This window comes from Pteropus medius, unplaced genomic scaffold (genome assembly GCF_902729225.1).
Source record: "Pteropus medius unplaced genomic scaffold, Ma_sr-lr_union100, whole genome shotgun sequence".
In the NCBI taxonomy this organism is placed as follows: Eukaryota; Metazoa; Chordata; class Mammalia; order Chiroptera; family Pteropodidae; genus Pteropus; species Pteropus medius.
Window position 1 is genome coordinate 13,018,308 of NW_024345601.1, and position 144,179 is coordinate 13,162,486.

The following is a 144,179-nucleotide window of genomic DNA, read 5'->3' on the forward strand; positions in this document are numbered from 1 at the left end:
ATAAACTCTGCTGCAATTTGGGCAGCTTGCCAAGGCAGTTCTTTTCTAAGACATGACTTTTTTCTAAGACATGAACCTATGGACTTTTGCCTTTTCCATCTTGTGGCTTCATCATCTCATCATGTGCCTTTTAGAATCACTGTGATAGATAAAGAGAGCTGATAGATTGCCAAGGCTAGTCATGAGCCATGCTCAGAAATGCCATATGTAAATTCTGTTGTCTACTAGCCAGAACCAATAATGTGGTCTTGAGCAAGGGTATGGGAAATGTAGTTTCCTGTGTCCAAAAAGTAGAGAAGAATCAGATATGGATGGGTATCAGTAATCTTCACCAGTGAAGTGGTCCAAAACTCAGGCTTCTCGATGGCCTCTTTCTACTATTACGTGGTCTCCATGCACTATTTGTAATAGATCCTGGAAATTTCAGAACACTCTAATGTTATCTTAACCTTTGTATTTTTTTAAATTAATTTTAGAGAAAATAACTTGTTTGACTTGACCTCATTTCTTCCAAATATAATTGGCTACCTAGAAAAGAATTACAGTGTTTCTAGGGGGTGCCATCTTTATTTTCCCTTTTAACCTGTGCAATGAGCTATTGAAATTGGTACTATTAGTCTTAGTTTAAATAGGAGGCTTTGGTTGCAAATTATAGAAAATTAATAAATTACTTCAAGTTAAAAAAATTAAAAATGAGAAATTATGTTAAAGAAGCCCAGAAGCTCATAGAAACTCAAATAGGAAAAGTCGTCAGGAAACCAGACTACTGACTAACTGGAACTGGGCCTCATTTAGAATTTGCGGCTGCTCACTCATAGGCTGTCTTGTCTCCTGTGAGCAATTTTCAGTTTTTCTGAAGTAATCTGTTCTGTTCTTAACCTCTCTTTTCACATGCTTGTCCTCCATCCCCTGCCACTGCCTGATTTTCTCTGCTTTCGGTTTCTGAACACTTAATCATTTCTGCTTGTAAATAAATAGCTCAAAATCATTCACCAGTCCCTCTGTGTCTCAGCATCTCTCAGTTATGGCCATTCCGCTCACTACTAACTGGCCTTGTCTTTTAACATCCTAGTTGCAAATTTCAAAATACTGTATACCTGGCTCATTCTTGTGAACCAAGCCATGTAAATCCTAGGCCATTTGATCAGCTGTCCTTGGATTAGGCACTCCCTATTCATAGACGTATGTATTTGTGCGCTAGCTAAAGAAGGTAGAGAAGTTATGGACATGGATACTCTGACTTAGCAAGAGCAAGTGCAGGGTATCTTCCCATAGCAAGTGGGGTGGGAAGGCAGATAACAATAAATATGCCTAATCTTGTGCAAGGTCACTGCTGTGGTCTGAATATTTGTGCCTCCACCCCTCAATTTGTATGATGAAATCTTAACCCCCAAAAGTGATTGTATGAATAGTTAAGGCCTTTGGGAGGTGATTAGATCATGAGGAGGAGGCCTAATAAATCTAACTAGTGCTCTTATGAAAGAGACCCCACAGAGCTCTCTATCCCCATTGTAAAGAGACAACAAGTAGTTTGTGATCCATAATCAAGCTCTCATGCAACATACTGACACTCTGCTCTTGGACTTCCAGACTCCAGAACTGTAAACTATACATTTCTGTTGTTTATAGGCCATCCCTTTTATAGTATTTCATTATAGTAGCCTGAATGGACTGAGTCACAGTGCTGGTAAATGTCAGTGTGAGATTTAAGAGCAAAATTGCCTGATACTTCAATATCAAGTTGAATGAGGAAAAGTATAGGAGCAACACCTAGGCTAGAACTTAGTATCCTTCTCCCTCAATACTTTATGCTCTGTAGATCCTCAACCCTCAAGCAATCACAAGTCTAATTAAATGGACACCTCACAAAAGTAAACTACTTGGCTAAAGCTGAAGAAAGCATTTTATGGCACATTTAGAGGAGATTTCTGCTTGAATCAATCAAACACAGGAATAGTTAAAAAAAACTGAATGAAAATAATAAAACAACATCTCAGACTGAAACTTTGAATTTGTTTTCTTGAGGCACTTAGTGAGGTTGGATCTGTTCAAGTGGGAACTCTACCACCAGGTTTCAGTGCAAGAATTAATTTTATATCCTTATTTTAAGATTTATGACTGTGTGTCACTGCCAATACTGATGATTAAACTCTGTCACAAAGTCAAAACACTTAACCTCTTTGTACCTCAGTTTCCATAAAAGTAAAATAAGAGGAGTTATAGTAAATTACCTCCCAGGGTTCTTACAGCTACAAAATGCTACCACTAGCTCACCTTACAAATTTAACATGCAAATGCCTACATCTACTGATTACGACTCGAGGCGAGATCATTTTCTTCAATGCTCATTTTAAATAGCATCCAAGAATCCTTGCATAGATTATCTTTTGAACTAAACTGCAGTACTGTCTAGTAGTAACTTTTTGTAATGATGGAAACAATCTATATCTGTCTATTACAGCAGACTCTAGTCATATGTGACTATTACAGAATTAAAATGTGGATAGTGCAACAGAGGAACTAAATTTTTACTTTAATTTAAATGTAAATAGCTAGTTGTGGCTATTGGCTACCATATTAAAATGTGTAGGAACGGAGATGTATATAATATGGATGACGAAGGGGAAATCAAGAAGTAATAATACTAATTTAATGCATGAATTCAGAAAACCACCAGCTTTCATTTTCATGTGGAATTGTGGACTCTTCTTTTTAGATTTTAGGTAACAATCTATTTTGAGATGATGCAGGTCTTTTGACAAGCAGGAAAGGAGTGAAGATTTCTCAAGCTCTAGCTCTATGTCTCAGAATAGTAACTAAATCTGTTAAATAAATATCAAAACTTTCCTAAAAAAACAGCAATTGTCTCTCACAATATGTTTCATCAGAGATTTGAGATATTTACTTAAGGTTCTTTGCAAAGATAGCGGCAGTACAAATGAATAGCTTTAAGAGTCTTTAGTAGTTTACTGGATTTGAAATTTGGAGCTCTGAATTTTTAATTCTATCTTTGTCATAAATTACTATTTTCTTTAATTCTAGATCACTGTATAATGTAAAATTTACTATTATTCTATCAACAGTGTTGAGAGAGGAAAGATAGTATGGGAAGGAAGACACTTTTTTTTTTAGCTAAATGATTTTAGCATTCATTACATAGGCTACCGCTTTTTTCAGTAGCAACATTTAAGTTTCTAAAACTTCTCCACACGTGCAATCTAACAAGTATCATAGATAATTTTGTCATTCGTGGATCTAGTGAAACCATCGAGGTGAAAGGTACTTTTTAGTTCCCAAATTCAACATCTTAAATCTTTCAACCTCTTTAGAAGTCATGGTATAATTGAACAGGGCTTCATCTTTATTTATTTGCTTAAACTCATATTTTATTATTTATTTTTCTTTGATTGAATTATATAGTTCAGAAATAAGCTTACATAGCTTTTCTAGAATATCAGACAGATGCTTTTGACAAATGATGTTCTGTGACTAAGAGTTAGTCCTTTGATACATGGATTAATCACAAAATGATTTTTGAGAACTCTCACACTTACTCAGTAGGATCAAACATTTTCAATTGCTTTTTACTGCTTTGCCCAGCATGAGACATGTTGTCTACTTCATGTGCAGTGACTTTTCATTACAAAGTGATCTAATGAAAATTTAAAAAAAAATTTAATGCAAAGGTAAGAATATAAAAATAAGTTAAGATATAACTGTTTGATGGGCTACCAAGAAAAAATAATGCATCGATGCTTGAATGAGCCCCCCAAGCATGCAAATAGGCCAAGGCAACAATAACAGTCACAACTCTCATCTCTGTTTCCCAACTGACAGATGGTAGTTATATTTTTAAATGTGTGTATGTCTTATATTTGAATAAATATGGTAATTGTTATTTTAGCTAAGTCTCTTCAATATATTGGGTTATCTACTAAATAGAATTAATGATGCTAATTATCACACTTCCCTACAGAGTAGAAACTTATGCTTCTAAAATATAATGATTTTTAGAGAACTTATAAAATGTCCATTTTAGCTCATTGTTTTTGAAAAAGAAAGATAAACCAGCTTGAGACAAAATCAAGATTATTATTTTATTTTTGTACAGTAAAACATTGCTTAACCAGAATGCTCAAGAAAGGCAATTTCCAAGTCACTTGCAGTTACTATATAACAGAGGTGTGGTCCATATTCCTCCTTGTACTAGATTATGTATTTTACTAAGTCTGGTCAATTTCAGTCAATTACAATATTATATTAGTTTCAGATGTATAACCCAGTGATTAGACATTTATATAATTTAAAAAGTAATCACTCCAATATATCTAGGACACATCTGACACCATACATAATTATTACATTATTGCCTGTATTCCTTATGCTATATTTTATAAACCCATGACTATTTCGTAACTACCAATTTATCTTCCAAATCACTGATTTGATTTTGGGTTTCATCTAATCCACTGTTGTTTCCACCTAATGTAGTTGATTCCCTTTAATTTCCTTTAATGGTCATTTCAGTCAGGGAGTAAGTCCATGTGCAGGCCCTTTAAGAGGAGCATCCAGGACTTCAGCCGCCTTCCATCTTACTCAACTACAATCCCTGCTGATTTTCACAGTCAGAGTTACTGGAAATTTTCTTCCTGACACTATAACCCTGGGCTTTGGAATCTGGTTTGGATCCTGGGACCCATCACTCCTTAGGCAGATCTCCACAGCTGAGATGTCTCTCCCAGTTTTTAACTATCACACATAGTTTGGAGTCTGCCCATTTCGCATCTCCACCCTTTTTATCAGAGTCAAGTTAACCTCTTCTATTTATTTTTATTTATGGGACTTTTGTTCAGATAGAATTTGTGCATTTCTCAATGATGGTCATCGTAATGATGGTTGTTTAGTTGTAATTCTGATGTGGTTGTGAGATGAGGCAAGCACAGTGTTTACCTACTCTGCCATCTTGACTTGCACTCCTGTATTTTCTGTTTATATCAAAGACAACATACTTCTTTCACCAAGTAACACATGACTAAAACATTAGTTCTTATGTCAAACACACTTTGGTTTGTAATTCTAAGCAAGCCAGTTGTAACTCTAATTTCTTTTCTAAAATATTTTGAGGATCAACAGTGATAATAGTACAATTTTAATTAAAGGCTTGAGTGCTTTTAATTTTTTAAGACAATCATTTTCATTAAGAATTTTGCTACTATTAGTACTCTGTTTTTGATGTATAGCTAGTCCAGTATGAAAATCAGACATCTACACCACCTATTTGGTAATCCAGTAGCATTTTGAGTTATTTCTAATTTTACCAGTCAAATTTGTCATCTCCATGACCATACTATAAGATAAAGTATTCTCTTAAATTCATTGTGTGTATCAAGTACTTAGTTATATGTATGGATACTTAGTGATATATTAATAATTATCCATCAATTAATATATTAGCCTCATTTGTGTGTGTGTATCTCTGAGTGTTTGTGTGAGTGTGTGTTCTGCTTTTTTATACCAGGATAAAATAACTTACTAAATTAAATAAAAATTCTAATCAGTTGTATTCTAATTAATAATAATTAGGATAGCTTTGCTCTAATAATCAGCTTTTATCTTAATTTTTAACAATTTTTTTCATACTAGAAAGTTCAATATAAAGATAGTGACACCTAAGTTCTAACATTTTTCAGATTATTAACGGTTAAAGGTCTTAAAACATTTTTGCTGTAGAATAAAATATTTTTCTTTCATGAGACATTCAAAGTTATTTCAAAGAAATATAAAAAAATGTTTTAAACATATCAATATTGAATTTTTTTGCACTTTCAGCCAAGGAGAATGATTCTTTTTTATTTGACCTTTTTCAATGAATAAAGCATAAATTTTCCTCTCACCGACAACTTGGCCATTAAGAGATTATACATCATTCAAAAGGAAGTTGGGAAAGATTATTTATATCAATATGAATTGAATTAGTGAGAATTTTCCACTAGAGGACATTTTCTTCTCAATTGAAACTGTTATTTTGGTGCTTAATTATTGTCTTAATTTCAAGTGGGATCAGTGTCTCTTGCAATCCCTTTCACAAGCCCATTTCCTGCTCATTGATAACAGAAAGATGTATAGTTCTACATTTTTTTTTTTCTATCAAATATCTACATGGTTCTCAGGAGCTCAGATAGGTACAGGCTAGAGGACGTACTAAAATATTACTATGCTCATAATTTTTAAATTAAAAAGAACCCTTACGAATGATTTATCTTTCTAGGGAGACAGCTATCATTATTAAATCAGATAAACATTTTTCTGTTCTTTATTCTTAGTTACTGTGTTTTTCTTTGTTTAACAGAATATGTAAAAACATTAATAATGGATATTTCTCGTGGGTGGCATTATGGTTGATATATATCTTCTTCATAGTTTTCTAAACTTTTTAAAATTACTACAGTAAATAGGTAATGCTTTTATGACAGATGAGTGATAGGAAAAAATATGATTTAGCTTACTATCACACTGTTATTAAACAAAGATATGCTAAATGTTCTAGATGTTAACTTTCCAGTTCATGTGTCCTTGAGACCACACCACAGAGAGGAAAGACCATGAAGTTTGGAGTCAAATTTTCCTAGGAAGGAGCCCTCACTCTGTCTTGTGCCTCACATGTGACTTGGGGATATCACATTAGCTATCTGACCACCTGAGCTCTTTCATTGAAAAAATGGGGATACAAACATTAACTTTATGGAATTTCTATGAGCAATAAAGAGTTGAATACATTAGACCAACTTCTATGCCTGGTATATAGTAGCCATTCAGTAAATGTTAGATGACAATGATGATTATAATTTGGTTTTGCTATTTTTCATGCATATATGATGTGAATTACTCCAAATGAAGTAGAGAAAGCATAGCATGCTAATTAAATTACAGCTTCATGCTAGCTTGATTTTCTAAGCCTGAAGTACTTTAAAATATAAATAAAGGACAAAACGCTTCTCTCCCCTCATACTTATTCACTCATCCTATCGGAGCCAACTCAAAAGATTTCTTAAAAAAAAAGAAGAAAAATGTTGGCAATTTAAGAGTAAAATCAAAGGATCAGGTTGATTCTTATATTAATAAACATCACGTAGCACTTACTATGTGCCAGCACCCACTGTTCTAAGCAGTTTGCAAACATGCCGTTAGTTAATCATTACAACAATCTTACAATAGATTTTATTATCATCCTCACTTTAAAGATGAGGAAACTGAGACAGAGGTATTCAGTAATTTTCCAGAAGTCACACAGCTAATAAAGAGCAATCTAATGCAGTCCTAGGCAGGTTTGAATCCTGAACCAATGTTCTCCAACTTTCAGCTTTCCTGAATCATCAACACTATTATGCATTCTCCTTATGTCTTGATTGGAAGATCTCCCAGAAGTTTCTACTTAATTTGTATGGAAATCCTTGCCAGTTTGCTAAGGTGGTGTATATATAATACCTACCCACTAAAATATAAGCTCCTGAGGGAAGGAGGAGACTTTTCTGCCATGTATATTGTCTGTTTTTTGTTTTGTTTTGTTTTGTTTTGTTTTGTTTTGAATACAGTATCTGGAAGAGAGGACATTAAAATATTAATGAGTGAATGGATAAATAAATCAATGATAATGCAAATTATTTTTTCCTAATTTTAATTTTTCTTTCATTCAGCCTTCCTCAGAAGTATGTGAGGTTCAACAAGTTGAGCTTAAAGCACAAATAATTGTGCAGTCCTTTGTTTTCTCTATATGTCCAGGAGGCCCTATATCTTTCTGGTTTGAAAAGAAAGTCCTTTTCTTTGATGTTTGGCTTCCATCTTAATTGGAAGCAATTTCTTTCTCTCCTGGAACAGTCCTTGTCTACATTCCTGCTAGCAGTCATTTACTTCCTTGTCTTATCTATATGTGCAGGTGTCATCTTGCTCCTACTACCTGATGAATTCCTTAACTGTGCTTTTATTCTACATAGCATCTAGCACAGTACCTGACATATAGTAAGCATTCCAAAAATGTTTTTATGAAAAGAAAGAGGGCCAAATGACCTCCATAAAAACAAGCAACTTAATCTATAGCAGAGGTTGGCAAACTTTTTCATAAAGGGACAGATAGTAAGCATTTTGTCTTTGTAGGTCACACTGTCTCTTTTAACTACTTAACTCTGCCTTTGAAGCGTGGAAACAGCTATAGACAGAAAGCAAATGAGTGACAGTGGTTCTGTGCTAATAAAACTTTATTTACAAAAACAGGCCATGGGCTAGATTTGGCCCACAGGCCACAGTAGTTTCCCAACTTGTGTATTTACTACTTCCCACACTGTAGTGCTTGCTTTGCATTTTTACTAGAAACAAAAGAGTAGATTTGGTGGAGAGAGAGTATCAATTTATCAATAAAACCTTCTCATTACTGGAAAAGCTCAAGAGAATACAGCCTCCTGAAAATAGGTCAGTTACTTTGTTTGCATATGTAAAGACTGTACTGTGGTTTACTTTATATATTTCTTTCTTTGCATGAAATCCTTTTCTAATCTCATCTTCTTCTCAATTTCCCCTTAAAGCTCTTGTCCTTCCAAACCTCTAAAAGATAATAAATAAAAATTTCCTATTAAAGATAATGGGCTTTCAGGAATCTCTCTGCAAAGAAGAAATGAGGGGGAAAAATCTTATTAAGACCTATCTCCATCATATAGATTGATCTGCAATTCACTAATTATAAATGGATTTTGCTTTATCAATAAACTCTATTTATTTTCTTACAATACCCCTTTAGGATATCAAAATTGAAATTAGTTCTGGGAAATTCCTAAAGCAAAAGAGAAAAGTGTATAGAAAATATCTTGGCTGAGAAGAAAATCATAGATGCAAAACACTATACAACTAAGTGGTAAAGTATAATATTTCAATAAGGGTCACCTATTTACTTCTGATTTAAAGTGTGTTTTAGTGTCCTCTACCAGGGAAACAGAAACTACTATTTGTATTTAAATAGAGGAAATTCAAGACAGAACATTGTTTACACAGATAATTAAGAAGATAACAAACTAAAGAAGAAAGAGGCTGCTTTAAGCATACAGTGCTGAGCTGCCCCTAAGGCTTAAGAGAGGGATAAAGTGCCCTGGTTTCTCCCTTCCTTGGGCCTTCCAGCCTCCTGACTATGCCTACCTCTGGGTTGAACACAGTCATAAAACAGCTGACAAGGAAGTCTGGGAAACGGCCTGATGGGTCAGCTTCTTGTGATCAAGGGCACAGTAGAGAAAGAAGAAATGAATCTAAGGACAAACATGCATGGACCAGTACAAAGGTAAAAGGTGAGAGGATAAGAAATACATTGACATTGATGTGAACTCCATAAAACTTGGGAAACCACATGTGCTTTGTTTATATATGCATTCTCCCTGGACCTGCACAAAGGGATCATTGAATAAATATTTGCTGACTAAATTAGTTAAAGAAGAATGCTGCTAGGGATTCTCATATCACATAGCCTAAGCTTCAAATTCTCCCTTTTCCATTTTCTTGATTTTCCTTCCTTTCTCTCTCCTTTCAGTGCAACTATGTGCAGCTGAGTCATAATTGCAATCAAACTACGGACATTGGTGCTCTGGGGCACTTACTTCAATGAAGAGTAGGGTACTCAGTTTTCTGTCCCCAGTGTGTGTGTGTGTGTGTGTGTGTTTTAATAAATGTCTCTGTGGTAAGGATGGGAGAAGAAATTGGGAGGTAGGGATAGTTAATGGTCACAGGAGAAATCTGTGGGTCCACTGCTCTGGCCTTTGCTCTGCTTAATTGACATTCGACAACAGAATAGCACACCAAGCTAGACACTTAATTTCTGAATCCATCCTGGGCTGCTAACCTATGGTTCTGTTTTCAGCTACCCAATGGTCAGTCATGCTCTCATGTCTCATTTTTTTTTCCAGAGGAGTTCTCAAGCAGAGCTATTGAATCCCAAACAGTGCAGTTATTTCTATTAAACCAGTAGCCCCCAAACTTTATAAATCATTTTCTCTTAACAATACAACATATTTGAGCTCACATTTCTAAAGTATGTAAAATTTAAATAACTGTTGTCTCAAAACACATCATCGTCCTAAAATGAAGATCACAACTAACAACAGTGGATATAAATTCATGATACAAATAGTTCCTGTCTAATAATTTAGAGTTTTGTAGCTAATTGCTTTTCAGATTTGAATAAATTACCATGATTTTATCTTATCTTTGGACCGATAAGATCTCATGCTAAGAGCAGAAGTGCCAGCTTTTATTTATTTTATATCACTCATTATTAGTAATATCTTCAAATAGTAGCAGTATTTCAAAGCACTTGTTCTTTTGGTAAGGGTCATCTTAGTTACAAGTAGAAAATGTTTGTAACTCCTCTTTATAGGGCCCATATAAACAGCAATGAGTTTCGATAGAAGGAAAGCAAGTAGACTAATGAGGCATGACTATCTGCTTCATCAGTGTAGAACCCCTTCCACACTCAGGATGCCACTTGTACCATGACCTGTGCCTGCCTGTGTGACCAGCAGACCCAATGAGAGGCATGGTGTTAATTTATGTGCTCGGTATTAGAAAGCCTTTATTCCTCTCTTATTTCCTTAAATAAACAAAATTATAAATAGAAGTTACAAAATATTTTCACTTCTCCCCACTTGATAGACCACTGCTTTAAGCCACAATCCTCCCCTTGCCAGAATATCAGGCATGGACTTATCATGCATCCAAAAACTCTGTTGGTCCATTACCTAGGGTTTTACTCATAGTGATTTTCTCCAAGAAGTTTGCAATGGGTTGAAAAGTGGACTCAAAAAGAGACAACTAAGTCCTAACCCTCATTACATGTATAAATTTGACCTGATTGGGAACTAGGGTCTTTGCAGATATAATTTGATTACGGAACTCAAGATGATACCATTCCGGATTAAGAGTGGGTCCTAAATTCAATAATGCATGTCCTAATAAGAGACAGAAAAGGAGGCAACCCAAAGACCCAGAGGGGAAGGCCATGTGAAGATATGGAAGCAGAAAAAGGAGTAATGTATCTCCAAGCCAAGGAATGACAAGGGTTACCAATGGCTACTAGAGGTTGAAGAGAGGCATTTCCTCTTAGAATTTCCAGAAGGAAGCAATCCTGCCAACACCTTGATTTTGAAATTCTGGGCTTTGGAACTGTGAGAGAGTAAATTTCTGTCATGTTAAACCATGAAGTTTGTGGTAATTAGTTATCACAGCCTTAGGAACTAATACAAGGTCCTATTGCCTCTCTTCACAATTTAGCCCCTTCAAGAACACCCTCTGATACACACACTCCAGCAACACGAGCTGGCATATATCTAAGCCAAATTGTGAACTGTATCCAGACTTTTTGTCACATAACTCTAAGATCAAAGGATATGGCCAGCCATCTCTTTCAGTGACCTAGAAGTTTCACTGATAGTAAAGATGTTAGTATCTTGAGGAGGCTAGTCTGCACAAAGTTTAAAATATGACCTGTGGGGTCAGTGTGGACAGCTCACATTTCTAAAATATGTAAAATTTAAATAACTATTGTCTTAAGACACATCATAGATAGTCCTAAGGTGAGGATCACGACTAACAACAATGGACTCTCCTTCCTCTCTGCATGCAGTACTCATGTGAAGACTTCAAATTGATATCGACATTTTTCTATCATGAGAGAAGCCAGCTTAAGGGTGATGCTGACACATGGGACTAAGAAAATAACATAGAAATAGAGTTGGTGCCTTGAGCAAATCACACCTGAATCATGCATACCCTCAATCTTCTCAGTAACTAGAACATATGAACCTTTATCATTTAAATTTGCTTTAGTGAATATTTTATCATTTGCCACTGAAAATATCCTAGCTGGTATTCTCTCTTATCTTGTCCTCTCTGTTTCTTTTTCTTTTTAATTTATAAATTCAACAGTTATTAAGTTATTGTTGAATTGTAGGTCTTTATACTCTCTGCTGTTTTTTCCAAGTGTTTTATTTCTAACAAGTTTGCCAGAATGTTTTTAGTATAAACATAAGATATATTGGTATTTTCTATTTCCTTTTGCCAAATGATAGACTATGATGATCAAAGAAAGTAAAATGAGAAGACAGATATGAGTTATAAATTGTTTATAGAAAAATTAAGACAGAACAAAGTTCTTACATATATATTCTATTTTTCCTCAAAAAGTTATGAAAAAATGGGATTTAGAATAACCACTCACTAAAACAATGAATTTAGCATATATGTATAGTGCACCCAATATAGCAAGGCGATTAAAAGTTACTGGGAAAAAAAGATTATGTCAAGTCAGGATTAAAATTTTTTCATTCTGCTGACAAAGTTATAATTCTCCATCTGGGTCCATGAAGGAATCTTGCTCAACTTGCCTTTTGATTTTCTGTCATTGTGTAATTTCTGTTTGACCATGGCCCCTTGTATTTATATGTTCTGGCTGCCATAACAAAACACCACAAACTGGGTGGCTTAAATGGCAGTAATTAATTTTCTCACACTTCTGGAGAATGGAAGTCCAAGACCAAGGTGCTAACAGGGCTGATTTCTGGTGAAACCTTTTTTCCTTGGCTTGTAGATGACTTCCTTTCTGTCTTCACATGGCCTTTTCTCTTAGTGTATATATTCCAGGCATCACTTCTTCTTATAAGGACATCAGTCCTATTGGATTAGATCTCTATCCTTGTGACTCGATCCAACCTTAATTATCTCCTTAAAGGCCCCATCTCCAAATATAGTCACATTGGGGGTTAGGGCTTCACTGGGAGGTGGGGGGTATAATTCAATATGTAACACCCCTCTTCTTTTTTGTCAACTCCATCTCTGCATTTTGCAGGCATATTATATGCTTGAAACTCATCATACGTACCCACACACACTTCCCAAGAAGGGAAAAGAGAGATTTTAAAACCAATTTACAAAAGAATATTACTCCTTACTGAGGGACACCAATGGTATTTTCCCAAGGTTTAGTTGTAATGACCCTGCAAATAGTTGAAATTAGTCAACATTTTATTTTGAGATAGCTATTATTTCTTTGGGTTATATATTCAGGTTTAACTTGCCTTAGTCAATCAAACTTTCCAGCATATACATACACGCTGGTCATAGCAGATTAAACTAGTATCTGCAGTTATATCACACGGCATCCTTATCCCTGTCTCTCTACTTAAGACCTTGTTTCCCAAGGCCTGAATGATCATTTCAACTCTATCAGCCTGTTCAAATCCTCCCCTTATACTACAGTTCAGGCTAAGACCTACGCCCCCCCTTAATCCTTCTTATAATATTCCAGGCCACACCCTCATCCTTTTCATCTTTAACCCTCTATCATCAGCAGTACTTCTATCATCAGCACATCTATCTCTAGCATTTTTACAGCTCTAGTGCTTAATCTCATGTTTATCTGTTTTGTATTTATGGACATGAATTACTTTCTCAAATACATTATTCTGAGTATTACCCTATTCCTAATCCTCATCATATTATAAAAAGACTAAGCCTTGACCTAGTGCCCTCATGGTCCCCAGCACTATGGTGGGGATCTAACTAAAATCTTGGAAAAGTTTGTGGGGTAGCCCCATTCTGAGACAGCAGCAGAGAAAAGGCCAAATCTCTTTTTTCTTTCTGGTCTCTCACTGCCAGGTTCTTCCTCGCTATGTCTCTTGCCCAGACATTATGTAACTACTCTGATTTACAGCACAGACAGCATGTTTAAGTCAATTTTCCCTTTTGGCATTATAAATAATGAAGACTACAAATTGAAATGCTCTTATTAACCTATCATCTGAGCAAGCAGCTCTTCTAATTTAAACATTTCTATTTTATGGAACCAGACAAATATGCTTTATTAAAAAATATTGTCTAGAGAACTTTAGATTTAGGTATATTTATTATACCTATAAAACCAGCCATCATTTCCATTTCCCATGGACATCACGCTAAAATTTGTGTGAAATTTAACAATGAATGAAAATTGATTAAAATCACACATGCCGAATTATGTTTTTCCCAAGGATAGTTAACAATTTTCTGAATAAACTTGACCTTTTCACTTGCTTTAATTTTAATGTCAAGGCAAATGGAAATCATATTCAAATAAGCATACCAGTCTATTTGGGCAAGCCTAGAAACAAACTTCTGTCTGTGAAAATGAAAAGTAATTTACTCTTTTTTTATTAAGATGTTGGGAGAAGTAAATATCCCCTATGATTCTCTCCTGACACCATAAAGTATCTCACATCATTTCACTCTCCTGGAACACCTTTCCACATCATCTTAACCTACAAAAACCTTTCCTTACTTCAAAATGTGCATTTTCTGTCATGGTTTTCCTGACCATGCTCCCATAGTTGGAGTGATGGTGGACTCGTGCCATAAATTTTCACTGAATACCTACTGAGTACCATATCACAAATAGAGTCAAGTTCTGGGAACAAAAATACAATAATATATGGTTCGTACCTTCCCTCAAGTAACTTATAGTCTAGTAGGACTGATCCCCCAAAACAGTGACAATCACATTACATCACAGTAAGGTCACTTACAGAATTTCAGAGGAGTAGATTTCACAAAGAAAGTTTTCAATATTTATAATTATTGATCCAATAAAAAATTAAATACCTCTATCCAGAGATATCTTTCTAGACTTGTACTGAATTGCTATTTAAATTTTTCATTGGTATTTAACTTTTAACATTATTTTCTTAGATGACCTCAAATAGCCATTCTAACTCTGACATTTTATAATACTATATTTTATTATCTCAGCAGTGCTATAGATTCCTACAAAGCAGAAACTTTTCATAATAGCTTGGCTTTTCAGACATACACACAAAATAATTCCTTAAATGTAACCTGCACTCTGTTTTCCTGGGTTTTGATTGAAAAATGACTGCATATACTCAGAAGTAGAGTGTATTACTATCCAAGTGTGGCTCTAACAAATGCAGGTTATGCTCTTTTGGAAAATTTAGTTATCTTTTTAAAATATGAATTTCCTCACATTTAAAATTCATTTAATGGTTTCTGCATTGCAGGATTGTTATAAGTTAAACAATATTTTATGATAAAATATCTAACACACAGAGTACCTTAATGCATGATCTTTAATTGATCTTCAAATACTTAATTGTAGAGAGAGAAACTTGAATTCAAATCCCATCTCTTCTACTTACAGATAGTGACAGTAGGCAAATTATATAGTTTCTATAAACCTAAACATTCTCATTAATAAAGTTAGAATTATAATAATAACAAAACTTACTTCCTGAGATTTTAGTAAAGATCAAATAAAATAATATTTGTAGAGAACTTAGTACAGTGCCTGGCATATAGAAAGGATTCAATAAATGTCAACTTTTAAGATTTATATTTGTTATCTAGATTTAAAGGAATAATGTGTGACTTCCCAAGAACTTAAATGGAATCATATAATTTATCCAAAGATCTATCTTTACCAAACTGTCCTAAGTACGTAGGACTTAATCAATAGTGAGGAAAGACTCTCTAAAGTTAACACAATAATAATAATAGCGCACTATGACAAAGCTTCTACAATTGTCTATTGCCACTTTGCTAAAACTAAGTCTACCAATGGTTGTATGTTTACTGAAAAAAGGGTTTAACAAGCCAGAACAGCTAATCTAAAGATAAATAGTAAAGACACATCCTGTGTTTAAGTTGCTCATGGTCTCATAAAGGAGTGGGACATACAAACAAAGAGTACCAATGCGATGGGGTATGCATTTATTGTTATCATAGGCTTAGGGTACAAAAGAGGTGGATCAACTCTGTTCTTAAACAGTGCAATAAAGAAAAGCTTCACTGGAGAGGTTGCAATTGAAGTCAGTCTTGAAGAGAGAGTTAGGGTTTACCAGGAAGAAGAAATAGAAGAGGAAATGACAGAGTGTGTAATGCCTGCGATGACAAAAGGGAAAGGTCAGAGTGATTTTTGTGTCAATGATGTGAATTTAAGTTGGGGAAACAATAGAACTGAAGCAAGAACCAGCTTATCTAGGAATTTTACCTAAATTTCAATGATTCTTAACATTTTAGGATCATAGTTTCTTTCCATTTCAAGTGAATGTTATGTAATCTTTCTTCAGGAAAAGATACATATATGCATATTAAAAATACATGTCTATATAGTCTCAATCCTGGAAAGATGAGAAGTAAAGTCTATAGCCAGAAAATAAATTATTCTTGCTCCATCAGACAAGCACATGAAGTCTACAGGATGAAATAGTAATGGATGCGGTGACTGGTTCAGCAGTATCAACAGCTTTTGTTTTTTGTTTTCTATTTTCATGGAGACTTGCCCAATTTTCATTTGAACAGCTACTCCTCCTCTAGATAACATAAAATGCTTTGAGAGAAACTGACTCAATCTACGGGTAAGACATGTGGTTCCAGTTTAAGATAATGACCAAAATCCCACCCTTTGGTCACAGTTATTGATTCAGGGTAGAGCATGAGAAACTTATTTGACCAAGTAATTTACTAAAAAGGTTTGCTAAATGCTTCTGGGAAATGAGCATCTTTGCTTTTCTGGGAGGGCTTCAAGAAGCAAATAGCACAATTTCTTTTTTTATCTATATGATTAAAAGCATAGCAGACCCAGAGGTTACTGCCAGTCATATTCTGTGACCATGATAGGGAGACAGGTTTTATAATTAAGCTGGTACCACGAGAGGCAGAATGAAAATGATGAGAAGAAATTTAGCACTTACTTATACTTTAGAGTCACAGAATCAATAAGCCTTGATGCCCACCTACCACTGGGCCTTCTTTATGGCAGCCACTAAATCCCTTATGTAGTGAACAAATCTGAATTAGATTTCAATTGATTTTATCCAACAATATCTTGAAAAATACATTGCAGAAGATAGATATGTACTCTTCTCTTTGTTTATACAGAGTCCAGGACAGTGCTTCCTATGCACTCTCTCCTTTATCCCTCTTTCTCGGTCCCTCTTCTCTTCCCACACTGCATGGCCTCAGCTCTGAGTTACTTAATTACATTCACCTTGATAGAATTGGGAGAGTATTAGGAGGCCTTCAGATCCTGCATTTACTCAGTTGTTTCATTCATTTGCCTTAATAAACAAATCTTCCTCTTGCTAATACTTTCTCTTAAAACACTATTCTAAGGTTTATAATGGTAACAGCCTCTGCCTAACAAAGACTGCTAAGGTTTCCTTCATCATACTTACATATGAGCCAAGAGCTTGAAAGAAAGGTGACAATTTCCTAATGAGAATATGGAGATGAGGAGGAAAAATTTTCATTTTGTCATAATAGTGTTTGCAGTGTGATCAGAGATTCCCCAAAAGGCCTTTGAACTTGCAATGCTTCATAAGTACAGGCTAAGGATACTTACTTTATGTGTTGGGGAGCTACTGAAGAATTTTAAGTAGAGATATAATATGGTCATATTTGTGTTCTTCAAAGATCAATTTGGAGCAACGTTGTTAATATAAGGCAAGTGAAAGTTTCTTATATCTGCATTTTACTTTTATGCTAGGGAGTTATCATAACTTATCCTCTCTCTCCCTGTCTTTCTCTCTCTGTACATATTTAATATAATATATACGTATATGTATACACATATACACATATTATACACACATATGCATATATTATATTACATACACACATATGTATATATATATATATTATATTATATTATTCTTATATGATGTTTTAGATTTATCACACTTTAATGATTTGTAGTTTTATATCTTCCTACTTAAAGCAGCCTATATACCCAAAAAATCAGATAACTGTAGGTTTAAAGTAAATGATAAGGTGTAACTTATCCATTTATTTTAAAATAAAAACTATTTGTCTACAAAAAACATAACGTCTGGAATATAATACCTAAGATTATTGAATGTATCATGAGAGCATTTAAAGATGGGAATTGACTATTCCTTCCCAATGGAACTTATATTTTAGGGTAGTATGACATTTATTTCATAAACATGATAAGATAGTAATCAAGAAATTTAGCATAAGAGGGACAATTATATTGGAAGCCATTCCTGACTTACTTATGTAAACATCATTCAGAACATAATATGGCTCTCTTACCTTCATTCATTTGAATACACCAAACTCATAATTCCAAACACATGCTGAGAACATGAAAAGAGCTAAATAGGCAGTTACACTTGGTCTCTGGAATTCATTCAGACCACAGGTCACTTTTAATGTCTATGTCCTCAACTCTCTAAACTTTCACTCCCTTTCCTAGGTCTCTTGACTGATTGAGTCTTGTTCTTTTGACTTTGATCTAATTAATTCTTCTTCTAGAGGAGTTGCTATTTATTTTCTGATTTTATGTGTTGTGAGTATAGCAAAAAGTACCTGATCCCTTGGTCTTCCTATATTTATCTTTATTGGTACATAATAAACTACTCTGAAAGTTAGCATCTGAAAATAATAAAAAATTATCTCACACAGTTTCTGAGGTTAAGAAACCAGCACAGTCTTAGCTGGGTGTTTATGTCTCAAGGTCTTTCATGAGGCTGCAGCCAAGATGTTGGATGGGGCTACAGTCATAAGAAGGCTTGACTGGGACGGGAGGATCCACTTCCAAGATGGGGTCACTCACATAGCTCTTGACACAAAGCCTCAGTTTTTTTTTCCATATGGGCTTCCTTTTTTTTATGATATGGTAGTCAGCTTCCCTCAGAGAGAGTGATGGGAGGGAGAGAGAGAGAAAGAAGAAAGCTGAATTCTCTCTTAAACCTAATTTTAGAAGTAATACACCATCAGTCTTACCATATTCTTTTGGCCCCACGGACTAAGTTCAATACAATGTGGAAGGGGAATATATGGAGATGTGATCACTGGAAGATGGATATCATTAAGGGCCTCCTGGGAGTTTGGCCACCACACACTCTTGATGTGTTCAGACTTCTACCACACAGGTCCACTGTCTCTTACTTAACTCCCATTACCTTTTGATGAGAGGGGAAATGAGTATCTTTGAAAAATGGTTTTTCTGAAATAATTTCAAAATATACATAAAGAATATTGTTTATGTTTTATAAACGCCATAGTGGAATTGGGTAAAAAATTGCAATCTTCATAAGAGGCAAAATATTGAACGTTTAATTGTGCTATAGCAATGGATTAAAACAGACATTATGAAGGTATCTAAATTATAGTATAAATAATACATCTAAAATGTTTTCAAAAATGTAAGATGATCTGTTCCTAAATTCTGGAATAACGACTAATTTTCTTCTGTAGTTTGGTATTTTCCAACGTTACTACATTTTTTGGTAGTAAAATTAAATAAATATAAATAATAAATAAATAAATAAATAAATAAATAAATAAATAAATAAATAAATAAAAGAATAAGTGATTAAGAGGCTTTGTTTGACTTATAAATATACTATCATAGTGCTATCTTATGAGAAAAGCTGTTGTAGTAGTATCCAGAATTCTTAACTATAAAATACATGAGAAAGGAAAGGAAGAATAAGTTATAATATCTTTAAAAATAACAAAGGCTTAATGCTAAAAGATAAAAACTGATATTTTTTTAAAAAATCAGCTTTCTGGAAGAGGAAAAGTATATGTTAGAACCCCAAAAGTGCACTAATAGGGAGGTAGCAGTTTGACATTTTCTAAGCTAGATACTCAAGAAGACTAAGGCTTTGTGAAACCATTAATGAAGTCTTGATATGATACCTAAGATCACCATGTTATATCAAACCCAAAAGCAATAATGATACAATCTTCAAAGAAAAGAAAGAAAGCTTAAGTGTAGACTGAGGACTCATATTCAAGTGACGATGAGAGGCTTGACTGAGTTTAGAACTTTAAATATTCAGAACTTCTGCACAGAGTAAAGTCTACCTTTGATAAAGGCCTACCATTGTCCATTTGTTTATTTTCATTTCTCAAAAAAAAAAAAAAAAATCCAGCCTTGCTAGAGAAAGGTTTGATGGCTTCCTGGGCACCATCATGACTGGTAAAGTTTAATGATAACTATGAGTGTTTTATATCTGATCATTAGGCTTATGGTGATTAAGTTAATGATGCTTTAAGAGCAGGATCACAAGGCTTGACTCATTCTGCAGAACAATAACTGGATATTAGAAGTGTATTACACCTATCTTCATGTTAAAAAAATGCCCCTCTTTTTAATTCCAATTTGAAACCCAGATATCTCCACATAGGATATGACTCTCTGTAAGAGGACATTTATTTTATAAACATTTGAAATATAAAAGATTATAAAATATACAATACATGAAATCAACTATATAAATAGTAAAACAAGTCACAGTGAAATTATAAATATTTATATAATGTTGATAATATATAAACCAAACCTAAAACTATAAGAAGTATATTTTGAAGAGTCCTCAACTGCCTTTTCTGTAAGGGCTGGAATGTGACTTCCAGTTAATAGGAAGCAAAGAAGTACGTTTAGGTTGAAGTTACTGCAGTGAAGATCCACTTCTGCTAGTCTCTTTGTAATCTCCTCCTTGTCTAGTTAAAGATTTGCAATTTGATCTCTTCTACCTATATGTTACCATAAACTTACTTAGCTTTATTTCTACTAACTGACCTTGGTATTTTCCTTTTCTAATGCATTAGATTCTCTTTCTGATCAATGTCTGCAACTCAATACCACTCAGTTCAGTAGTTACTGATGTTAACCTACCAGGACTGAATATTGTAGGCTTACTAAGGTGATTTTTGAAAGACTCTCTGGCGGCTTTTCTACACATCAATTATAATCCTGAGGTTCTCTCCACCCTAAGGCAGCTTGAACATACTTACCTGAAAGAGACATCAACAAAAAGCCTGATCCATTATCTCAAAAGGTTGGGAGGATGGGCAAGCTATCTTTACTGTGCTCTACTCGGTACTCTTTGCTTTGTCAATAGCTTCCATTATTAAAAGAGAGAGTGAATGCAGTTTTCTGAGTGCCAATAGTATAGCTTATACCTTGATCTCTGCTTAACTTTCATAGACTCACTTGATTCTTAAAACTCTACAGCTACTATGGAAAACAGTATGAAGTTTCCTCAAAAAACTAAGAATTGATTTGCCATATGATCCAGCAATATCTCTACTGGGTATTTACCCTATAAACTTGAAAACCTATATCCAAAAAGATACTGGTCTGCACACCAATGTCCATAGCATGTCATGGTGGCCAGGACATGGAAGCAACCGAAGTGTCCCATAACAGACAGTTGGATAAAGAAGCTGCAGTACATATAATGGAATATTATTCCATTGGAAGAGATAAAATACTGCCATTGGAAGAGATAAAATACTGCCATTTGTGACAACATGGATGGACCTCGACATAATCGTGCTAAGCGAAATAAGCCAGACAGAAAAAGTTGAAAATCACATGATATCACTATATGTGTGATATAAACCTAAAAGCAACAAACAAGACAAACAAACAGAGATTCATGGACATGGACAATAGACTAGTTGTAAGGGGAAAGGGGGGAGGAAGGAGGTAGATTGGGTTAAAGGAGTCAAATATGTGGTGACAGAAAGAAATCTAACCATGGTCAGTGAACACAAAATGCAATATATATATGCCTTACTGTTGAATTGTACACCTGAAACTTACTGGATTTTGTTAACCAATGTCACCATAATAAAAATTAATTAAAAAAAAAAAACTCTGTAAGCTATTAGTATGATCATGTATTTTTTAATTGAAAAAATTAATGCTCATAAGTTAATAATAAACTAAAAATGCCATAATCCAAACCCAGGCTTGCCAGCCTCCAAAGCCCATTCTTACTCCATAATGCCATGCAGCTTTTTCAAGCCAAATGGCTTTTGCCTTTCCCCTGATGACTTTTTTTTTATTTGCCTCTCTAACTTGCCTTATCGTGCATGCCCACACATGTACACGCACTACTTAAGTTAACTATTATTTTTTTCAGTACCTGTTATTTGGTTCTTTGCCAACTAGCCAGAAACAAACTTTGAATTTTTCATATTGCATCTAGTTTGCTAAATGATAAGAGACATTTAGTAATAAAATAATGCCCCAAAGGACATTTTCACATTTATTTGCTGTTTCTCTTTTAAAATTTCCATCCTTAAAAGCACCAAACAACCATAGGCTCTGGATATAATAGCTTCGGTTGCAAATAAAGAACCGTCTTTATGGTTAGAAGGTTGAAAAAGGACTATTACATCAGTCTCTTAGCTACTTTCCTACAGAACATTGTAGTACGTTCAAACAAATGAAGGTAGCAGTTGATAAACCAGTCTTTTAACCTTATGTAAGATTTTCCATACCTGGAATTCAGATCACTTGGGAGGCAAGTATTAACTTACTTTTTATTTTTTCCTAATTTTTCTTATGGACAAATTTAGACACAGAGGAGATAATGAACTTGGCAGAGGGTCAGGAGCAAGACATTGATGGAAAATGAGCACGTATTGTAGGATGCTGAATTCAGTGCTTCTAGCTTGCATTTCTCATAATGGAAGCACAGCCAACCAGTTACACTTATATTTTATGGTTCACTGAACACTCACAATAACAAATTTTAAATACTCATCAAATGTCATAAAATGTCATTTAATATTGTTCTTGGTCTGTAAAGAGAAAATGAAAACTGATAAAGTTCATGTATATTTTGTGCTGGTTCAATACCCTAAATAACATACTATAAGTCTTTCAACAAATATACAGTTGATTGTAGTAATATGATAATATTAAATGAGAGCATGCTACATTTTTTAAGACAAAGCAGTCATACTAAAGAGCTTCTTTTAATGATGCTTTAAACAATGTCTTTGACTGCATTACAGCATAAGTTCGGTTGGTAATAAAAAGTGCCTTTAAAAGGAGTACTCTACGTTTTTATAGGACTCCAATTCTTCTGTACAATTATGGAATTTGAAATATAATTCTCCCCAGGACCATAAAGGATTTAGAACAGAGAAATGTTGTTAAGAATAAGGTAAGATTAAAAAGAATTGCTTCAAAGATCCTTTTTATTTTGCTATTTTTTGGTGTCATGTTATATTCCAAGTCATCACTTTGTTATGGGAAAAATAAAAATAAAAATCTACTCTAGACAATTAAGTATTTCTAAAATGTTAATTCAGCAATATTTTTTTCTCTTAATAATCACATATGAATTTACTATGGTTATTTGTCTATGAACTATACACAGAATTTTCAGAGGAATGGATGATCAGCCAACATACAACTATTTAGGTACCTTGAGTCATGTAAATAATGTACAAACTCATCCAAAGAACTGAGATGTGTTAATTCAATCTTGACTTCTATCTCTATTTCATATCTAATTAATCACAAAGTCTCATAGGTTTTACCTCCTATTAATAATCTCTCAAATCTTCCCATTCTACTACATCACAGAACCATTATTAAGAATTATTAAAGTTTCTAACAAGTTTGTCCACTTTAATGTATACTGAACAGTATTTTGGAAATAAAATTGTGATTATTTCACTCTTCTACTTTAATTTACTTCAGAATATTTATATTTAACTCATGATAAAGTCCAAGTCTATAAGAATAGATTATGCAGTGTACTCCATGAGCTGATTCTTCCTACCTTTCTTTTATTCCCTCCTTCCCCAAATATTTCATCCAAATTAAACATCATGTAGTTTCTCGAGCCAGAAAGACCATTCTAATTCCCTCTCCCCAAGTCTTTTTTATATGTTTCCTCTTCCTAGAACACATTTTCTCTCACCTTTTGTCTACCTACTCCACTAGTCTTTTGAGAATTAGTCCAGTAATCATATCCTCCATTATGCCTTTCTTATCCTCTCCTCTCTTATGGATTAGATCCCTCTTCTATGTAAACTCTTAGCTTAGGTACCTATGTCTGTTACTGTATTTATATAGTTCTGCTATCTTCCATGAGTCATCTGTTAGATCTTTGAAGACAAGGATCATGTTCTACTTATCTTTTAGATCTTTGACCTACACAGAACTTGTCACATGGTTTTTGATTCAACAAAATTTTGTAGGATAAACTCAAAATGGAGAAAGCATATATTAATTCCATCCTAATTTACAAATTTGTCATGTGTTTATCCTTCACTGCAAACTATACCCAATGGGATAGTTGGTATCTGATTTCATAGTGCTGACTTCTAACATTTTTAAACTGAATGTTATGTTTTAATTATTAATTATATGTTTATATAATAATACTATGATTCATCAACTGTAAAATTAACTATAAGACAGCATAAATGGTAAGGTATATCTCCTCTACAGATATATTAAAATGTGTGTGTGTGTGTATGAGGGAATCGATGTCTTATAATAAATGAAATAAAATCCATTGAGGTTTTTTTGTGCTTGACTATGGGCTATGTTTTATATTAATAATTCTCTTAATCCTCATAATGGTCCTTTGAGAAAGGTATTTTTATTATTCTCATTTTAAAAATTAATAAACTGAGTTCAAAGAAAGTTAGGTAATTTTCCCAAGGTTACTTAGATTGTTAAGTGGCAATGCTGAGATTTCAGTCTTTATCTTACTCCAAAGTTCATGTTCTACTGTCTGAAATGTTTCTGATATTCCTTTATTTGGGCTAAGCTCTGAAAGAAAAAACAAAGAAAGTAATATTATTCACCTTTATTTTAGAATACACTTTCCTTGGCTTCATCTTACACAAGTACATACACAGAGAAACACAAACACACTCAAAATTTCTAAATTATGTAGTAGATATATTTTTAAAAATGTTATCCATTAAGCATTAAAATCATTTCTGCATGCAGATTATAAAATGCATCTTGAATAAAATGGAGACACCTAAGGAACTGAAAAAACAAGGCTGAGTTGAGGAATGAGTATTACTCTGGAATGTTAATGACATTTTAGGAAGAGGCATGGAAGGGAAGGCAGATGCCTCCCACCTAAATGTCATCCAATCTCAGATATGTTCTATAAATATTTTACATTTTAAGATGTTAATGGAAAGTAAGCCTATCCAAATACTGAAGTATAAATAATGCAAATAATTTCTAAATTTTAACATGCTGCAAGACAATTGAACCAATAAAATACTGAAATCAACACCATGGATTTTGAAACTAATTTAACACTTTCTGCTTGTTACAAAAAGATTCCAATATGATCCATAACCTCCAACAGTAGAAAAGACCATATTTAGATAAATTTTGTTTTTTTAATGGCTCACTATTTTCCACTCCTCTATAAACTCATATATACATGCATGTACATATACATACACACATTTTCCAATTCAATTATTGTAATGTCTTAGTATCAGTGTGTAGAAAACTAAAGTAAATTTTGCCTAATTTGCTTCTCTTTCATCATTTCCCAGATGCTCAATGTCACTATGCTATACCTGGTCCACCAGGACTTCTGTCTTTTCATCACCACCACACAACTGATTCATCAGAGTCCAGTCTCTCACAGTACTGTTAGAGATAATTAGATCATATAAATCAAATATAAGATGATAATATTTTAATGAAATATTCCTTTTAGTTACTGGGTTGGTTTTTTTTGGTTTTTGTTTTGTTTTGTTTTGTTTTGTTTTGTTTTTTTACCAAGGGTAAAGCTGGCCACAGTCAAAATAATAAAAAAATAAAACAAACTTCATCTTAGAAACTTCTGAAGTCCTAGACATGACATTTTATTCCTTATCAATGAAACTTCCTTTTCCTTCCCATTGGACACCTAGTAGCTTCCTTAATCTCCTTAGAACTTTTTGGAAATTGTATTTCATATACATACATATTTTAGCAAACCAACCAAGATAAGACAGCAGTTGGGTTTATCTCTTCAGGTCTTTCAGCAAAGATACTCTGAGTTTAATTTACCAGAATATTTTCTTGATAACCCAGCACCACCACCCAGGTTTTTGAGGTGACTAAGAATACATAAGAATATATGTCCTGCTATAATTCTATTTCTTTACATTTATTGAAAATAGGGACTATTAATACAGAGTTCTTTATTAAATTCAACCTCCTCCAGAAAGACTTACCTAGTTCTTCTTCTCTGACCCATTGAATATGGTGCCCATTTCTGTCAGGGGTCTTTTCTTCCTATTTGCACTTGTCAGTTCACCTGGCCTATGAAATGCTCTCATGAAAAGACTAGAGTTTGTTTACTTCTGTATGCTCAGAACACAAAAGCAACTCATCATAGTTCTAACTTTTACTCCCAGTTTCCATACTTACCTAGTCTTTTAGCCTAGTGATTCTTAAGTAGAAGGGAAAGCACTGTTTCCTAGGACCAAGCATCAAAAACCTCTGGGAGGTTTTCTCAACAAAGTACAGGCTTGCTGTTTTTGTTATGTTTTCTGCAAGAGAGTAAGGCCTTCTTCACCTCTTTTGGGTGAATCATTGCTGCACAGGGCAGCAAAACTAAATATGTTCTAATCTTCGAGTGTATCTAGGTAGGAAAAAATAAAAGATAATCATTGCTCTGACTCTGCAAAATTCCATATAGGTCTTTAAATGCATGTGCCTCTGTGACTTTCCACAAGCTGGACCCCACCGTTTTCTCCATTCAACTATTTCCTGTTAGCTTTCACATCCTAGATCAAAAATCATGACTTCTATGAATACTTCTAACATCTTCTTTTGCTTATTTACATAGACTTGTTAGGATTCTTCTAGTAGTCCATGTGTACAGCCAACACAGCCAAATGTTATCTATGTTTGCTATATTTGTCCAGTCAATTCTTTGTTCTACCCACTAACTTGTAAGTTTCTTGAGTTCAAAAATAGTCTGTTTATTATTTCTATTACAAAGCCCTATGATAGCAACAAGAATATAATGTATATATAATAAATGATTCTTGATTGATGAATAACAAAGTTAGTGAATTAATATTCAGTCTTGAACTGAGTGCTATAGAAATAAAATAAAATTGCATATGTTTCTCCCTTTGAATTTCTTTAAGGTGATATGACTCATAGGTACAGAGAACAGCACAAGATAGTGTATGATAAAATGTAAATTTATAGTTTTTGGATTTTCAAGTGGAGAAAACATCTATTTGGGGCAGAATTGGAAGAAAATTTTTATTATAGAAAACTTGTTTCAACTGAACTTTGAAGTTGTGACAGATTGGAATAAATAGACGAGAAGAAAGGACATACTATAAAGATGGGAGACTGCATGTTCCTAAGTTGTATAAATGGCTAAGTATGTGTGCTACAGAGGCTATGAAAAGGAAATGGCAGAAATTTGGCACAGGGAGGCAGCTAGAGAAATGGGGAGGCTTGACCTCTCATTATCACTTCCGGCATATGCCTTATCTAAAATGCCCAGTTCTCAGGGATTCCTGATTGACCCAAGGAAGTTGTTATTTCAGTATTAACTTAAGATTCTCAGCAGGGGCTAGGTTGAATTTTTTAAGATAAATCTTAGAGAAATGGGCAAAACATGCAGACTATTATCAAAGATAGAATTTGTAAAGTTGAGGTTTATATTTAAAGATTAAAACTGATTAAGAATTCTGTCTTTGTTTATAAAACAAAAACAAAAACAAGAGAGATATATCCAAATGAAACACCCAAATCAAGTGGCCAATTTTATTTTATTTTATTTTATTTCATTTATTATTATTATTATTTATTTATTTATTTTTTAGGCGAAGCAACCCTTGGTTGACCTCACAGATTGCAAGGACCTTGTCAGTTTATGATCCCTTATTTTTTTATTTTTTATGCCTACAGCACCTGATCTTCCTAGGTAGTCTCTCATTCAAGTACTAACCAGGACCAACCCTCTTAGCTTCTGAGATCAGATGAGATCGGGCTTGTTCAGGGTAGCGTGGCCATAGACCAATTTTATTTTTAAGTAATTGAATTGCCATATAAATTCAACATACTTCAAAGCTATAACTGTTGATATTTAACTTCTAAGACAATTTCTAGTCCCTCTGACCATACCAGAAAAGGGCCACTAAAGGAGTATGGTTCAGTGGTAATCCTTCCTAAACTTTTCCTCAAGTATAGCCAAAAATAATAATGTTCAGGAGGAGAACTATAAAGGGTATGTGGGGAAGCCAGAAAGAATGACCGAGAATACATGCAGTGGAAGCACTCGAGCCAACCAATTACTACTTCTTACTGTTCCTGTCCACTAGTATACAATATTTTCTTTAATCAGGGACAGATGTGTGGAGATTCATTCCTCTGTCCCCTTTTCTGTATGGAAATTTCAATTGATATTTTCCTATTTCTTCACCATCGTTGTGTAGTAGGTGTCTGAAGACTGGTTAAATATATAGATTTTACTCATACATTGCAATATAATGATTGTCAAATCCATATATTACTAAAATAATGCACATCATAGAGAGAGACTTTAAACTTAGGAATGGTTGCAGTAGTTGAACATGATTTTGAACTGTCTACTACTCGAAAGAGATTGCATATGTGATACTTGAATTATATTAGATAGAAACTCTTAGAATTGTTTTTGAGGGGGCATTTGTACATTAGTCAGGCAAGTACTTGACTGTAGTAGATACATTTTTTTTCTCCTGCTTGGGCCATCTATCACGCATGTGAGTCAAGATGAGCTATTTAAAGCCCTCATAATATCAACAATAAGAATGAGTCTAATGTTAGGCACATGACCCAAGGTGAGCCAATCAGAGAGATTACCCTAGTTTTTCTGATGGAGTTAACAGGGCAAATGCTATAGCTTGGAGTCATGGAAACTAGTAATCGAAAACAATTTAGAAAGAAACAGAGATAAGAAATAAAGAGAGAGGAATGGTATGTCCTAGCATTATGATATCTTGATTTTAATTTCATTGTATCTATGGATCTATTCTTATTTTTGCATTCTTTAATTTGTTGGGTACCATAGATTTTATTAACAAATTACTATTTCTTATTTTGATTGGTTGGTGTTTAGCTGTTACTACTTAAAGTCCAAGCAATAGAGAATTTTGCATATGCGTCTTAATTCTCACAATTTGTCAAATTAGCTATTACTATTTTTATCTGTAAAACAGTTAAGGAAATTAATACTCAGCAAATTTAGGTAATTTTCCAAAGTCACTTGGCTCAGAAGTTTTAGAATTGAAATGAGAAGTGGGGTCTGAGACTGGGCTCAGGGTGCATGTCTTTTTTCCTGCACTTTATTGTCTTCCGAAGATGACTAGGAGTTGATGAGGTAGAGAAGGAGGGAAGGATGAATGTATTCTAGGTGGGTAGAGACATATGTTCATGTTTTATTCTAGGAATTGTAAATACCACTCAAGTAAGAAGATAGAATGCTCTGGTAGGGGTGGCTGCGAAAGTCAATGATGGGGACAATATTAAAGAACACAGCAAGGGAGAAATAAGCTACATTTATTCTATAGAAAAATAAATAAGTTTGGCAGCACTGAGGATAATGCATTGGAAGAAAGCAGCGGTATAAGCAAAAAGACCAGATAGGAGATTTCTATGGTCATGTGGACAAAGGATGATGGAGTCTAAACTAAGGTGAAGATTGATGACAAGGACAGAGCCATAGTCTGTAAACTATTCAGTCAGAATCACTGGGTATAAGAAGTATAAGAAGAAGGAACACATCAGAAAATAATTCTTTATATCTCTTTGATCAAGTATGTAGATAAATGATAACATTCACTGAACATGGGAATATAGATATAATGGCTAGAGTTGTGTGAAGAAAGGACAGTTTAAATTTGTATATTTGATTATAGGCTATCAAATGGGAAATCCTAGACAGCAGATAGCTAATCTGGAGTTTAAGAGAATTGTTTCACCGTCCTGACAGAAAACTAGGAGCCATTAGTTATAGCCTGGAAAGAAAAGTTCCTTTTGGGTTGAAAGTGGGCCTTAGGTCTACGCTGCCCTATAGCTAAAAATTTTTTAATTATTGGCAAAAAAGGACAGTAGAAGTCTAGGGTAGCAGAGACCAGGTGTTGATTCTTGAGTCAGCAGCCAAATAAGTAAAGCAGTCCCAGCCCAGGGAATGGCTTAACATCCAAGTTTTGCTTTTATCTTATGAATTATGGGAGTAGGGAAATGAACAGAGAAGTAGGCAGAGTGAGGAGGTAGAAGGGTGAAGTGCAGAAGGAACCTGGTAAATAATGTATTTTAGAACTAAATAAAGGATGAGGGATCCAATAAAAAGTTTGAGAAAGGGTAACCAGAGATTTAGAAGAAGGCAAACTAGGGATATGAAAAGAGGAAATAATTATTTGTGTCAGAACTGCAGAGGATTCACATAAGAACAAAAATAAAATATGTCCTTTTGATTCAGTCAGTGGGAAATTCTTGTTGATCTTGGTAGAAACATGTTTAGTGAGGAGATATTCACTAGTTAAGAATTCAATCACAATCAGCCACAGAAAATCCATGTGTTTCTGTGGGCTTCTTTAGGTAGAATTTGTTAACTTTTATAAACACAATGTTAAGAATGCTGAAAACATAACAGAAATTAGAAAAATTATACCTATGCACATGAATCAAATATGCCAACACAGGTATCTTATAACAGAAGAGAGTGTAGGTTTTTTTGCATTTACTTCGTAAAAATGATTATTGTTTCCATCCGCCAACCTTTTGCCTTTGAAGAATAGGTAAACGAGTATCGGAAGCAAACCAGACTTCTCTGGCAAAATGTGGTGAATGAGAGAGCAGAAGCACAGGGCCAGCTGTTGGCATCTGAGCAAGACCAAAGCCTTGCTGGATGTTTGATATCCCCTAATACAGTCAAGTTTCTTACCCAATTGAAAACTTTTAACAAAGTACTAAAGAAGACAGGCACCCTGATGTTTCAGTATTGTGAAATCAGCCCTGAGGGAAAGAAAGAAGATACTTTCATGTGCTAACCTCATCTTGTTTTCTCCTTTTGTCTTGCCTTTGCCTCTGCCTGTTTTATTTCTCTCTGTACTACAGGATCCACTTCTTTCTAACCTTTGAACACCATATGAACATGTCACATTGAGAGCTACAGTGAACTGGAGGTAGAGTGAAATCAACTCCTTTAACTTCCATTTCTCATAAAGTGGTCAGAAGGGGAAAAAGAAGTTCCTCAGAGCTATCTCTCTATGTAACTGTCAGGAAGGCTCACTTGGTTTCCAGCTCTCACAGGGCCTCACTCTGGGTTACCTGAAAAATAAAACCCATTAAAACCAACCTAAGCTGAAAATAGCCTAGCAAAAATCTTCCTTACCTGGAATGCTATAAATGGCTTACACAGTATGGAGACAAGAATAAGAATTCTTCCTGCTCAGGGTAGCCAGAAGTCATCTAGGGTAACTGGAACCCTTAGGCCTATTATCACAGGCTACGAGTAGTTTTGGCCCTTTACTCCATGGTACTATACAAATATGAGCCTTTGTATTTGTGTAATGTTGTAGAAAGAGTAGTGCTAATCACCTCTCATTTAGGCAGTGAGTTTGAACATATTATGAGGAGACTTTGGAAAGTAATATTGTCTGTGAGATCCAGGAGAGTAAATGTTGAAAGATGGGATGTCACTACTAGAATGGGCCCATGTTCTGGGCTTTCTGCAGGTCAGGGTAGCAGGCTCAGGGAATCTAAGACAGAAGAGCTGCATTGCTATCAAGGAGCAGAAGCCAGTTAGTTAACCAGAACTTAAGCCAGCGCTTCTCTCCTGCTCACTGGACCCATTACATCCTTAATTGTAATGCAAGAAAAACAAAAACAATTTTTAAAAGGGACACATCTAGGTAGTGAAGAGTTCATCTCTGGAACATGGTGGACCTGGATGAGGATTCTAATTCCATCACTTACTTGTTTGATAACTCCATAAACACAGGGATCACTTCTGTTTTTGCCCACCCTTATGTTCCCCATGTTTAGCACAATACCTGGCACATAAGAGGAAAAAATCAACTTGTTGAATAAACAAAACAAAAGAAATATGAAGTAAATAAGATAGGAAAAATTATTTTACATTGAGTCAGTTGCTTAACATCTCATCATCTCATTTTTTTCATCTAAAAATTGGGAAAAAATATTGTACATCAGCAAAGAGTGTCTGAGTGGATTCAAGGTGAAAGGATATCTATAATTATGCTTTTCAGCATGTTTAGTCCATAAGACACACTCAATAAATGTTAGCCGTTTCAGTGATTAACAAACCTTTATAAGTACAGGATCCTTTAGCTTAAAATGGAAAAAAAAATCATTAAAGGGCTAGGATATTAGTCATACATAATCTAGAGAGTGAAGATGATCTCACTACAAGGTTGAACACAGGTAAGACATAGTATCTGCATGCCCTTTGCACTTTATGAAGATATATATACATCTCCATCCCCTAAGAAGATGGTATCATAAGGAAGGCTAAAATGACCCAACTCAAACATCTACATAGGCTTTTTACTTTAAAAAGTTGGGGAGGAGGTAAAGATACCTAGTTTTAAAGAACTATTTGAAAGCCTAATAATCATCATCCTGATAATAATAACCTGATAATTGCAATTTAGAATTGGGCTTGTATAAAGTACAAAAACATAATATTTTATGATTAAATCATTGATAGTGACTATTGCACATAGGAAGTATTTAATAGAAACAATGGAAAGATCAAAGTGAACTAGAAAATTATGAAACTGCACAATATCAGGGTTGACTGAGTCTCTAAAATCATGTTTCTAAACTTTAGCTGGCACCTGAATCCTGGGAAGATATATGCCAGTCTGAAGTCTTGAAGAATAACCTGGATTTGGGTTGATGGAATAAAAGTTCTGAAGGGGTCTTACTCTTCAGAGATAGAGACAGAAGGATAGAGAGATGGAGAGAGACAGAGAGGCAGAGAGAACCAATCAAAGAGTTTTGTTGACTGTTCTAAGAAATATCAATTATATTATCCTGGAAAAGAGTACAGTAGGGCCTAATTACGTGAACCTTAGTTTTCAGCATTTCCACTGAAGAAATGGGACGGTACAGTTGATAATGCTCTAAGTCATCTCTTCTAAGTTTTGCCATTATCCAAAAACCAGCTCAGGCATTAAATTTCCCAGGCTATCCATAGTTAGAAATAATGTAATCTTCCCTAAGCACTGTAGTGCTATTTATCTCTTATCATTACAACAAAATGCCACAGCTCTGTCTCACAACATAGATTATAACAGGAACATAAAATACAGCAAATTAATTGTTTCTCATGATAACAATGTTAGATGACAAAGAAATAAAAACAGGCTGTCCTCTTCCCAAAGCAATTTTAAACTCTAACACTGAGTCATGCTCAGACTACTCTGATCACTATAGGCTTCATAAAATGTATTATTTCAAAGTAATTTTTTGTTAATGTACAGATATTCCCTCCTGTTGCATAACAGAGTCAGCTCACACAGAGCCTCAACTTATCACTGGAGGCAATTCTTGTAAACGGCCTTTCAGAAATCCGGAATACAGTTATAGCAATAAGCATCTCTGAACTAGATCTTACTGGTGGATCTAATGAAAAGTTTTGTTCCTCATATAAACTTATGATTCTATCTAATCCCCATGAAATAGATGATAAATGTTTATTTTAAGAGTAGGAAGTATCAAGAGGAGAAGAAGACTTTACCACATCCATAAGAAAAAGCAAATGGAATACGAAAATGATTATAGTATATCAGAGTTCCTATGACACCCAAGACTCTTGGTGTGGAAGAATCAAAATGAATCAGGAGAACTTTTAGTCATGCAGGACTTACTTATACTTTAGACTATAATGGACTTTGCACTACCAGGTAGTCTGATGACGTTTCTTAAAATATGGCATTGGAACAATTCAAAGAAAGCAGCATGTTTGATTGATATAATTAAACATTAGGAAAAGACTTCTGACAAAAAGTAGAATTTAAACTGGGACTTAAAAAATGGGTAGGAATGGAATAATTTGTGCATGATTAGGATGGGAATTTTGGGGAAAAATGGCTTAATTACAACTAATTATTATGATCTAAGTATAGAATACTGAATATATAATATGGACAATATAAAAAGAGATTGAGTCCTAGAATCAGAAAACATGGAATGATTTCTCCATATTAGAAGACACTTCTATATAGTAGTCAAAATTTATCTCCTCTCTAAGTTCCAAGAAGTAATTTATGACGCATTTTCTAAATTCTTCCTGTTGTCTTAATTGTCATTGGAAGTAGGACTGACAGTTTACTCTGCTTCACTCCCACACACTCAGAAATAATACACACACACACACACACACACACACACACACACACACACATCAATGCAGTAATACTTTCTTTACTGCAATACTACCTAATAATCTATAATCAGTAGTTATACTACCTCTGATATTTTACAGGAGTCTTGTGCCAAATGTGACCAATCACCTGTTTTTAAATAAAATTTTATTGGAGTAAGACTATGCTAATTTTTTTTTCATATTGTCTGTGGAGGCTTTCATGCTATATAATGGCAGAATTGAGCAGTAGTTGTGGTCAAGACCATGTGACTCACAAAATCTAAAATATTTATTATCTGGTTCTTTACAGATAAAGTTTACTGATTCCTGACCTATAGTATAAGTGTTATAATGCATCGGGAATTTCTGGTCACTTATAGCTGTCAAAATTGAGTGTTTCTTAATCAAAATGATGCAAACATATTTCTGTAAATAACTTAGAGTTAATTATAATCTAATTTTGGCAATAAGTTGCAGTAAATATCTTTTAATACCCAATGGTGTACAATGTTTGGCCATAGAAATGTCTATCATATTTATTAATATTTCAGTGTGCCAGGTATAAGTAAGCTCTTTGGGGTATATACACATATTTTTTTAAATCTTCATACCACTTAGTAAACTGTCATCTACAATTTACTGATAAGTAAACAGAGGCCCAAAATGTTTATAAAAATTGCCTAGCAACACACATCTAGTATATGGGACAGCTATGATTTGATTTCGGATTTTTTTCTTTCAAAATCCAGGATCTTTCTAGTACAGAATAAAAACTTTTCTAAAATTATAACTTTTTAGCTCTCTGGGAAGCTAACTAGATAAAACATGCAGGCACCTCACATTCTGGATTGGCTTTATAGCCCAAGAGTCCTCTAACATTTAGTTCTAAATAAATACTATCATATAAACAAGAGAGGCCTAAAGAATACCAGTTAGTGCCATTACAATAACAGCAGGGCCTCTTAGAAAACAATTATTTTACTATCATACTAGGTGGAAAAGGAATAATTCCACAGACCATTTATATTTCTCCTTGGAAGTACTCTCTGCATTAGAAGCCAAGATACAATTGCACATTACAACAAAAGATCTCATCTCCGCCTCCCTGCATTTCAATCCCTGCTCCAAGCAAATAAAATTTAGAAATCTCATTTGAGGTGTTCACAAATAAAATGCTTGAAACAACTGCCCTGCATTAGAGTTTCACGAACCACTGGGGTGTAATCAGATCTTATTTGAAAACCACATTCAAGCTCTGTGTACAATATCACTGTGACCACTACTCCTCAGAAAACCTGTACTCTAAAGCAAAATGAAGTTCTCAAATTGTTTGAGAACACAAATGGATTCCTAAAAAATAAATAAATAAATAAATAAATTTAAAAAAAGACCCGCTAAGAATAGACTTCTTTTAAAGAGGTATATCCATGTGCCTGATCCAAATAAAAATATAAGGAATTGCCCTTAAAATGACTACTTTTATTCTGTAGTTAATTTCCCTAGAAATTATATCATGATAAATTTGAGAGCAAGAGTAGAGAAGAAAAGAGAATTACCATTTTACTACTGTGTAGCCCAAATTAGAAAAAAGTTTGTTAATAATATTCAATCATATTTTTTTCTTGGGCACTTAATAGTTATTAATTCCACCAATATTTACTGAGCTTATTGTGTGCTTATCATTCATTGAGTTATACTTGGAGTTTCAAATATTAAGAAGAAAAATATGCTGCCCTCAAGGGCTTATATATAGTAAAGATTTTATAATAATAATTACAATGTAGTAGCAGAAATGAAATAAAGGTAAGAAGAAGAAAAAAGACAGAAGGGAAGGAAAGGGAAAGGAAGGGAAGGGAAGGAAAGGGAAGGGAAAAGGACCATTTACCAGCACACATGCTGGAGGGGAGACTTTGGTAACCTAACTCATTTTAGTTGGTGAAGTAAGGGAAGCCAAGATTAGTAAAGTTGCAAATTATTCCATAGTTGGAATGTGTACCTGCTATGGGACTATAGGGTTAGAGTGAAAGCAATTTTCAGAGGGAAAACAAAACAAAACAACAATAACGACTGAAAAGAAACAACCACTCACATGGAAAACTGACCTAATCCAAAAGTAGCAAGACACAGGCTTAAGATATATTTATAGTTTTATCATAACTAAAACTTAGTTATCAATGAAATATGTCTATATTTTTAATCTCATGGCTACTAGTTGGAATTGAAAGATATTTCCTAACACATAATTAAACCATTTGTTTATTTCCCACTCTCAAGCATAAGTATTTAGAAAGTAAAATGATGACTGTAGCAAAAACCTAATCAGTATAACCTGATTCATTTATCACGCTATGGTTTATTAGAAATGTTAAAATACGAGATATAAAATACTCCATATCTTTCATTTTAGGAGCTTTCACTTTATAAATCACGTAAAAATATTGGTGGTTGGGTGTGCCTTTTGCAAAATGTTACTTTGTCTTCCTCACATAAATAATCACTTTCATGAATCTCAATCAGGTTAGAGTAATTGTGGTGATCATCAGATTAAACATGCTTTCCTTTGTTCTAAAATAAAAACAGATCTATTTTAGCACAATATATTACAAATTCATCTAATGCATTCCAAATTGTTATCTGCAGTTGATAGAGAAAGGGACACTATATTCCTTTAACTATATTGATTCACTAAGAAGACAAACATTGCTGCCAGTGTTTAGCAGTTGTTAACTGCAGGAAAACTTTTAACCCTTGATTTTCAATTTCTTCATCTGTAAATATAGAAGATAATAATTTAGTGGTATGTGAGGACTGAGTAAAATAATCTATGCATGATGTAACTAGCACAACACCCAGCACAAATAGGAAATCAGTAACTGATATTTTTCTATTAGAAAGGATGCTATAAAATCTATTTCATCCCTCAAATAACTGATCATCTGTTTTCTTTATTTTTTTTTATTAAACAATAAAGATGGGGTATAATGTCATTTTTCTATAAGAAATCCTAATCCAATAAATATGAAAGGACTTGAGTACAGAAGGAAGTACTACCCAAATGGTGCAATAACAATTATATATTTTGCTTTTTTATTCCACAATGATGTTAGTAATTAGCAATCTTGAATAGACAGCCATCTTCAATGTGCAAGATGTGGCCTGCAATGAATTTCAAACATTCATCTTTGATCATTACTATAAAAAAAAAGTTAAAAGGTCAAGCTGAAGAAGGTGGTAGAGAACAGATGAGCTGGAGCAAGATAACATTGTTTATTGTTCAGTAGCTAAGATTATAGACTCTGATCTGAACACAAACTCTGGTCTGCCAATTCAAACTGTGTGACCTCGGGCAAAGTACTTTTTCTCTCTGAGCCTCAGTTAAGTGGATACAATAAACAAGGTCATGTGTTTGATATTTGATATTCAGTGCTCTGTCCATGAAAGGTCCTTAATAAATAGTAGTTAAATATATTTTTCAAATGTATTTAATTATGGGGTGATTATAAAGGGTTAATTTCAAGCAAATGATCCATTCTATGAGAAATACACACACACACACACACACACACACACACACACACTAGCCTGGACCCTTCTTACTCAAATTTTGGTCCCAAGTTTAGCAGCATTAGAAAACCTGGAAGCTTGCTGAGAATGCTGAATCTTAGTCCCCATTCCAGTCATATGAATCAGAATCTTAACAGAAATTTTAGTAAGATCTTCAGATAATTTGAATGCACAACCAAGTTGTAGAAGCACTGATGTAGAGATTCACTTAATTGTAATTGTTCCATGCATTATGGCTACAACAGTATGTGTAAATATACATACATATACATATACATATACGTACACATACACATATACATATATATACACATATACATATATGTACACACACACATGAATAAAACACAGTATGCCAATGCACCGATATTTGATTAGTTGAACCGAAATCCTTTATAACCAACAATGATTACTATAAAACTGGTAAAGTTGGTACATTAAGTAGTTTTAGTTGTTATCTATAGAAGTAACCACTCATTGTCTTGTGGCGATCTGAAAATAAGTGTTTGATGATATTAATTGGAAAATGAAAAGTAAAAATTGAAATGAAATACTTTAGTATTGCCATTCCACAGGGTAAGATTAGTCTGTCTCTTTATATACTACTTATCTGAGCAGATCAACATTGTCTAAAAATATTTTCCAAGACAACTTATATTACAATCATATAGGGACTAATTGTAAGTGCAATTTCTCAGGCATCAAATTCCCAAATGTAGTTAATCAGAATTTTTAGGAATTGGGGGTACAAAAGATGGGAAATACATACTCACATTTGTTTTTATTTTAAAAGGACACTTAGAAAAATACTGATGACGGGGTCCCACTCTCAGAAATTCTAATTTAATTCATCTGAGTGTTTCTTAGGCATTGGCATTTTTAAAAAGTTCTTCAGGCAATTCTTATGTAAAGTCAAAGCTGAGAACTGTTGTTTCCAATAGAGCTAAGATTCATGATTAGTATTAAAAATATCTTCATCAAGTCGTTTACTTCTGATCTTTGAAATATAAACTTTGACACTAGGTTGGGAAAACAGATCAAGCATAATGACCAGAACACACGTGAGGCCCTTTATATCCACACATTCATTAGCCACAATCCTAAAGTTATGATAGCGGTTAGGGCTCAAAATACAAAAATATTCACTAATTAACTGATGATTTGTCAAATCAATTCTCATTCAAACATTCGCCCTCCTTACTACTGACATCTCTCCCTATTTTGACATTAAAAAATATTTATCAGATGTTTAAAATAGAAGTGAAAGGGATAGAATGATGGAGCTTTACATTTCTGCAAGTGATCCAGGATTTCATAAAAGTGATGTTGAAGAATCACATGCAAAGCCATTGACAAATGACTTTCTGACAGAGGTATACCAGTTAGCAAGAAGAGAATTTCAGGAAATTGATGTAGGGTATCAAAAGAAGAGAGTTCAAAGGAGAATAGCTTGTATATCAAAAGAAATAAGAGGCTCTTGAGAAAACTGCTGATGTACTGAAAGATCCTATTAAAAGGATGCTTTTATGAAAAAGATGCAAAAGTCATTCTTAGAGCGAGGGGTTATGTTAATTTTGAACTTAGAAAAATACACTGAAAAAATGGAATTTATTTTTGCCAGTTTCTAATACTGATACATAGTTGCAACTATAACCTAAGGTTTATAGAATATAAGGTTAAGTAAATTATTTTCATAATTTTTAGTTCCATCTTTTCTAAGAGGATGTAATGCTGCATTTTACTAGAACAACTATCCTCCAACAAGAGAAATATTTCTATATATTTTCCTCTCTTCCATAGTACCTATAACAACAAGAGATTTCAAAAGTGCATCTAGTTCAGAATCATGGCCAGTACAAAGCTACTTAAAAATGTATTATGTGCCAGAATAGGACCTTCCTTAATTACCACCACCCTGCAGTACTCATTTATTTAGGAAAATAACAAAGTTGGAAAGCTACACAGCACAGATGTATTTTGTAACATTAATTTTTTTAAAAAAGAGGTTTTTTTGGTAATAATCTTAAATATTTTTTTAACTTTGTCTCCAAAATTTAACTTCTGGTAAAATAAAATAATCTAAAATATGTTGCTTCATTCATTGAAGCATTGCTAATTCTGGTAAAAATAAGACATCAACGAAAATGCACAATATTCCAAATGTTTAAGTGAGTAAAGTAAACACATTCGGTTAATGGAATATTATGAATCTGTAAAAAATAATGTTATGATGAGTTTTCAAACATAAAAATATGCTTATGTTTTAATGATAGGTGAAATAAAGAGTATATATTATTTATTCAGTATATAAGTTTAATTACATTGTAAAAACATATATGTAACAAAAACTGCAACAATGTGACCAAAACATTAATGTAGGATAGGATTATAAAAGGTATTTTTCCTCCATTTAAATTTTTCTTCTTTACTTTTCAAATTTTTGAGTATATTACATGAAAAGCTTCAATTATTAGAAAAATAAAATAAAAGGCTTTCAAATTTAAGTTCATACTAAAGTCAAGACACCTTCTGTTCTCAATCTTGCAAGTCAAACTGATTCAAGATCCCTTGTTTCTTGATATGTCACAGTAGAAAATGATTGCAATTCAAGAAATTCAGGTTCAAGAAATCATACGTTCTAGTATTGATATGCAATAAATTCATTATTGAACTTGCTTTTAATGAGGATTTTAGCTTATTATAACTAAATGAGTGTATTTTCACAGAATGAAGCAACTTTATATTTATGAAAATCAATGTTTTTAGTATGACGCTAGAAAAGATAACAAAAAGAGAAATCAAATCACCAGTCACCAAATCTTCCCTGTTAGATAAGTGCTGAGTAGCAAATGCATGGCCTCAGGTTTTTCCTAGCAAAGTCAGTTACCATTACTTTTCAGTCCGAATCAACAATATGAATTAGAAACTATTTGCCCATCCTAGACACTCTATGAATCTATGGAAGGGGCATATATTTAAAATAACAATATATTGTGCAAGTTAGCATGGGAGTAGAGAGGATGTGTTGACAGACACAAGAATTTACAAAGTGTAATATGTCAAGCAAATTAAGTGGCACAATGAGAAAAAGGAGATTTAACATCTATCTTCTTACCCTTTGTAACTACCTGATACAATACTTAAATCACAGTACTAAGCCAGTAGCAGATGGCTAATAATTCACTGTATAACAGCAGATAATACAATGGAAAGATGTCTTTGGAGGTTGGAGGACCCTGGAATACAGGAAAGGGCTGACACCATTCTCCTTGACATCTCTGTTAGAAATAGCCCAGTACTGGGATTAAATGTAATCAAAACAGAATCTGCATGTGGAAGGAAGTTCTCAATATTTTTGTTAGAGTTTGAACTGGTAGATATTTCACAGGGCATTTAACAAGAAGCACTAATAAATTATTGGTTGAAAGCTACTATAAATTTCACAAAGTAACATATGCAGTTCCAAGAATCAACCAATCTCCCATGAATCCCCATGATAATTTTTGTGTTAGAAGAAAGAGTACAGAAAGTGTAACAAAAAAAGGTCAATTGGGAAAAATATGGGTTCCCACTAGTTTACAAATTAAGTCTTCCAGAAAGCAATCAGCATGACATCCTCCTCATTTCCTTGCCTCGTATTTCATCTGTTATCTCCTGGAGCTGGGACTGAGCTTGTGATTTTAAATTTTACAAATGGAACATAATTGTAAAGCATTGACATAAATATATAATTACTGAGTATCAATGCAAACAATTCACTCATGCAAAGAACAGTTACCTAATTTATCTATCAGATTTTTTTTTTTTTTTTGTAGAGAGAGTGAGAGGGAGTGGGAGAGAGGAAGTAGGAGAAAGAGACAGAAAATTTGTTTTGCAGAAAGAAAATATAATTATATCATTTCTATAAATCATGTTTTTCTTCCAAGTTCTTTTCTCATCTGTTTTTTTATTTTATTTTTTGACTATTACCCACAATCCCAATAAGTATAAGAAAGCATAAGGGATATAATTTCTATAAATGATATTAAAACAATAAAGTATCTATTTGGAAAATAAAAATAAGCTTGAATGTTTTTAACTTACTACACACAAAAAATACATAAAAATAGAGTGACATTTGCAAGGTCAAATAAGATGTCCTCCTCCTCTTGTATCCTCTAAGAGCAACAATAATTTGGCATCCATCCACAGACAAAAGTGCTTTCATGGAAGGTTTTGTATCCAGCTAAGAGAATAGGAAACACCAGTGTAGTCCAAGATCAAAAAGAGCAATATTGAGAAGGCAGACTTGCACCCAGTTGGCTTAGTTGCTGATTATGGTCCCAGCTATATACCTAGAAACAACTCTGTACCCCTGAGGACTCAGCTACAGCACTGTTTGGTTTGGTTCTTTTACAAGCACCATAAACCAAGAAACTGGGAAAAGTCTTACCTACCCATGTACATACTGAGTAATAGGCATTCAAAACTTAATCCCAGCTATAGGATTTAGTGGCCTATGAACCAGTGTCAGCTCCTATTGACCAAATTCCAGTCAAATTATAGATTCTGAAAGAATCTTTTAGCCTGTCCCATCTGTAGTCTGTGAATAGCCATTTGGCACAAGGACCTGGCAGGAGACACTCCTGGCTGCAACCCTGGAGATCTTGAAAAGCCCCTGTATTCAGCTCTAGTTCTCTGACAGCCAAATTCTGCCAACCCATGGACCCAGCAGGAGACAATCCCTTCTGCAACCCCAAAGATCTTGAAGTGCCTTATGGTCAGTTCAAGCCCTTCCCAGCCACGGTTTGTGAGCAGTCCTGCTGTCACAGGCGCCCTAGGGAGAACACTCATGTCTGCAGTTCAAAAGATCCAGAAAGGGCTCTATACTCAGCTACAGCCCCTCCAGCCATAATCAGGGAGCAGTCCAGCTTACCCAGAAACCTGGTGGGTGACACACTCATCTTTGCCTCCATAGTCAGGTCTAGAGACCTAAATCTTAACTGTGGAAACTGAAATATCTCTGGGTCTCTGTTCCAGTCTCTCTTATACATGCCCCAGGGCCACTACTGCCTACCCAGGGACTCATCCAGTGACTAGGCAGGAACCCTCCCAGGGATCTACCAGAAGCCGCATCCCTCCACATACCTAGTAATAGGCGCACTGATTGAGTACCCAATGGTGGACTCTGAAATGGACCCTCGTCCTAGTGCCGCCCCATTGAACAAGCTACTGGAGGCAGTTCCAATGATCCAGGTACCAGATGGAATCCACACCTGCCTAAGCCCCAGTAGCAAGCACATCAACTGTGGACCCCACTGCAGATCCAGCAACAGCCTCGAATCTGGCTCCAACCTAGCATGACTGAAAATTTTGGGATAATTCCATCAGCCCCGGGAAACAAGAGGAGATGATCTTTACCTGCTAACACCAGTCTATAAAGACCGGAAAAGGTGTTTGCTCATTTAAATGCATATGCACTTATGCAAGTCTACATGGATCACAAAGAAATAGGCAGGAAACTAACAAAGCTCCAGTAACTGATCCCAAGTAAGTGGATCTATAACTCATGTGGCAAAGAATGCAAAATAAGCATCTTATAGAAACTAAATAAAATGCAAGAGAACACAGACAACAAAACCAGAAAAACAAAGCATGAACAAAATAAGTTTAAATAAATAGAAACCACGAAAAAGAACCAAACAGGAATCCTGGAGCTGAAGAATAAGAGAATTGAAAAATTCAATAGAGAGCTTCAACAACGGCTTTGATTATTTCATATTAGCCAGTTAGGGGGGGAAAAAAAAGAAGAGAGAGAGAAGGAAGGAAGGAAGGAAGGAAGGAAGGAAGGAAGGAAGAAAGAAAAAGAAAAAAAAGAAATTCTACATGAATTATGGGACACCATCAAACAAATGAATTTTTGTATCATGGGAGTCCCAGTAGGAGACTAGAGAAGGAAAGAAAATAAGAACTGAAAACTTCTCAACTCATGAAAGAGGGATGTACATCCAGGTACAGGAAATTCAAAGAACCCAAATAAGATAAATTGAAATAAGATTACTTCAAGACACATTATAATTAAAATGTTAAAAGGCAAACAGAAAGAAAGCATTTTTAAAGCAGCAAGAGAAAAATGACTCATCATATACAAGGGAACCCCCATAAGGCTATAAGCAGATGTCTCTGCTGAAAGCATGTAGGCCAGGTGGGAATGAAATGATATAATTCAAAGGGCTAAAAGAAAATACTGCCAACTAATAATATTATACCTGGTAAACTTTCCTTCAGAAATGAAGGAGAGATGAAGACCTTCCAAGACAAACAAGAATTAAGAGAACTCATTATCACTAGACCTGCTTAACAAGAAATAATAAAGAAGAGTTTTTCTAGTTGAAATAAAAGGACGCTAAGTAACATGAAAAGATAAGAATATAAAACTCAACAGTGAAAGTAAATATACAGTCAATTTCAGAATACACTAATATTGTAATAGTGGTAGATAAATCACTTTTATCTCTAGCATGAATGTTAAAAAATATTAATGCTTAAAATAACTATAGCTATAATAATTTTCTCATGAATGCACAATATACAAAGATGTAAAGTATGAAATCAATAGTGAAAATTGTGGGAGAATAAATAAGTGCAGAGTTTTTTAATGTGATCGAAGGTAACTTCTTATCAGCTTAAAATAGACTTATAAGATGTTTTATGTAAGCCTCATGATGACCCAAAAGAGAAAAACCTATGGTAGATTAAATTTTCATAGGATTAAAACTATGTAAGAAAGTTTTAATACTTTAATTTTAGGGGAAGAAAGTGGTTGGTTAATATTTTAACAGGACCCTCTGAGAAGAAGGCATTTGAGCTAAAATCTAAATAATGCAAAAGAGGCAGTCAGGCAAAGGTCTGAGAGAAGTGTTTTAGGCAGGAGGAAAACAAACACAAAAGCTTAAGGTTGAACTAAGCTTAACATCTTAAAAGAAAGAAGATAAGAAGGTCCATCTAACTGGACTGTATAGGATCTAAGTGGTGGTCAAGGAAAAGATTATAAAGCACTTTGAAGAGTTCAAATATTATTCTATTTCAATAGGAAGCCAAAGCAGGGTTACAAGAAGGTTGTAAAATAATCTGATTTAGTCTTGAAGAAAAGCAGAGGAGAAAATATAGGATAATAGAAGACTATTTCAGAAGTCTCGGTAAGATATGATGGTAGTCAGAATGACTATGGTAGTGGTAAAGTTGTGAGAATCAGTTGGATGCAGGGTAAGTTTTGGAAACAGAACCAATAGGACTTGCTTCTGCATCTGATGTGAAAAGCAAAACAAAATAATTGAGAAAAAAATGTAATTAAGTAGAGTAGTGGAAGGGTAGAAAGATAAGTAGAATGTCTAAATGTGGAATTTTAGAATTATATATCTGTTGTATGAGACTAAAAGTTGATGAGGGTGATTGGTCTTCATGAAAATAAAGGTCATTGAAGTTTAAGAAGTCACATTGGTAGTTTCTGCGAAGAAGTATGTTGACCCTGAGAAAGAAGGAGAGCTCGGAATGGCTAACTGGGCTCAACTTAAAAAGAAAAGAAAAGAAAACAGCCTAGTAGCCATTTCTACACATGGACTTCTCACACAAACTCTACTTCAAGGAGAACCCTGCACTGAACTGCTGCCTCCGAGACTTTCTTCATCCAATCGGAACTATGCAGCTATTTCCCCATCAGCATCTTCACTGACCAATCAGAGTGACTTCATTCTGACCAATCAGAACAGTGCTTTTTGGATCAATCAAACTGCACGGACTTGGAGTCCTCATGTGCATGAGGACAGACCAATTAAGGACCAGGAGCGGGAACTTCTATCTATATAAGTCAGCACCCCTCTGGCTAGAGAGTACACTTTCCATTTTCCCTTAAGACTAAAGCTTGCATTTCTTCAGCTGAAGCTGAAACACTGAAAATGAAACACCAAAGATGTCTGGCAGGAACAGAGCAGAACAGACCAGGGCAGGGCAGAGTGGACCGTACTATAGCAGAATGGAGCAGAGCTGTCTAGCCAGAAAGGGACCTCATCCTAAGGCTGCCTCACTGCCTTACAGCTTCATAATTGAGCTGTAAGACTATTAAGTGTTCCACAGCCAAGCTGTTTTCACAGCCATGCTGTATCACAATCAAGCTCTTTGCACTCAATAGTTTCCTTCTTCACCACACCCCTAGCTGGAGATTTCTGTTGGCATTGAATTAGTGCCAATGACCATTGGTTGACAGGTATCACACAGAATAATAGTTAGGTTTGGCATGAATAAGACGACATAATCTAAGAGCTAATATATTTAGTGAATTGAGAGGTGCCTGGGAGCTTGATAGATAACAGTGAAGAGAAGAGCATTAAGGAAGGTTAATAGGTGATAACAGCATCAGATGAGCAAAACTTTTTAGATAAAGTTGGAAATTTAATGAATTATGTATAGAAATGGGAGAAGTGTTTTATTTGAATTCTCACACAGAGATATAAAGGGTTGGGAAACGAGAAATCTTATTGCGAGAAAGCACCCAGAAAGTAAATCAAGCCAGAGGGATAATCACATTGTCAGGTTGAGAATATAATGACATTTGTTTACATTGAATCCATTTGTGTACGTTTTTGCCACAACACATAGTGCCAAGCAGTAACAAAATTTAGAGTGAAAACAACAGGATGTGAGTTTGGTGGGGAACTTTGGAGCAAGTGAGAATGTGAACACACAAACGGAAGGTTGACTCTAGAGATTTATATTCTTGCAAAGTGGCTGATGGTAACAGGGATGTTAGAATAGTAAGTTTATTTGACTATGCTTTTTCCCAGAAAATTTAAATTCAGTTCTTAATGAGATAATAGTGTTTGTGCAAGAATGACAGAGGTTGTGAAAGTTCTCGAGAGTTTGGTTTCACTGCAACTATCCAAAAAACAGAAGCATACATAGAGAAAATGAAACTTAACTTGGGAGTGAAGAGCAGTGATTGGATGGGAAGGTTGTCCTTGAGAGATGAATTCTGAGACACAATGGATAGTATGGGGCAGCCACAGCCAGTAGAGGAGGGTTGTTTGGAGTATGAATAAGGAAATAGAATATAAAGACAGTGAGAAAGAGACTATTGAAGGGTAGCAAATTTGTTATTGTAGAGGGAAAAATCTAAGGAGGGAATGAAAGATCAAATTCACTCTAAAAAAGAGAGGATTTGGCAAGGCAATTCAGAAAATAAAAATGAGATATATAGACAAAGAAATGACTGGGAAAACAAAGGGTTCCAAATCACATTCAAATAGCAGAACATGCTATCTCATCAAGATTCTAATAGTTTAGTGTCATTAACTATTCCATTTACAGGAGGGTCATAAATGCCTTATAAAAGTTCCAAAGGGCCAATACCTGGAATAACCTCTCCTAGCTCTGTTCCAGAGAAAGATGGAAGGTGCTTGGTTTGGCTGTTGATCCATGCTGCATCCCTTACTCTTACTCTGTCATAAAGAATGAGTCGAGTGGCATTCATGGTCAACATAAGACAAAAAGAGAAGAAATCTCAGGCTACATTATACAGAAATAAATGAGACCCCCATCATGTAAATGATCTGGGGTGAGATGCAGGCCTTAGTAATTTTCAAGTGTTCATGGTTTTTAAAATTCTAATATACAGTCAGAGTTAAGAATCACTGATATAAATTAAGAGAGAAATATTTCCAATACTTCCTTACAGTACCAAGAGAGAAATATTTCCAATACTTCCATAACAGTACCATCATGGAAACTTAGAAGCTATGACTGAAGGAGAAAATTACAAATATTTCCCACTTATAAATATCTATGCAAAAATTCCAAGCAAAATATTAACAAACCAATTTTAGTAGCATATTAAAAGAACAGTAGAATGTAACCAATAGGGATACATCCTAAATTTTATTAGAAATGTGATTATTACTCCTTAAAAAGAATAGATGAAAAGTGTATGGAAAGTTGTAATATTATTTATTTTTTTTTTTTTTAAATATAAAAAACTGATTGATTCTGCACTTTGAGAAAACACATCACATCTCCTTGGTCTACACATATCCTGCTTACTGGTAAAATCCTAAAAGCCTTGCAATCAGTCAACTTTAAAATACAGATATATGCTTTTTCTGATATTATTCTGAAATTGCTTGCCAGTGCCAATTAGACTAGAGAAAGATAGAAGGTATTTAATGTGTAATACATGGAAAACAATAGCAAAAATGGAAAACGCAGGAGAGACTAGTAAAAAAAGTATCGGAACTATTAAAGAATTTTAAAATAGTGACAAAGTTAAAAACAAATATACAAAATACCTTACCTGTATACTACACAACTAATAACAGTTTAGAAAATGCACTTTAAATATATCTCATTCATAATAGTAAAAGTGAAAAAAAATCTTAAAAATAACTTTACTAAAAATATGTAAGACTCATATGAATAAAGTTACAAAACTGCCAAAGCAAGAATAAAGTTGAAATACATGAAGAAAGCTATTGTTCTTGAACACAAAGATTCAATTTTGTATGACAGTTATCCCTAAACCAATCAATAAATTTAGTGTATACTCAATGAAAATTTTAACGTGTGTGTATGTATATGGGTCTGCCTCTCTCTTTATCTCTGAGTTTAAGTTTGAAATGTGTCAATATTTTAAAATTTATCTAACAAAGAAAAATTTAAAAAGAACCAGCCAGGTAAATTTCATACACACACACACATACACAAACAAATGATGAAAGAGGATCGGTACTAAATAACATTAAAACATATAATAAAACAACCAAAATTACAACAGGATGATGTAGGTGCAGGACTAGAATAAATCACTGAAAAATAATTTTTAAAAATCTAAATATATCCAGGAAACTTTGACAATTAGAGTATGAGAAAGCAGTATTTCAAACAGACAAGAGAAAGATGGATTATTCATTAAATGTCACTGGGATAACTTCCAGTCATTAGGTAATAAACAAGCCAGTGCTCACTCATTTCTCCGAAATAATTTCTAGACAGATCAAAGATTTAAACATAAATATATAAATTATATATGTATATAAATATAAATATATATAAATTATATGTAAGTAATTGGAAAATTAGGTATACATATATAATTGGAAAAGTGGTTTCTTTTGCTGTGCAGAGCTTTTTAATTTGACATAGTCCCATTCATTTGTTTTTGCTTTTACTTCCCTTGTCTTTGAGGTCAAATTTATGAAATCCTCTAAATCCAAGATCCATGAATTTAGTACCTATGTTTTTGTCTGTAAAATTTATTGTTTAAGGTCATATATTTAAGTCTGATTCATTCTGAGTTAATTTTGGTGTATGATTACAGATAGCAGTCTAGTTTTATTCTTTTGCATGTGGCTTTCCAATTTCCCAGCACTATTTATTGAAGAGGCTCTCCTATCTCTATTGTATGTTTTTGGCTCATTTGTCAAAAATTATCTGTCCATATATACAGGGACATTGCTGCATTGTTTATGAAAGCCAAAAGTGAGAGATTTTGAGTACTTTGACTCATTCATACAATGAAACATTACATTTTAAAAAAAATAAAATAAACCTCTATGAATTCAATGGAAAAATATCAAAGGCATGTCTGTTAGCTTGAAATGCATTCTGCAGAACAGGACCCACAGTGTGATCTGATTTATGTTCTAAGTAATATTTACATGTGTTCTCCTTGATATATAGCCACTTTAAACTTCAGCATGGTTAACATCTTTTTTTTTTCTATAAAAGGCATGTATTGCTTTTTTTAAAATTAGCTAGCTATATAAAGAGGTAAAAATGTGTTTCTTAACATGGTCCCCATGTTAAGAAATGAACTACCATTGTCAAAGTATTATATATACTAATACACATTATCCATTTAAATTGTAATAAAGCAGTTCGGAAGGCATCTCTAGGGACTCCAATGCCTTATGTCAAATTGTGAGAACATTAATTTTTGTTTTGTAAGTCACTGACTATGGTGATAAACTGGAAGACTGGGCAGGATGTAAATGGACATGTTGAAAAAGTTTTATTGAATGAAATTCTGATATCTTCTCTACTCTATCTTAACCTCTTTTATTTTTGTTTCCTTCTTTATCCTTTCAAATATTTACTGAATGCTTACATAAAGGTGGAGCCATATGAAAGAACTGAAACCTATTTTTGATCTGTAAAACTATCAATTTCCTCTAATTTGATCTCATACATTTTAGGCAATCATGATATTTAATCTGCGCTATATTTTTATGTGGTGAATGTCATTAACATCAATTTTTACACACACACACACACACACACACACACACACATCATGGAGCAAGTTATTTAAATTTCAAAGTATTATTTATTGACTTTATTAAAATACAGAATTTATTTCACATCTATATTTTTGGATCCCCACAATTTCCATTTGTCTGACTGCCACTACTACTATGATCGATCATTACATTTCACACATACTTAAAACCAAGCAAAGGGTGGAGTTCCATCTTTAAAAACTAAACAGACCTTTCAGACAACACATTTTGGCAATGGAAACTGGACAACATTTATCACACACAGTAGGAAAGTTCTCATTCTGTATTTTATAAAGAATAGCCATATACCAACTGTTACAGAATGAAATAAGACAAAACATCTTAACAAACTATTTAAAACATTTTCTTTAAAAGACTTCCTCCATTGCCAGAGAGCTTGAATAGCATCCTGGTCAGTCATCCAGAGTAATTCTTCACAAAATTGATGAACTTGGCTTCCACTTTAGAAAGAGAGCTATCTTTTTTTATATATTTGCTTGGATTTTTGCTTTAATGTCTTCTACAGAACTGGATTCCTGCAGTGTCTTAGGGGTTTTTTCCATTTTTTGTTTGTTTTTTGTGTTGTTGTTTGTTTGTTTTTAAGGATTCTTGATCTTTCGATCTTTGTATTAATAATTTGTGTTCTGGTTTGATTTTTGTACATTTTGGCTGGAGTATTGATATAGATTTCTTTACTGTAGCTTTTTCTTCAGCTTCCTCATCATCAAAATCATCATCATCTTCATGATCATGATCTTTATCAGCAGCAAGTTTTACTTTTTTCTGTGGAATGTTTCTACCACTTCCAGGAGCAGATCACTTTCCAGATATATTTAGGAGTTTCATTTCCCCCTCTGTCTTCATCTTCTGACTCTGCCTCTTCCTCCACAGCTACAAAGTGTTGTTAACTAATATGCAGAAGCCCTGAAACACACTTAACTCTAAGACCACAGGTGGTATTATTATTTCAAAGCCCCCAAGGGGAACCACTGGCTGTAGAGATATTTTTAAAGTTGCCAGTGTTACCTTAACTAGACTACCTTCATAATTCATTGTCTCTGCTTCAACTATGCACAATTCATCCTTTGCGTTAGCTCATAAAAGGCTGTTCTTAAAGATAATTGAGGCTCATTTTCAACATTATCTACTTTAAAGTGATAATTTTTGTTAACCTTTAGTTCATAATAATTCTGGAGGCTGGAAGTCCATGATCAAGGTGCCAGTATGCTCAGGCGAGAGCTCCCTTCCAGGTTGCAGACTTCTTGTTGTATCTTCATATGGTGGAAGGGGTTTAAACCTCAAAGAATGTAAATAGCTTTCAAAAGAGTACACAACTAGATAGTGCTGGAGTCCAAACTAGAACTGGAAGCCTGTTTGACACTAAATTACAAATATTTTATCTTCTTTCATGCTGGGTATTTATTTCATAAGAGGGTTGCATTTCTTTTTATTATCGCAGAATATCACGTCACATTTTTACCATCCACTCATTCTTTGTTCATTCACCATTTATCAAATGTTTTCTGGTGGTACACTAGTAAATGTTTAATAACCTATTCTCTGAGGGAAAAGCCCTTTCCAATTCCTAATTTTATGGCATAAATACTCCCACCATGCCTGATTGTAAGCTACCAAGTTGACACAAAACAGCCTGTAGAGTTCCTGAAAATCTGAAAATCAGTTCTCACAGACCAGCATGAGTCACACACAGCACACTGTGGACTGCTTTTCATATACCAGCAATTTGTTAGGCATTAGAGAAAAATAGAAATAATGATATTTCTGCTTTTGAATAATCCAGAGTCTAGTAAAGGAAAATAATAACCAACAACATAAATTATCATAACTTTTGGGAAAATTGAATAATTTTAATATCTATTATCTTCTTTAATTTCTCATCTTTTAGATGACTATTTGTAATATTGTTCTCAATTGAAGATTACTTTAATCCCCCTCAAAACCATAATGTAAGTAATTAAAATGTGTCCAACAGGTTAGCCATAAAAAAATTGTAAATCAAAATTACTTTAAAACCTTTTATTCTTCAAATTTCCTATGTACAAAAATTCTTTAATGTTAGCTCATCTTGTATATTCTCTCTAATGTGACTTTTACTAGCTCTAGAAAATTAAAACAGAATTAAATGGTAGTAACTACCTGTGTTGCATGTGATAATTACTATAATCATGCCATCATCATTCTCCGAATTGATGTATTTTCCCTACAACACATCAAGAAAATTATTTACTTCTAAGATGACAAATTACTTACAACAACAATTCAGACAGGTATTACAATGATAGGTAATAAGGTAAACACAATTTTCCCTTGAAATAGAAACACAACTGGTTCTATATGTTGGCATGTATAGATTTTACACTTAAAAACACGCATTAAATTTTGTAGACATTAAGGACTCTGATTAACAAAAGCCTAATGTTGACAATGGAGATGCCTTAGCCATATTTTCTCTATGAAACACACAATGTTCTTTATAATATTAAAAAAATGGCCATTGTTATAGGAGAAAGCCAGTTTCACCTACCAAAGTTGCTGATTTAAAGGCAGCCTTAATGACAAATTACTAAACAATTTTAAATATGAAATGAATTGTTTTCTTGCATAGATAGTAAGTAGAAAAGAGGAAAGTATTTTATAAAATATTTTTGTGAAAATTGCTATTCATTTTTAGGGTGTTATAAACCCAATACTGAATCTGATGATCTATAATGTGAGAGAGACAAAGTTTCTGCAGATAAGTGTAACTCCTTTTTTGACATAACCCTATCTTTCCCACCCATAACACCAAAGAGCAACATATTTATTATCAGACTTCTAGAAACTTATATGTAATTAAATTTAAACCAATTACTATACACATACATGTGTACATTACTAGTTTTTAAAAATTATACAAATGCTATTTGCATATATATTTTCTTGAATATATTGCTGTAATTAGAATAGTTTTGATACTGTTTTTATCTCAAGGTATAGTTACTAGAATTCTAACTGTCATACTGGGATCTATGAAATTTTTTTATATTATAAATCAATCTGAATTTAAAAATGGCAATTATTAAAAATGGTTCATAAGACATTTATGGCCAGAAAGTAAATGTAAGTTTAATGCTTTTTCAACAGAAATGTCTTGAGCTAATTACTGTTTTAAATAAGACTAAGTGGATGTTTAGATACAAGGAATGTTTAAAATATGACCTTGTCCTGAACAGAGTCTAGGACAGAAACATAAACAAGTATAAGAGAATGTATAAGAGAATGTGATGACCAATTTGTTACATGTACAAAGTGAATGATGAAAACATAGGGGAGGGAGTAGGTAATAAAAGGCATGACTATTGAAACTTGAAATACAATAAGAATAATCCTACCATGTAAGTGCAGAAGGATTATTCAACAGAGAAAGAAAAAGCTGGCAAAGTTTCTCCCTACTATTAAAAGTTCTGATTTTCAGTTTGTGGACACAGACAGGTCTGTAATTGAGCATCTCTCCAATGATTCATATTCTTACAATCCTTATTCAATCCACTTCACGTGGGTTGAATTTTTTGGTATAATCTACTCAGTTTTAAGACAAAATTTTTTTCCTTTTAGTGAACTGTCAACTTATTTACTTTCACACATATGCATAAAGCCATGTTCCATAGAAAAAACACATTAATTCTGCCCACACCAACCATTGGTGTTAAGAATCATGAGGAACCATCAGATTTTAGCTTAGTCTGCTTTTTATGTTTGCTGAATTTGGATTTAATTAATTGAATTTTGAAGTTTTTTTTTTATCATATTGTTATTCTCATGATATCCAACAACTTCAAAAGCAATAAGAATATTTTAAGAATATATATGAAGAGTGTAATTTTTATAGAAATGATAGTTGAGAAAATTAAATTTTAAAGTGGTAAAAATGACAAACATTTTACATATACATAGCAAATAAATCATTTGTGAGTAGCAGTAATTCAGAAGGTCTGGTGGTGATTCATATATAGGCTAACCATATGTCCCAGTTTGCTTGGGACAGTCTCAATTTACATCTGTTATCCTACTGTCTTTCTGGTTTGTTGTCTGTCACAGAATTTTTATTTTTTAAAAATGCTATTTTTAATAGTTGTATTTAAACAACATGGTATGAGTTTGAGAGCTCTCTACTTTGTACTATGAATTTCTTCCATGATCTCTCTTAGTATATGTGAAACATATGTTCATGGAACAGAATTCTCCCTTTCACTGGTAGTTAAATTTAGAGACAAACAATATCTTACTTCTTTCTCCAACCCTTTTCAAATGCAATGTAACTAACTTAGCTCTTTTAACAGAGAACACACAGAAGTCTTGCTGATAAACTAAAGAACATTGAGAAACCCTTCAGGTCTCTTTCAAAGATAGGTGAAGGATTAGTGCCACTCCCTCTGCTGACCCATTTGGTATACCATCCAACCATCCACTTTCATCATGGCCATGGCCAAGTCCATGATCTTGAGAGGGCCAAACCACAAAATATTAGTCAGCAAGACAGTGGGAAATGTAGAAAATATTGGAAGGGTATATGTGAATTTAAGTGGGTAATAGAGGCCAAGAAGCCCTGCCTTATCAAGCGATAGAGCAGTCCGATGTCTGTTGCTACAATGGTTGTTACATTGTTTTATGGTGTAAAAGTGCAACTCATATTATTTTTATTTTCCAATAAACTATTTAGGAACAGTAATTTTAAAAAGTACATGTTTAATAAAAAAATTAGTGATTCGATTTCTGCTTCTCAAGATTTAGGAGTGTAATATTCACAAAATATATATTGTTGTTCACCATCCACCTTGGGAACTATAGCAATATCACTGCTAATAGTAAATCTGAAGAACACAAGTCTACTTAACAAAACATCTCCATGGGTTTCAAGTATTATAGTTAATTTAAGATGACTATACATGAAAACCAGAATTTAATACATGCAGCAACAGAAGATGTGTTCGTATAATATTCTGTGAAACATGATTTTGTTTTTAGATTGAATTACTATCTTTTTAAGTTAATCCTGCTCACTTTTAATTTCCAGTTTTCACATGCAAGGATAAAATGTAGAGTAATAGCTATTAATTTATTGGTTTGAATAGCAGAAGAACTTTGCAAACAGCTAAATGAGTCCAGTTTTATATTGTTGTCATTAGACTCATTAAAGTTAATTCCTAAAATAGTTCCTTATTTTTTTCCTTCAATTCATGGAATCAAAATAGAGCTTTAAAAGTTTATTGTGTCTGTATAAATTATGCTCTCCCAGAGAAACAGAATCAAATGGATATGTGTATGTATAATGGATATGTGTATGTATGTGTGTGTATATGTGTGTGTGTGTGTATATATATATACATATATATATATATATATATATAGAGAGAGAGAGAGAGAGAGAGACTTATTTAAAGAAATTGGCTTCCATGATTATGTAGTCTTGGTAAGTCAAAACCTGCAGGGGAAGCTGGCAGGCTGGAGACCAAAGAAAAACTGCAGTTCTAGCACAAAGGCAATCTGTTGGTGGCATTTCGTCTTTCTTGGAAGAAGCTAGCATTTGTTCTATTAAGGCCTTCAACTGACTGAATAAGACCCATTCACATTATGGAGGATAATCTGCTTTACTGAAAGTCCACTGATTTAAATGTTAATCTCATTAAAAAAAAAAAAACTTTCACAGAAACATCTGGAATAATGTTTCATACTGTAGCCCAGACAATTTAATACTAAAATCATCACAATGTCTAAGGTAAACCATTTTCTAATCTTGTGAATGTTATTATTTTCTATTAAAATAATGAACATTGAAGATAATACTATAAATACAAATTTTGCTAAAGAAAACATATTGTTACTAAATTAGTAATTCTATTACAGGATGTTACTTGTAATTGGTCATAGTAAATACATCATTCATATTTGTGCTTAAATTATATGCGATATTTTACCAAGTGATGGGAAAGCCATGGCTGTTAAAAACTCAACTACACAATTCAGTTTAAAGAACTTGAATACAAAAGTTTACATTAAACTTGGACATAGTTATTTGGCCTTGCTTCTTGGAGTCTAATCTTCAATCAGCTTTTAAAAATGTTTGCTGTTAAAAGTTACTTTGTAAATCATCCAAAATGTCTTATGATAATACCAATTTCAAATTTGGGAAAGGAGACACATTGTTTTTCTCTGTACTTTGCTTTCAGTTTGGAATTATTTGGAGACATTGGGTAAAATCATCCAACAAATAAAAAAATAGCATTTTGATGCTTTTAATGAATTTCAGTTATTTAAAACAAAGCTTGAAAACAGGAAATATTGAAATTTATACATATAAAAATGAGAAAGGAACTGCATAAAGTAAACATAAAGAGCATAGAAAATATGATTTAATTTTAAAATGCTTCAATTGTACTTTGAAATGTGGAAAAAATATTTGATAGAATGAATCTACTTTTTTGCAGAAACTATTTTTAAACTGCTAAATTTATGGTCTCTACCAGAGTAAAATAAAAAATGAGAACTCCAATGATTTGAAATATCAATATTTAGGGAAAAAAATTATTAATACAGAAAATTTGTCTTATAAATATCTTTGCTGAAAAGGTTGGAAGAGAGGCAAAACAAAAACCAAACCTAATGAAAAATATTGGGTTGAAATATTTTTATATTTTAAAGTGAAAAAAATTGTATTATTTTCTATTTAATAGAATTTTCACTGAGCTTAGGAAGGAATTTAACATATATAAAAATAGTATTTCTCAATTAAAAATATTATGATCTACAGGAGTCATTTGAAGGTGTCAATAATTTCAAATTTATTAACCATAAAATACAACTTTGAAGATTACATATTTTTAAGATTTGATATTTTAAAAAATTTTTAAATAAGGCCACATTGCAAGTGAATATAATTTTTTTCAGAAATAAATATACCATAAATATGGTGTAAAACTGATAAAATACAAATTTGATTAAAATATGAAAATGTGTATCAAGAATAATTAAATTGCTTATGCTATATTTTTACTCAGACCATCCATATAATCAATATAAAATAGATTTTGCTTTAATAAAATAGATATGCTACTTTTATTTTTTAAATTTTATTTCTTATTAATAGTTTTTGAATAAAATTATTATATAAAGACAAAGACAATCTAATATATTAGTCAGTAAATAAATATTCTAAAAATTACACAATTTAAATATCTTAATACCCTTTTAATTTTTTCAAATGACTCTACTTAATTACTAAATGATGTGACCACACGTTACGTGACAAACTTTACCTCTAAACTAAAAATCATTAGTGGCAGATTATGCTGTGACAAAATACATTTTTTTAAGTGTTCAAATTTTTGGCTCCAGGATTGTTAACAATATCCAATGCCTTATTATCTTGCCACTAGTTCAAGAAAAGGGAAGAAATTAATTTCAGAATAAGCACAAGGACAGAATTATTGCTTAAACTTGAGTTGCAAACCATATATATTTTCTATTGGTATTCTTGTTAATAATTCCTAAATTTTTATGAGAGATACTATCAAATACTTCAAAGGCTTTGTCTTCCTTTACTCTAGCAACCTCATAGAGTAGGTACTACTTTCATCCCTTTTATAGATAAAGAAAACAAGGCATAGAGAAGTTTGGCAACAAGTCCAAGGTCACAAAAGTGAGAACTTGTGATTCAACATGGATTCTATTTACAGTTCCTTGGAAATAACATTACAGAAGAGTGGTGAGCACTGAATGGTTAGGGATCCTTTACTAAAGATAAACTTATCAATATTAAAAGGATACAAGTGGCAAATACAAGGTAAATCATTAAGTAGGAGAAGAGTGTGTCTAGCTATATAAAACATGGTAGGATCAGCTGGCTTAAGCCTCACTTCATCACTTTGAAGGACTCTTAAATGCATCTGCCTTTTAACAAGCAGATGTGTCTCTAAGTGCAGTATTTCTATAATATGTGGCTCATTTTTCAGACATTATTTCACATGAGATGGAAAAGATTTTTGAGGTGGTTTTTCCTCTGCTATCTGTTGTCATCTGAACTAAAGAGTTAATGCAATTTCTATATGAGGAAAAGGAAACTCATGACAAAAACTCTCTAAGATTGTTAACTTTCCACTGGACCATCTTTTAGGCAAAAAACCTCCCTCAAACCTCACAAAGTCTCTGACGTAAGGACACAAAAGATAATCAGTGTATAGTTACTGAATATTTATAAAACTCTCAACATTATTTGATAAGAATTTTTGTCCAGGTTCCAGCATGTACAACATCCTCTGGCAAATCCCTCAGAATGCTTCAGATTTGTACTACCCCACTTCAACAAGGCACTCTGCTTAAACTTAGATTGTATTCTTATTAGCACTCACACAATTTAGTTCTTTGTAAAAATTCACATTTCTGTTTGCACTTTTCTTTTCTGAAGTCTTATCTCCTCTCTAGCAGTATTTACTCAATATCCCCTGAGCTCTCTTTGAGCAATGATAGTACACAGAGTGGGATTTGCCAAACATGAATATTCCATAAAGGATCACAGGGATTCTCTAGCTTGCTGACTCCATCGTCTTTGAAGGCAAATTTCAACATTAACAGAGTTCTGTTCCTCCTTTTCAGAACTAAATGATAATAATAACCCCATATTATGAGAGTAAATTATATTCAGTAGAGAATTATCATTCATATAGATACAGAGCATACCTTACTCATCTGCATTTCTTCTTTCCCTAGATTCTTTTGGCATGTCAGAAGAAGGGGCCTATCTTTCAGGTTATAACAACTAGAAAGATATCAATGAGATAAAAAGAAAAATAACTCATGGATGGTCATTTAATGTAAAAATAAGACTATGACCATAGTTTGGGCTGTGACATACTTGGATATAAGAATCAGATTTTATACACCTTTTTATCCCAATATATAACAGAATATCTGGTACATAATATTTGTTTAATAAACATTTGTTAAAGGAATGAAGTATGGGTGGTCAAACTGGACCAAATCTGGCCATCCCTTATTTTGCATGGCCCATGAAGACACACATGTTCATGCACTTACATGATGTCTATGGCTACTTTCATACTACAAAGGGAGAGTATGTGGCCTCTTAGTTTGCAGAACCAAAACAAATTGCCATCTAGGCCATTGTAGAAAATGTTTCCTAAATTCTGTATAAGAGAATGCTTGAAAATGGAAAAAGAAAAAAACAAAAAATAAAAAACTAGTCATCTTTTCCATGAGCATAATTTTATGTACTTAACAATTAAAGCATATATAAGTTTAGTATTTTACTTTTTATTTACTGTATTATATGACTTTTTCTGTGATGAACTTCAGTCTTCATTCTTTTTTTAACAGCTGCAACTGTATTCTGTTGTGTATATATGTTGTATGACTGGCCCTTCCTGACCCAGTTTTCACGTTTCGGAGATAAGACTCATGTAGATAAATTCTAAGGTGCTTCTGACTCTGGCCCTTTCTGGTTCTGTCTCCCTCCCATGGTCTTTCACATACATGTGACTTTAGAGATTGCACATATGCTCTCTTACTTTATTCTAACATATATGAGGACAGTTAACAGAGCACATTCTAAACTTTCCTCTTACAGTTAAAATGCAAAACTCAGAGTCTTTCCTCAACACCCGTAGTATGGCCCCTACTGGTAGGTCTAGGTTTTCACTCATGTTTACATTCTTAAAAGAATGCTGCTAAATGGAGATAATATCACATTTTATTCCCTTAGGTATTTTTTTCCTAGATGCTAAATTATGTCAACTTCAGAAATAAAATATAATGGAAAATGAAAATGTGTTTGATTTTTCCTACTTTTCACATTTTTAATCTGCTCACTGAAATGTTTATATAAGTAGAACCATTATTTTATATCCATGTATTCATTCATCTACTCATAAAAAATCTAAATATCTAATATAGAGCTAGGCCCTAGGGATAGAAACACCAGTGAGATAGATACTAGACCTTGATGAACAGCTCAGTGATGAGTAAAATTCTAAATACCAAAGATAACAAATAAGTTTCATTAACTAGATTCTTATCTGATCAGTGCATCAGTGCAGCAAGATATCTAATTATGTTTAAGTTTAGTGACATATAGAGTCTCAGATGGCGAGAAACATGAGTTTATGCTATTTATTTAGCTCCCCAAAACAAAAGTAGCTCCCCTAGACTTTGTGTTTCCCAAAATTTCAAAATACATTACTGTATGAATACACTACTGTAACGGCTCTGAGGGCAGTTGGGCCATATCACTCCCCCAATGCACCAGTCTGCCTGTTTCTCTTCCACTGGAGCAAGCGTATTTTCTTAGGATCACCCAGTATCACAAGGCTTTTGTTTCTGGGACTTGCAGCTCACAATAACAGTGTCAGTGTCCCTATTATTTAGACAACTTCCAAACTAATTCTAATCAGGTTAAAACTTTCTGTAAGTTCTGTCTTACATAAATTTAGTCTTGTCATTCTGAAAGATAGCTGCCCTTCTTTCTTTGTCAGATATGAAGAGTCATGAGTCACTTCCGCCTTTGCTCAGAAGCAAGAAAGCAACAATAGGCACAGCAACATCACATCTGGGAAGAAGCTCAAGTCGTATCTTGCTGCGGTCACAGGCAGCTTCACAAAGCAAAGAAATGATAAAGAGGAAAAAAGGTGCACAAAAAGAACAAGCTTATTTCCCTTTTGGCTGAGAAAATGTGCAAGTGAGGAGATAGGTAAGGGTGTGCTGGGGCTACCCTTGGACATACTATTTGGCAGATGGTTCATGAATGACAGACTCATTGTCCTAACTCAAACAGAACAATGACTTTTCTAAATTTGGGCTGGTTTCTCTGGTTAATAGGGTCCGTTCACAAGGCTAGGTCCAAGAGGGTAAAGTTCTGTAGCAACATTCAGGTACTTTTCAACATACATTTTTCCTTGACCATTATGTCATGATACAAGATACTTAAGGAATTATAGGAGATCGATACTATTTCAGGGAACTCTAGATTCCCCTCTGCAGTACCCATTTGGTCCCTTGTCTGTCCTATGTTACTGTTCCATTCCATTTCCTGATTGTCTCTGTGGCTACAAATGCTGCCAATAAGATGACATTTCCTACTCAGCTATACTCTTGAGTCACTCAAAGTCCTTATGACCCTTCTACTAGTTTTATATTTATCCACATGATTCTTCAGTGAGAGGGAAGAAAAGAAGTTTATAATTTAACTTCCATGTGCTGCCTGAGCTTCACAGAGCAGCTCTGAATCAGCTACCTATGAATGCAAAAATATAGAGACTCAAAATTCAATTTAATATGCTCTTGGTTGGCCAATCACAATGAAAATCTCAAACTTGCTACTCAAAATTTAAAATATTCAAACTGCAAGATTCAACTGTAAAATTTTATATAATTGCTCCCTGAGATGTTTGTAGATGATGCACACTTATGCTCCTTCCCCAAAATTACTTCTCTAGTTACCCATCTTTAAACTCTCATTAATAATAACAGCTATGATTTATTAAGTGCTTATTATGTTAAGAGTACTGTTCTGAGTGCTTTACATATATTAACTCAGTCCTCAGAGGAAGGTCCTTTTATCATTCCCATTCTATTTTTTATGGCACGCAATCTACAGAGAGATTAAGTAAATTGCTCAAGGTCACACAGCTAGTAAGTGGCAGAGCTGAGTAAATCCAGGTAGTGTGGCTCTGGAGAGCCTAAGTTCTTAACGATTAAGCTCTTTTGTTAACCCCTGGGCTCATTATGCAGCAGCAATCTTCATTACTGTGTCATCATTTTGTTGAGGAGATGTTTTCATGGTGTGCTGGAATACACCTAGCAAAAATCTTGCAAATGTGCACACTCACAGAGTACCATGTAGACACTATTGAGTGTCTGAATACTAAGGAGTCTACAGTGGGTTACAAGAAGCCCTTGTATCTCTCTCATACTTTTGTTGTATCAGGTAAAGATTGATTTGTACTATATTTGAGGCAGCAGAATAAAATATACACATAAAGGAAACAGGGAGTGCTGTTATATAGCTAATGAATGTGGGTAAGGTACGACATAAGAAGATAACCAAAATTGAGAAATGCTATGTGTTGACTTGGACTGTCTGATTCCTTCCAGGGACATTGCCTTCCTTCAGTCTTGTCATACAAATTATGTGATAATTCCTTCCTCAATACTATTATATTACAAAATTCAGGTTCTCTTTCATTGATGCTTTCATGACATTAACGTAGGCACCCCAATCTGTGGAGTAATTGTCACATATATTATGTACATATATTATGCTATCTCAAGCAAAATCCAATTTGTTGTGGAAAATTTATGCTCCATTTACCTTGATTCTGCCACCAAAATACCATTCAGTGTGGCATGTGATCTGAAGAGAAAGCAAAACCAAGCATCCCCAAGTTATTCCCAGACTCCCCAGTTGTTAATCATATTCCAATGCAAATCTACTGGAGAATTTTAAAATGCCAAGTCAAGCACGATTGGGCATCAAAGATTATAAACCTTTGGGGAGAATCTATATAAATATGGAAGAGTGGAAACCATTCATATTATTTTAGCATTCTAGAACACTCATCTAACTTAAAAAATTTTTTTTGTTGTTTTTTGAAAGGAAAGATGAATGGGCATGTATCACTTTGGGCAGAATTCTGCAGAAACTATAATCTACGATTATTGCACTTTTCTGAAACTCTGTACTTTATTTTAAAGGTCGTGGCTGTATAATTCTGACTTTAGCAAGTAGGAATATTTTTCAAAAATGTAGCCTAACTTTATTGTTCATCTTTAAAAATTCATTTTATATTTGATGGGCTAGAAATTTGAAATTCAAATTACTTCCTTTCCCTTTATTCTTAGCAAAATCATTTAAGAGCTGTAGTTCATTTATAACAAAATACAAATAAAATACACTTCATAATTCAACAAGAACTAATTAAAATTATTTGAAAGCCTGTACTTTTAGGTGAGTAAACTATAAATTCCAGTTGCATAACTCAGAATCTTTATAAGTTTTTTAAGGAGATTAGTCATCTACTGTGTCATTGAATCAGAAAGCTAAAAGGAACATTAAAGTTCACTTCCTGCAAACTTTCATATAACTGATGAAGTCTGGAGAGTTTCTTCAGCAAGGATAAAGTCACTTTCTAATAAGTTGCAAAGTTGGGGATCAAGTTAAGGTCTGTTGTTTCCAAGTCCATTGCACTTTCTACGCTTGGCTAATCCATACTGGATACTGAGTAAATCCTTCTAACATCTCTTGGCCAACATCAAGCCAGACTACATTTTCTCAAGCCCCAGATCAGGGATTGCAGGTGACACTGAGTCTCCTGTGTGGTCACTGATTTTCAATAAGACATAATATTTCCATGGATATCCTTTTCCAGAAGATCTAAGCAGAAGGCAATGAGAGAGCCTCTTTTTTTTTTTTTATAAAATTCCATTATAATTTTCTCCAGCTGATACGTTCAGGCTCTCACTATTAAGCACATTTGACATAAAATCTCCTAACATAAATGTCCATTTATTAATATAGTGGTCAGGCAGAAAACATGATATAGAACACCCATTTCTTTCCCCATTTCTTTGCTCCAATCCCAGTTTCCTAGAGCTGCTCTAGCAAAGAAGCCCAAACTGGGTGGCTTAAAACAACAAATATTTATTCCCTCGCAGTTCTGGAAGACAGAATTCTGAAGTCAAGGTATCAATAGGCCACACTCTCTGAAGGCTCTGAGGGAAAATCTGTTCCATGCTTCTTTTCTAACTATTGTTGGTTTCTGGAAATATTTGGTGTTATTTGGCTTGCAGCCACACTACTCTGATTTTTCTCTGTTTTCGCATGGCCTTCCTTCCTCTGCATATGTGTGTGCTTATGTGTTTCCAAATTGCCCTCTCCTTATAAGGATACCAGTAATTGGATTCAAGGCCCACCCTAATTTAATGTAACCTCATTTTTACTTAATTACATCTGAAAAATTTCTATTTCTAAATAAGGTTACATTCAGAAGTACTGCAGGTTAGGACTTCAATGTATCTTTTGGGAGGCACAATTTGACCCAGTGCAGCTCCTAAAGAGATTATTTTTAATAAAGAGAAAGCTGCTGCAAGAAATAAGAGACACACTATTGGATAATTTTTTCCTGCACTAATCATAAATTTTGGCCAGCTCACACAAAAAAAATAAAAATAGTAAAGCTGGATACAATACCAAACCTGGCTTGATACAAGGATTTTTTAAAAGTCAGAAATGAGGCACCATCCCTAATGTGTCAGGCCATGTATGCCCAGGGCAGAGATAGGGCAATAGTCTCTGGCAAGTGGGTCCTTTCATCATCCTTATTACAATTCACTGGAACATTTACCTTTGAATTTTTGTTTTAAAGTTTTATTTACTAGGGAATTATAAACTATCCATAATCTCTTCTCATACCTACTTACCCAACTGGGATTCTGAGACCCTCCTGCTACACGCACTCTTTGGGCAGAGACATTTCAAAATGGCTGACACTAATCAGTATCTGCTCAATTTAGAGATGATATAATAATTCCATTCGGTATCAGGCACCAACACAGGTTACAGACAGCACAAACTATAGGCTACATCAAGTTAATGATGTTCAATCTATCCCTTTATATTTGTTATGATAGTCGGCTTATGTTTTTCAGTTTGGTGTCATATACGTGTGTGTGTGTATTATATGATAGATTATAAATTCTTTAAAGAAATAAATTGAATCCTGATTTATCTTAATAAACTTTATAGCAGTTAGTATAATGTCTTGCACATAATAGAGGCTTTAAGAATATCTGCAGAGTAAAAAATGTATGGATTTTTAAAACCAGACTGGTTATACGTAAATAAGATTGTGCTTAAATTTCATAAAATAAACTTAACCAATTTTTTACACAAAGTAATACATCTGATCAAGTCATTGCTTAATGAGTTGGTCTCATATATCAAGTACAAAGAAATCTGATAAAATTTAGAAACATGTTATTTGGCAAAAATAACATGTTAGATAATAATTATACTATGCCTTCTCACAATGTGTTATTCTTAAACTATGTGTAGAGAACAAAATTATTTCTACTTCGTGATTTTTAAATTATGGAGAAAAGAAAAAACATTGAAAATAATTAGTATATAGATCTGACAAGCTGAATTTATTTAAGCAAGTATATAAAATTTAAATAATAACTAATGATTAATATGTCAATATTTTAAGTTATCAAGCTAAGTCATTACTAGTTAGAAAAAAGTACACTGAAAGGTTGTCATTAAAACATAATACAGAAAAAAAATTCTTATTTTGGGTCCTTCAATGTGAAATTTAAAGCTGACAAAGATCCAATTCCTTTTAAATGTCTGTTAGAGACCACAAGAAGAAAGAACATAAAAATAAAATTAGAATTGGTTATACTACAAATTTTTAAGTAAACTTTTCATTATAATATATCTTTTGGATCTTAAAATATATAGGTCTGGGCATTTGAAGAATTACCAGGAAATTGAAACTACACATTTATCTTCCAGGTTTGAAACATGGCAGAGACATCTAGGACCAAGTTTATGGGCTCTTCACATCCCTGACAGGCTCAAGTTTATGATATTTCCATATGCAAAGTCCTGTTTCCCAAGCTTTACCACAAAGAATTTAAGGCAAAAATGGTGCTTATAGAGGCGATAGTTTCTGTATTTCTTTTTAAGGTTTTTTTTTTTCCTCTTAATTTAGTTTGACCACTTAGGTTGAATGACTCTTTGTTCTCAAATTATTAATATTAACTTTTGAGGGTATTTTTTCTCTATTCAAAGTTATAATAGGATTAAGTTGTACTGATATGGCTTGCGTGCATCTCTTCTCTGTTATAATTGACTACTTTCTCATTTGCCCATTCCTCACCATTTTTTTACATATGATATCCCCTACATCTTCCCAATACACACACATTCTACAATTTTATACAATAATTTTGTCTCATTTGCTATATATTCATATCACCAAGCATATTACTATATAACAGGTGTTCAATAATTATTGCACGAATAGTGAAATTGTGATCGAAGAGGTGATTTACTGCTTTATCTCTTGCCTGTTACATTTGGGTGCCTCCCTCTCTCCCTTTGAAAGCTTTGGGAACAATAGAGTGCAGATATTGACTGTGAGATGGTTTACTTCCATGGCACAAGTGATTAGTTTATCTGGACTTTATTTTTTCTTTCCTTCCTCTCTTTTCTCTTTCTTATCTTCTGCGAATCACTTGTTTCTCTGCTCTAAAAATATATAACCCCTTTCTTTCCATTCCATTCATCTTGTTTCAAAAAAAGAACTTGGATAAATCCATTGCCTATCTAAATTTTAACAAATGTATCTCAAAGATCAGGAAGAAAATGGAGATTTCTGAGATCCCAGACCAAACCTGAGCTATCAGGTGATTTGGTCAAAGTTTTTAAAATTGAAAAATTTTGACTAGTTCAGTGAATTCAAATGTGAGAATGTTTTCTTAAAATTATTCATGTTCAGAAGAATTTCAAAAACACACAAATACCATTGAATCACAACATATATAATCATTCTTTCAAAGGTAGCATGCCATCCATAACAAAGCTCTTTTGTGAAGTCCACATAACCTACAAGATTGTATCTTTAAACTTAATAATTGGTGCCACAGAATTTGACTGGAAGTCATATGTTTTTGACCAGTAACTTTTAACAAGCTTCTCTCCTTGACAGAATTTTGTCCTGCTCTCAGCAGCATCAGAAATATTGAAATTACTCATTAAAAATAATGAGATGCTTTTGTAATGAGTCCTGATCTATAATTTCTGACTGTGAAACATCTTCTTTTCAAAAGAAAAAAATAATTAGATCCTATGGAGTTCCTCATCTTAAAATGTAAAAGGTAACCACTAAACCATACTTGATTATGTAAACTAAATACTTTAAGAAGAAAAAAAACAGATTGATTAAAACATAAGTTACATTTGATAATAAAATGAACCTGAAGGAAAAAGACAAATAGAAAACAAACAAGAGGACATTGTCACTATTTTGCTTCCATGAGCCATCATAACTTTTTTTCCTAGAAAAACTTTTCCTGACAGAAAAAGGAGCACTACTCGGTGAAGTGTTAATTTTATTTCTCAACCCATCAGACATTTGCACTCTTCAAACTTCTAAATGCACTTTTCTTGCCTTAACACTCTCTACCCTGCTGTGAAAATAGAACATAATTTTTTACTGAAGCCATGCAAAAGTTTAGTAAGCAATTTCTTTAAACATCACACACTTCCCCCCCCAAGGGTTAGTGTAGTATAAGCAGTAACTAACTTTTCTAATATTTCTAACTATACCAGTTACTTAAATCACTCGGCACCTTGTTCTTTGAATCCTGACCACTAGACCACCAGAGAACAGCACCTTTTTCTTTGAATCCTCTATTCCCAGTCATCTACAGCTAGTAATATCACTTTGTTAGTAATAACAGTCACAATAATAGCCTCTGTGTAAGTGTTATTAGGTCCCGGTCATTATGCCATGTGCTTATGATATATTGTCTTACTCTGTCTTTCCAAAATCCCTATGCGGTAGGTATTATACTTGTTCCAATTTTGCTTATGGGGCACTAGAGATTCAGGAATATTAAGTAACTTATCTAAAATTTAACACAAAATTAGTGGTTACAGTATGGACAGAAGGTGGGGGAGTTGAGAAAAAGGAACCAAAATTAACATTAATTTTAGAAGTCCACATTCATTTCTTAGAAAATGGAACTCATACTAGTATCCCTTCTCTTTAATTCATGATACTTTAACTCATGAACTTGTCCAAGGTCTTAGCCAGTCACTCTAGTCCAAATGCTCCTTCCTCTTCTAACTACATCTGGCTGTACTGTGATTGGCCAGGTAGGCTACAGAGTGGGCCTCAGACAACATCCTCAGTTGAGAGAGGCAGTCATAACCCAGTTCCTGGCAAGGCAGGAATGCAGAGCCAATGCTGCCAGATTGTCTAAATCTTTAAAAGAGAAAATTTTATATTCTTATGTGAAATAGACTGCTTTTTGAATATTGGTTAAATTTTTCAAAAACACATGTATAAGTGAGGTCTGGCACAGAGGATGTCAGTTGATATCCTGTACTTTAAATTCTGCCACAACTCGTGAGGACTGCAGGATTTCTCGATTGTCCTCTCCATGGTTTGGGCAGCTAGCTTCCATGGGATAAATTTTCCTCCAGTTTTCCTTGCTTTACAAAATTTGACTCTGCTCTTGGCTTTTTCTCCAGTTTTATATTATTACAAATCATTCTCAATAGCCTGTAGCTTCCCCTTCTTTTCAACACTTAGCATTGAATATTCAAGACAACAATATGTCAAATGTTATATAATTGAGTGAATCATTTAAACGCAGGTAGCTCATTTGCAGTCTAGCTAGGCTGCTTACCTGCCTGAGAACCCAAGTAGCAGCAGAAAGATCTAGATTCTCATAACAAGCACAGTTCATCTGTAAGCAGAGAAGTGGCAGTTCATTGTCTAAATGGCAGTGAGTTAATAAAGGCAGGAAAATATAAGGTAGATCTGAATAATTTTTATTTTTTATTAATTCTCAAATAATATTTAAGAGAGAAAAATAAATGATTCCACAGTAAGATTGAACATGGGGGAGAAGTGCTATGATAACACTAATAATATCAACCAGACTATCGGAAATAGACCTGGAGGGCTGTGGATTCCTCCAAGAAGTTCAGTGCCTTTCTAGCTACCTATTTTGTGAGAGAAAAAGTAATAATATTCACTACCCAGAGGCGCTGATATACAGAGAATCCCACAGAAAATGTTCTTTTAAATCACATTTTTTACTGCACAAAAGTCTGTTTTAACCTGAAGATTTTGGCTGCAGCCCTACACGAAAACACACCACTCCTCACCATCCACCCACAGAGAATCTCCTTAACTTCAGGCCCCAACAAGCCGTACTTGGATTCAAGGTGAGGGTAGAAGTAAGGAAAGGCTCTGCCTAGTGAAGGGTTGTTAACAACCACTGTTGGCAGAAGTGCACTTTGGAAGATGTAGCCTACACATGGAAACAAAGTTTAAACAAAATGATCTTTAGGAGGTTCTGGGACTTGTTTTTCTTTTCTCCTCTTCCCTCCACAACCCTCGCTCCAGGTTACTGGGTAGTGTATTATTTTTCTAGAGCTACCATAACAAATTACCACAGACTGAGTGACTTAAGAAAACAAAAAAAATCAGATGATTGTAACCCTGGAGAGCAGAAATCTGAAAATCACGGAGTCTGTAGGGCCAGCTTGCTCCAGAAGCTCTACGGGAGATTTTACTCCTTACCTTTCCCCTTCACCCCCTCACACACATCTGGGGACTCAAGGCATTTGTCAACGTGTGAGTACATCACTCTAATCTCTGACACATCTTCACCTGGCCTTCTCTGTGTCTTCTCCTCTTCTTTTATAAGGCATTGCAATTAGGACCTACCTAGATAACCTAGGAGATGATCTCATCTCAAGATCCTTAAATTAATTACATCTGCAAAGACCGTTTTTCCAAATAAGATCATATTCACAGTTTCCAAGATGTGGAAATATCGTTTGGGAGGTCAACATTGAAATCACTATAAGCATACGCACACACACACATACACACACATACACACTCACATTCTTCTAAGAGAAAGAGAAGATTGGTGAAGTAGAGCTTGCCTCCTTGTGCTCACATATTTCTTCTAGGTGAGACGTCTGAATACAGTGGATTTAGGCTGAGTCTGGAGACTATACTTCCCCTCCCCAGGAGCTCTAAAGTTTGTGAGAAAATGGGTCTTGCTTAGAATCGCGAAAGAATTAAATTTCTTTCAGATGCTTACTTTGGAGAAATGCATCAGGGAAGAGCATACTTGAGGCAAAATGTACTTGGCATTTATAGAGCATAAAATCTGAAAGGCACCATCAATTAGACATCCACTATAACACATCTTCACATAGGTGTTTTGCAAATAAAAGTCAACCCGACTAAGAAAACTGAAATATGTGCAAGGAGTATGGTTAAATGATTAAAAGAATCTGATGCACCTGCTGCTTAGACAATTTTTACTCATCAAGTTGGTCTCCAAACACGTTCTATAGGACTAATTTAATATCCACTACTGGGAATAAAGTGAAATCCTTTTTTTTTTTTTTTTTGGAATGGAAATTACCTTCTCTAAGGCAACTAAGAAAACAGAGAAAGCTCACGGGCTTTAATAAAATTTCTCTGGGGCTCTGTTAGGATGTGCTTCTAAAAGTTGCATTTGCCTTTTTGCTCACATGCCTGTCTCCTCAATCAGGTAGAAATTACATACTTAGTCTGGGCCAGTCTCATTAAGACTGGATGCTTTTTCCAAAAATTCACTTAAAATCTAAACCTCTGGCTTTCAAGTAATTTTCTGTGGAAGAAAACTTCCCAGCATGCTCTTCTTTCCTACTTTTAAATTTCTAAAGTATTATTGGATGTGAGTTCTCCAGCCTCGATTCACTTTCCTTGTCTCGTCTCCATCTGCCTTTCTCATCCCTTGCTTGCCCTAACCCTACTTCTTCACAGATGTCTAAACTCTTTGCTAATCAGTGTTGTTCATGGATGTAGGAGCTTGTTAGATCAACAGTACCTCAGGCACCTAGGAGCTTGTTAGACCAATAGTACCTCAGGCACCATCCGAGACTTTAACACAAACACCTTAACTGTGAGCACAGTAAACTGCAAAACATGCTACCTAACTCACACTTGCTTGTTAGGTTATACCCATTGCTTTGGTCTAGCTTTCTGCCCTCCTGGCAAGCATGCTCTCTTCTTCAAGACTCCACTTCTTCATCTTCTACTTGTGTATTTCAGTGGATTTCAATCCTAGCTGCATATTGAAATCTCCTGAGAAATTCTAGTTGGTCATCTTTTTTCTTTTCATCGGAAAAGCCCCATTCTCTGAGATCTTAATTCAATTTGTCGTGGACGAAGCCTGGGCATAGTATTTTTTTTAAAAATTCTCCCCAGGAAATTCTAATGTGTAACCACATTTGAAATCACCATCATAGAACAGTGAAACCACCACCATAGAACAGTGACTCAGTGGTTCCTGAGTCAGCAGTATCAGCATCACCAGAACTTGTTAGAAATGCAAATTCTTCGCCTCCATTCCAGGCTTTCTGAACCAGAAATTCTGGGAGTGGGCCCAACAAACCATGTTTTAACAAACCTTCTAAGTGATTTTGATGGAGGCTAAAGTGTGAGAAACAATGTCTTTGAGTATCTCTTTCCACTCACTCAAAGTTCCGTGGAAGGCACACAAACGAAGTCTGGTTCTTACCTGGAGTAAGAAAAATTTACTCGAAGGAAACACCTTGAGCATAGAGACAGACCCAAACATGATACATACGTTCAGATCCCTGTAATTCTACTCTGAATGTGACTAAGTTCAAGAAAAGTGTAGTGAGTGAGTAGAAAACAAACAAACAACACAACACAACAAAACAAAAACTATTAATCCTGAGTGGAAGGATTTCTGTAGAAAGAGGACATTTATAAAGGTAACAAGCATAAACAATAGGAAGGAAGAGGGCATTTAGGCAACTAGGATGGTTTATTAAATGATAGAACAAAAATAAATAGATGGTAGTCAAACTATAGAGAATCTTTAATGTCACTCTAAGTCATCAGGTATTTCTAAAAAATACCAAAAAAATATTTAATGTATGAGTTGCAGTTAGCTAAAGAAAGGGAAGGCAGAGGATAGAGATATTTCTGGGCACTGAAAAGAGTATGTACATAGGCTCTGAAACAAGAAAAATCATGGTATCTTCAGTAGAATCCTAAATCGGAGATCCTTGAAGTAGTCATTTAGGATGCAGGCTCTGAGTGCTCATCTGTAAGAGTGATGTGAAGTTGATTTTACAGAGGACAGATTGATGGGACCTGTGATCTTGAAATTCCAATTTAATTCTTAGAGAATCCTTTCCTGATTATACTCGATAGAATTTTCCCAAGTATTAAAGCCTCCTTTATTCTGTATCCTTTGTTCTAATTCTTTTCTTTTAATGTAAACTAATAGGATACTCTGAATAACTAAAATTTTGAAAGTAGGAAAATTTTATGATACAACACAACCCTGAGGGTTGTCACAGTAATGCAGTGTTGAGAAACAAATATATTGTAGGTGTGTGGTATTCCTCATTTGTAACTATAGCTTCCTTCTTGGAGAACTACCATTTAGAATCATATAATGGGCTTATTCCCAGTGCCATAAACATTTTATTTACATATATATATATATATATATATATATATATATATATATATATATATATATATGAAAATAAAATGTAGTATGCATTTAATAGTTTTTAATGCTTCACAGCCCTTTCTCTCTTTTGAAATAATAGGACCCCAATTTTTTCCTACCCTACAGTCCTGGCAACATACCCTATCTACCAAAATCCTCTTGCTGGATCTCATACTATGCGCTTTCACAGTCACTCTAAGATTAGAGCATGTAACTCAAATTTGGCCAATCAGAATGCCATATTTCCCTGATCGCAGAGACTGAATGGTCCCAGATGGCCCAAAACACTAGATTGTGGAACTCAATGAACTTATTCTAAATTTTCAGGAAAAAAAAAAAGTTTAACATGGCCAAGAACATTTTTTTAAAAGTAGTATAATGAGGTAGAACTTTTCCTTCTAAATATCATAATAACCTATAAATCTATAGCAATTTAAACTGCATAATATTACTTTAAAAACAGTCAAATAGACCAGTGGAGTAGTATAGAGGATCCAGAAACAGAATCAAACATAGAGAATTAATATTTGTAAGGATATCATTTAAAAATCAGTAAGAGAAACAAAACTGGTAAGAAAAAAAAATATTTCATAAATAATGTTGGGAAAACTAGTTATCCAGTTGAATACCTATTATATATCTATCCAAAAGTGAATTTTAGATTAAAATGCTAAATTGAAAATCTTCTAAAATAATTCCTTTCAAATTATTGCTTCATATTATAACCATATGATGATATTAAAAAAAAAATGTCCATTACATTACCAAGTATATGAGAATCTGTAAGGGTGGAACCCAAGCATTAGTATTTTTGAAGCCTTCCTGGTTCCAATGTGCAGCAAAGTTTGAGAACCATTATGGATAGTTGAGAAATGTGCTCCTGAGCTTTCTAGCAGTCAAAGCAAAGAATAGGTTAATAATAAGTAACAAAGTTTTCATTAAAAATAATAAAAATCAAATATTCAGTAGATTGCTGGTCTTGGAAAATATAAAGAGATGACACTATTCAAAAATTTCACAGACAGCCACTATGGAAACCAGTTTGGAGTTTCCTCAAAAAGTTAAAACTAGAAAAATTGCATGACCCAGCAATTCCACTTCTGTGTATTTATCCAAAGAAACCAAAACACTAATTTGAAAAGATAAATGCACCCTTATGTTCACTGCAGTGCTATGTACAATAGATAAGATATGAAAGCAACCTAAGTGTTCATCGTTAGATTGAACAAAGAAGAGGTGGTACGTACACACACACACACACACACACACACACACTGGAATATTACTCGGCTTTGAAAAATAATGAAATTTTACCATTTGAGTCAAAATGGATGGACCTAGTGGGTGTTATGCTAAATGAAATATGTCAGACAGAGAAATGCAAATACTATATGACCTCACTTATATATGGAATCTAAAGAACAAAATAAACAAACAAAACAGAAACAGACTCATAGATACAGAGAACAAATTAATGATTGCCAGATGGAAGGGACGTTGGGAGGCTGGGTGGAAAAGTTGAAGGGATTAAGAAGTAGAAACTGGTAGTTACAAAATAGTCAAAGGGATGTAGAATACAGCGTAGAGAATATTGTCAGTAATATTGTAATAACTATATATGGTGCCAGGTGGCTACTAGACTTATCAAGGAGATCACTTAGTAAATTATATAAATGTCTAATTACTATACTGTACACCTGAAATAATATAAAATAATATTGAATGTTAACTCTAATTGAAAAATTAAAATTAAAAAAATCTTTATAAATTAACAGTGCATTAACTTGTTAACAGTGGCTGTATAACACAAATGCCTTTGCTAATTGTGCTTTTCCACCTTTAAAACTTCACAGAAGGATCCTAATTGTTTAACTATAGAGGAGTCAGAAAAAAAGGTTGTAGAAAACTTAGCAGATTTATCCCCTATAAATAGCCAGGGTAATTATCTATTTTGATGGACAGTGGCTTTACCATCATCAAAAATAGTTCACTTCATGTTATGCATGTGATCTTCTCTATTCACCAGTTCTTCATATCATTTAACACTTGATATGCCTGACAATAGAGCTCTAATGCAGATATTTTGGACTTGAAATATCTTGACCATTTCATCTACCTAGCCCTAAATAACATTTAATCACCCTGAACTTAGATACAACTCCTGAATCTTCCTATTATAAGCTCTATACTATCACTATCAAATAATTAGAATTGGCACATAAGTTGAAATATAGGAATTTTCCTTTTCATTGTGACTACGAAGAGGAAGTCATACTTGGAGGGGTAACCCAGTGGAAAGGGATACCAGGAATATAGGCTGAACCCCTGAAACAGGGAAAAGATGCTGGGATGAAGATGGTACAGCAGGAATTAATAATCTAGATCTAAAATGAATAAAATAATCTAGATCTAATAGTCTAGATCTAAAAAATCTAGATCCAGAAAGAAGAAACCAGGTGTCAAGAACTGTGAAGAGTCTGAGATTTACAAATTTGGGCTTTACAAGTTAGCCTGTTAGTATCATAGATGCTCAAAGACGATATGAAACTCATGGATCAGAAACAAAAGGCTTTATTACTGAGAGCACAGGAGGCAGACTGAGCTTCATGCTCTTATCAATTGCCTTTGATCCTGAAGTCCCACGGGAATGGCGGGTGGGCTGAGGTGGGCTCAGGAGGATATTGTCCACACAATATGTTTGCTCCACAGTTGAGGAAACCTAAGATTAGAAAACACCTAATCTGTAAAGGGGACTGCAAGCATTTTGCCCTGATGGAGGCATTATCATTATTATATTGCCTTCTGCACTGAAGGAAGGTAATACTCCATCTTCCAAGAATGTTTTCTATTCAAACATGCTGAGACAAAAAATTAATCACAGGAAATAAAATTAGCAGCCCACATTATAATCCCAGTTTTTCAAGACAGATGACTTATGGATTGGATTTCTAGTAGAGAAACACTGTAAATCTAGGACATAATGGGAATTTCCTCTGCCCTTATTAAGCTAATGTCCATACCCTACAATCAGCGTCAGATCTCTGAGGGTAAAACCACAGTTAAGGCATTACTCAAGATGCTACACTTTTATCTGCTGCTTGGGAAATGTAATGGATTTCCTTCCAAAATATACATCTATTATCCTTTTCATTATGGATTTCATTATAGGTGTACAACTCACTAAGAACATAGCCAAAGGATATCATTATTATCTGATACCTTATAACTCCAATTAAATTAGTCACTTTAAGAATGTTGAAGCCAATGGGGAAATTCTCCGACACTAAATATCTCTGGCATTTTCAGCAGTCTTGGTTAGATCAGCTTTGCACAGAGAACAGCTGGAGAGGTAAGAGTACAAAGCAGTGCTGATTGCAAATCAAAGAACCTAAAGAAAATCTAAATTAAACACTTTCAATTTCTGCTCACCCCGAGGGACAGCCATTGGGAAATGTCCCCCTGAGATAGAGAAAGTGATAGCAAGGGAAAGTAGAAGGATGGACACCTGCAGCCATCCCATAAGCTTCCCTTGAAATCTCTTCTTATTCACAGCAGCACTTGCTGATTTGGAAATATGTTCAGCTTCCTTTCCTCGGGATGCTATTGAGTATATTCTGAGGCAATGACCACAGTTAATTGAAAGATGACGCCATGCCAAGCAACACAGTATAGCAGAAAGTGACCTGGGTTTGGAGTACAGTGTGTGAACTACAGCTAACTGGCTGTGGGACCTTAGGCGAGGCCCTCTTCTGCTTTGAATTTCAGTTTCCTCTTCAATGAAATGAGGAGATATTCACTAAGGCTATGGTATTTCAAATATCTTTCTGGTAAGGGACAGAATTCCTAGGACAATCTTTAAAGACATCTTAATGGAGGGAAGGAGAATGGGTTGAAGAGAAAGACCAAGAAACCAGATCTTACATTTTCCATCAACTAATTCAGATGTAAATTTTACATATCTTATATTCCTATATGATTTACTTTTAGGTAAGGATTCTCTGCCAAAATGAATTTAATAAACACTGGAATATAGTCCCTTCTACTACTAACACTCTATTATTTTTTTCAAAAATTTCTTCCAGTGGAAAACCAACAATAACCACACAACACACACACACACACACACACACACACACACTGAGGGTCACGTCTTCAGGGAATCAGAGTTTAATTTCATATAATAAAGAAAAACTCCCTTGAGGACCCATCAAGATTCATTCAAGATTCAGATATAGAATCCTGAAAGGGAGTCCATTCAAAGCATGCTGGGAAATAACATATATAGGCTTTAATTAGAAATGAATAGTTTAGTGCTATCTCCTTCTTGTTCATTTATCTCTCTTGGAAGGAAACTTAGAGGTAGATAATATAAAGATACAGCCATGGGTAGGTCGGATCCATTCTATTAATTTGTTCTTGGGTAGCTTTCTGAGTTATAAGTGCTGGGAGATCGCTAACTGAGATAGATGAGAATGTGCAGGAAAAAAAAATGTCCCATGACTCGTACATCTACAGTCTGCCTTTAGAAACTTTACCGCTAAGGCAAAGCAGGTGAAATGTTTCTCCCCATTTATATACTCCTGTCATTTTGACCTGCTCATCTATTCTAGAATCTCATTGTAGTTAAATATTTTACCATTCAAATTGTCTCATGAGTATGCAAAAGGAAGGGAGGATGGGAAACACATCCAGTATGAGTAGAGGGTACTGTGCCACTGAGGGGTGGCTTGACATTTCATTGCCTAGACATGGCTCTGAATGAATGTAAAAGCAGTGTTTTTAATCTTTCTTTTTAATTCTTTCTCTCATTTTTTCTGAGAAGGCCTGGCTTTGGAATTAAGATGATATTCTGATTTGTTCCACAGATGCCATAAAATCCAGACTTAGGGCTCTGGAAAGGAAAGAATTTCCATATTAAGAGATCCGCCTGGTGAACTTTAGTCTAGTGGGAAGACCAGTGTGTAAACAGGAAGGGTCGCCTAGGTTCTGTTGGGCACATATAAAGGGTAGAGCCTTCTGTTCCTCATGTCATATATTGGTGAAGACGTAGAACTCAGACACAAAAGGTTATAAGAATGTGTCCAGATGTCAAAGACCAAATCAACCTGGAAACATCCCAATTGGTTTTTATAGAGAGAAAAAATTGAGCCAGAATATGCTATGCATCCTATAAGAGAGATATTACATTTTGTCAGTTCTTATGCTATAATCAGTGTGGAACTCACTAATAGAGTAAAATCCCCCCAAAAATAGATTTCCATGATAAATTCCTGAAAAATCTACGTCTTGTCACCTCATATTATCTTCAATTGTCTTGGTGTGTGAATTAGACCAATTCATTTTTCTTAGGGCCTAACTCAGGACACTTAATTTAGTTGTGAAAATAATAATTGGATAGCAAATAAAAGTATACCATATATGGAAAAACGACTAGAGTTGAGATTTTTAAAAGGGCTTTTAACCAAGAGCACTTTGAAATAATTCATTTGGAAAGAAAGAATAATGTATTCTGGCACATTCAAAACCAGGTTAGTAGACTTGTTAGATAAAGTGTGTGTCCTGGACATCTCTTTCATATCACACATCTTAAAATACTTGCTAAATGTCTTAGTTTGGCAAGGTAGGGTTTGTCTCATTTTAACTACTTTATTCCAAGAGTTTGTCCAGCATATATTAGGCCTTAGTTTGCATTTGTAATGAGTGGGTTTCACCAAGAGAAGAATAGAAGGTGAGAGGGGAGCTTTGTGCCTTTGTATGCCTATATGTAGAGAATGAGTAAAATAGCAATTAAAACAGTTGCCCTGCTTTTCTATCCATTAAATCAAGATCTGAAATTATAAAAGTCAGTACCATGTCCTCTACCTGAAGAGCTACCACTGTCACCCCACATAAGGCAGGGCACTAAATTTGAGTTGCTTATCAAATAACTATTGCCAATGAATATTGACTGAATAAATGAAGTCAGGTGATTTTTTGAGCCTGGTATTCTTCAAGTCAAATCAAAGCCTTTCCTAAAGGCTGAAACTGTTAACCTGGCTTCACATTGAAATCACTCTCACACCTTTTAGGAAATACTGATTTCTGAGCCATGAGACATAATGGCCAAGAGACAGTGATTCAGTAACTTAAGTTTATCAGAAATGATAATTACTCACTGGCCCCATTTTAAGAAACTTGAGATTCCAAGTAATGAGCTAGCTGTAAGAAGCAGGAGAGGAGCTCTTCTATAGGGAGATATTTAGAAAGACACACAACTGGTGGGAAATCATATATATGTATATATGATTAAAAACTATGTTCAAGCATGATTATGTTGTAAGTATTCTAGGAAAAAATCTGCATCTGATGTAAATAGATATAGTAAGTTTAGAATTGACTGAGTAAGTTTAGAATTGACTTTGGTTAGTAAGATATAAGCAAGATAGTGAGAAGGGCAAAGAGTATAAATCTTTCAAAAAAAGAGAAATAAACCAGAACCCAGATGGAATTTAACCAAGAACAGAGGGCATGCCAATTACTCAACAGTACAGAAACTAATACTGGCTGTCCTGATTACAGTGACCCCTCCTCAAATTAATAAAATTATCTGATGAAAGTCACAGGCAAATGAAGGAAATAGTAGTTAGGGAAGAAATAGTGTATGGTCTGGTGAATTTCACCTAGTGGAGGGCTTGTGATCGAGCTTTGGAAGGCTTTGGCAGAAGATAAAGTACAGGTGCACATGGACTAAACCTTGATCATAAATAAAAAAGCTTATCAGCATCTTACACACTCAAGGAAGCCTTAGGAATGGCAACAATCTGCCCCGTCTTCCACTATCAGAATTAATACCAGGGTGAATAAACTAAGTGTAAAACTGTATTGTGCAATTAGTTCTTATGGGAGAGAGGATAAGGGCTTTTGTCAACTGGAGACTGTGTCACCTTGCATCCTAGAGTGCCCTCATGTCCCTGGGTACCATCAAGGAGCTTGGAAAACCCTCCATTAAAGTGACTAGAAAGTGAAGACTGTCAGAACAGCAGCATGGCTGGTATACTGTGGTAGCACAAGAAAGAAAGAGTGGGATTCTCCTTCCAGGAGTTTCACATGTCCTAGAAGCCTGTGAAGTGATGTTTGAAAGATCGATATGGTTAGACAGAAAGTTTTTTGAGTTTATTCTAGAGCTGTTGTCTTCACAGACTCATTGCTTATGCAAGAACAGGTGTACAATCTCATGTGAGTCTACCAGTGACCAGTGGGCACTGGCAGCCCTGGAAGTGAGATAGAAATAAAGGGAAATATGAAATTATGGTTAGCTCATTGTGGTTGTTTCCATGGATGATTTAAGCAAGTATTCTGCTTGAACTCATGAGATCTGGGTTCTCTTTTCAGCTTCACACATATAAACACTGGTATCTACAACACTAAAACACTAAACACTAGTTTCGATTTGTGTTGAGCTAATATTTGGTTAAGAAACACACTGAAATTGAGGGAAGCTTTTCCCAGGCTAGGTGGAGTTCCTGAAGGTGAGGTTTTCACTTCCTCACTGTGCTCCTGTGGTGATTTGTTCCTGCTGCTCTCATGACAGTCATTTATTTCACTGTGGTTACCATAGCTGTTGCATTCCTACAGCCCAAGGGTATAAGCAGTATCTTTTTCGTCTGTCCGCACAGTGCCTGCCGAGAGCAATGTTGGCACCTAGTAGCTGCTTAATGATTTAAAAAGGATGTATCTGAAAATATAATTCTACTTAGTTCTTGGTTTAATTGTGCTTTGTTTAATTCAATTCAGTCTGGAGAAGAGAACTTGGGCTTTGAAGTCAACCATACGGATTCGAATCTCAGCTCTTTTAAAATCTTTAGTTGAGGAACTTGAGTAAATCACTTAAATTCTTTGATCCTGAGTTTCCTTTCTTGTATAATGGGAAAGATACTAGCTACATTATCTTCCTTTCACAAATGCGTAATCATAAAAAAAGAGTCTTTCAGGTTAAGGAGCTATGTGAACTAAGAACTCAAAGAGCATTATTTTTTATCTTAATTCATAAACATAATTATTTCTTATGTATTCAAATTTTGCCCTCAGTGGAGAAAAATAGCAGAACTCTCAACTGCAAAAAAATGTTTCCCTTCTGACTACAGGCCTATGTCTGAGGTTATCACCAAGGCAAAAGCTTAAAATTACCTCAAAAGAGTAGCTACATTTAGTAATCATAAAAATGATTACTGATACAATAATATAATGAAATAATATATTAATATGTTATATAATACATAATACGCATTTGATATTATTTGATATTAATAAAATTAATATTATTAATATAAATAAATACTAAATAATAATGCTTTGAGCAATTTCTTTTTTTTAAATAAAAACATAGAACCTGCTTCATTATTATAAAGCTAAGAAAACATATTCACATTATTTTCCACACCTGGTGAGTAATTAGTTTGGTTTTGTGCTTTTGAGCCACCACAATTTAATTATGACCTTTAAGCAGTACCAAGAAAGACAAAATATAATTTTGTCGATTTTAATCTTGATTTTTTTAATCTATTCCTCTTTTAATCACTTGCTTCATTGAACATTTACATGGTTAATTTCACTGAATTATTCTAACTCCTGAGTTGTGGGCTTTTATTGGGACTTTATAAAGTTCCTCATTAGAGAACATGAATCAGTTTAAAATAGACTTTAGCTATGGCCAGGAATCCTTATAAAACAGCTAAATGGCTTTAAATTCAAGTTAAAAAGCAAGACATTAAGATCATTTTAAAATTTAAAATACTATTTTTTTAAAATACTTTTAAGTAGTGCCCACTTTGGCAGCATCTGCCAGGTCCTTTCATCTGCTATTAGCATAAATGTGATCCTTTGGAGGTGGCCTCCCTGCACAGTGCTACTCATGACTTCTCTCCTGAGAAATCTCATAAGGAAAGGCTCTTCATTGCCCCTTACAGCTGGGAAGAACACTACTGATCATGAATATGAAAGCAGTGCCAAGAACAAAGTGACCTATCAGAGTTAAAAAGAAAGGTCTGAGTTGAAAAGTGATTTAAAAATAAAAAGAATATGGTACGTTGATAACAACATAATATGAAAAGAATTAAAAAAGTACATTTAGACAGACTTATACTACAAATGAAATCTTGAGAAAATTACTGACCTTCTCTGAGCCACCGTTTTGTTATTGTTAAATAGCAACTGTCTTTTAGGATTGTTGTGAAAATTAAATGAACTGATCTATGTGAAATGTAGCAGGTGCTTACAATATGTTTAACCTCTTCTGACTTTCTCCTCTTCAAGATGGATGGAAAATTAAAATCAAAGAATGATAGAGGTTTGGAAAGTGCCCGACAGATCCCGCTAGTTGACATTCCTATGATGCTCAACTCTTCTAAAGTATTATTAGGTCAGAAGGCTACCTCAGTACCTCCCTCCCCTTGACTCCATGACCAAGTTGGTTTAATACTTTGTCTTCAGTTTCCCCCTTTCCTGTGGCACACCAAAAAGGGAAGTTAAGGTGAGGAAAAAAGATATCTGGTCCATGAGCCAAGGAACTCACAAAGATAGCTCTTTCACTTAGTCTTTACATGGTTGACTGGTGGGAATACATACCTTCCAGGCTGGGGCTATCATAGGTGTCCACGATAAATTGGAGCAAGAGGTTCTCTGAAGGTGAAGGGAGAGGGAAGGTAGAGAAAAGAAGGACAAGGCAATTGGCTATCATAATCCAATGGCCATTAGGGCTTTCATGAGGCTGGGTTGCTGAATTAAGGTATGGCTGTGTATGTCCTCTTTAGTTCTCTTTATTTACACTATGGAAGAAATAGAGGTACCGCTGCATGTACTAGGGCCGATGTAAGTTATTTCTGAGTCATAGAAAGTAGTAAATTTGAGGTCAAAAATCACATCATCTTGGCTTCTAATAAAATGGGAAAGGAAGATAAGCTGATAGAATGACAAAAGATGTGATACTGAGATTTCACCAGAGAGTGCCAAATAGAGAGCGACCTTCTCTGATCAGCCATAGACTCTACTCAGTTTCCAAAGTCCCTGCTTCAGTAAGTGAGTCCACTGTCCACCTGAACCACTGTCAGACATTATTTCCAGTTCTCCATCTGTCCATAGAAAATCTTGAATTAGAGAAGCATTTGCCTGTTGCTTTTCCAAAATCCACATAAGGTCATAAAGTGTTAATGACAGAATCCAAGTCTCAATCTATATAATCCAATGTTCTAATAACTCCACTACAGTTGTTCCATTTTCCTCTGCCATTTGTTCTCATTCTTTCCATAATTCCTTTAGAAACAGTGAAGGACAGGACGGTCCAAAAAACTTTGGGATCTTAGGACGAATTACGGTATCTTAAGCAATGATTTCATTCTAGATACCATCTGATTTCAATAGAAATCCATTTGAAATTGAATTTTTTTCTAAGGATAAATATTTGGTGTTCACAATTATTTTGTAAGTAAGAAAACAATCAGTGATAGGGTAATAACTTAAAAACAGAAAATAAATTTGCCCACTATCTTTAGAAGAACCCAAAACAGAATAAAGGCCTTAAATCTGAAATAGTCTTTGTAAAATAACCAATTACTTGCTTATTTTATGAAATAAAATCCTAAATGCAGATTTTATGAACTCTTGGGTGCTGATCTTCCCTTTGGCAAGCTGTTCTGCACTATTCTTGACCAGCTCCTGAGTGGATTGGAAGACAGTAGTGAAGGGATCAGATCAGATGATCTTTTGAAAGCCTTTAAGGGTATAAGAAGCTTGTCCTAAATAAAACTTCCTTTTCACCCATGTGACAAAAATTACTTAAGAAAATGTGATTATCAACAGTATGCATTTCTTTAGCCTTTCAAAGTCAGATATTTTAAATAAAAACTTCTTGCTTTTCAACAATCTTGAAACACAATTAACATTTTACCCGTCTTAACAAACATTCTTTCCAAACTAGTCAAAGAAAAAACATATTCTTTAAATATTAAATAATGAAAAGCAAGGACTTAAGCACAGCACAATACATACATTAATTTGCTAATGCTTCTTCCCACATGCTTATCTCCAGTCTTCTCTCCAAGTATGTGGCAATGGCAAAAGTTTCAGCACTGTATGATTTGAACTTCTCAAATTATTCTATTCACCCTCACTTTCCTCATGATCCAAATATTTAAGGTGAAGTTTTCTTTCTGGACTGTTTTTGACCCAAATATTATATCAAAGACCAACAAAAGGGTACATTGTATATATTTTGGGCCAGGAAAATTTTTTGTCTTCCTACTAAAGGTTATTAAACCTCAAGTTCATAAGGAACATTGAAGTAATCTGTGTTTCTATTTTCTTTAGGCATTGTATAGTTAAAATATCATTTTGAAAATGGGAATGAAAGACTCAAGGAGGTACAGGTTTTAATGCCTGCAGAAGACTTCATTTCTGCTTTGAGTTAGTGAATGTGTTGCTGCAGATTTGAGGTTCTGAAGTAAAGGTTATGAGACTTGGCAGTTGGAAGAAAATGCAGGGAGCCATAGGCAACTGTGACATAGCTCTTTATTCCAGCAAGGGTACAGCCCACCTCACAGGGCTGTAGTGTTATCCAGCAAGGGTACAGCCAACCTTGCATGGTGGAGGTGCCTTTTATACACAGGTAAAACAATAGTGGCACACTGCCAGATAATGGAAGCCCACACATGACTACCAGGCACCTGGTTACATAAGAGGAGAAGCCCTGAGTTTCTTCTGCTCCAGAAGTTAACTACAAGCATCGGAGGGAGCCTGACTACGGCTATCTTTCTATCTCTGCACAGTGAGTCAACCTTAAGAAGTCAGCAGGACCATTTGATACACTGTCACACAAAACTCCAACTGTATTGTTCTGGCCTGGGCATCTGGGATACTGGAAAATAAAATAATTGTTAATAGAGATGTCTTTTTCTCAAGACAGCTCTTTGAAACAAAGATGATGGACTTATATATTGATAACACCTGTGTTAAGTTTTAAAGTATGTGGCTTCAAGGATCTCCCACTCCCCTGAGCTGAGGCTAATACATTCAATCAGGCTTTATCTAAGCATTCACCCACAAGAGTATTCACTTGTTCTAAATTTCTAAAAAAAGAAAATCAGTCTATTGCATTCATCCACCTCCCCCTCCCCCCAATAACGCCAAAAACATTTTATTTAGATGTTCTCTGTTGTATTTGTTTATTTGTTTGGTGGTGGTTGATTTGTAGAGGTTAGACTGAAGAGAAAGACAGGATCTGAGGCAGGCAAGAACTGAATTCCTAGACTACCCTTGTTGTCTCACTACATGGGTGGAATCATAGAAGTCCTCCTTTCTTGGTAAAGGTCATCTCTGCCCTGATTCAAGGCCACTGAGGCAGACATACCTTACTATAGTGTTCTCAAAGTATGATCCACAGACCCTGGGGATTTCTAAGACACTTTCAGGTGGTCCTCAAGGTTAAAACTGTTTCCATAATAATTCTAAGACATTATTTAGCCTTTTCACTATGTTGGCATTTGTGCTAATGATGCAAAGGTAATCATGGGTAAAACCGCTGGTGTCTTAGCATAATTCAAGGCAATGGCACCAAACTGTATAAGCAGTCATATTTTTCAAAACCACTCACTATCAGGGGGAAAAATGTCAATTGTGTTTAAGAATTTCTTTGTCCAAGCTATAAAAATTATTAATTTTATTTATAGCCTTTGATAACACATCTTTTTAATATCTACTGTGATGTGGAAAGTTGTATAAAACAATTCTATTGCATACGGAAGCATAGCGTTTTTTTTTTTTTTTTTTAAAGCATTTGTGCAATTGTTTGAGTTGTGAGATTAACTGGCTCCATTTGTTCATTTAACATAAGTCTTACTTGAAAGGATTATCAAAAACTATAGTTATTCAGACTTGGGTATTTAGCAGACACTTTCTCAAAAATGAACTAGTGAATCTGTCACTTCAAAGAAAACAACTGACAACTTGTAAGTAAAAACTGAAATTCTGGAAAATGTGTCTCTGCCACCAGACATTGACAGCTTCTTAGTACTTAACAGACTTTTCTGATGAGAACAGTGTGACATTAATAAATGCAATTTTCTTACATTTTATAAGGAAATCTGTCAACATTTGGAATTTCTACATAACTCAGTGAACTAGTATTTTTCAAATGACCAATGCATGATGTTACAAAGTCATGCATGAATACAAAGCCCATTCAAAGTGTAACAGAGTGCAAAAAGTTTCTTGATATGGTTTGAGATATCACATTGCAACTGTTCTTTAAGAAACTTCCATTTATAGAATTTGGATATTTTATCAAAGAATAATAGCCACAAATTACCTAAAAAAGTTACCAAAATACCCCTCTCTCTTCCATCTACATATCTAAAGGAGGTTGTATTGCCTTCGTATTCTTCAACCAAGGCAATATATCACAACACATTTAATGAAGAGAAAGGTAACAGAAATAATGTGTTCTATGAAGCCAGACTTTAAAGAGGTTTGCAAAAATGTAAAATAATGTCACTTTTTTCAGTATATGTGGAGAAATATGTTGTTTTATTTTAAAATCCCATTTATGTTAATATATAATTGTTTATATTGTTGCTATTTTAATTGAATTAATGAAGATATTTAATTTTTTTCAATATTAATTCCTCATGCGATAAGTATCAGCAGACATAAACTCAAATTGGTGAAAGCTCTTTGAAGTCTTAGATAATTTTTAAGAGTGTAAACAAGTCTTGAGATCAAAAAGTTTTTAATTTGCTGCCTTAATGCAAGTCAATGTGCCCAATCTCCAATTATGAAGTTCAGAAGTATAACAAACTCTTTAAGGCAGAGTCCAAGGCATTTACCAATGTCAAAAGAAAACTGTTGAATTGCCTTTGTCTTCAGAAAAACGGTCACTCTTGGCTTTGCTCATATGGCTTCATATAAATCGTGCTGGTAAACCTAGTAATCTCAATATGTCATATCCTGTAAAATGGTGATTTCCAGCCAGATCTCAGTCATGATTTTCATTCATGTAATATTTCTCATAACAATATCCAATTAGCACATTCATTTTATGTCCACTGTGTTAATTTTATGTTAAAAGAAATCCAATAGTGCTCAATTACATTTGCTTCCAAATTAAATTAGCATTACATGAATTTAATGGGTATCTAAATTAGACCATGCTATTAAGAGGATTTTATACAAATTAAATTCCACCTCTGCATGGTTCAACCTTCTTTGTGTTAAACACAAGATGAAAATTCTTTAAAATGTAGGGAGCAAAAGAATATCTTATATTGCAAACAGAGAAGGAAACAAAAAAGAAAGTAACACAAATTTAAGCAAGACTTACTTCAACCAGAAATTAACTCACTGTTTCTATTTCTTGTAGTAGTAGCTAGAAGAAAAGAAAAAATAAAGTGGAACGTTCTTATTCACTAAAATATCAAAAGCTTTATTTTGAAAAATAAAGCAATGGCAGCACAATCCTCTAAGATACTTTTAACCTTTATGAAATCATGAATTAACAAATTCAAGCTTATCGGCATTTTAGTTTGTTTTTGGCACAATAATTCAAGTTTACCAATTCTAAGAATATTTTACTTTTATTAAACAGAATTGACATACAATCAAAATACAACATACATTGAAGTAAACTCAATAGTAAAATTTTTCTGTGCCCTTCTGTATGACTGATATTATTATGGTTTCACTAGTTATAATAATGGGTAATATTTACTTGGTAATTATTATGTGCTTAGCAATCTGCTAATTATTTTGCATAAATTATCTCTAATCCTTGTTATACTTCTGACTATTATCTCTAATTCATAACTAGGATAAATGAAACACAGAGAAGTTAGAGAACTTGCTCAATGTTACACATACAGTGACAGAACTTGCCGATTTCACAGCCTTTCTTCTTTCTCAAAATGTTACTTCAGTAGGGTCTTTGAGAGATAGTCGAGGCTCTATCTCAGCAGGCAGACTGCCTCAGCTTGATTCATGGCTCCACCATCATGTGGCCAACGTGTACAGGCAAATAAATCTGCCACAGAGGCCAATTCATGATGGGATACTTGAGACAGACAACTAGGAAATCAAATGAAATGGCTTCCTACGGGCATAGGCAATTAGGGTGAGTTTTCTCTAAATATACTTTTAATTTTGTTTTAATTTTGAACCATGTAATAGTTTTATATATTGTTTAAATAAAATTATATAAAAAAATAGAAGACACTAAAATTTAACACAGGTACAAATAAATTTAATTAATAACCAAATCATGCAGATTAAATAATTGCTTCAAATGACTGTTGGCACAGTATTACTTCTGTATTGTCTTAGTGGTGTGTATTTTAAAATATAACTGCAAAGTGTATCTGCCAAGAAGTTACATCTAAATTTCACTCAGTAAATTTAATAATAATATATATATACATATACACACAACTTACATAATTAGGATAAAGCAAATTACAACCTATTAATATCAGTTAAAACCTACAGAAAAGCCCCAAAACACTTAAGAGCCAAGATTTTCGGTATAATGAAAGGAAAAAAAAATGTAAAATAAAGTAAAGAAAAATCAAATTTATAATGTTAAATTTGTAATGGAAATATCAATGCAAAGTATTTAACTTCATTTTAATACATCTTTTGTCTCTATCTACTAAACAGGCCCAGACTCAACAATGTCTAAGTAAGAAAAGCACCTAACACATAGAGTTTGCTTTCTAATTACCATTTTCCTTGGAAAGTATACAGAGCTGTTCAGGTCTGAAGTTTAGAATGTACTAGGGAATCCTGGCACAAGGAAGCGACCAAGTATTTATTGGAGTCATGTAAGAAATGGATAAAGGAACCTGCTTGAAAGAGCATCCACTGTCAAATTTGGAATAAATATAAGAGCAAATATAATCATGATGTTAATTAATTATAGCCCATCAATGTAAATTAAAATCCTCAAGTTCATAGTGATGCTTAAACAAAGAGAAAAACTAAAAAGGAAGCTTTTCTTTACCCCCCAAAAGTCTAATAAATATAAAGAAAAATTATATTTGTAATTGCCATTTTGCAAATCCACACTATTTTAATTTATTTGAAAATGCATTATTAATGAATACTAAAACCAACTATATTACATCATACACAAAAATTAACTAAAAACAGGTTAAAGACTTGAATGTAAGACTTGAACCGGTAAGCTCTTTGACATCGTCTTTGCGATATGCTTGTGGATCTGACTCCAAAGGCAAGGGAAACAAAAGCAAAAATAAACAAATGAGACTGCATCAAACTAAAAAGAGTCTGCACAGCAAAAGAAATCATCATCAAATGAAAAGGCAACCTACTAACTGGAAGAAGATATTTGCAAATCATATATACAATAAGGGGTTAATATCCAAAATACATGAAGAACTCATACAACTCAACGACGACAAAACAAACAACTTGATTTAAAAATGGGCAGAAGATCTGAAGAGACGTTTTTCCAAAAAGAGATATACAGATGGCCAACAGGCACATGCAAAGATGTTCAACATCACTAATTATTAGGAAATGTAAATCAAAACTACTATGACATATAACTTCATACCTGTTAGAAAGGCTATTATCAAAAAGACAAAAAACTAACAAGTGTTAGAGAGAATGTAGAGAAAAGAGAACCCTAATGCACTATTGTTGGGATGGTAAAATGGTGCAGCTACTATGAAAAACAGTATTAAGCTGCCTCAAAAAATTAAGAATAGAGTTACCATATGATCCAGCTATTGAATTTCTGGATATTTATCTGAAGAATATGAAACACTAAATAAAAATTATATATGCACCCTACATTTATTGCAGCATTATTTACAATAGCCAAGATATGGAAGCAACCTAAGTGTCCATAAAAAAACAAAATTGTGCCATTTGTGACAACATAGATGGAATTCGAGGGTATAATGCTAAGTGAAATAATTCAGAAAGAGAAAGACAAATACGATATGATTTCACTCACATGTGAAATCTAAACAAACATGCAAACAAAACAAACAGAAGCAAACTCATAGATACAGAGAACAGATCAGTGGTTACCAGAGGAGAAGGAAGTTAGGGGTTGAGCAAAAGGTATGAAGGGGTATGAAAGGGTATGGAATTGTATGGTGATGGACAGTGACTAGACTTTTGGGGATGATCATTCTGTATTGTATACAGATGTCAAATTGTAATGTTGCACACCTGAAACTTAAATATATATTTTAAAAAAGAAATTGTTTGAGAACAGAGGATTCACACAGATTTCTTACTAATTACAAAGGGAAAAAATGGAATGTCACAGTGAAGTAGTCATTATATTAGCCGAGTGATTAAATTTAGAATCTCTAATAGCAAGACAATCTGATATGAAATAATAAGAAAAACATAGCATCATCTATGAACTACTCTTGCAAAAGAAATAAAGAAGAAATGTTTGACCTGAAGCTAATTTACTTAAGCTTACAGGAAATATAGGGAATAGAGGAAAATGTTGAATTGTAACAAGATAAAATAATCAGCCAAATCTAGATTATGTCCTACAAAAATATAATTCTAGATTCTTCAAAAATTCAGTGTCATAAAATCCAATGGAGAAAATATTCTAGACTACAAGAGACTAAAGAGATATATAACCACAAATGTGTAAAAGCCAGATCAGATACTGGTTAAATAAATAAATGCTACAAATAGATTACTGCAACATTTGGAAATTTTTACACGTGAACTAGATATTAGATGATATGGAATTCTTGATAATTAATTTTCTTAATCTTGATAATAATATTGTGGTCCTAGAAGCAATTGTCCTTATTCTTAGGAAATGCATGTTAAATATTTAAAGGTTGTGTCTTGATGTCTACAATTTATTTTAAATGAAAAAGAGAAATAGAGGAAAGACACAGAGAGGAAAAACTTATGGCAAAATGTCCCTAGTTTTTTCCTGACACTGTATGAACAACAGGCAGATCAGATTTGAGAATGACCAAAACTACAAATTATTCCAGTGTCTTTAGTCCCAAAGTGTATTCTCAATTCAGTAACAGTCAGAGTAATAAAAAGTTCCAACTTACTTTAAAGTAAAACCATCTTCACTCCTCTAGCCCAGACTGGTCTAGTGCATAAAAAGAAACGTCTGAGGTACCTCTCATTTTCCCCAGTTCGACTCCTCCCTCATTCGCAGATTTATCCGAGACGAAGATGGGGGCAGGGCTGGTGGAATTAGGTGAGGTGGTGAGGAAAGTCTGCGTTTCAATGCATGGTATTTTTGAGCATGGAAGTTTTAAAGTTAACTCTCAGCGGGGGCGCATATGTGGATTTGTTAGCAACCCCACCATCTTATTTCAAATTTCCTTCTTATTGACAAATGCACCTTTTCTGTCTCTTTACTCCTCTGTCCACCAGTTATTCTACACACCTCCCTCATCCTTTTGAGGTTTTCTAACCCGCTCTAAATAATTACGGAATCAACCTCTCTCGCGCTCGGGCTCACACTGTCTGTCTCCAGCCTCCTCTCCCCACCTCTATCTCTCTGTCTCTCTCTGCCCCACTCCCCTTTCTCTCTTAAGTTTGCCGTATTTGGTCCTTGAAAAACAAAAACAATCTCTTGATAAACTCTGGACATGTAAGCATTTTCATTGCAGAAAATCTTTGTTCTGCACAAGAGCAACTAGCCAGTTACAATTTCTAGTTTTTCTCTCTCTCAGGCATCAACTGAATGCCAAGGCTCTAGCATCCCCGCTCTAGGGGACACAAATCAAGCTTTCCAAATAATTCCACTGAAACCTCTTCTGTAGACTTGAAATGAGGAGAAAGCTCTCCTACCTGACCTTTTGGAAGGGAGGGATAGGGTCATAGCGAGGGAAGCACAGAACAGTCTGACAAATCTTTTCCAAAACTCTCTTCTAATCCACAGCAAATTCTCTCAACCTCGAATCTCTTTCATAGACTAGAGGTGGCGTGGTCACCTTTGGTTACAAAACTGACTCTCGGCTACCTTATCTGGCACCACATGCCTCTCTTGGGCATGTGGGTGTGCTTGGCGGAAAACTTTTTTAGGGTTTAAATCAAGCCTGAGACAGAAAGTTTTCTAATAACATTTTTTTTTATAATAATATATTTTTCCTTTAACTTAATTTTAAGTGATCAAATTATAATGGTATGGGATGAGGGGACTAGGAATTGGATACTAACGAGGTTTTCATTTAATAAACTGACTTTTCCAAATTAGACTCTGCATGCCCTGTAACATTAGAATCATTTTAGGTTTATCAGTATTGACCTGAACTAGACAGAATAAAAATACCCTGACTTAATCAGTGGTTCCAACTGACCTTCCGAGGCTTTCAAAGAGCTGATAGAAACCCATAAGAGATCATCAGTACATTTTGAAATAGTATGTTTCCATTATGTTTGTCTAAATTAAAACAATTTTGAATTAAAAAATTTAACTAATAACATATTTTAAAATTTTAGAACCCAATTATAAAATATAGAGAATCAAAGAGAGAAAATAGTATTATCTCAGGGAGAACTGTTGTTAAAATGACTATTTACGATTTTCTGATTTTTATTGTTATGCAGATATTTTTTTGTTTATATGAATATGTATGCATATGTACATAAATATGATTTACAGCATATGTTTTTACTTAATGCTGTATAGAAAACATCTATTTATATAGATAATGATACATCTACATCATTAATTTTTTGTGGCTATAACAATCTTTTGAAAGAATATTCCAAAATTTATTAATTGGTTGTTTTTACATTTTGAATATTAAAAAAAGTATTACTATGAACATCTTTGTATAAATATCTTTGAATATTTGACTAGTTTTCATACTCTAATTTTCAGAAATGCTGAGTCAACGGGTATGCACATTTTTAAGAATTTATATCTATGCTGTTGAATCTTCCTTCAGCAGGTGCCAATTGATACAACCTCTGCAACACAAAAGCTTCTCCATCTCACTATCACTGACATTCTTTATTCTTTTACTTGGACAATATAATGAGATATAACACACAAAGTTATGCTATTATTATTTCTAATTATACTTATTTTATTATTAATAGCATTAGATTTCTTTACAGATGTTATTGTCCATTGTTATTTCTTTATAAATTGCCCATTTGTGACTCAAGCTCATTTTCTTATTGGTTAATAAGAGTCCTTTGAATCTTAAGGCCCTTAATCAACTTTTTGTTAGAGCTAATTTGAAAAATACATAGTAAGCATTTTTTCAAATATGTTATCACTTCGATTTTGAACAATCTAAAAGTTTTTCTATAATCAATCAGGCCCAGTTAGCCATTGACAGGATGTTACATAATTCAGCAAAGGCAGAAAGGCAGGTATCTGATGATTGATCTTAGAGGCAAGAGAAATAGAGGAATTTTTAGAAATAAAAAAATATTTGCAATCTTCTACTCTAAAGCTTTTATCTTATAAATAAGGATATATAAACTCAGGATTGTTAAGGTTTACACTACAGGTCTCAGATTATGTAGTTTGTTGTTGCAAGAGCCAGGACTTACAACCTTTGTGTCATCTTTCCACCAGCCAGTTGTTCTCAAATTTGGTTGCACATTCAAAATACCTGAGGAGCTATTTCAAATAACCCATGGGAGGAGGCTGCAGCACATAAACTACACTCTGTCTTGTATGTCATAGTAAACAAATTATAAACCATCCTCCTAAATAAACTCTTACATTTCCTTTTAGTTGTCTTTCTTGGGGTACTTGGAAAGTACGAAATTTGATATTTGCCACAAAGACAAGGATATAAGAAGACTTCAAATCTTTACCTTTTGTCGAGTCTACTTTCCAATGCATTTCATAACGTGATGTTAAGAGATGGCTCCATAGAAGGGTAAAATGACTTTCTGAACCTCTAGAGCTAAATGGTGGCCCTTTATGCATCTCTCAACATATCTCAACACCAGTACTATCCTATTTGTATAAGATTTCCCCTGAAGCTCAGATGGTTGAAAAGCCAGTACACAGGTTAATACAGGAAATGAGAATTTCATTTGGATTGGAGAGTTTCAGATGAGAGTCAGGCTGCCAGTAAGAATGCACAAGTTGTTAAAGGCCAGGTTAATGATTACGATTGGCAAAAGACCTCACAAATGAAAAACTCTAGCTAATTACTTTAGATTAATTGCTCTCTCTCGGTCTTCATGCCTTAACAAAGTTGGTAAAATTTTAAATGAAGTGATAGTCTGATAAGATGATGGAAAAATTAGACATGTTTCTTGCCTCATGTGACTAAGGTCCTGTTTAAATCTCAGCACAAGTTTCTGGTAAAATATTGCTTCCTGCATAATATGAATGTCTAGTTCAAAATATAGACACCTTTTCTGATTTACAAAGAAATTAATCCAGCAGGAATTAAACCTCTGAAGCATGAAATAGCCAAAAGTCACAATCTTAGTATTTAGAAAAAATCATCTGCACCACATCTCAAATCACAAGTATTTATTTAATCTAGTTCAAGGCCCAGTGTAAGAAAATTGATGTCACCTGTCATAGATTTGCTCAATGACTCCCTAGAACCCCCCAAAATGCCTGAATTTAAATGGTAGACATGACTAACAAGTTTAAAAATAAGTTTTAATACTCTGCCTCCACTCACGTATATCTCCAAAAGTTCTTTTCGCTAGTGATCTGCAAAATCCAAGCTCCAACCAACCATGGCAACATCTTCAGGGATGTTGGAAGTGACCCATTCCATTAACCTTGAATCCATGTGGAAATTAACTCTCTGAGCCATCACCCCCCATCTTCTGACATGCACCTTCATCACGGCTCTGCATAGGGTTCACCAACCTCAGTCCTAAAATATTCTTAGTCCTGCACCCTAACAAACTTAAGTTTGCACATATACCGAATTCTGATTTAAGTTAAATTAAATATATCATCTGGGGAGTTTCCAGTGCTTGATCACTTGAAGATCCTGCAATACTCAAACTCTTGTCTCCTAATTCTTATCCAGTTAGCTATATTACCTCACATTTTCTTCTGAATGTGCTCTTACTTCCATCACCCCAAAACTCGCAGCTCATCTCCTTTGTTCACTTTCTTGATAGTGGTGTAATTATTGTGTAAAACCACAGTACTTCCTTGGGGTTCTGTGCTGTGGCTGATAATTTTAGCAGCATGGTTGCCAGATTTAGTTCACTCTAAAGAAAATCTGCAGGAAAATTAATTCAATTCTTTGGCATGGGGTGCTTTGGTAAATTAGCATATAGTATGATTTGCAAGAGAGGAGAATGATGAAAATATATTTTCTGTGGAGCAGAGAAATATGTGGGAAAAGTATCTTTAGAAGAGACTAATTTGGTCATGAGGGAGACTTGAGGTCAAATGTTTCAGATACTACTGAAATCTGTCTCTTCTCTTGGCAGCGGGTTAAAAATAATATTTATTTTCTCTCCCTTGCATCCTAATTGTCAAATAGTTCATCTAATTGGTGAACAAGACTTGATAAAGTGTTATATGCACCCAGGTGATCAAAAATACTACTTGCTACTGCTGCCACAGCTGAAGACAATACTTATATTATTTTTAAAAGCATCATGTGCTTATTCCAAGATTATTGTAACGGGAAAATAATGAGAACCTCTATAAATGTTCTACAGTGGTACAGTAGAACAGCTAATTAAATAAGATCTATCCACCAGATGGAGTAATACGAAACCATTAAAATGATAACAGGAAGAATATGGTACAACATGGAAAATATTTATGATAGAATATCAAATAAAAGTGCAGAAAAGCAAGTAATAGGCAATCTCTTAATGTCAACTTTATAGAAGAGATATATAAAATGCCACAGAGGTAGAAGAAAATTGTAGCTGATATTTTTATTTAATTTCTAAACCTTTCATAATATTACTTAAGACTTAGTGTATTTTTTCTTTAAGCAAGAGAGATCTGAGAAGTTTCAAGTGTTTTCACATTGGTACTATCCTCTGTGCCAGCCAACTTCCTTCATTACCAGAGGAGACCTGGTTATAGATGAGTGACTAGAAGTTTTCTGTAACTAGAAATTTTCTGTACCTAGAAATTTCGAAGAAGTAAGAATTCGGTACCCACGCCCAAAATTCCCCTGGTAAAAAGAGGCAGCTCAAACAACATGCCTCATGTCTTAAAAGCCTATTGTTTTGAATATACGTTGTTCATAGATGTGACTTTGAAGTCATGTACATGGTTTACGTAATTATAAAATATAATTTAAATATAAAAATCAATCCATAAATTTTAAAAGTAAAAGGAAATAAATCTAGTTAAATATCCAATTGATGAAATTACTATAGAGAGAGAAAGTACTCCAAAGGATCATGAAGCACAATATTTTCCCCTAAGGACAAAATGAACATGGACAACAATAAATTAAAAACTGTTTTTTAGTAATCATATTGTTGGTTGTGGTTTTATAGTGTGTGTTTTGCATGCAGTATTGGTTAAAGCGAATGAGTAATTACATTTGTGTTGTTGAGAACCAGGAGTTTCAACATGAGAGTAAGAAAATAAAGGGTGGGTAAAGGTAAATTAAAATGTGATAGTCCTGAATTTGAGTTGGAGTCATCAGTATAAATTTATAATGTGTTTTATTTTATTTTTAATCTCCTTACCTAGGTCAACTAAAAGACCTAGAGTAATGACCAACACAATAGCAATATGCATTCTTAATTCCTAGATTTTAGTCTCTAGAAAAATGTTATTTTCTACTCAAAGGCACTAGGGCTTTTTGGAGAACTGGCAAATTCCAGGTCTGTGGCAGGGAATACTTAAGATGAGCATGGAGTATCTTATACATCAGAAAGAAAGCTCCCAAAAGTATTCAAGTGCCTACTTGAATTAGCTCCCACTGCCCAAAAATAGAAAAATTTGAGCTCCAGTAAATTTAGCAAGTACAATGATTTGAAACACATCAAATGTTTCTTAACACATTAATTCAGAATGAAATTTCTCAAAATCCACTGGCTAACTTTGGGATCAACAATATCAACTCATGAATTTGAAAGATGGTAAATAAAGAGAAGGTATCAAACATTTATCCTGTTTTATCTCAAGGTAACCAAATAGTTGATAAAGAGAGGTTTCTGTTTCTTTTTACAGAAGTACCTTAGCTTAAATGAAGAAGGAATAATGAAATTAGATTATCGCCATTTTGAAAATCTTAAATAATGGTTACCAATGATTGATAATATCAAACAATGAAGAACAAAATCATAAAATGTACCTCCTTGTACAAACTTACAAGACATTGCCAATGAAGGAATCTTGTCTAAATATATGCATCTAAATCTGTTCCAGACCCTAGATCTAACCAACAATTGTCAGAAAAGATTGAGGCCAGAAGAGTGTGTTAGATACGTCAAAATGCAGTAAGCAAAATTCACATGGTGGGAAACTGAAAGACACACAGCTTTCTTTCTTCAATAATACAACAATAAAATAACAATTGCAAAGATAAATAGATTAAGAAAGATTTTAAAATAAATTTAGAAAAAAAAAAACTACAATATGAATCCTGGAATCTTGATTCAAAGAAACAAGTTGAATATAATGGTAAGTAAAAACTGGATATCTGAAAATATTACAGAATTATTGTTAATTCTTTTTAGGTATGATAATGGTTTGGAATTTTTTTTTTTCAAAAGAAATCCTTATCTCTCGAAGATTCACGTTTAATTATTTATAAATGAAATTATATTTCTTTGAAATTTGCTTTTAACTATTCCAGGGAGCAGGGGAAGTAAGTGGGAGTATGGGTGGAACAAGATTGGCATAAGTTGATAACTTGAAGATAGGAAATGGGAATTCATTATACCATTGTTTTACTACTCTATTTTTGTTATGCTAGAGGTTTTCTTCCATTGAAGAATTCAACAAATTCTGATGTTTATCAAGACAACAACTTTTAAAATGGACACCAACATATTAGTAATCATATTGTATAAAATTTTTAAACACATACATTGTATTTGCTCATCACCATATGTATAGGAAAGCACCACAGAGTACCTGATATATGTGGGTGTCTATAAATGTCTTTTTTAAGTTAAATCCCTATGAGATAAAAATTATTATTCACATTTTTAAAGGAGAAATCACTAAATGGCAGGTGGGACCTGGAACCAGACGATTCTAAACTATACCATTCTAATCCTATAGTTTAATATTCACAAGATAATTCAAAAGCAATTCTGAAACTAAACCATATTATATCATTAGTATGCAAAATAAAATTCAATTATTTTTCTATGCACCAGAGGATGAAATGTAAGTATCTCTTCAGACCTACTCTGACCTGCTCACCATTCCCTGAACATACCTAGCTCTCCTATGGCCCCAGAACTTTGACCCATCAGTCTTTCCCTAGAAAGCCTAACCACATTGTTCCATTTAGTAAGCTTTTACTCACTCTTAATGATCTAGTTAAAATTATTCCTTCCTGGTGGAGACTTCTCTAGCCCCAAGACAGAGCTAGCTATTCCCTCTTCAATGCTCTCATAGTTCCGAGAACAGATATGTTCTCAGAATATATCTATTCACAGTGTACTAATAACTATTATTAATAGAATACTTATCAAGCCCTGGTCACTGTTTCAAGTGCTTTAACTATATTAAATTAATTGACTGATCTTAACAATCCTATGAGTTAGGTACTACTACCATCTCTATTTGAGGAAACTAAGGACCTTCTTTGATGTCTTAAATCAGTTTTATTTCTTTGTATTTTAAATACTAAGTAGTGCAAGGCACATAGTAATCACTCAGTAACTAGTTGTTAAATTGAATTGTTTTGGAAATTTTTTTATTACAAATTTGAATAATTTAAATGTAAAGCAAAGTTATTTCTTAACAGCAATTTTTAGGTAATACAACAAAGAAGTTTGGATTGAATTAACTAATGTGATTTAAATTCATCTGTTGAAATAGATTTATACTTTGACTTTTCTCAGGGAAAAAACGGAATTATTTGTGCCATGGAGCTCTTTATTTGAACTATTATCTTTGTTATTTTTCTTGTTGTGAGGCTTTTTACACAAGAGAAAACAAATCGCTGTCACTTTTTGGTTGACTAAGGTCATGAAGAATTTAGACCAGCCTTGGTGTTTCTCGAAATTTTCAATTGAAAATCAGTTTTATAAAAAGAGCTCCAATCGCAAGAAACTAGGAGTACATCTTGGTTGACCTTGAAATACAATTTGAAAAATGTGTTTTCTAGTTCAGCTACTTTATTTTTAGAATATATTTTTCTTTTTAAATAAACTATGGTGTTGCTGACAATTGTATCATTTTGGAGAATATTTTAAAATACGTAAAACATTGGGTGTTTCTATAAATACATTTTACGAGAGATTTTTTATTTGTAATAGTGTGAGTACAATTACATCTTTCTTTTTTCATGGATATAAGATACATGTTATTTTTACAGTACATTTTAGTATTCAGTGCATTTTTACTGTGTTGCTTTAAATGTTGGAATGTCATCAACTTAGGTCAGTCAAATTATTCTTTACTGTGAGACATGGAAGCTAAAAAGGGTGTTGACTCCTACTATCTCCTATATAAGACTTCCACTTCATTTTAGCCTTACATTATAAATGTCTTTCTTTAACACATGCCACTCTCATTCTAACCCTGTTTCATCCTGCCACCTCCAAATTGTCAGCCATTCTTGTACTATCTTCCCTATATGCCTGGGTTTATTTGGTTTTGTATGGCAGAACCTCAAACCCAACTAATTGAGACAAAAAACAAATGTTGATTCATGCATACCCAGGCAAGCAAATTCTGGTTCCCAAATCTTTCTGTTCCCGTCACTTGACCCTTGCTTTGTTTTCTAATGATATTCTCTAACACTCTCTCACTTTGGGAGCAAGATGGCAACTGAAAATCATGAATTTTTATCTTCAGAGCTCAAATCCCTAAGAAAAAGAAGAAATTTCTATCCCAAAACACATACCTGAAAAATTATATCACATTAACCAATTACCGTGATTTAGAAAACTGATTTTGCTAATTGTCCAGACCTAGGTCACATGCCCAACAATAGAACTGATGGAAAGATATCAGCATTACCTGAAGGACATTACTTTGAGAGTGGGGGGTGGGGTGGTCTCACAAGAGAAAATAGAAGTGTTGCCACTAAAATGGCCAATGGCTTCTAGGCAAGAAATAGTCAATATAACCTATACAAGATATAGCAATCATTGAAACAATTGTAAGGTATTGCAAATAGCAATATAGATTCAGATTACTTAGGGACAATGTCTAATTAAAAAACTTACAATGTGTTTTTACCAGTCAATAAATTCCTTTGGAGCCTCAATTTTCTTCTCTTCAAAATGTGAAGAGATAATAATTTCTACTTTATGAAGTTCAAATGAGTAAGTATAAGTAAAGTATCTGTCACATACCACATTTCTTGCCCAATAGTCAGCACTTAACAAAGCTAGCTTTCTTCAAGACCAGATAGGTTTGTCTCACATAGGAAATCATCTTCTACCCTTCATAAGCTGGATGTGCAAGTGTCTTGTCTTATCAACTAATTTTCAAGCTTCCTAAGGTTTTGAAATAATTTCTGTGTGCCCTGCCCCAGCTCAAGACAAGTCATTTGCTCATCCCAGAGTAAAAGAGGTACTACATCTCTGGACTAACTGTGGGATCAAATCACATTTTGAGAACACTGGATGATACATATGGAAGAATGCACTAGCAAAAGAGGGGAAACATATTGAAATAATTATCTGAGGAAAGCTGTGCCTATAAAATGAAAGGGCCTCTGTGCATTTACTTATTTACTTAGAGAATGGAATAAAATATAGGAGATATGGGAAGAGAAGTTTACTATTACTCTGCCGAAACTATAATGATGATCTGAATGCCTTTTGAAGATTCCTTCTAATTCATGTGGATTTTGTCATATGCAGTAGGATTATTTGCATTTCAAAAAACATTAGAATTTAAGTTAATGAGTATTTACATTAATAATTCATTGGTAGGTAAAATAGACCTAGATTTGAGCCCTATAGCCACCATTTAGAATCTGTGTGAATTTAGGCAAATTACATAAACTTTTTAAACCTTATAGAATGTATAGTGAGAGATTCATATGAGAATGTGAGTTAAATAAGATGGTGCAGATAAAGAGATGCTTCTCATGTAGCTGGGAAAGCAATAAACATTAACAAATATAATATTTATTATTATGTTATTTGAGGCATGTAGAAATGGGGTTATGTTTGAGTTGGATAAGTTCATCACCTAAACATTACAATTATCTTCTTCCCTTTGGTAAAAGTGAACACCGCATATAACAAACCTTTGCCTAATATCCAGCTGGGTGAGACCAACACTGATTCTTGTTTAATTTTCAATCCTATTTCTTTTGGTTTCATTCTCAATTGAGAGCAAAATCAGACAGTGGCTGAGACTAGGTTTGTCTGCTTTTTTAGAATCCTGAACAGATTCTTCTCTGTCTCCATGTTTTGGCTAAGCTTCACTCAAAATCTTAATGACTTAAAATAAGATTCAGCCACTGATACTTTCATGGTAGAGATATCACATTCTTATTTTAACAATTCCACCTAATTTGGAGAACATTATGTAATTACTGTCAAAAAACAAAGCTTCTAAGAGATACATATACATATAGAGAGATGAATGAGAATATTATTAATAAGTCACCAAGGTGCTGAATATTTGTTGTGCTGCAGTGAATTGATAAAGGAGGCTTTTGCAGTGTGCGGGAGGGGTAGTGACACAATTTAAAATTTTTAATTTGCCCATTAATTGGCTTAGCACTTTCCTCTGAAATCATCTGAATATTCTTTCTAAAATACAAACATAAAACCAAATAGATATTGTAGTACAAATGGTTTTTGCTCTGTTATTTTGGAAAGGGAGTTTCCAGGTAATTCTTGGAGTAAACGTAGCAGAATAGACAGAGTTTTTATAATACTCTATAACAGTTTTTTCACCCTCAATTAAATGGTAGATTTTATTATTTAACCTAAATTAAACCATCACAATGTCGATCTATTATGATCAGTTAATGTTCTGAATAGGAAAAATGATGCTTTCAAATAAAGTAATAATTAACATCCTCTAAGCATCATCTTAATGGCCACCTCAACTCCCTTTCTCCACACATGCCAATTCAGAGGTTGAGTTTTAGACAAAATGGTATACTTATTGTTATTCCCGAAAAATGACATACTCATGCCTACTTGTGTTCTTTTATTTTCCTTGCCTTGAGTTTCTTCCTTATTTCTTGTTTTAACTGATTCTCAAGTGTGGTTGCAAGTTGGATCCCTCCTATCCTTGTAAGCTCCTGTTAATCTAGGAGATAAGTCTTGCTCATAGTCACACAATCATTTTTTGTGTTTGCTTTTCCTCTATTGCACTGAAAATCTTTCAGAGTAGATGTTATAACTTCTATCTCATATTTTTCAAGTTTTTTTCATATAAATGGTTGTTGATGACCTTTCCATTATATAAAATGCTTTCTTAAGTATGGGCAGGCACTAAGGAAGAAATTGCAAAACATAATTTCTGCCATTGAAATGTCATAGTCAAATAGGAAAAGATGAACATATCAACAACTAAATTTAATATAACAGAATGTTGTAGAGGAAGTCCCTACTTGAGCCTAAATTGAGATGTTTAGGATGCTTTTAAATAATTGAACAGACTTAGCAGGGCTTAATTTGCATGAGGGTATTGTTTTTGGCTGAAGCAGAAAAGGATAGAGGAAAGCTACTTCAACAAGAAGTTACATGGCCATAATATTAGTTACAGGTGAAATGGAATTGATGCTGGTGCTGATGTACTAATAAAGATGATATTTGTAGGAACTGCCCACCAATTCTTTAATCTGAGCCCAAGTAGAGGCACTGCAAGTAGAAAGCGAATAAAATCTACTGGCAAGGATTTAGAAGAGTTATATCTTGACAAGTATGTTGAAACAGATTCATTCTGGCAATGGTAGACCTGATATGGTAAAGAGAAGCTACTATCAATTTTATTTGTTTGTTTGTTTAACCTCAAGAGTAACCTAAAACCTGATAAGTGCCATTCTTTGAAAGATACATTTATTCAGGGCAGTAGGTTTGAGTGGAAAGAGACAAGATAGAATTCTTGCCAATGGATGAGGCAAATTTTTCAAATATTTTGATGTTTGATAAAATATTGAGAACATTCTGTTTGTATACTCACTTAGGTATTTGGAAATTAAAATATTGTTTTTTTAGATTTCTTAAAACTCATTTGATTTTGTGTAAATATTTAAATGCTTATTAACTATACTTATATATTTTCAACTGTTTCTAAACTGTAACATAAGATTTTACTTTCTTCCATTTTTCTTCAAATTTGCCCTCATTATATATGTGGATAAACGTATATTCTGCAATCCTTCTTATGTTTATTTATCATAATCGATGCTGTTCACAATCTCCATAAAGGTCTTATTCTTAACTACAAGGTCCAAATCATTCCACCAGTCTTATTGACAAGGAATAAATCCCTGCCAACATTCTACAACAGTGTCTTCTCTTTTCAGTATGCTAATTTATTGCTCCCTTGATATATCTTCTTTTTATTCCATATCAGTGATTCCTGATAATGCCCAAACTTGAGCTCTTAAGTTTGAATCTGATCATTAACAGTGATGTCAAAATCGTGCTTTTTATCCTTTTTTTTTAAAAAAAAAAACAAACCCCAAACCAGCCACCTCCCTCTGTTTCACTTATATGGAATGCTATTATTGGCTTGAATTCTCAGGGTATTTGATTTAATATACCACTTTATTTTATACTGATTATATTTAATTGGTTCTAACTTTACCCAATGTGACAAAAATTGAAAAATTTAGTGTTTCACGTGAACCCTCAGTCCACGTGGTAACAAATTATTGATTTTTGCTGTTATTGTGTTTTGTTCCATTTTAATCCCCATCAGGACTATTGTTATTTAAAATAATAATATAGCAAACACGTAAGATTTTTGCTCAACTCTCCCTGTTCCATCACTGTTAATTTTTATTGTTGCTGCTTAAAAAGAAAGTATCTAGAGCAATGAGAAGAATGCATGGTTTAGAATGAAGGAGACGAGTTTAAATTTTGACTCAGCTTTGCATTAACTGATGATCTTTCAGAATCTATTTTTCATTCTACTTTAGTTTTCTCATCTGTAAAACAAACAAAGAAAACCAAAAAAAATAATAAACAGGAAATAGTTTATTGGTCTGGCAAGGTTTTAATGAGAAGGTTATAAATATTATACCTAAAGTAGCTAGTGTATTTCCTGGGACATATTGGTTCACAATGAGTGATTGTATCATCCTTTTCATTAATATTTTGAAAGATTATATCTGTGTGATAGTACTACCATTTTTCCTCCTTTTCAATAAAACTTTTTTTTTTTTTTTAAGCTTTCTGTTGCTACAAGGACAAAGAAAGAAGCCTATGCAGTTCAGTTGGCATTCATGGTTGAATACTTAGGGTTAGTTCCTCTATGGAAATTATTATGTATTTCCTTTTTAAAATTTATGCTTGAGAAATTGGCAATTGCCTGTCAATCAATTCCAGTATCTTGCCAATTATATGGGAAGTATGGGACACTTGATTAGAGAATTTTAAAAATGTGGTAAAACTAATCTGTCACTGCTAATGTGGACACATTACTGACACCAACATTGTGAGTACCTTGATATCTATTTAGGTCATAATTGTCCTCATTTCAAAACATATTCTGTCCATGATAGAGACCTAAAGAAAGAAACTGTGTAGTCATTTAAACACACAGTCTGTTTCCTTGCTGTCTGTGTTATCTAACACATAGAGCAATCTCAAACAGTTGTGGTGGCTGATATACAACTAGCTTTAGCCAACTGGTTGACTGGCTTTACTAGTAGTTCAAATAGATATTGCTCAGGTTGATTAAATCAACTAATTCCTGGATAGAGAAGTCACACAACCATAGTCTATACTTTTACAAAGGAGGGCAATTTATAGTCACTAATGTAATAACCAGTAATGAAAAGAAAGTTTGTTATATTGTCTTTAATGGAAGGGCTAATGTGTAGTTATCCCAGCACACTGAGCACTTGGGCTAAGTGAAAACAAGTATGAAATTTGGTAGTCATCTTCATGTAGTTACTGACCTCTTCTGAGTACAGGCTTTAAATAAATAAAATAAATTGAAGGACATTGAAAACAACACTAAATTTAGGATCAGACTACATAGGAAGTAACATCTTACATGATTTTATCCTGGGTCCTAAGTGCATTGTCACTAGTCTTTTTATTTAAAAAAAAAAAAGTTAAACATTTAAAATTTTAAAAGAATATAGTCATAAATATCTTGTTTCTTTTCCTTTCATATTTAATAGGCATTGACATTTTGTCATAACTTTAACATCTATTTTCAAAGTAATTTCAAGTCAATTATCCACATATGAGCTATAAATTCTAAATAATTCAGTATACATTTCTAAAATTTGAGACATTTTTCTAACTACAATACCATTATTAAACTAAACAAAATTAAAATTTTCTGAATAAAATCTAATAACCAGTTCATATTTAAATGTTCTCGATTATCTTCAAATATCTTTAAAGCTGGATTTTTCAAAGACATGATCTAGAACCACACATTACATTTGGTTGTTATACTTTTTCTGCCTCCTCCTCACTTTTTTTTTTTTTATTGCAACAGTTGGCTTGTTAAGGAGACAAGTCAATTGTCCTGCAGAATATATCACACTAAATTTTTCTGATGTTAACTTGTGGTATTGTTTAACTTCTACCTCTATACTTTGTACTTCATGCAAAGGGAAAGATGGATCTAGGAGTTTACTAAATTTAAGTTAATCACTTTAGCAAAAATACTTCATAGGTCATGCCGATGAGTTTATCTGTCACTGATATGATGCATTAGGGCTCCTGGTTGTCCCATAATTAGTGATACACTGGGTTAAGGTAGTGAAAGCATGATCTCTCCATTGAAGTTCTGTTGTGTTCAGTAAGAAATCTATGGAGTCATAAATACTTAGTTTCCCATCTGTCATTCATATATCTTTATCATTCAGTAAATGACCACTTCCTCAGTCAATAATTTCATTTGGGCTTATGAAAAGATGTTTTATTACCAGCTTTTTGTTTAACCATAATAATATTGTATAACAAATGATCCCCAAATCTCCAAGACTTATATCAACAACATTGATTTTATGCTCCTAGGTGTGTCTGAGGTTGAGCTGGTCTAGACTGGGATCAGCTGGGTTGCATTGAAATCCAGCCTTTGGGTGGAGTTTAGTCTGCTCCATGTTTCTTAGTTCTTGACTTGGGCTAAGGAGAAACAGTTACTTGGAGCAAGTTTTTTCCTGGAAAAGTGAAGGAAATCCAAACAGGCTTACAAAAACTTCCCATGACTCTTCAAGTCTCAGCTCAGAACTGGCACAGTGTCTCTTCTGCCCGCATTCCATTGGAGAAAGAAGATCAGCTGGTTGTAACCAGTCAATGGAAGAGAGATGTGCACTCTGGCAACTCTAAAAGGTTGTACAGAGTCACATGGCAAAGGCAATTAACGTATAGTTCTTCCACAATAGGGGGTAAAGAGTTGCAAACAATAACCCAACCTACCAAAATAAATTTACAATTATGCATCTGCTGTTTTTCTTAAGATTATTAATAGACAAACTATCCTTTTATGTAATACACTTGATGAGATTCCAGATACTGTTTCAAACACATTTGAGTTCAGTTATCTCTTCTACCTCCATCAGATAATGATCCCCAGTGTAATGATGTCTAACTTATCTTTGCATTCCCAGTGCCCAGCACAATTCTTAGACTGCATAAGATGCTCAATAAATGTAGGATGAATTGTATTTCAGAATCATCCTTGAATTTTGCAAATAATTTTCATCTACAGAAATTTATCGCATGTTTTTCCTTTTCCCTGCCTACAAATATAATTATCTTTGCTTTCCAGATGGAAAGAATAAGACATTGAGAGGGTAAGAGGCATGACGTGACCAAGGCTAAACAGTAAATCAAAAATAGAGTAGGGAATAGAATCCAATACTTTTGGTTCCTTTTCTGTAGATCGGACAGTATGCCCCAGTGCTTTCATTCTGTATCATACCATTGTTTCCATACACGAGATAATTGCCACTGAATGTTATGACTATTAGTGATAAATTATGGACTGTGCTAAGCACTGGATCTTTTATTCCTCTAATAGAGAGAGAGAGAGAGAGAGAGAGAAATCAAATTGCTAACCCTTCTTTAAAGCCAAAGGGAAAGAGACAAAGAAAATAAAGCAAGAGATCAGATAGGAGAAGGAAAACTATAATCACAGTCAAAGTTAGAAATAACCATACTGCTTTATAGGTGCAGAATTAGTTAAATTGTTTACATTAATTTTTAGTAATTTAGAACTTTCATGGAATAAGAAAAGAACTCTAACATATGAAAAGGCAAATGTTATTATTGAAAGCAAGTTTACTCTTCATTTGAAAATAAAACCGGCATGCAAAAATAAAAGGAAAAGATCAGTTGTAAGGAATAAGATTTGCACATCTAGTTGATTATTTTAAATCTTAGTTATCCCATTACAGGCACTCAATTAACTACAATTCATAGATTTCAGTAACAAATTATATTTGCATGGCTATAGAACCTGATTTATAAATATGTGCATATTTATTAGCTTGCTCTAAATTGAAGTATTTTGGTGGGATGGGTTTCTTTCACTATTCCCTGTTTCAGAATATCAAAGTTTGTCAATCTGCAGGCTTATTGAATAGGAAAAATTATTAATTCAAGTTGACTGGCTGTGTTGATAATTTATGCACAATTAATAGAAAGGCTTTTGCCATCATCGTGGAGTTTCATAGACTACTTATACACCCTAGTGGGAAAAAATGGTCAAAGCACTTTTTTTTCTGAAGAGAAAAATCAAGCAAGCAACAAATAAATATATAGCACTTAAGCTTCACAATGATACGAGAACTCCTTAGAGTGTCTTGAAATTGTGTAAGCAAACTGGTATTATAAAATCTGACATTAAAAGCCACTTAAACCACATTAATTAGATGAATAATAAAAATCAAGTGACTATTGAACTGCAAGAAAGTTACATAGACAATTAAAGTTTAATTAGATGTATGAATACAAGTTCTTCCTGCTCTGGGATTTATTCCTCAGATGTTTTAGACAGATTCATATAACATAATATATACTAGAAATTCATTTCTGTGAAAAAGAGTTTTTTGATAAAATTATCAAGCTTTAGGAAGTGGGGTATGTTGGGGGTGGGTGGAGGGAATAGCAATAATTAATGATAACTATGAAACATTTGGAAGGTCTTTGCTAATTTGGTCAATATGTAACATAAACTTAAATTTAAATTTATTTTTACCATAGATACATAAATAGAATTTTGAAAGACACAGAAAGCTCAACAATGAGTGTAGGTGAGGCGGACTAATGAAGTATGAAGAAACCCTGTATGGCATTGGAGGGACAGTTTGAAGATTGGGTTCTAGCCCAAACTCTGCCCCCGGCAATTCATGAGAGCTCTTTGGTGCTCGGTTTCTCCTTCTAAAAGATAAAATCTGCTTTAGGTTATTTGATCTTGATGGCTTCTTCATTAATTTAATGTCCATAACCTAATGATCTCTTTCTTTAATATTTTTATTGTCACATAAAAATGCTAATACGTGTGTGTAGAAAGATTGGATGTTAAAAAAAATAACATTCATTCAATTCAATATTTTTTTTTTCTGGGAGCTGAACATATGCTAGAAACTGTGCTAGATGCTGAATATTTGGAGATAAATGTCAACATCACTGACTTCTGTTTATTAATAAGCTTAATAATTAAATATTTTGGTGTGGATACCAAATATTAATAGCCACATATATTTCATGTATCCTCATGGGTTTCACCAGAATCCTTTTATAAGGTTCTTCTGTAAAAATAACAGATAGCTGAGAACATTTCTAATAATCAAAATTATTTATTAAGCGATTATTGTATATCATTTAATCAGCACCAGTCTAAGAATTAATAAATATTATTTCCATTTAAACAAATATTATTTCCATTTAAAAATATATGGCTCAGAGACTCACTCAAGATGATATAACTTGTAAGAGACTGAGCCAGTAATTGAACTCAGGCTTTTCATTAACTACCAATTACCATGCTTCTTGATATTTAAGGGAACTCTAATGATTTGACCACGTATATCTAGAAGAAATATCTAGAGGCATAGTGAGAAGAAATGTAAAAAAAAGCAGATGTGTGACTGGAATTTTGTCAGAAATAACGAGGAAGAAAATCACCAAAGATTCAAATCAGAAGGAATAACATGGTTTCTGGCTATGGAATCAAGGCAGGCTGCTCCGTCTCATCTGCAGTTTGGAACCCTCCAGTGGAGTTGAGGCTGGAGGTGACTTCTTGAGCATGAAGAACAGCTGGACAAAAAGGAGAGGGAGAGTGTGAGGAGAGGCTTCTGAGAAAAGGAAACAGCATATGCAAAGGCAGAAGCATCAGAGTGATGATTGAAGAACCATAATCGCTGAATGTACCCTGATCCAAAGTCTGTGTGGTACCTAGCGATGGGAGGGCCAGAGAAGAAGCAGAGCAAGAAGAGGGAGAAGTCGTATGGGATTTGGATTTCACCTTGATAATTAAGTAAAGTTAAAAATTAAGTAAAAGAAAGTGTGTGACTGTGTGTGCAGTTGGAGAAGCAGTTTGAGAAAAGATGTGAAGGAAAAGAGTAGCTAACATAGTTGGTTTGTACTAGAGAATGAGAGGAGAAAAGTTGGAAAGATAAGCAAGGCAGTTAATATGAGCTTAGTTTTATTGATGAGAAAACCCTCGGAGCTAGAGTTAGAACTGCGGTTCGACCAGGTTTTCCTGTCGCCAAAGCTTCTGCACATTTTCTGACACTTTGAGGTCATGAAAGTGTCACACATAGAATGAGTTTTATCAATATTGAGTGATTTATTGATTAATAAGGAGTTAGCAAAGAATTGGGAATAATTTAATTAGCCCACAATTGGAACATAAAGTGAAGTAAATAAGGATATGACCGCAAGATGAAATATTTTACAACTATTTAAAAAGATTTTTTTTCAATGTATTCAGTGGCATAAATGTTTTCTCATAATATAATAAAAAATAACAAATAAGAATATCAAATGGCTATAATATAACCTTAATTATTTTACCTGTGTGTGTGAATAGAGATTACATGGAAATATATAAGAATATTAATAGAAGTTTTTTCTGAACTGTGGGACCAAAAGTTTTTCATCTTTATCCATTTCTCTATTTTCCATATTTTATGTTTATTATTTATAGAATGGGAAAATGAATACTGCAAAGAAAAATAAAAGTGGACACATGACAGTGACCAAAATGTAGACAGTGTTCTCAACCAATTTCATTCCTCACATGCACATGAAATCAGGTTGTCACTATTCTGTTTTTTTATAGCAAAATTATAAATCCTGGATGAGTAAATAATTAAAACTTGTGCATGACTATCAAAGCAAGGACACTCCAGCTCTTATTTCTGCTTAGCACCTGAACCTTGTAGTGCCTACGAGTTTTCTTTCAAAACATTTAATAGAGAATGAGAGGTCACTCCTCCCTGTTAAGTACAGGGTAGGCAGTAGATGCTGGGACAGCCTTCATAATTATACCTGAGGTTGCACTAAGAGTACAATAGTGTAGTTGGAAAATTGTATCTGATGATGATTGCTCAGTACTGAAGGTCAGAAAATAGCTGCCTTACTAAAAAAAAAAAAAAAAAGCCTCTGTGTGGGAGGAGGGTGGTTGGGTGGAGGGACCTGTGGATTAAGCAATGGAGGGCGAGGTAAAGCCCAGATGTAGACTGAGCTGCTGGTGAAGATGGACAGGATTACTGCAGGCCAGAAAGAACAGAATCTGTTCTAGAAACCACACCAGCTCTCTGCCACCGAAAACACAGAGAACCTGCTGGGAGAAGCTGTTTGCTTGCGTACATGTTTGTTGATCATGTGTTTTAATGTGGATGAGACAATTGTCCTTACCAGGCTTCTCCAACCGCCAGCCTCTTGGGTTGTGTCTGGTTCTGTATTAAGTCGCACAGACAGTCCTTAATCCCTGGCATAGTTGTTCTTTCCAAACCTGGCCCTTAAAGTAAGCAACTCCAAATGTAAAAACATTTCTGATATAATTCGTAGAAAGAAAAGCAGAATTATCTTCTCTTCCAACCCTTTTATGAATATTGCATATTCATTTTATGCATATTCACTGTTTTCAGTCTGCCTTCTGAGTGTCAGCCTTGGCTTCCCATCAGATCCCTCATAAAATATGGTCACATACAGCTATCTTGTCTCTTAGCTATGGGAGGCCCAATGCAGCAGGTTTGAAATGGGGCTTGGAGATCTATAATTTTAACAAGTTTATGAAATTATTGTGATGCCCAACCAGGCTTCAGTACTTCTCCTCTAGAATATTAATATAGAAGGCAAATAGAGACCAAAATTAAAATATACAGCTGTCGCATATACCATAGGGACAATGTGGGATAGCATGGGGCATTCTTTTTCCCTATCTGAACCTCAATTTTATCATTTGTAAAATGGTAATATGATTCCCTACCTTGCAGTGTGTAGTTCATGTAAAATACTTAGCACACAATCTCTAGCACAAAGCAGTTACCAAACAAATACAAACACTGCTTTCCCTTTCTTCTGAGATCTCTACGCCTGTCTTAGGGGTGAGGGTATCAAAGACATTTGGAGTTGATGGGTACAATTTTTCTAGCTGAATATTTTTCAGGTTAAAGACATGACCCTTACTTCACATCGTCCTGTAAGAGTTTCTCATTCCTAAAATTATATTTGACACTGAAATTTTAGTCTATGTCACCTTGTGGGTTAATTTCTGAAAGTTTTCAAGGGTAGTGCTTCTATCAGTAATTGGTAATTGGGAGTTTGGATAGAGTAGTTGAGAATCTCTTAGATTTTCCTTCCTATCATTTGCTAGATTTTAAAATTAGACCATCTACCTAGTTTTCTTCCTTAGCTCAGTTTTCTTCACCTATGAAATGGAGAAAACAATAAAGGACTAGATACCACTTTTGCAACATTTCAAGTCCTCTTGGCCCATCTGTGAATGAAGTCAAGCCAATCACACAGACACAGGCTGATAGTGCCTCACCTCTTTCTGGCACAGTGGCCTTCTCATCTTGTATTCTGCGGCTTCCCTACTGACTTGCCATGGCTCTAATGCATGGGCAACTGAAATAACTGTTTGGGGAGAAAATTAAGACCATGAATATGATCTCTGGCCAAGGAAGACACAAGCCATGGATGAATTCATCCCCCTTTTTATCTCATGGAGAAAGTTTTGAAACACAAGTTAGTTTCTCGAGGGGACTACACTTTGATCAGGCAAACTGTAATATTTTGTCTTGGCTACCTTGATAAAGCAATCTCATCTTGGTTCTTTCTCCTTCTCTCCTTAATTTTCTGCGCCCTCACTCTTGTCCCTGGAGTTGTACTCTCAATAAAATTAATGGTCCATTAAATCTCCCAAACTCTACATTCTAGGTAACCTTATGCTAAAACACATAATATTTATAATTTAGAATTGATATGAAGATGAGATGGTTCATAGAAATGTTACAAATCGAATTCAATAAATGTTAAATTGTTATCATCATATGTCCTAATATATATTTCTCAAACTACACATTATTTATCACCTCCACTGCCTCCTCTAATCCTTTTCCTACACCTATTTCTTCTAGCCTCACACTAGTAGCCATTATTCATGTTGTGTTTGTTTGTTTGTTTTCCAAATTTGGAGAACAAATCTGTGCTTAGTGTATTAGTGATAAGTACAACTTTTTGAACAAGGATTAAAATGGTGCTAGTCATCTAAACTACCTGGTTATCCTCTATTAGTCTCTCATTGTTTCTCATATATTTTCTCAAAGAAATATAACTCACTACAACTAAGGGCTACACTTAACTTATTCCCCACAAACCAACTCCCTTAGTCAGAGCTAGAAAATACTTATATTTGGAGAGTTCCACAGTAATAGCCAGAGTTTAGTGGAGATGGTACTATTTGCCTAGATGGCTTAGAGCATCATGAAATGGATGGTGGATGGAGACTTTAGGAGTCATGATCAGCTCACAAGCTTAGGGGTCATAAACTATCATGGAGTAAGGTTTTTCTTAATCCCCCAATCAGTGCGCTGGATTGACAATGTTTTTTTTTTTTTTTTTTTTTTTTCCTGAGAGAAAAGACCATGACAGGTCCAGGAATAATAGTTTGGGGGTTAGTTGACACTCAGACTGACATTGTATCCAAATCACCTAGGAGGAGTCTGGAAGTCTCTATAAAGAAACAAAATGAAACTAATGTGAATCTTTACAGCATCTTCTCAGTAAGAAGCAAAGGATACAAGGACAAAAAGGGAAGATATTTCCCTACTCAAAGTTGATAACTATAGGAATCAACTGAAAGAAGGCCTACCTCACTTAACAGAAAGTGCCTTGTTCACAGCATACTCCCAGTGCCTGGCAGAGTTCTTGGCTCATTAAGTATTCTGTAGGAATTTGTTGACTACTAATATGAGGTGATGAAGCTAGAGGCTCATATAGCCAGTAAACTCAAAAAGTGAACAGGTAGAAATACACATGGGAGATTTTTGTATGAATAAGCTGGAGTCTCTTATCTTCATTAAGTATAAGATTTGAGGCTCATGGATGAGCAGTTTTGTGGAGGCAGACATAATCTATACCTAAGTTTAGCCCATCTAAATTCAAGGTCCCTCTTGTCAGACAAGCGTGTGCACGTGCACGCGCACACACACACACACACACACACGCACATCCATGTATCTTTTCTTTCCAGTTACAAATAGTTTCTTCCCCCAGCTATATCTATCCACCAAGAAACAATGGTTTATTCTTTGGACCATACTTTGCCTTTCTCTCTTATTATCTCTGCTTCAATCATGAATTACTGGGAACCCTCTAGACACATCATTCCCAAAGGATATTTTGTCTCTTTTGTAAGAGCCAGAAAAAACGCTGTTCTTTATTTGACTCACCTCAGGGGACTCATATTTTGAAAGAAGACAAAATTTGTAAGAAATTTGTAAGAAGTCTTCAAATTAAAAACCACCATGGCCAAGAACAATAACGCCACAACCTTTATGAATGTAATGTCTCCATCATCCTGTTCATTCTGTCGATGCTACTCCAGAGCTCTTATAGTGCTTTGTAATTTAGGACCATTTCCTTGGATGTTCTTAGCTGGCAACACAGAACTCATGATCATTTTCAGGATTTGTAGACAATGGTCCTATCTTTTCAACAAATTACTCATATTCAGTTCTTTAGTCAGAGTAAGTAATTTTGTGTCTTTCCCAGCCACAACAGTTAGATAAGAGAATCCAGGTTTCAACGAATATCAAGAACTCTTCTGAAATAGGACAAAATTTATAAGGTGTGTCATGCCTCCTGAAAGGTAGGTAAAGAGGAAAAGTGTATGGGGAAGCCTGGGCTTCCCACTGTGCTGATAATGTGGGGGCTTGGGATTTGACTATATATATATATATATATATATATATATATATATATATATAGCCATTTTTGTTTTATTTTGTTTGTTTGTTTGCTTCTGGGAAGCAGCTGGTATTATATCTGTCATCTTCTTTTCCAGACTACCACTTTCACTCACTATACCCAACATTTATTCAAACATATGAATTGATGGATGAGATTTTTCACATAATAAATGAAAAATCAAAAACTTCACAAGAGATTCCCAAAATATTGTTAACCCCTGGTCTGGTACATGAAATGACCCTGTGACAGGCAAAAACTTTAAGGAGGAAGCAGATACTAAAGCCTTGACAACATATGTGCATCAAATAGCTGAAGAAAGAATTTACATGTAGCAAGGATTGTGGAAAAGAGAAGTCAAGAAAGGACTGGAAAGAACTTGGTGAATTTTGCAATGTTGCCAAGGGCCAGTATGAATTCTAATCATCAAGTTCAAGCTCATAAAAGTGCAGGCATAAAATAGAAACAAAGACAGATAATCCTTCAAGTATATTTCATTTCATTATTTATAGGTTTATTAAGTGCATTGATCATGGAACCCTTGTCTTAGATTTCCAATGAGACTTGAATCAATATATTAAGACTCAACATTAAGGTAAAGAACTGCAAGTTTTATTGAATACTAAATATCTTTTATAGTGGGATGTCTCTGTAAAACTAACTCTCCTGCCCAAATGGTTATTTCAACATTTGTGAGAAAATGAATTAAACCTAAATGAGTTAAGCCTTATTCATGATAAATAGTGGCTTCAAAACAGACTAGCCACCCACTTACTTGACAGCTTGTATTCAAACGAGAGGGTGATAACCTAGGTTATAACAGTCTAAACTTAGATAAGAAGATTGGACATCCAAGCTTTGACAAATAATTAGGTTAGATCTCTGTCTCTGATTTAACTCTGTCCATCACTTACTGCTTCATTCCCGAATATGTCCATTCAACATACCTTGAGTTTTACATCTTTCTTCACTCATGAATTTTTATTTGATTACTAGATACAATTTCTTGGGTCTTAATCATTTATACTGGATTATAGTTATTATTAGACACTGTTAGTTTCCAGTCAACCTAGAGTAGTTGACCATTCTCCATGAATCTAGCTTGGGCCTCTGAAACCCCACCATGGCAGTAATTTCCTTGGTTAGAATTCTACTGAGTTTGCTACTGCTACAAGGAATCATAAAAATAAAGACTGTCTGTAATAAGACTGAGACTGCCTATCTATTATGACTCTATCTATGAACTTACTTTTATGACATTAAGTTGATTCTATGGCGAGGTTGCATATTCAAGGAACGGCAAATATGTGCTCTAGTCCAAATCATTCCAACAAATTTCTCTAATATGGTTACTTTACTACATAGAATCTTGACTATCGAATTACAAGCCTAACTACTTCATAGAGTTTCTTGTTGAAGAAAAACAAATAAAAATTAAAGAGGGGAGGGTCATAACATAAATAATAGTTACTAAAAGGCTATGTAATTTCAAGCATGAGATAAATTTGGTGTCTTATTTATGTTTTTCAATCAGCACCAAATGAGCAGAAAGCAATGCAGAAATCACTCAAGCCTTTTGTAAACATTCATTAAATCTGGTGTATGTGAAAAGAGCTGCTTCAGAGAAGGCAAATTGAGTTGTAGGAAAAGGCAGATAAGTAAATATTCAAAGGCTCAGAGAGCAAAAAAGGAATTAGTGCCCACTCTAGCACAGGTTGCACAGCATGCTCTTCCATGTCAGGTTCTCCTAGAAGAGGCAGAACAGCTGGTAAGGCAGGACAATTTGTTTATGGCCAAATGTACCTGGCCAAGGAGATAGGTAGGAGTAAAGAGATCCAACTATATTCTGCTCTTTCAATTCTTGTGTCTTGGCACAGGGCTGTGTCTTCCCCAAGAAAAGAATGCCTTTCTGCTAGGGTAAGAGTTAACATGACCTGAAACTCTGTAAGCAAGAGCTAATATAACCTGAGTATACTTGAGAACGCTATCCATAGAAATAGACTTGCTTGCATGGTTGGCTCTTAGCTGGAGACTGAGACCCTGGACTTCAGGAGGGTCCTCACCATCCCCTGATAAGAACAGCTTGGTGTGCCTAAACTGTTTATGCCCACAACATGGTCTATACTGAACAACTGTTTATGCCCACAACATGGTCTATACTGAACAATTGCTACCCTGGAATTTTGGTACATGCCAGGCAGAGGGTACCTATGTGAACAGCCTCTAATAAAAACCCTGGGCACTGAGTCTTTTACAAGCATCCCTGGAAGACATTTCTCATGTGTTGTCACCACCTGCTGCTGAGGGAATTAAACACATCCTGTGTGAGTCCACTGGGGGAGGACTCAAGGAACGTCATGTCCAGTTTTCTCTTTACTTTGTCCCATGTGCCTCTCCCTTAGAAAATTTTGTTCTGTATCCTTTTGTTGTAGTAAATTATAGCCAGACTCCTTCCAGAAAATCATAGAAACTAGAAATGGTCTTGGGAACCTCCAACACACATTTCTTTTCATATTGAGAGGCCATGTGTTCACCAACCTGTCTTTCATGGGGCTGTCTTTCATGTCTGCCTAGAAGTACTGCTTTTCTCCAATTCACAAAAAGCCATCATAAAGACAATTGAGTCTCTGTTGGGAGAAGAGGATAAAGAAAATACATATGCTTCCTGCTCCCACCCACGTCCTTTGGATAATATAGAGAATCACTGGCCACTCCTCCCCATTTCCTCACTGAGGTCAGAGTGAACACTGCCCAGTCAGTATTAACTCTGCAGTTACGGAGGTGGGTCTTAGGAATGGAAGAAGAAAGGGATCAATATTTATGAATATCCTCCTAAGTCCTAGGCACTACATTTGGGGTTTTGCACATATCTTAATACATTATTATAACAGAGAGGCAGTAGTAATCATGTTTTATGATTTAAGAACCTGGGATTCAGGGAAGTTAAGTAATTTTCCCAAGATCACGCAGTAAGTGGTGAAGCATGACTTGAACCTGAGTGTGATTCCAAATTGTCTGCCCTCATTTTCACGTCTTCAACCTAAATGTTTTCTTCATTTGAAAACTGCAGCTATTTCACTGCGTTTTTATTAAAATAAAGTGAAATATTTATGTTAAGTATATAGTATAAGATCTGGTATGTAGTAAACTTGAAACAAATGGGAATCATTTTTATTATTACTGTGACTATGATTACACTTGGAGAAGAGACTTATTGAGCACAGGACTTTTATGCTGCTCTGGGAATGGCAAGGCAGACAATGGAGACTATCTAATGAACACTATTCTGATACTTTTTTTTCATATTTACAATGTAGGACACTAATAACAATGCATCTCATTAAATATGTATAAGATTAACATTGAAAGTTTTATTTGAATCAACTCCAAACTCATATCTGTGCAATTCTCAATTTCTTATACTGTTTCTCAAGTATATCACAAGTTCATCCCAAACTTAAAAGAAAACAAAAAAATAAAAACTACCTAAAGCACTGTCTTGGAATGGCCAAGTTGGTTCCTGGGCACATGCTGACTTATGAAATAACTTTACAAATTATTCTCTCATGCACCATTCTGTATTAATAAAATATAATAATATACTTCCCAACATGTGTATGAGAGTGCACATTTTCCTTCTGTTGTTAACATTTCGAAACACAGCCCAAGTACTGATTTTGTTCAGATCAGTGTAGTGAACACACAGTGTAAGATAACACAAAGTTTAGTTCACAAAAAGCTATTGAGAGCTTACTTCGTGCCGAATAGCACTTAACACAGCATTTGTCTGGCACACAGTAAGACAATAAATGAAGCTAAGATGATGGTGGTGGTGATTAGAGAATGAATAAAGTGTGTTCTGGCATTGGACAAGAGTTTAGTTTCTGAGGTCAATCCATCATTATTTCACATTTCATAACCCCTATACTCAACATACACACACACTCAATAAACATGCTTACATATACACTCACACACACATACCAAACACACACACACAGTATTATGTACCAGTATAGGACTGAATCCTCTGTACCTCTAGCTTCCTAGAAAAACCTTGATTTCATGAATTTACATAAGGTGAGCTGAGACTATATCACTTTTTTTTTTTTTGAAAATTAAACTTCTCATGGCTCCACTTATATTAACTACTACCAACACATACAGTGTGTATTCTCCCATTAAAATATGTTCAATATTTTGTACAATTACTTTTAAGCCCCATATTAATAAACTCAGCCTAAACAATAGAAGAAAATATCCTTAAAAATAGATATAGCCCATTCTGTTTCCATGAGCATATATTATTGCTATTGATTTTCTAGTCATCTGCTTTTGAAGCCAGTTTGAAAATGATTTTTAAGTGCTCAATCTCATTTATTAAACCTTGAAAGTTGATTGCCTTAATTTCTCCCAATCAACAAGATAACTCTTAATTTTAAGGTCTGGATTAGTGTCACTCCCAACTATGAAGTAATGATGCTATTTATTTATATTAGAATCAACACAAGTTCAGAACTTAAAGCCCTCATCAATTTTCCAAATAAAACTGCAGCTGTAATGTGGAACAGGTGAAATGAAATCTGTATTTCTCAGATGTAATGTAGCCAAGAGCTTAACCCAGGCTTCGTGAAGTTAAAAAACAATAAAGCCAAAGTTATTTCAGCCCTGTAGCATACTTATTTAAAGAGATGAATGTTATTGGCTGTTTTTCAATATACTGCTTATACTATCCTGAAAACTTGAAATAAAATCCTATAGTGTTGTATGTGCAAAATACCATATGGTGAGACCCACCCTCCTCTCCAATCTCTTTAAAACAAAAGAATAAAAACAATTGTAAAGCTATACTAGAGTACTATGATATCTACAGAACCCTATCTCCATCTTCATTCCTACAGAAAAAAAAAAGAGAGAGAGATTGAGAGATTATAGAATATCAAGTATAAGAACTAGAAACATCTGTTGAGAGCTTTGGTCTAGGTATCAGGAACCAGAGGAGTTGGTGGCACTTACATAATCATCAAATTAACAGCATGAAAGGTTATAATAACGAGTCTCTAAATCCCATGAAGGTAGGAACCATGTCCTACCTATTATATTCCCACCTATTATAATGTCTTTTAGAGTGCCAAATGCATATCAAATATCCTGTGAATACTGAATGAATTAATAAATAAGTCCTATATAAATACAGCTAGATTCCTTCATGGTGATTAATTGCTCTGAAAAAGTTTCCAAAAGACTCTATAAGGAAAATATGAGTTCTTTGCTACATCACAGAATCTTCGGATGTGGAAAGCTAAAAGAGGAAGAGAATGGAGCAGAGCATTTTACCTTCTTTGCTTCGGTGTCTCTCTTTGGCATGAACTCTTTTAAAGTGTGTTAAAAAATAAATTGAAATAAATTAATGATGCTGAGGATATTAAATTTCCTTATGACTGTCAAGTCAAATCAAGATAATATTTATGTCATAACTTCTGTGACAATAAAATTCCTTTGTTTCTTTTATAACCGAGAGAACAAATAGCCAATGGATACATGTCCAGAGAAATCACAGATATTGGAATTAGCAGGGAATGACTTTAAAACAGCTATTATAAATATGTTCAAGGATTTTTAAAAAGACATATATAAAATAAATTAGAAGATAGGGGTTCTCAGAAAATTAATAGAATTCGTAAAAATAAATCAAATAGAAATTATAGAACTAAAAATATATAACATCTGAAGTGTAAAGTTATCTTTTATTTATTTATTTATTTTACACCTACAGCGCCTGATCTTTGTAGGTGGTCTCCCATCCAAGTACTAACCAGGCCAGACCCTGCTTAACTTCCGAGATCAGATGGGATCTGGCTTGTTCAGGGTGGTATGGCTGTGGACTTGAAATGTAAAATTATCTTATGAGTTAACAAAAGACTGGACGCTGGAGAGGAAACTATCAGCAAACTTCAAGACAGAGAATAGAAATTATAAAATTGATGTTCAGAGAGGGAAAAGTTTTAAAAAATTAACAGGACCTAAATGACCAATGAGACAACATTTGCATCGTCTAATAGATGTGTAATTGAAATCCTAGAAGGAAGAGAGATTGGCTTAAAATTTTTCTAAATTTGATTTAAAAAATATAAACCCCTAGAGGCAACACAATAAATTCCCAAGCAGAATAAACATAAAGCAAACCATACCTAGATATATCTTAGATTCCTGAAAACCAAGATAAAAAGAAAAATTTTAAAGCGATTCAATGGAAAAGTCTTTTCAACTATTGCACTAAAGCACGTAATAACCATATAGAAAAAATTGAATTTCTACACTTCAATGTAACTACACACAGTAATTAAATTTAAAATGAATAATAGACCTAAACATACAAGCTAACTTACAAAGTTTCTAAGGGAAAAATGGGAGTATATCTACATAACTTGGGTATATAAAGATTTCTTACAGAGCAAGACTTGTACAAGAAAGTCATAGAAGCTCTATTCATAATATAAAACTGGAAATCAGAAAAAGTGACATGAACAGGCAGAGATTTAAAAACAACAACAAAAAAACCTCTTTGGTGTAGCAAATATATTCAAACCTAGTAATAAAAATAATAATAATAATAATAATAATAATAATAATACTAAAAACCTACCAGTGCACAAAACCACACAGATAAATGCCAAAGACATGCTGAAAGAAACCAGAGACCAAAAAAAAAAAAAAGACAGTATATATTGTCTGACTCTAGAAATTCTAGTATAAGAAAATTAATCTAGAGTTAAAGAAATAGCAGTAATTGCCTCTATGGGCGGTGGCAGAAAAACTGACTGCAAAGAAAGATAAGAGAAATTTCTGAAGTAGTAGAAAGAGTTTATGTCTTTAGAGTTTTGGATTACATAATCATTTTTCAAAACTCAAAAAGCTGTAAAATATCTGTGCATTTCACTATGTATATATTTTACATCAATTTTTAAAAAGGGAAAATAAATATAAAGCTAACTCATCCTTTTCTTCTTTAAGCCAAGATTATCTTTCTTGACTTCCCCATTTCTCTTAATGGAAGCTTTATTCGTGGTCAAAACAAAACTGTGAAGTAAGTTTTTACATGTATTACTTCTTCCTCCAATATTTTACCATTTTCCAAATTCAAACAATATTATAATTACCACCAGTTTCAAGCACTTAGATCAAGCACAGGTAAAGCTCTTTTCATCCAATAATTTATTTATAATCTCATTTATTCTATAGACATACAAACCCACTGTTTTTTATTTTCTTATTTGCTGTGAGGAAACTAAGATTTAGAGAAGTAAAGTCACAAATAGACAGCTGGAAATCAGGATTTGAATTCATGTATCCTTTAAATTATTATCAATGTTATATATTACAAAATTTTCCTCATGTCTCTCCCACTTTGAAACACTATCCTCAACCAGATTCAACCTGGATTCTGCCCTCAGTAAAACTAGCAAACAAGCAAATAACTGGCTAATGCCATTAATGACCTCTATGGTACTAAAGCTGATAGTTATGCTCTAGCCCACATCTTATTTGACCTCTTCTCTGCATTTAGCACTGTTGATATTTTCCTACTCTAAGCATACCCCCTTTACCTGCCATTATAAAGTATCTTAATGGTTTTCTTCCTTCTGTTCCCACCACATGTTCTCAAGTTCACTTGAGAAGAGTCCTAAGCCTATTCAGTAATTGTTATCATTCCTTGAGATGTGGTTATAGATTTATCTGTAAATAAAAGGGTTAGTAGCAATTTGCAATCTATCTTCTTGCTCTCTCTATCCTTCTTCTCATCCTAAACAAAGATGATTTATTCACCTTTTTAAAACATGGTTTGATCATTTCACTTCTCAAACATCTTCACCTTTCTCCTTCCCACTGCTAGGCAAACAAAACATAGATTCCTCTTGATATCAAAACACGGTCTCCCAAAATATAGAAACAAGTTAGCTCTCTTAGCCTCTGTGTCACACTGCTCTTTTTTATATATATATATCATCTGTAATCTAATCACACAGGCTTCTCTGCCTTTCTGCCACTCTTCTTACATCGTGCCAATATGTGTGCTACATCTTCTAAGAAATCTTCCTACACACCAATTTTGGACCATTACAGTTTTATTTACCTTTGGAAGTACAGAATGACATGAGATGTCTTGCTTGAAACTTTCCTTGTTTCTAAAGTCAGACATATTCTATAAACTCCCAAATTATTTTATGTATTCTGGTTGCGCATGAAGATATTGAAGTGGCCCAAATTTATTGTGGGAACTCAAGCGAAAAGGAAGGTCAAGGGCCAAATTCCATAGTCTTCTGTAACCCTTGGGCAGTAACTGAAATATAGATCAGTAACAAAGACATTGAGAGACAAAGTGGATTAACTAGAGTGCCATGAACTTCAAAAGGAGATAAATGAATGGTTTCCTTGAGAATTAAAATATTTCATCTGTCTTAAAATACTGAAAGCACAGGAGAATGGAAGCTGCAGGTATCAAGGCATCAGTCATCAGGTATTCTTGGAGAAAAACCACTTAAGTAATTGTAATGTTGAGCAAAAATTTTATCTATTCAATAGACAGATAGAAGATCTTCACCATTTTTTTAATCCAGCCAGAACTTCTCATTTCTAATATCTGATGATATATCAACTGATATAAAAGAGGACTCTACTGAAAATATTCTTACCAGTAAAACAAAATAAAACAAAACTTACTAAAATATTTTCTTGGGAAACAATTAGCTATCCTGCGTGTCTTCTAGGTATGACTTGTTCTGATCATTCCCTTGTTTAAAATTCCACAGGTTTGTATGCCCTACAGAGAATCCCAAATTGCAAGACTAGATTATAAGTTTCTTTATTTTTTGTTACTCAATAACCTTATAGCCTCATTCTTACTATTCACCTACACGTTCTTTATAGCACAACAATAAATACCATTACTCTTCTTGTTTTCTGTTCTATTATATTTCACCACTAGGTGTCACTGCGTGCACTTTTCCCTTTTTCTGGAATGTCATTGCCCTTAGTTTCTTCTGCCAGGCCAACACAGTGAACATCCCGGGACACCATAATGCAGTTAATCTTTCCCTGATCTGAGACACCTCTTGTTAACAAGTAGTCACTTGTTTATTACAGGTACTATCCTGTATTACATTCATTTGTTCATTTTCCTGACTTACCTACTAGAATATGATCTCTGTATACTTAGGAGTCTACTTAATTATTTTGTAACCCCAGTGACTAAGACAATGACTACATATAGCAAGTATTTAATAAATATTTATAGGATTTTATAGAAATAATATTATCAAAGGTTTCAAGAAAAGTAATAGCAGAAAAATGGTTAAAAGGCTCCAAGAGGTAGTTTGGCATATTGTATCAAATCGTGAATTACTGATTGTGACTCTGGAAAGTTATTTAACTTTTCTCAACTTCAATTTAATCATTTGGGGGAAAAATGGCAAATGAAGATAATAATACTCTGCAGAATAATTGTTAAGAAATGAGATAATCTGTGTAAAGTGCATAGCATAATTCCTGCCATATATATTGAATACTCAATAAGTTAGAGCTGTTATTATTTGTATTACTGCAAAATGAACACACAAAAATAAAAAGAAATAAAAATAAAAGGATTCATGATACACCCATGGACAAAGAAATTCATGTTTTTGTTTTCGTTTTTATTTTTTTAATCACTGAGCTCTCAGTGCACAACCATTTATACTTACTTGTGATTATTTCAGTAGATTAGTGTCTATCCAAACTCTCAGAAATCTATACTAAAGGATACCTAGTTGTCTCTTTTCAAAGACCCTAGAAATGTCCATTTCCCTTAGACAACCACAGGATGAAGATTGCCATAATGTCTCTATGAATATGTACAGGGATGAGAGGTCTAGCTATGGGTAGGAGTGAGGACAGACAAATATGAAATAGAATAAAAACATACATAATTCACATAAATGGGCCCAATAAAAAGTAGCAATTTCTCCACAATTTTTGAGAAATAGCTCAGGGGAAAGCACCAGTTAAACAAAATATTTCAAGGTGGATTTGATTCATAAGTGATTTTTGAATGTATGCTCCAAAATTTCAGATGAAATTGGGTAACTCAGGAAGTTTTCCTGATGGGCTAGTAATGGAATGCCCCTTATCTTTGTAAAATAGGCATAAAAATACCAAGGTGCTTCATTCTCGAAATGACATTTCCAAATTGATTTCCTACTAATAGCCACCCTTGGCAAACTATTCTGGGTGTACGACTCACTGATTAAATCTCCTCCTCTTACCAAAATCTCTTGAAAGTGAAGATAATGATACAGGATCCTTTTGGGGACATGCAGGTCATACATCACTCGAGGTATCTGAGGTAGATACTTGACTCCTCCTGGGTCATGAAAAATTTATTTGTTTAGGCTACAATGTCTCTGCTATATACAGAAGTGCTTTCACTGAGATTCATTTGGAATGCATGCCTCAGCATTTAAGAACTGTCTCATCTGTGACTATTTGAAAGGTCATTTAATGAATTATATACTCTTCTCCATCCTCTACCTCAAACCACATGGCCTGGCTTCTTACTTTTTGTGATGATAAAAATATTACCCAAAATCAAACCCATTGTCATTAAAATAACAAAGATTAATCAGAATAAAATATATTTATGGTAAAAATACTTTTTCTGAGGTACTAATTGTTTTGGTGGCCTTGTCATAGAAACACAGCTTCCTAAGCCTTTCTTTTCAACAATTTCTGGGCCATTCTCCATATTTCCAGAAAGATCTGTTCTCGAAAGTACAGTTGATGATGGGTCAGTTTACTGATAACTGGAAACACAAATTTCAGGCCCCCAATTGCAGTGGGAGTGGAGGTAGGGAAAAGCTTTTATGAGTCTTTTTCTTTTTTCAATTTCTGTCATTTCAGAAATTCTTTTTTCCTCAACATTTGATCTGTAAATAAGCTATCTGTTGCTTATCCAGACACCAGAAAGGGTAGAGGAAGTAGGAAATTCAGCTGAAGTTTTGAATTTAGGTAGAGTGAGAAATGAAATTTGATGTGTGACAGGAAAAAAAAAATAACATTTATAATTATGCTTTCTCTTCCTTACCAGCTATATTAATTACAAGGTCCCAAGAGGTCAGATTTTACATAAGAAAACTTGGAGAAGATATAAAGAGGAAATTATTTGGAAGAAGACAGCAGGCAGGAGAATCCTGTGGGGAGTAGGGAAAAGAGAGACCGACAGACAGATATGTAGACAGAGATAATGAGAGAGAGAGAGACCAAGAAATATCACAGAGACCAAAAGAACAAAGTAGAAAGAGCAAGCAGATTGAGAACAACTCAGAGAGACAAAGAAAAAGGACCCAAGACAGCACATCACTAGGAAAATGGAAGATAGCTATAAGGAAAATTTAGGATATTTGGATGAGGGATGAACAGTATTATCTACTATTCTGTATCACTTAAAGACTTTCAGTGAAGGACTACATTGTTTTTCAATCCTTCTGCAGTCAGACTTGTAACTTGTGCTTCCATCCCCTGTCTCCAGGTGTCTGTATTGAGAAAACCTTTTAGGTGCATGAGCTTGTGGGTAGCTCCAGTTCATCCTGATACACTCAGAACACACTTTCTGCTTTGTTCACAACTATCATGAGAAAGATGACAACCATGACAGAGTGGTGAGGCAAAGGCATTTGGGCATCCCAGCTGAATCTTGTTATAAGTGGGCTTGCAACAAAGTAAGGGAGGAAGAAATCTGGGAGAAGAGGCAAAAAGTATCCAACTATTTCTCCCATCTCTGTTACTGGAAAGCTAGATCATTCTGCTTCCTAGGTTACAGAAAAGCAATGAGTCTGATAGGCACCGAGAAGAACAGACTGTGAGGAATGTGGTGGATGAGAAAAGCTAAAACCATTTTCTCTGACCCATGGAGATGGATGCTGTGACTCTTAGCCCTAAGTCAAAAAAACCCATGGAACTGATCGAGGCTCTTTCCCTTTGACTTCCAAGTCCAGTAGATAAACTTTGTAGCTCTATTGTTCCATCTATAGAGTTCCTTATAGCTTCTATATTATGGTTCTAATTTGCCTCTCATGCTCTTGGATTATTACAATTTATTTTTTTCTTGTTCCTGATTTTTTGTTCTTTTATTGTACTTTGAAATTTATTTGATTTTGTTGTAAGCTGCCTCAAATGGTTTGAGGAATGAGGTGGGTAAATAAATGTTTAACTGATAATGAAATTTTCATTACTAAAAGCAACATAAGAAAAAAAAGGTCTTTTTTGTTTTATATTATCTGGAAAAGACTGAGATATAACTTATTATAGAGAATAAAAAATGAAATTGTAAATAAACCAATCAGAAAAAGACCAACAACATTTAGTACTTTACAGAAGGAGGCAATATTATATAGCAGTTATGAACGAAAGTTCTAAAATCCCATGCATTTTCAATATACATAAAAATTTTAATCCAGCAAGTTGTAGTATCAATAAGTTCACAAAAGCAGTGTAATGGAGTATAAGTTGTATATATTTTATTGAACCTTCAATTTTATATACCCATTAAGCAATATAAAATATCTCACAGTTGCTTCAATTCAATTTCAATTTATTTGATTATTTTCAGCATGAACATGTGTTCAAATGTTGGTGCGTGTGTGTGTGTGCATGTGTGCATGTGTGTGTGGTTTGCTATATTCCTTCCTTTTGGTGACAGCTTTTTGATAAGGTTGGTTGCTTTGTTTCTTTAAACTCTGAACATGATGCCTGCAGCTGTCCTCAACTCCATAACCATATTCTTCATTAAATCCTGCAACTAGGAAGCATAGATTTATTAAGACTAAAGATCAGATTCAGTTACTTTAAAATCAAAAGCTCAATTCTGATTTTCTTGCTTTCATTCTACCATCTAGACACCAAAATTATAGGAACATGGTGACTTCCCCCAAATAAATGCAAGTGACCAAGCAGTTTTCCCAAATGCCAGTAATGCATTTCTCTTTATAAACTGAAGGTAAAACAATAGGCAAACAAGAAGAGACCAATGTCTGGAGCATAGACAGGGACACAACAGCCTCAAGTCATAATTTAGAAAGTATCTCGGAGGCAGGTCTGCTTTACATTCTTCTTTCTGTTACCAGAAATCATAAATACTTCATCCCTAATTTCAACTTCCTAAAAAGAAAGCAAGAGGCTGACACTTGAAAAGAAAACCCATCAGATTACTAAATATTAGTATATGTATATGGTCCATACATCTTAAATAAATAAAATAATTGTTTTCTGTTACTCTCAGTAAGTTTCTCAACACTGCCTATATCATTATTGTCATTGAGGCGACTGTGGTTAAAGTTTCTAGTATCTTTTTTCCTCATACCATCAACAAATATTGCTGGTTGGAGTCCTCTTCCTAATTAATAGATATAGTAACATTTTAGTTAATGACCTCTCTGTGTGCATAGCTCTATAAAGTCAGCATATTCGGAAGAGATTAGGACCATTTTGAGCCTCCTTGTTTTGGTGGTGGATGAAAACCTCTCTCCTTTGTTTGGTACTGGACCTGAGCTTTCCTGAGGGCAGAATCAAATTTTAAAGAGACACTGAAAGAAAAGGAAGGGATGCTGACCAAAGACAACCACAAGGACAAACATAGCCATTGAAGGTTCAGCTGGGATGGGACCAGCCTGGCCTTTCTGCCTTAGGAAAGGGCTCTCTTGTCTCTATTCTCCACATTGTTTTTGTTTTGAAATGCAAATCTGAAACATTCTCTTGTTTTTAAAACTCTTTAAAGGCTGCCAATCACAAACAAGAGGAAATTCTTACTCCTCAGTTTGACCTAAAGGTCCGTCTGATCTGGCCTCTGCAGATGTCACCCCATTCTAATCATAGGAGACTAGGGCAGGTCCCTATGCAGGCCATGATGCCTGAAGCTACTGACCACTCTGCTTCCTCTACATGGGACGCCTCCTCACTGCAAGTACTGCACGTACTGCACATCTTCACATTCATTCATCCTTCAGGACTCGCCTACCTCCTAACATCCCCAGATGAGATGACCTTTTCCCTTGTGCTCCCCTTTACCTTTAGTTCCTGTCACATGTCCAGTGGTGTGCTAGAGCTGACCCATATGGACTCACAGAAGATGATTCTTAACTTTTAAGAAAATTTGAGCACCAATTGTTAATTATAAGTATTATTAAAAGAGTAAATTCTATAAAATTATAATTAAATAAATTATATTAAAAACTAAATAAGTGCTTAAAGCTCATCACTTTTTAGTTATTTCATTACATTCTGCTTCTATATATGCTTTTGAAGATTTTTTATGTCTCTTTCATATGTATGATGGAAACACTATAATTGTGCTACTGGGAGTCTCTTCCCAACTCCATGTTCCGTGACATCCTGTTAGTGGTTTGAAATCAACCATAATCAGTTTATTTACACAATCAAATTTGACAAACGCTAGAAATCAGAGCTTTTTTGGTGTCACATTGATTGTCTAGAATTAAGAAAGTGGCTGAGAAAATATTAATAATATAGCTTAGACTTAAAATTTATTGTGTTCTTAAAGGTTGCATTGTGAATAGCATACAAAAAAATAAAAATAATAGTCTTTCAAAATTTGAAAATTGTTATCCAAGTGAGCAAAGATTTATCTGTCATTGATGAATAAGGGAAGTTCTGGCCTACATTTTTGTCATTTCTTTTTCATCTTACTTGTTATCATAAACAAAAACATCAGTTGTTATTTGCATTGGAACTACATTTGTCAATTGCAACAATCAGTTGGCTACAGATAAAGAGTGAATCCAAAAACCAGTGCAGACATTCTTTGAGGAGCAATTAGCTAAATAAATTTACAATAAAAAAAATTACATATTTTGTTAGTATTATTTGTAAATTATGTGCCACATCTTTATATCAGTGATATTTATAACAAGCATATATACATGTCTGTATTCATACTTTTCCCCCCAGAAGACTGGTTGTTAAACATTTACTAGTACACCACCTTATGTGCCTATCTCCCCAAGAGACTAAAGTTTTTGCTTGTTTGTTGGCTTGTTGACTTTTTAAGGGTTAGGATCATATGTGAATCATCTGATATTCAGCACCTATTTGACATCTAGAAGGTACTTGATAAATGCTTGTCGACTTGAGTTAAAAGGATGAGGGTATTCCCAACTATTTAGATTGCAGGGCCTCTCCAACCTCAGAGAGGTTGGCATGTTTCTCACCTGGGTCAAGATGACTGAGGAGCCATAGGCTAATTATTATGTGAATAGAGGAAGAGGAGTATCTGGCTAAAGCATCAATGTAGCAGAATATGTACCTATAACTCCTGTGTTACTTTTATACTTAAAAATTGTGTCACCAGAAGACAATTATTCGATATATTTGTCTGATATATTGAAATTATTTTTAGAGTCTGTAGTAAGTGCAGTTACTTCATCCTCAAGCATGTCCCCCATATATCCCTCTATATCCTTAACTTTAATACCTTCTTACCAGAAAACATATTTATGCCAAAACATAATCAAGGGTGTTACGTTAAATTTTAAAATGTTCCCTTTAATTGCAGAATTCACATTGTATCCATATTTGTCCTCATTTGGCTTAGGACAGAAAACAGAAATCACACTTGATATTTTCATCAGAAAGGGAAATAACAAAGAGCATTAGGGCTTATAGCATCATTGGGGCACAGCGGGGTGATTCTACAGGCTGGGCCTCCAAGAATTTCATAGAACTGACCTATTCGAGGGGTATTTTCTCTGCTACAAGCCACAACTTAGATTTAGATTTATGTGAATGCCAGGATCAAGAAACTTGCAACTGCCCTCAAAACCCACAAAATTTATGGAATGCTCACTATTAAGGTGTGGCTATAAAATTTTACATCTCCAGTTTCTGTAAACAGTCAAAAGAAGCAGGAAAATTACTGATCCCTGCCTTACTTCCAAATAGCATAGCTGTATCTAACTGGAAGAATCAAATTCACATCCAAGATCATAGCTTCAAGAAAGAATGAAATGCGAGTTTTAGCTTTTTTACTTCTATAGAACAAAAAAACATGATAGAAAGAGATGAGATTGATGCTAAGTGCCAACCACCAATATACAATGAAAACCCCTAACTGTATATTTTCTGCTCTCAGCCAAATGGTTATGGAAACCTTGACCACATCCTTCAACTGGCACCACAAAGCAACCAAACACTGTGCCAGTTCTTTTTTGAAGTGATGTTTGGCTGAAATAAAATAACCAATAACCTCTTTACCTAAAAAAAGTTTTTAAATATGATTATGATAATTTAAAAAGTTGCGTGTATTTTGGACTCTTTTATTTTCATTTAACATTATGTTTTATGTCTTTCGCTCTACCAATAAAAAATATTCACAAACATTTGCAAAGGGTGCCTAATATGCCATCTGTGGCTGTCCTATACTATACTTAATCATTTCTCTTTTGCTGGTTATGTAGATAAATTACAATTTCCCACAAATGCTAATGATGTTGTGAGGAACACCCTTGTGTATAAATCCCTGCCATCCTCTCCAATTATTTTGTTAGAATAGATTCTCAGGCTTCTCTTAAAAATGGGTCTTATTTACTGGCTCGCTGAATCTAGGGCTATTATGTGCTCTGTAAATGAGACAAAAGTAGATCCACATTGTTTTAGAAAGACTAAGAGAAAAAGTCAGCAGTATATTATTTTGTGCTAAAATAGCACAGCTTCTAAAACACCTGGGACCTTGTTTAGAGGAATTACATAAAAGGATAGATTGCAGTAAATGTTGCTCCATTCTGACTTTTCCTTTAGACTTATAATCTTGATGTAATAAATCAATATGTTTCTTATTTAATGATACTTAATCATTAGATGCTAGTACTGACAAATACCATTGCTTATTTTCCTAAAGACAATACCTATTTCTTGTATTTTTAGTTTAAATCAATTCACTAAGAATGTGCTTCCTACCTCGCAAAATTCTAGTGGAATCAAAAAGTATAAAATGATGTCTCTAAGAGCTTGCTGAGTTTGGGGTAATGGAGAAAATGGCTTTATTGCTCTATTTTTAAACTGCATTATGTTGTCTCTAAGTTTTTCTTTAAATCTGAGTAGAAATAGAGTTGGGTGAGAACACAAATAATTCCCTTTAGAATCTCTAAGCTATAAACTCCTCAAGGACCAGGGGTTTGTTTTTTTGTTTAAATTGGTATCTCCATTGCTTAATTTGCAACTTGATAAATATGGATTGGATAATTAAATGAGCAAATGGACAATAAAGGAATGAATCAAGTCTAAACTTATTCTCTATGATAGAAAATCAGTTCGAAAAACAGCCAAAGACCTATGTGGCTTAGTAACTAGATGAATTATCCTCAACATAGAGAACATTTGTCAAGCACTTAACTGAAGTCTATTGTAAGCCCTTTACATGTATTTCATTTACTATTCATAATTGCTTTATGTGGTTGGTACTACTTTGTTTCCCAATTTATAGAAAAAAAACTAAGGCCTAGCATTACTTTTCCCAAATCATTTCAGTGAGTAAGAAGTGAAGTAGGAATTTCAAACCTCACTATGCTCTTAATCATTATACTAGGGTTTATGTATATTAGCAAATTTCAGGAGTTGATACGGGTCAAAATCTTATAGCGAATTAAGAAAACAATGTTTAAAAGCTATCACTTCCTTCATATACTTGCAATAGAAATAGAATCATGCAATTTTTAAATTTCTATGTGTCCTTTTGACAGGAAGCCCGCTATCACCTCTGGAAATCCTACTGACCTTGAATTGTCCCAAAATGTAAAAGGCTTACTTTATCCAAAAGCATCCACACCTTATTAGAACACAAAGCTCAGAGAAAACCCAATGCTGATGACAGTCACAAACTTCATTTCTAATTGGTACAAGATATTGCTGTTGAAATGGTATAATTTTTTATTATACCTATAAATGTCAACTCTGCAGTGATGCTTCACAGATCTAGATGGTCCGCCAACTTGAGAGGATTACTTCTCATGTGAGTTTTAGTATATAGTTCAGGGATAGGCAGAATTCTAAATGGTTTCCCCAAATCCCAGTTATTCAATTAACACTAATCTAGGTGTTGCTATGAAAGGATTTTGTGCATGTAATTAAAGTCCCCAGTAGTTGACTTCAAGACTGAGAGGTTGTCTGGGTGAAGCTGGACTAGTCACATGAACTCTGTAAGTCGAGTTTAATGGTCAGAGACAAATAAGTCAAAGAATTAGAAGAATGAGAGATTCAATAAGAGGGAGGTGAGGGGAGACAGACACATGGTATACAATCCAGGCAGTCCCTAGATGATGAGAGAAGCCTTCTGATAGCCAGCAAGGAACACTGGGGAAATCAGTCCCATAACCTCAGGGAACCAGATTCTGTCAACATCCTGAATGGGCTTAGACATGGCTTCTTCCCAGAACTTCCAGGGAAGCCAAACCCCTAATTTAGCCTTATGATAACCTAAACAGAGAAGCTAGCTATGCAGTGCCAGACTGTGGGCAATATGTCACACACCAGTAGAAAACTTATATAAGTTCTTGTAGTTCAAGCTCTAAGTCTGAGAACTTTTCTCCACAGTCCATATGCTGACCCTTGGTCCTGAGAGGCTTCTGTCATGATCCACACTGAGATCTAGAACTTCGCCTATCCCATAAACCTTAAATTCTTCATGCTGAGGCTAGGGTTCTAGCCTATACTCTTTTAGAATTCCTGTTGAGCATCCCTTTTCCACTCACAAAAACAAATCTCTCTTCATGTCTAAGGATAAAGCCTAAGACTTATATTTGTCAGGCCACAACAAGTTTGAATGCAGTTTCTTAGCCAAGGCATTGGCTATCTACTGGTGTAAATGTTCATAAATAGTCTTTTAATTGAAAAAAAAAAAATTGTATCACGTGATCTAAAGTTGTTAACTCTAGGCAAAGAAGTTCATTCCTCAGTAATTCCTATATTTAAGTTTGTTTAAACAGGTATACCATTACCTGTGAATTTTTTTTTTGCTCACCAGAAAAAGGAAAAGAAAAATACACAGACACACACACACACACACACACACACATCATGTTTATTTTTTAGCCTTTGTCTCAAAGCAAAATCAAAATAACATGCAAAAGGAGCAAAGGCACACTCAGAATGCAAATTGGGAGCACTGAGGTGGCAACATAATGCTCTTCAAAATAAATAAATAAATAAATAAATAAATAAATAAATAAATAAATAGTATTTATTTGAATCCTTGATAACTTTTTTTATTTGTCCTTTTCTCTCATTCTTTCTTTACCAGACAAATATTTTAAAGTCTTAATACACCAAGACTTTTATCTATCTGTACTCTCTAGAATGGTATTTGCTTTCAGAAAATTTTATAGTGAGATAAAAGAAAAACCTAGAAGGAGAATGAGAATTATATTAAACAGTGATTCATAACAGTTGAACATCAATGAGAAGAGAAGCAAATGCTATCTAGAGGTTACTCCATATCTCATCATCTTTTAAAATATGCTGTCTTATTTATATAAGAGAAAATAGACTTTATTCAGATTTGCAGATCTATTGTTTTGGATTTATTCAAAATAGCAAGTAATTCCTTCCTTTAGTGAAAGGATTCAAAGAGTTATGGTACAATAAGCCCACCTTAAATATTCTCAACTGCTTTCTCAGAGTAGTCCAATTTAAAAAGTCAAATGTTCATTTAAACATCCCCAGGTTTCTTACAAGAAGTTATGATATTAAATTTTAAGAAGAGGCAGACACATCTGCATTTTAGGTTAGGTAGATCCAAATTTCTTTAAAAAATATAAATATATACACATTCTATTCTGTGATTAATAGATAGACTATAACCCTATAGGTAAATCTACGATCCTTTTTTTAATTTCATTGTCTGTGACTTCATGTTTTAACAAAAAGTTCTCTTTAAAAGCATGATAGCCAAATTGCATAGAAATAATTCAGTTTTACCTTCTTATTTAAGGTTTTGGAAGACTAATTCTAAAAATTATTAGGTTGTAGTACCATTGTTCATCCATAATGGTCTATTAACAAAAATATAAAGCATGGAATACAGCAAAAAGTAAATATTTTTGAAACTAACCTAGAAAACACAATTCCAAGCTGTGATTACAAATACATTTACTTAAACAGGTGATCATAAACAATAAATAAGACATAAAATTAAATGTTAATGCAGGATGATATAGAAAAAGAAGAGGCTGAAAAAGTTCACCACTAAGCTATACTAAACAAAGAACACACTGTGAGGTCAGTGTTCTAGTGGATCTCAACACTGTCTATTCCCTAGAATCTCTGTAGAACTTCATCTACGGATAGAGTTTCAAAAATGCCTATACCTAACCAGCACTCAAAGAGCAAATGATTTACTTGGTCTAGAGCAGTGGCTCTCAAAGTGTAGTACCATCACCTGGGAACCTGTTGGAAATTCAGATTCTCAAGCCCCACCTCAATCTATTGAAACATAAATTCTGGGGTTGAGATCCTGCAGCTGGATTTGTAACAAGCGCTCCAGTGATTCTGTTGTTTACAAAGTTCGAGATTCATTGGTCTAGACTGAGGAGGGTAAGCCAGTTCTTTATTGTTTGAAAGTTCTACTGGTGATTCTAATATACAGCCGATATTAAAAACACTGAGTTAAACATTAAAAATTAAGTAGCTGTTAACACTCAACAATAAAAAGATATTAAAACTCAAAAATAACAAAAATGAACAGCCTGATTTAAAAATGGACAAAGGAACTAAATAGATGTATCTCATCAAAGAAGATACACAGAAGGCAAATAAACATATGAAAAGGTTCATGTCATTAGGGAATTGCAAATTAAAACAATGAAATACCACTACACACCTACTAAAATAGCCCAAATCTGGAACACTGACAACACCAATTTTGGCATGTGTGGAGCAGCAGGAATCCTCACTCATTGCTGGTGGGAATGAAAAATGGGATAGCCACTTTGGAAGACAGTTTGGCAGTTTCTTACAAAACTAAAACATACTCTCACCATAGGACATTACAATCATGCTTCTTGGTATTTACTAAATGAATTGAAAACATGTCTGCATAAAAACCTACACACAGGTATTTATAGTAGCTTTATTCATAATTGCCCAAACCTGGAAGCAACTGTTCTTCAGTAGGTGAATAAACAAATAAATGGATACATTCATATAATGGAATATTATTAAACACTAAAATGAAATGAGCTATCAAGCCATGAAAAAACCTGGAAGTATCTTAAATACATATTACTAAGTAAAACATGCCAATTGGAAAAGGCTACCTACTGTATGATTCTAATTATATGACATTCTGGAAAAGGCAAAATTATGGAGACAGTAAAAAGATTGGTGGTTGGCAGGGTTTGGGAGAAGGGAGAGGATGAATAGGCAGAGCAGAGAAAAATTTTAGGGCAGTGAAACTATTCTTTTTATTTTTTAATTGCATTTTTTTAAAAAAACACATATTACATGATATAATACTATAATGATGGATACATATTATTATATATTTGTTAAAATCCACAGAATGTACAACCCCAAGAGGAAACCATAATGTAAACTATGGAATTAGGGAGATAATGATGTGTTAGTGTAGGTTCATCAGTGCAACAAATGTGCCACTCTGGTACTGGATGTTGATATTGAGGAAGGTTGTGCTTATGTAGAAGCAGGAAGTATATAAAAACTCTCTGCAATTTCTGCTCTCTTTTACTGTGACCCTAAAATTGCTGAAAAAAATTAAACTTTTTTAAAAATTAGATAAATGACCTTAAAAGTTAATTTTCAAAAAACGTAAAACATGAGTTCTGATACAGATATAAAAGAAATAGATGTCAAATGTTATTTAATTAATTAGTTGGTAAGGGAACTGGAAACAAATGGTATAACAAGTTCAAAGGAGAATCCAAAAGGAAAAAAAATGGCCATCAGGAATGTTAAAATGAACTTGGTGAAGAGAAGCAAACAGGCTTTTTCCACAATGAGGGAGGAAAGTCAGTTAAATCTCCAGTGGGCAGAATTTATAGGTGTATATACAAAAAATAATTATTTGTATTACTATCCATTTTCTATAAATTTACTTCTAATTCTACAGTTATATTATAGTTCCAAGAAAATGAAATGCACAAACTCTACAGAATCAGATAACTTAGAGAGTGTGTTCTAAACAATACATAATTTCTCCATTCAAGAAGCCTAATAATCTTTTAGTTCTCATAAAGTTGTCTATAATTTTTTTCCCTTACAGTTAAAAATAGGTGGAAACAAGAGCAAGGCAAAGCTTGGCCCAGTGGGAACATGGCCAGCTGAGATAACATGAGGTGAGATCTTGAAAGAACAGAAGACTGAAATTGAAACATCAAGTCTAAAAAAGATTGTCCCTATCGAAGCATCTTAAGTGTCATGCTGGTGGTTTTGTTATTCTTATTATGTTAACATGAGTTATTGGAGGTTTCTGGGAAAAGATGTGATGCGATTAATGCAGGGCTTCAGGGATATTAATACAAAGCAATCTCTAAAAGGTATGAAACACAAGAAATGATTGGAAAGACTAAGAGCTCGTAAAATAATGCAGGATTAAGGTAAAATTTTAAGTTTTCTTTTCTAGAGATTTTCTCTCTAAAAATTTTTTTCAAGAGAGGCACTCTTCCAAATCCATCTTATTCTACAGAACTCACAAAACCAGTGTGTTCCCTCTCTCGTGGCCTTGCTCCACAGTAATATGTTGAAAATAGAGACCCATTTTTCTTTCCAGACAGGGTGGATAGTTATCTGGAGTGAAAAGTTTTATTTTCTAGCATTTTTCATTGAAACTATCACCTGATAATTACACTGAATAGAACGTAACCATTAATCACATCTTTAATATATCAATTCATCACTGTCCACCTTGTGTGAAGCAGAAGAACTAAAATTAATCAGTCGAACTAAACTCCATCACAATCAACCGCTAGGGAGGAGTAGGGGCCAAAAGAAAATCCTTTTAAATGAATAAAATACATTTGCTTCTCCTGGCAGAAGGACTGAGGCCTCATTGGTAACACTACTTTCTGTCATCATAGAGGGTGATCTTAATTTCCTCCTTTGCTCAGTTTGAGCAACTTCAAATTTGTTAGAAATTTAAAGCTCTTAAATGTTATCAGACCCATGAGGTAAGGAAGTAGATGAGTTCTGTCATTGCCCTTTCTTTGCAAAAAAATTTGTTAATGAAAGGCTTTTAGAAAAACAAATTAACATTTCAAATTGCAACTGCTTGCTGCCTGTGTCCTTGTCACCTCTGTTTCTCAACTGATAAGCTCTCTCTGTCAGGTAGTCCACTTAAAGGTACCTCATTCTAAAGCTCTAGGAAAAAAAGGTGTTTTTGTGGTGGTGATTAGATGTAGACTCTGGTGCTAAAGACTCCTGATAATGAATAAGGCACATAGGGAACTATTCATTCATAGCTTATCATCCTCTGCTTTCTTGACTTGCATTGATGCCACGAAAGAAACCTGTCTCGTTTTTCCAGCTAGATTATAAACTGCTTGAAGATAGCAGCTAGGTCTTCTACATTTTTAAGTTACTTTCCAAATATGGCAGCTCCTGCATAGCTGATTTATAAATAACTTGATGTTTGGTTTGTTATAAACAATAAATCCCCCATAAAGTTTAGGAAAAAATTAAAATTCTCTAAGGAGCTGAAAATGTCAAGGCATTTATTTCTAAACACCTAATCTAGATTATAAACTTTTATTATATTTTACATGGAGAGCCAAAATTTGGCATTTTTTAGAGATATACCTTAAGACTTTGCCACTACAATACATTATTTTCCTCTGTAAAATTCAGTAAATTAAAAATTGATGAAAGTGAAGGCTGTGGCAAAATGAAAACTATCAAGCCACTGAGTTGTGGGTGCTGAGCAATCAACTCCATCACAAGGAAGAGGCTCCCACTGACAGCCCAGCTGTGAATATGTCAAGTCTGTGCCATCTCAAAATTGCAAAGTATTGCAGATTGGAAACCTGTGTGCTTGGTCATTAATCCAAGCAATAACATTAAATATACCAAATTCTAAATTTACAAAATAACCTCATCTTTATAGCTCCTACCAGAGTACAAAAAAAATGATGGATGCTCGGGATATTTTGGATGAATGAATTAACTTGTAGATTACTAAAGTCTCCAGCACAGAGTAGGCAAATTTGAGAGTAAGAAAGAGGAGAAGGTAAGGGTCAAAAAGAGAGATTATGATGCCTACTTCAGATAAGTTTTTATTTTATATAAATCAAAGGAGTGCTTTAATATTTGAGTTACGAGTTAAATGCAGAAACTCAAAAACACTTGTTTTACTTCATTTGTATTTTCTGCAAAAAATGAATTAAATAGATGGGTATGGGATACATGTCAGTCTGGAAGCAGGTTATGACTAAAGAGAAAAATACCAGTTAGCATCCAAAAAAAAGAAAGAGGCAAAAGTCATGGGAGTATAAGCCAAATTTGACTGAAGCACCCAGGATATCACTTCAATTTCTATTTGAACAGTATGTGAACTGATTTGTAGTCTGTGTGCTGATTGTACTGACTATTTGAGTTCCTTTTGTTGGTGAGTTGTTTAGTTGGTGATGGCCATTTGAATAACCTAGTGCCAGGACTTCACATTGCATGTAAATGAAAGTTGCGAAAGATACTTTACAATAAACAAGAATAAAAAACTGGAGTGGCTCAGTTTCCTAGAAGGAAATAAACATATGTGCTACTAATCTAGAATGTAATTGAGGTAAAAAGAAATGGACCACATAAGTAAGAAATGTTCAATGTAACAGTAAACATAAGCTACCTATATAAAGACATAGTAACGACAATAAAATTAACACCTAATTTGAATAGCACACACAGCTTGCAAAGTGCTATCACATATGTTATCTCATTTGATTCTGAGGTTATTATAAAATGTATTTGCACATTATACATATTTGTATAATTGATTTTTCAGCACCAAGTTCAACTGCATTTTTACAGATACTCGCTAACATGGCTCTTATGAGCAATATTCTAAATGTCCATTGTTTTCCTTTCATTAGATCTTCTTTCTTGGATCTTCAGCTTTATGAAGCCTCATAAACTAATTCTTTTTTGAACCTGACAGATTTATAGGTTGCTGTTCTGGGCTGAATTATATCTGCCCCTAGATTTAGATGTTGAAATCCTAAACCTAGTGCTTTAGATTGTGAACCTATTTAGAATTAGGGTCACTGCTGATTTAAGCAGTTAAGATGAGATCATTAAGGTAGGCCCTAATCCAATACAACATATGTCCTTATAAAAAGGAGAAATGTGGACAGAGACAGGCATACAGAGAGAACGCCATGAGAAGAAAAGGCAGAGACTGGGGTAATGCTTCTGCAAGTCAAAGAATGCCAAAAATTGTCAGCAAACTACTAGAAGCCTAGAAAAGCATAGAACAGATTTTCCGTCAGTCTTCAGAAAGAACCAACACTGTGGACACCTCGATCTCACACTTCTAGCCTCTAGAACTGTCAGACAATACAATTCTGTTGTTTAATCCACATGTTTGTGGTACTTTGTGAATGCAGCCCTAGCTAACTGATACAGGTACCATCAAGCATTAGGGTACTTTAAGAAGGAAGTGACTAAGAGAGTCACAGGTCTATGCCAAAATAGATCCCCTTGTCATCCTAAACAACAACTCTAACTCCAAGGACAACTCTATTTATCCTATAGTAAACAAGAGTAACTTCTTGGAAGCTGATGTGCCACCTGGTCCATCAGGTGTGTGATACTGCCCACTCCACTCTGTTTACTATCCATGTACGTACTGGGCTGAGATGTCTTCCCAATGTTCTCTGCAGGAAGGCCTGCTGGTCAAGGGAATCAGCAGAAAGGAGGTTGGTTCCTAGCTTTCCCAATTACCAGGTATGTGCTCTTGGCCAAACTATTTAATTTCCCCACTTATAAAGTGGGGATAATGAAACTTATCTCTAGGTGTTTGTAAGGTGTAAATGAATTAATGTCCATTACTTTTTCCAGAACTTTTTTCTTGTCTCAGAGCTGAAAGCTGCTGCAGAGGCAAGGGAGAAAGAATACAAAAAAACATTTCTCTGCACCGTCAGATCGTGATCCTCAGATCATGAATCTTTGTTCTTTCTCTGTCTCTTTCCTCTTAATAAAATGCCATACAATTTTTTTTTTAATTTAACATTCATTTGCCTATTTATCCTCCTAATTTCTAAGCATCTTTTCTCATGTCATCCCCATCAACTCTGCCTTCTTGACTTCTTCTTATCTAAGGCAGACAATCAATTGTATTGTCTTCTCTTTACTCATCCCTTTCTGGGAAAAACACTTTTTCCATGTCTATGGGTGGCTGAAGAATTTCTACATAGGAATGCTTAGAAGCAGTAATTTTGTTGGAAAGGTGTGTCAAAGGACATGTCTTAAGTCTATATTTGCAGAGCAGGTGCTGTGTTTTGTTTACTGTTGGTTTATTAGGAATGTTTCAGAGAGAGTAAATGTGCTAATTGGCTCATGCATGATACTAAAGCCTCAAGTGCTAGCTTTTCTCATTTGCCAGATCTTTTCTCCATCCTTCTTCAACCTGCTCTGTGCTTCCTGACAGAAGATCACCCAGCGGACCAGAGACAGACAGGGGTATCAACTCACCCTATTTCCGGGTCCCTCTAAGCAAGGCTATGGTTTCAACAGTGGCTATGTTCCTCTAAGATGGCAGCTCCTTTCCAGAAAGGCTTCACCTATTGTGAATAGCTCTTACCAAATTCCAGTACTATTTTCCCCTCCCTTCTTTGAGACTTGACATAGACATATAAACAGATGTAACAATCATTCTTCAATACTTCCATCCCTTGAAAAATTCGGGGGCTTGCACTATTGCTAGTCCCTAGGAATTTCATTATTCTTTAACACTTTCCATACCTCTGTAAATAGTCCACTCATTAAAACTCTTTTCACTTAAACCCATTGAGTGTGCCACCATTTTACTGTCAAGACTTTGACAGCCTGCTACCACAACCACCATGGCATTACCACTTCTCTCCCTCAGAACTCACGCTGGATATAACCAATAGACCATTAATAAGGAGTTTCTACTTTATCCCAGTCCATCTATATACCAAATAATTTTAGTGATATTTTTAATATCACAACCAATAACTCTTCTTTTATTAACATGTGTCTCTGATATTCTTTAACCTTTCTTTTCTCTTCCCTTCCTTCCTTCCTTCCTTCCTTCCTTCCTTCCTTCCGCTTCCTTCCTTCTTCCTTCCTCTTCCTTCCTTCTTCCCCTTCTCCTCCCAGCCTCCCCTATTCCTATTGCTCTAAATTGCACAATTTTAAAATTTTTATTATTTTTCCATTATAGTTGATATTTAATATTATATTAGTTTCAGGTGTATAGCACAGTGGTTAGACATTTATATAACTTATGAATAAAGGGATCCCCCCATAAGTCTTGTACCCACTAAACATCATATATAGTTATTATTATTGATTATATTCCCTATGCTGTACTATATATCCCCAAGACTATTTTGTAACTGGCAATTTGTACCTTTTATACCCAGCCCCCTAATCCCCCTCTCATCTGGCAACCATCAGTTTGTTCTCTGTATCTATAAAGTTGTTGCTGTTTTGTCTGTTCTTTTATTTTACTTTTCAGATTACAGATATAAGTGAAATCATATGATTTTGTTTTTCTGACTTATTTCACTCAGCATAATACCCTCGAGGTTCATCCATGTCCAAAAGGTAAGATTTTATTCTTTTTATGACCAAGTAATATTCCACTGTATATTTGTATCACATATTCTTTATCTATTTGTCTTTTGACTGAAGCATTTAATCCATTTACATTTAAAGTAATCTTTGTAGGTATGTAGTTATTGCCATTTTTAAAATTGTTTTCTGATTGCTTTTGTAACTCTTCTCTGTTTCTTATTCTTTTGCTCACTTTTCTTATATGCTGATGGCTTTCTACAGTGTTGTGTTTAGATTATTTTCTCTTTATTTCTCCTATCTCTCTCATAGACTTTTGGTTTGTGGTTACCATGTGCTTTATATATACCAAGCTATGTTTATCATAGTCTATTTTAAGATGATGGTCACTTCAGTTGAATACATTTTAATATCACCACGATTTTTACTTATTCCTTCCACATTTATGTTTTTGTCATTATTTTATACTTCTTTTGTGTGTGTTTATGTGTATCCCTTAATTTACTGCTGTAATCACACATGATCTTCCTACTTTTGCCTTTTAACCTTTATACTATCTTTAGCATTGCTTGATTCATTGCTTTTATTATGTGTTTGCCTTTGTCAATGAGAAATATTTTCTTTGTAACATTTTCTTAAACATAGTTTTATATTTTGTTCCTTCTTAAAGAAATTTCTTTGACAGCTTTTTCCTGTATTAGAAACTCTTTATTTCGCTTTTCATTCTAAATGATAGCCTTTCTGGGTAGAATAATCTTGGTTATAGGTCTTTCCATTTATCACTTTCACTATTTCATGCCAATCCCTTCTGGCCTGCAAAGTTTCTGTTGTGATATCAACTGACAGTCTTATGGAAGTTCCCTTGTAAGTAACTAACCGCTTTTCTCTTGCTGCTTTTAAGATTCTCTCTTTGTTTTTAACTTTTGGCATTTTAATTATGATGTGTCTTGGTGTGAGCCTCTTTGAGTTCATCATCTTTGTGACTTTCTGTGCTTCTTGGGCTTGTATGTCTATTTTTTTCTCTATGTTAGGAAAGTTTTCTGTCACTACTGCTCCAGAGTTTTTAATCCTTTACTTTTTCTCTTCTTTTTCTGATACCCCTATGATGTGAATGTTTTTATGCTTGATATTGTTGTAGAGGTTCCTCAAACTATCTTCATTTTTTTTCATTGTTTATTATTTTTTTTACTTTTTGCTGTTCCAATTGGATGTTTTCTGCTGCGTTGTCTTCCAAATCACTGATTCAAATCTCTGCTTCATCTAATCTGTTGTTAATTCCTTCTAATTCTTTATTTCAATTATTATATTCTTTATTTCTGGGTTTGTTTGTTTGTTTTTATGGTTACTATTTCCTGGTTCTCACTGAGTTCATCTATTCTTCCCCTAAGTTCATTGAGCATCTTAATAACCAGTGTTTTGAAATAGGCATCTTGTAGATTTCTTGTCTCCATTTCCTTTAGTTTTTTTTCTGGAGCTTTGTTCTGTTCTTTTACTTGGTACATGTTTTTTTGCCTCCTCATTCTAGCTGGCTCCTTGCATAGGTAGAGCTGCTACATCTCTCAGTCTTGGAAATGTGGCCTTATATAGTAGGTGTCCTGTGGGGCCCAGTGGCTCAATCTCCATGTTCATCTGAGCTCAGTGCCCCAGGGTTGTCCCTTGTGCTTGTTGTGTGTGCTTTTCTGTTGAACCTTGATTATTTTTGGTATGTCAGTGAGCGGACTCAACCCTCAAGCTGACTGGCTGTGAGAACTGACTGTGACTACTTCCAGGGACTGACCTCACAAAGTGGGATTTGCTTTAGTGGGACTCTGGTGCCTGTCTGGTCCACCCTTTGGGTATGCTGTTTGTGACACAAATTAGGTGGTGCTCTGGTGTGGTCTGAAGCCAGCCATCAGGTGTGTTGGTTCTGGGGACTCTTGGGAGGAGTTACAGTGCAGAGCAAGTTCTGATGCTGCCTGTGTCTGGCCCAGGGCCATCTGGTAGGAAGTACAAAGTGATCTGCAATTGGGAGCTGTTTGTGCTTGACTTGGAGGAATCTGGAAGTAGTTATGCTGTGAACAGAGGCTGACAACTGCCAATACCGGACTCGAAGTCTGTTAAAAAGAGGTACAGTACACACGCTGAGGCCAGCCTCTGCTTGGTTGGGGTTTGTAGACCTTTGATAGATTTTTGGAAAGTCTGCAGCATAGGCCCAGGCATGCCATTTGTGTAGATT

At 34.2% G+C, this 144,179-nt stretch overlaps 2 pseudogenes; both read right to left on the reverse strand.

Annotated features, from left to right (window-relative positions):
- Positions 1-45,692: 45,692 nt before the first annotated feature.
- LOC120611974 (nucleophosmin-like) lies at positions 45,693-110,685 on the reverse strand (annotated as a pseudogene).
- A 9,245-nt stretch (positions 110,686-119,930) lies between these two features.
- LOC120612017 (uncharacterized) lies at positions 119,931-120,049 on the reverse strand (annotated as a pseudogene).
- Between the last annotated feature and the right edge of the window lie 24,130 nt (positions 120,050-144,179).